This window comes from Cervus canadensis, chromosome 12, assembly GCF_019320065.1.
Source record: "Cervus canadensis isolate Bull #8, Minnesota chromosome 12, ASM1932006v1, whole genome shotgun sequence".
Taxonomy (NCBI): Eukaryota; Metazoa; Chordata; class Mammalia; order Artiodactyla; family Cervidae; genus Cervus; species Cervus canadensis.
Genome location: NC_057397.1, coordinates 60,676,421 through 60,820,599, shown reverse-complemented (window position 1 = coordinate 60,820,599; position 144,179 = coordinate 60,676,421). Strand labels below are relative to the sequence as shown.

Here is a 144,179-nt window from a genome sequence, read left to right as displayed (position 1 = left end):
CTCCCGGGGCCGACGAAGGGACGCGGGCCACCCCGGTCCGTCCTCCTCCGGGCCAGGGCCCGGCGCCGCCGCCAACGGCTTACGGGACGACGTGCGCCCCAACCCCGCCACCCCGGGGCCCTGGAGACGTGTCGCCCCCCAAACTCAAACCGGCCGGAGCCTCGTTACTATGGCGACCGCGGCTCAGGCTGGTTCTCCCCTCTCCGTCCACAGTAAGACAAGACCCGCTTCGAGCGGGTGCCGCAAGTGGAGGCCACACGGCCCGGTCCTGAAAAGAGGAGGAAGACGAGCTTTCTTGGTACTAAAGGAGCTCTTGAGCGCATTCACAGTTATATGAATGCCTGTGTAAAAAGTTAAGTGTTCCGGTACTTTTAGGAACCAGCTCTTCCCCTACGCTTTTGCTCCAATCGGTTAGGGCAGCCCAGTTCTCAAGATAGCTAGCTATTAAGATAGATTTTTACAATTACCGGAGGAGACATGAAGAAGGGATAGTAAACTGAGGGTGCCCAGAGTGTGTGTACCCGGAAAAGTTATGACAGAGGAGTTTAGCAGTGAAATTTGCAAAAAAGAAGAACAGTATTTATAATTAGGGGGAAATGAGCGTTTTTAGCAATGTCGTGGCTCAAAGTTCCTTCCCAGATCTCTCCCCCTGGGAGGTTCAAATCAAAATGTCCAAAAGGAAATTCACATTATCCCCCATTTCTTGTTTTTGAATTCCGTCTTCTTCCATAAATTCCATATTCAGTAAGTGGTACCTTCACCCACTAAGTGACTCAAAGCCGGAAACACCACATTCACTCAGGCACTAGGTCCTGCCAAATCTACCTTAAAGTGTTTCTGGAATCTGGAATCTTCTCTGTCTTGTAACAGAGTCCTAGCACAGCCTGCCATTCGGGTTATTGTGAAAACTTCCTAACTTGTTTCTCAGTCATTGCTTCCAGCGAAGTTCCCCTTAAATCCATTCTCTGAGATGAAAGCAAAATTATCCAAATGCAAATTTGACCTCCATGAATCCTGTTGCTCCATTTTTGCCTCCTAGGGTCTGCAGGTGTGTGAGTGCTTAAGCAAACAAGAGTGACAATGGGTGCTAGTCCTACAAGAAACTATAACACCTGCTTAGTTATATTTATTGCCTTTTCAATAGGACAGGGAAAGGACCAAAAAAAAAAAAAAGCAATAAATCATTAACTTGGCCAAACAAAATCAGCAGGCCAGATGAAGTCAAGGGAGTAGTAAGGAGAATGGAAAGGGGACATGTGAGGGACAAATCACCAAGGGCTTTCTCGGCCCTCCTAAGAACTCTAGCGCTCATTCTGAGTGAAACACCAACTATGGGAGTTTTGAATAAAGAAGTACACAATTTTACTTTTATTTGAAAATGATCATTCTGAGTGCCGTGCAGAGAATGCAGATGGGCCAAGCAGTAGCAGGCAAGAGCAGGTGGCTCAGAGCAGGACCGCAGCAGTAACAGGTTTGAGATGGACTCAGATTCGGCATATATTTTAACAGTAGGGCCAAGAGGATTCCCTGACAAAGTGGATGTGGGAATGAAAGTAGCTGAGAATAACTCCAAGGTTTTAGCCATGAGTAGCCAAGAGGATGGAGCTGCTATTCGTGGACCACAGGTGGGAGAGAGGTTAAGAAGCCCATTAACCATCCAAGCAAAGATTTTGAGTTTGCAGCTAATATAGAAGCCTGGAATTTGGGAGATATAAGTTGGAAAGTTGACATACAAACAGGCTTGTCAGTCATCTGCTTGCACTGATTTGTCACCTTCAACAGGGAAGTCCTTCTGCCTTTATCAGGCTAAATTTTCTCATTCTTTAATACCTTCCTGTGAGTTCCTTTCCTTGGCCTCTCCTCTCCTGTATATTTAGTACAAAGTCATGTCTTAAAGGGATACCGTCTACTCTCAGTGCCACTCAACAGACAGTGAACTCCTGGGGATGAAGGCGACTCATGTTCCTTTAACAACCTCCCCACCCAGCACCCACTACTGAGTGCCACTGTGCTCGGCACATATTTGTTGAAATAGCTTCTCTTTATTGCAGTTATTCTTCACTGTGCCCTACTCATAGACAGGATTTGTTAATTCCTGTTTTAGACAGCTATACTGATGAGAAGCCAATAATTTGTTTTAATATTAAGTGTGACTAACACAGTGCACACTTTGTGAGCCTTTAACAATAACCATAAGAGATTGATATTATCCTCAACAATTTAAGAAACTGGGACTTAGAGAGACATAAAATTTCCTCAGAAACAAACAAGCTTGAAAGTGTTGAATCCACCTGCTGATCCAGGTCTGTCTAATTCAAAACCTCTACAATGTTTGGCAGCCTCTCTAAAAATAATCTTGTCAGAGATTTTAAAAACAGCATCAGTTCAGTTCAGTCGCTCAGTCATGTCCGACTCTTTGTGACCCTGTGAATCACAGCACGCCAGGCCTCCCTGTCCATAAGAATCATAAAAACAGTAACTTGAACCCAAATGCTTAGGTTATAAGCTATTCTAATGTTTTGATTTTTTCTGATAACAATTTTGAGATGTAATTCACATATAATATTCATCTATTAAACTGTATGATCCAGTGGTTTTTAGGATATTCAGTTGTGCAACCATCACCACAGTCAATTTAAGAACATTTTCATCACCTCATATCCTTTACCTCATACCCCTATTATTCCCATCCCCACCCAAACCCTATGTACCCACTACCTTCTGTGTCTATGTATTAATAATTGTACATTCTGGACATTTCATATAAATGGAATCACAGAACACACCACATGCTGGTCTTTTGTGACTGGTTTCTTTCACTTAGCATAATCATGTTTCTAAGATACATCTACGTCATGGCATGAACCGGTTCTTCATTCCTCTGTGTTGCTGAATAATATTCAGTTGTATAGATGTACCGCAATTTGTCCATTCCATCAGTTAATATTTGGATTGTTTGCTTTTTAGCTACTATAAATAATGCTGCTATGAGCATTTATGTACAAGTTTTTGTGTGGACATCTGTCTTTTGTGAAGACATATGGATATATATCCCTAAGAAAGGCAATCCCAAAGAATGCTCAAACTACCACACAATTGCACTCATCTCACATGCTAGTAAAGTAATGCTCAAAATTCTCCAAGCCAGGCTTCAGCAATGCGTGAACCGTGAACTTCCAGATGTTCAAGCTGGTTTTAGAAAAGGCAGAGGAACCAGAGATCAAATCGCCAATATCCGCTGGATCATTGAAAAAGCAAGAGCATTCCAGAAAAACATCTATTTCTGCTTTATTGACTATGCCAAAGCCTTTGACTGTGTGGATCACAATAAACTGTGGAAAATTCTGAAAGAGATGGGAATACCAGACCACCTGACCTGCCTCTTGAGAAACCTGTATGCAGGTCAGGAAGCAACAGTTAGAATTGGACATGAAACAACAGACTGGTTCCAAATAGGAAAAGGAGTATGTCAAGGCTGTATATTGTCACCCTGCTTATTTAACTTATATGCAGAGTACAAAATGAGAAATACTGGACTGGATGAAGCACGAGCTGGAATCAAGATTGCCAGGAGAAATATCAATAACCTCAGATATGCTGATGACACCACCCTTATGGCAGAAAGTGAAGAGGAACTAAAAAGCCTCTTGATGAAAGTGAAAGAGGAGAGTGAAAAATTTGGCTTAAAACTCAATCTTCAGAAAACTAAGATCATGGCATCTAGTCCCATCACTTCATGGGAAATAGATGGGGAGACAGTGGAAACAGTGTCAGACTTTATTTTTGGGGGCTCGAAAATCACTGCAGATGGTGACTGCAGCCATGAAATTAAAAGACGCTTACTCCTTGGAAGGAAAGTTAGGACCAACCTAGATAGCATATTAAAAAGCAGAGACATTACTTTGCCAACAAAGGTCCATCTGGTCAAGGCTATGGTTTTTCCAGTGATCATGTACGGATGTGAGAGTTGGACTGTGAGGAAAGCTGAATGCCGAAAAATTGATGCTTTTGAACTATGGTGTTAGAGAAGACTCTTGAGAGTCCCTTGGACTGCAAGGAGATCCAACCAGTCCATCCTAAAGGAGATCAGTCCTGGGTGTTCATTGGAAGGACTGATGCTGAAGCTGAAACTCCAATACTTAGGCCACCTCATGCGAAGAGTTGACTCATTGGAAAAGACCCTGATGCTTTGGGGGCAGGAGGAGAAGGGGACGACAGAGGATGAGATGGCTGGATGGCATCACCGACTCAATGGGCATGTGTTTGAGTAAACTCCGGGAGTTGGTGATGGACAGGGAGGCATGGCATGCTGCGATTCATGGGGTCGCAAAGAGTCAGACACGACTGAGTGACTGAACTGAACTGAACTGATGGATATATACCTAGGACTGGAATTGCTGGTAATGTGGTAATTCTGTTTGTTTGGCAACTCTAATTTTTAAGGAACCACAAGTCTTCCAAATTGACTGTACCATCTTATATTACCACCAGCAGTGGATGAGATTTCTGATTTACCACATCTTAGCACTAACATTGTTATCATCTGTCTTTTTGAGTTTAGCCATCCTACTGGGTGGGCTTCCCTGGTGACTCAGTAGTAAAGAATCTGCCTGCCAATGCAGGAGACATAGGTTTGATCCCTGGATCAGGAAGATCTCCTGGAGAAGGAAATGGCAACCCACTCCAGTATTCTCCCCTGGCAGGCTACAATCCATGGGGTCCCGAGAGAGTCAGACACAGTTTAACAACTAAATAACAATCCTACTGGGTTTGAAGTGGTATCTCATTGTGGTTTTGATTTGTATTTCTCTGATTATTGTATTTTACCTACTTTTAACATATTTTCTTATGTTTCTGCCCCTCCCCAAACTAGCCAGATTTTCCAAAAAGGGCTTTTTCTATGACTAGTCTATATGATTGTTGAAAACCAAGGCAGTTCAAAATCACACGTTTATAATAAGAACAGTATCTACATAAATGGATTGTTTTTGTTTATTCTCTTCTGATTCTGGACATGTTCTAAGAGAATTAGAAGGGTGTGTTTGAGATAAGTTTACTAAAACAGACTCTGTAGTACACCTAAAGGCAGTTTGGGGGAACCTCGGAGAGCATCTCAGATAGTCTCCCTGCAAAACAGCTAAAACTGATACAACTGTGGAACAAGACAGAAGTGATATCATGTTAAAGTGCTGTAGACCAAAAAAAAAAAAAAATGATGAGCTTTCCAAATATGAAGCCCAAACCAAATGTCATGAGGGCTGATGTGAACTGCAAGGATTCATTTGCTCAGAGTAAGAAATGACAGGGATTTACCCAGTGATTCTCACAAGTACTGCTGGAGAGCCTGGAGTGTACGTGTGTGTGTACACATCTCCTTGATAGTCAACAGCAGATTTTTCAGGCATCCTACCTGTTTGGTGCCTGTTTACATGTATTGATCCTACCTTGGGTTTGGTGTGGTAGGGTCAAACTTAAGCCTAGTTCCAGATCTTTCTAAATGTGAACAGGAATAGCATCAAAGAATGAAATTCATATTATTGTGATTTTAATTTTTATAGTAATGGAATATTTCGTAGAGTCTGAATGTACAAATGGACCATGGCCAGATCATGTATGACAACAGAACTCTTAAAACCTCTGAAGTAACCAGCCTGGGAAGCCAAGCCGCAACTTCTGCAGCAGTGCATCTGACATGGTCAGGACCATTTCATGGGTAATGGCCAGTCTCCCTTATTTTTACCCCCACTTCCAACTCAGAACCAACCAGAGAAAACCAAATATGCTTCCCTAACTAGTAACAGAGTGTGCCTGCCGGATTCTAGATAGCCGGCTTCCAGTCCCCCATGCCAACAGCCTCCAATGAGCGCACCTGACGTCTTCCCCTTCTTTCACTGCACTGCTTTCCCACTCTCTTGCCTGCCTTTGAGCCGCTGCCACATGCAGGTGATGGTGGCTGACTCCTTAGCTGTAACAAGCTCTGAATGAATAACCTTTGTTTGTTCTCATTTGGGTTGTTTTATTTCCGCATAGTGAAACTATATCCTTAATTTTTACATGAATCATTTTTATTCCTAAATAAATGAATCAGAATGACAGGATAATGCAAGTAGAATTGTTTTTCCTAGGAGCTGGATGGCACCTCAACATCTAATGATATGTGATACCAGGTCCAATCCCGGAAGTAACCGGTTGTGGCAAAGAGATCAGAAACACAGATTATAAAATTTACATAGTCTCTTTCCATTCTCTTTTTGATAATCACTGATTCTTTCCCTTTTGTGAAATTACATATCTTGTCTATATTGGATAACAACCCACTCCATATCACATTTAACTAGATAACAGCACTCTTTTTTTCTATTTCCTCACTTAACAGTTCATAATTTTTTGAAGAGGGAACATATTTAGTTTAATACAGTCATTAGGCAATTTCTTAACTTATTCAAGATAACTACCATCTGGACCTGCTGGTTTAGATTTATTCTAATTGTCAATATATTCCATTACATGACTTTGTTTCTTTCACAAACTGATGAGATAATTCAATTTTTTTTACCCTCTCCTAAAGTTTGAAAACTCTAATATTGCTCTAGGATTTTGTAATTTTTACAGATAAAGAGTACATGACTTTTACTTTTTCTCCTCCTCTTTTTTTTTAGTCTCCCCTCCTCTACTTTTTTTAAAAAATGAATTTGTTTGAGCTCCAGGGGATTTTTTGACCTATGTGAGCCTCTCCTGTAGGGCCAGAACCTAGATCAAAGCATGCCATGATACAGTAAAGGCTCAATAAATATGTGTTAGATTAGCAAATTACATTTAATGAAGAAGTAAAGGTTATATTATTGGAAGTTATAAAACAATAAGATACCACCACATCTCATCAAAAGGTCAAAATCAAAACACAGACAACACCAAATGCTGGAGAGGATGTGGAGCAACAGGAACTAACCACAAAATTGCTGGTGAGGTAGCAAAATGTTATAGCCACTTTGGGAGACTGTTTGGTGGTTTCTTATAAAACTAAACATGCTCTTACCATATGACCCAACAACTGTGCTCCCTGGTATTTACCCAAAGGAGGTGAAAACTTGTATCCACACAAAAACCTTCACATGGATGTCTATAGCAGCATTATTCATAACTGGCAAAACTTGGAACCAACTAAGATGCCCTTCAGTAGATAAACAGATGAATTCTGGTGCATCCAGACAGTGGAATATTATTGACTGTTAAAAGAAATGAGCTATCAAGCAACAAAGACATGTTACTAAGTAAAAAGCCAATCTGAAAAAGGTTACAGACCATATGGTTGCAATCACAGGACGTTCTAGAAAAGTCAAGAGACAGTAAAAAGATCGGTGGCTGCTAGAGATCAGTGGCAAGAGAGATGAATAGGCAGAGCACAGAGGACCTTTAGGGCAGTGACACTACTCTGTATGATATTATAATGGTGGATACAAGTCACTATACATTTGTCCAAATGCACAGAATGTACAATACCAAGAGAGAACCCTAAGGTACACTGTGGACTTTGGGTGATCATAAAGTGTATATGTAGGTTCATCACTTATAACAAATGAATCACTCTGGTGGGGATGTGGATAAATGGGATGGCTATGAAGGTGTGGGGACAGGGAGTCTGTGGGAAATCTCTGTAACTTCTTAATTTTGCTGTAAACCTAAAACTGCTCTTAAAAAAAAAAAGTTTGTTAAAAACAGTGGTAAAGAACTTTGGTCAAAATAAAAGATCTCTTCATTTTTTTTTTAAATTAAAGTATAGTTAATTGACAATATCAATACAATACTCAGCTTCCTGGGTGGCTCAGATGGTAAAGAATCCTCCTGCAATGCAGGAGACCTGGGTTCTATGCCTGGGTTGAGAAAATCCCCTGGAGGGCATGGCAACCCACTGCAGTATTCTTGCCTGGAGAATCCCCATGGACAGAGGAGCCTGGCGGGCCACAGTCCATGGGGTCACAAAGAGTTGGACACAACTGAGCGACTAAGCACAAGCACACGGAGTTAACTTACAACATCATATTGGTTTCCGGTACACAGCAAAGTGATTCAGTTGTACATATATACGTGTATGTGCACGCTCAGTCATGTCCGACTCTTTGCCACCCTTTGGACTATAGCCCACCAGGCTCCTCTGTCCGTGGGATTTTCCAGGCAAGAAGACTGCAGTTGGTTGCCATTTCCTTCTCCAGGGGATCTTCCCAACTCAGGGATCAAACCTGTGTCTCCTTCATTTCAGTTGGTTTCTTTACTTCTTGAGCATTGGGCCTCCCTATATGTACATGTATCTATTTTTAATTCTTTTCTATTGTAGCTTATTATATTAAATGTTATATATTCTTATAAATAATATTATTCCATATGTATTATATTAGAATAGTTCCTTGTGCTATCCAGTAAATCCTTATTGCTAATTTCATGTGTGGTAGTGTGCATTTGTTAATCCCATACTCCCAATTTATCCCTCCCCTGCCTTTCCCGTTTGATAACCATGAGTATGGTTTCTTTTTTTTCTAAAAATATTAATTTTTTTGGCTGCACTGGGTCTTAGTTGTGACATGCAGGACCTTCAAACTTCATTGCAGCATGCAAACTCTTAGTTGCAGCATGTGGGATCTAGTACCGGAATCAGAGGTCGAACCCAAACCCCCTGCATTGGAAGCATGGAGTCTTAGCCACTGGGCCACCAGAGAAGAACCCCCTGAGTAAGAGTTCTTTGTGAGTCTATTTCTGTTTTGTAAATAAGTTCATTTATATTCCACATGTAAGTGATGGCATATATTATCTTTCTCCAACTGCACTTAGTATGACGACCTCTAGGTTCACTCATGTGTGCATGTGCAGTCACTCAGTCGTGTCCAACTCTTTGCCAGCCCATGGACTGTAGCCCATCAGGCTCCTCTGTCCATGGGATTTTCCAGGCAAGAATACTGGAGTAGGTTGCCATTCCCTTCTCCAGGGGATCTTCCCAACCCCGGGACTGAACTTGCATCTCCTGTGGTTTCTGCATTGGCATGCAAATTCTTTACCACTATGCCACCTGGGAAGCCCCTAGGTCCATCCATGCTGCTGCAAATGGCATTATTTCATTCTTTTTATGGCTGCATAATATTCCATTTGGAGAAGGAAATGGCAACCCACTCCAGTATTCTTGCCAAAAGAATCCCATGGACAGAGGAGTCTGGCAGACTACAGTGCATAACGTTGCAAGAGTTGGACATGACTCAGTGATTAAACCACCAATATTTCATTATATAGTGTGTGTGTGTGTATACATATATCACTTTGTACACATAGTAGACATTACTTTGCCGACAAAGGTCCATATAGTCAAATGGATGGTTTTTCCAGTAGTCATGTATGGATGTGAGAGTTGGACCATAAAGAAAACTGGGCGCTGAAGAATTGATGCTTTTGAACTGTGGTGTTGGAGAAGACTCTTGAGAGTCCCTTGGACTGCAAGGAGATCCAACCAGTCCACCCTAAAGGAAATCAACACTGAATATTCATTGGAAGGATTGATGCTGAAGCTGAAGCTCCAATACTTCAGCCACTTGATGAGAAGAGCCGACTCGTTAGAAAAGACCCTGATGCTGGGAAAGATTGAAGATAGGAGAAGGGGACAACAGATGGTTGGATGGCATCACTGACTCAGTGACATGAGTTTGATCAAACTCTAGGAGATAGTGAAGGACAGGGAAGCCTGGTGTGCTGCAGTCCCCGGGGTTGCAAAGAGTGGAGACGACTGAGCAACAACAACTATGAACGCACACACAGACCACACCTTTCCACATTCTTCTGTTGATGATGCTTAGTTTGCTTCCATGCCTTGGCTATTGTACATAGTGCCACTATGAACACCAGGGTGCATTATTTTTCAAATTACAGCTTCCATCTTTTTGGGATATGTGCTCAGGAGTGGGATTACTGGAAGATCTTGATTTTTAATCTGCCAATCAGGTATTGGGCTTCCCTGCTGGCTCAGTGGTAAAGAAAAGCCTTCCAATGCAGGAGATTCGGGTTCAATCCCTCGGTCAGGAAGACCCCCTGGAGAAGGAAATGGCAACCCACTCCAGTATTCTTGCCTGGGAAATTCCATGAACAGAGGAGCCTGGCAAGCTGCAGTCCATGGGGTCGCAAAAGAGTTGACACAATTTAGCGACTAAACAACAAAACAATCAGTGATCAGGGAAAATAAAAAGTCCATTAGCTTGAATTTCATATCTCCTTACCTTAAGCCAAACCAACAGCAAGTGATTCTCTAATAATCAGGGGGCAAGAGAACCAAAGTTTTGCTGCCATGAGAGAGAGCTACTACTCAGGTTAGCATGAGCAGGCAGAAAGCCTGCAGTCAAACAGCCACCGTTTTAGCCTCAGCCCTAAATTCACTAGTGGGGATGAACATAATTTTAAACTCCTCTAAGCCTTAGCTGAAAGAGGGGGAAAAAAAGCAAGTATAATGGTACCACTCTCATAGCTTTGCTCTTAATATAATGAGATAATGTCCATAAGATACATGGTTCACTTCCTGGCCAAATTAAAAATTAGCCACCAACAATAAAGATCTATAAATATTTAAAATTGAGGTCACTGTCTCAGGAGTCCAGAGCCAATTTAGTCAACATTTACCGTGTCTCTCATTATACTAGTAGACACTAGAGCACTAGAGAGTGCTAAGAAAGAACAGCCCCTGCCCTTGGGATATTTACACTCCTCATGAGACAATTCAAAAGGACTTACAAAGTAACTTGAAAATGAGTGCAGATTATCCTCTGTACCAGTACAAAAAGAGAGAGGCAGCAGTGGACATTTTCCTGGCAGCTGAGAATACGGGAAAAGGAGGCCTCTCACGAGGGCAGCCTTGAGAGCGCCTTATTTTCAACAATGACATGGAATGCCCTCTCTCCACACCCCAGGCCGCCCATGTGTATGCCTAAACCCTACTGGGCACGGGAGAGGTGGAGGGAAGGCTTCTGGCAAATGGTGATCTTCTATGCAGTGCTTCGGTACTAGACTGAGTACTGGGGACTCAGACACGGGTCAGAGGACTTCACTGTCTAACGAGGAAAGCACAGACCTTCTGACAAATGCTGTGAGAACACAAATGGTCTCTGGAGACTGACATAACCCCAGCTTGGGGGTGGGGGAAGGTGACAGCTCTGGTGTCCACTGAGCAGGGGGTTAAAAAGCAAACGGGAGCAAGGCGGAGGGGAGAGGACGACAATCGGAAGGAGACAGCAACGCTGGCAAACTCTCAGTGATGGGATGGCCGGAGCCAAGGGAGCATTCATCCTTGATTTGGGCAGTGACTCAATTTTAGCTCTTTCAAAAGCAGACAATTATATTTGAAGTTCCCTAGGATATCAGCTGAAAAAGTAAAGAAAACTGGGTTGGACAATATTTATCTCATACTATGAATTGCTCAATTATTAATTCTGTAATTCAGTTAAGATTTTAAACAAATGAAAGACTCAGATTTCTACTTCAATAAGATCAGATTTGCACTCCAACCCAGATCATAACTTTTGTTTTTAACCCATGACTGTATTATTATTAGTTATTTTAAATATGTAAGGTTAGTCAGCTCTCTTCAGGTGATACCCAAATTTATTCAAATCATTAATATTTACCAAAATGCATGAAAACATACAAGAGATAAAATAACATTCAGTTATCAGCTTAACTGGTTCTGGGGGTCTAATGTACAGCATGGTGATTATAACTAATCATAATGTATTATGTTCTTGAAAGATGCTAAGAGAGTAAATCAAATGTTCCCACCACACACACAAGAAGAAACAGTAATTAGGTGATGGGGTGGAGATGGTAGCTAATACGAGAATGGAAATCATTTTGCAATAATATATGTGCATCGAGTCAACATGTACACAGTAAACATACAGTCTTATGCCAGTTCTACCTCAATAAAGCCAGGGGGAAAATAAAATACTTTTCCTTTAATACAAGTACTAAGTTTTGAACACGTATTTCCCTCTTTTGAATACCAACACACGCAAAAATTAAGTACCTTTACCACCCTAGCACATACAAATTTGAATGTTTACTTTCTGCATGTAGTTCTATGCCACTTAGTCATAAAGTGATGTATATTTCACCTCTAAAGGCCAAAATCCTCTGCCCTTAAACTCCTAACATATATGTATGTATATACAGATACATGCATGTATATCTTAATTTTCATTCATCATAACAGTACATTTTATATCATTATTATATCATGTGATAATCATTATTTATTCAGCAATTAATACTTGCTGCACCATCTATCAAGCACAAGACGTTCTGCTCTAAGAGACAGGGAGGTGAATAAAACAATTCTGCTCTTATGCATGCATGCTAAGTCGCTTCTGTCGTGTCTGACTCTGTGTGACCCCCATGGACAGTAGCCCACCAGGCTCCTCTGTCCACAGGATTCTCCAGGCAAGAATACTGGAGTGGGTTGCCATTTCCTTCTCTAATTCTGCTCTTAAGGAACTTGCTAACGGCAGAAGATAAGAATTTGTATTGATACAAATAAGACATGCCAGAATTACCACAAGAAAGGTATAAACGAATAGTAGATTCAAAGAAGGTAAGAATTTCATCTTGTTGGAGAGATCAGAAAATGATTCATAGAAAGAAACTAAGGATTAGCTGGATTTGATGCGATTTAGTGTGTCAAGGGAGGGAGAAAGCATTGGGGAAGTTTAGAAAACAGTGAGGAGTCTGGTTTGGCTGGAACAAAGTGTGCAGAGTAGAATGGTGGAAAGATTGCTAGAAAGTTAGGACCATTAGGAGTTCTGCTACATCTTTAATAGGAAGCAACATAATTGGAGCCACATTTTCGTACAAATAACCTGGCAATGGCCACTGAGGACAGAGTCAGATGGGGAGAAAGGAGAAGCAGAGACCCGCAAGGAGGCACTGAGCAGAATCTAGGCAGGGTGGGATTAGGGCCTGAACCAGCACCTCCTTTCTGCAGAAATGAGCATTCCAAGAGGAAAAAAACCGGCAGCACACCACCACCATTCATAATTAGCACTCACCTCCATGTTTCTACTGCTCCTTCCATTCTTCTGGCCCCACAGTCTGTGATGAGGTGGCCAGGATGGCCAGCTATTGGGCAAGGGGGAAAAAGATGGCCCAGCTACAGACCCCAGGGTCAACAAGGTATTCTGTTGAAAGTCATTCGGGAAAACAGTACACTCTTGCAAAAGCCAGCTAAAATATTTTAATTACCAACTCTTAGTAATAACTACTACCAACATTTATTCTATATACACTTTAAAAGTTAAGTCAAGGAATATTTCCCCTATTTGGCAATGTCACATCACACTGATATCAAGTATATAAAAGCTAAATTTACTTTTTCAAAGCAAAGCCAAAATCACTATAAGTGAGTCTTTGGCGCCCCCTTGTGGAATGTTTAGTGTGAACTTTGAAATATTTACTCTCCTCCACAGCACAGGGCTTCCCTTATGGCTCAGCTGGTAAAGAATCCACCTGCAATGCCTGGGAGAAACCTGAGTTGGATCCCTGAGTTGGGAAGATCCCCTGAAGTAGGGAACGGCTAACCACTCCAGTATTCTGGCCTGGAGAATTTCATGGACTGCATAGTCCATGGGGTCACAAAGAGTCGGACACAACTGAGAGACTTTCACTTCCAAGCACAACATACATAGAACAATAATGGGTATTTCCATCTTTAATATATTACATTATTTTTAAGAGATGCAATTTAAAATAAATCCACATGAATAACTTAATGCAAACCAGGAACATAAGAGATCAAATGTAGAAAATGTGCAGTAAATTTTTGCATCGTAAGTTTATGATGGTTCTGCTTTCTGTCATAAATTAAGCAAAGGTAACAACAAGTCAAAAAACTTAGCTTTCTATGGTGCTACGTAAATATAGAAAAATTTTCTCAATAATACTTCTACCCTTAAATTATTACTAAGAATTCCTTAAGACTTCAAGTCTTTAAATAGCTGGAATAAATTTTAACATATATTATTTTGCTCATAGAAATGCCAGAATAAAATGATCAGATAGTTCTTAAGTGTTGCTTTCCTTTATATGACTTATGACAAGTTTATCACCATTTTTTCCAAATTAGAGTGTCAGGAAATCTCTATTGTTCCTGGAATCAAGTTGAGGTGAAACAGAATATTACTGCCCATTAGCGAGCAAGGCTCACTAGGAGGGGCACACCTTAGGGGAAAGAGATAGATTGCTATCCTAAATCAGTGGAAGGGAAAGCATTTATTGGTTGTTCCCAGAATTAATACTAATTTTTTCCCTAATGTCTTCATTAAGAAGTGAAACAAAATAGAAGAATATAAAGTGCCAAATTTAATTACCTCTCAGTAAATGATTGGTGAGCTTTTTTCTTACTACTTTCTCTCACCTAGTAATCAGGACCTGTAAGAATGTAGTCATTACTGGAATGTGGTAATACTTATTTTTGTCTTCATGCAAAGAAGATGCAAAGACCTTGGGTTGGAAGCAGTGGTCTTTCTTTGGAACTGAACTCTCAAGATAATTGTATTCATGCAATTGATTTAGTTTATCAAATGAGATAGTTGTTTAAGCCACTAATGCACTAAGGAGCTACTCTATTCAGGCAGAATTATTCTAAATTAGAATTTTTTCCTGGTATACCAATAGGTTTTTCTTAAATGGCAAAACAATCTTCCATTTACAACATGGTAATCACATGCATCTTGAATTTATCAGCAAGAGTTCTGCAAAGAGTTTTGTCATATACAAGTGGCTGACTACCTCTGCTAGACCCCACACTTGCTATCTGTGTGATCTAAGATTATTTAACCTGATTCCTGGTTTCCTGATATAAAAAAGGAATGATAATAACTGCATTAAATAGTCACTTAGAGTCCCTCTAAGTCATGTAAAGGACTTAGGACAGTGCCTCTACATAGCAAATGCTCAATAAACGCTTTGCTGAAAAAATTTTTCAGCCAGACATTTTTCACAAGCAGACGAGAGGTTGATTTCACAGTTTCATTCAGCATAGTGCTAATAATATCAAGATCATATGCTGTATCGCCATAACTGTTTCATTTTATTGTATTCATATATACCCAAATGTGTAGTTACACTGATTGGTATCATAAATTAAGAGTAATTTCACAATACATCATTTCTTTTAATTTCCCTTATTTAAAGAAACATACTCAGAATCAGTAAGTGACTTGTGCAAGGGCACAGTTAGTAAGTAGTTCAGGATACCAACCCTGGCTTTTTGATATGTGGCCTAGTGTTCTTTCCAGAAAACTAAGATCATGGCATCTGGTCCCATCACTTCATGGCAAATAGATGGGGAAACAGTGGAAACAGTGACAGACTTTATTTTGTGGGGCTCCAAAATCACTGCAGATGGTGATTGCAGCCATGAAATTAAAAGACACTTACTCCTTGGAAGGAAAGTTATGACCAACCTAGACAGCATATTAAAAAGAAGACACATTACTTTGCCAACAAAGGTCCATCTAGTTAAAGTTTTGGTTTTTTCCAGTAGTCATGTATGGATGTGAGAATTGGACTATAAAGAAAGCTGAGCGCCAAAGAATTGATACTTTTGAACTGTGGTGTTAGAGAAGACTCTTGAGAGTCCCTTGGACTGCAAGGAGATAAAACCAGTCCATCCTAAAGGAAATCAGTCCTGAATATTCATTGGAAGGACTGATGCTGAAGCTGAAACTCCAATACTTTGGCCACCTGTTGCAATGAACTGACTCATTTGAAAAGACCCTGATGCTGGGAAAGATTGAGGGCAGGCGGAGAAGGGGATGACAGGGGATGAGATGGTTAGATGGCATCACCAACTCAACGGACATGAATTTGAGTAAACTCTGGGAGTTGGTGATGGACAGGGAGGCCTAGCATGCTGCAGTCCATGAGGTCACAAAGAGTCAGACATGACTGAGTGACTGAACTGAACTGAACTGTTCCTTCCATTACACCCTAACTAGTTATAAAAAAAATCAGCTAAGAGAATGAGTAGGCCAAAAAAATTATTGATTACATATTTTAAGGCAATTTAAGAAATCATTTATTATTCAGAAATTATTCTTATTACTACTATTTATTAAGAGATTATCTTAAAGCAACTTAAGAAATTTAGGAAATCTGTGGCTCAGATCATGAACTCCTTATTGCAAAATTCAGACTTAAAGTGAAGAAAGTAGGGGAAATGACTAGACCATGCAGGTCTAGTATGACCTAAATCAAATCCTTTATGACTATAGAGTGGAAGTGACAAATAGATTCAGGGATTATATCTGACAGACAGAGTGCCTAAAGAACTATGGATGGAGGTTTGTAACACTGTTTAGGAGGCGGTGATGAAATCCCTCCACAAGAAGAAATGCAAAAAAGGCAAAATGGTTGTCTGAGGAGGCCTTACAAATACCTAGGAAAAGAAGAGAAGCAAAAGGCAAAGGAGAAAAGGGAAAATATACTCATTTGAATTCAGAATTCCAAAGAATAGCAAGGAGAAATAATAAAGTTTTCCTACATGAACAATGCAAGAAATAGAGGAAAACAATAGAATGGGAAAGACTAAAGATCTCTTTAAGAAAATTAGAGATACCAAGGGAACATTTCATGCAAAAATGGGCACAAAAAAGGACAGAAATGGTATGGATCTAACAGAAGCAGAAGATATTAAGAAGAGGTGGCAAGAATACACTGAAGAACTATATATTAAAAAAGATCTTAATGACCCAGATAACCATGATGGTGTGATCACTCACCTAGAGCCAGACATGTTGGTGTGCAAAGTCAAGCAGGCCTTAGGAAGCATCACTACGAACAAAGCTAGTGGAGGTGATGGAATTCCAGCTGAGCTATTTCAAATTCTAAAACATGATGCTGTTAAAGTGCTGCACTCAATATGCCAGCAAATTTGGAAAACTCAGCAGGGACCACAGGACTGGGAAAGGTCAGTGTTCATTCCAATCCCAAAGAAAGGCAATGCCAAAGAATGCTCAAACTACTGCACAATTGCACTCATCTCACACACTAGCAAAGTAATGCTCAAAATTCTCTAAGCTAGGCTTCAACACTATGTAAACTGAGAACTTCCGGATGTTCAAGCTGGATTTAGAAAAGGCAGAGGAACCAGAGATCAAATTGCCAACATCCGCTGGATTAAAGAAAAAACAAGGGAATTCCAGAAAAAATCTACTTCTCCTTCATTGACTACGCTAAAGCCTTTTGACTTTGTGGATAACAAAAAACTGGAAAATTCTTACTGAGATGGGAATACCAGACTACCTTACCTGCCTCCTGAGAAATCTGTATGCAGGTCAAGAAGCAACAGTTAAAACTGGATGTGGAACAAAATACTGTTTCCAAAATGGGAAAGGAGTGTGTCAAGGCTGTATACTGTCACCGTGCTTATTTAACTTATATGCAGAGTACATCGTGAAATGCCAGGCTGGATGAAGCACAAGCTGGAATCAAGATTTCTGGAAGAAATATCAATAACCTCAGACATGTAGATGATACCACCCTTATGGCAGAAAGCAAAGAGGAACTAAAGAGCCTCTTGATGAAAGTGAAAGAGGAGAGTGAAAAAGCCAGCTGAAAACTCAACATTCAAAAAATGAAGATCATGGCATCTGGTCCCATCACTTCATGGCAAATAGATGGAGAAACAATGGAAACAGTGACAAACTTTATCTTCTTGTGCTCCAAAATCACTGCGGATGGTGACTGCAGCCATGAAATTAAAAGACGCTTTCTCCTTGGAAGAAAAGTTATGACCAACCTAGACAGCATATTAAAAAGCAGAGACGTTACTTTACTGACAAAGTCCGTCTAGTCAAAGCTATGGTTTTTCCAGTAGTCATGTATGGATGTCAGAGTTGGACTATAAAGAAAGCTGAGCACTGAAGAACTGACACTTTTGAACTGTGGTGTCAGAGAAGATTCTTGAGAGTCCCTTGGACTGCAAGGAGATGAAACCAGTCAATCCTAAAGGAAATCAGTCCTGAATATTCACTGGAAGGACTGATGCTGAAGCTGAAACTCCAATACTTTGGTCATCTGATGCAAAGAACTGACTCACTGAAAAAGACCCTCATGCTGGGAAAGATTGAAGGCAAGAGGAAAAGGGATGACAGAGGATGAGACGGTTGGATGGCATCACCAACTTGATGGATATGAGTTTGAGTAAGCTCCGGGAGTTGGTGATGGACAGGGAAGCCTGGTGTGCTGCAGTCCAAGGGGGTCGCAGAGTCAGACACAACTGAGCAATTGAACTGAACTGAAGAAATCATTTAGATTCTACGTTTTTGTATAATCAAGCATTAAAAATTAACAAATTATTAGGATGGCATTATAATGGTTTACCTGGATATAAAGTAACACTGGTAGCGCTAAAAACAAATCCACTCATTCAGTGAGTATTTACTGAGCCTCTGCTACTTGCTTGACACCAGGCTAGGTACTAGGGACACAATAATATTTAAATCAAATATGACAGAGTCCAGGCAGTCACAGAACTTACAGTCTCATGGTGAAAGAAAATTAAAGACATAAATAAAAGCACAGAATGCTGCTGGAGCTGTTGCCAGCCAGTTACAATAATACATCAATAATTTACAACAATTAGGATAATGATTATTTTCTGGATATCTGGAGACTTTGTTTAATAAAGTTATCCATGAGTACCATGTGATCCTCTTCCAGTTAACCTACCAACCCCTTGACCTCACTGCAACTGTAAAACCTACCAATAAAAAGCTGGAATTAAAGTACAGAACAAACTTTTGAACTCTGTGGGAGAAGGTGAGGGTGGGATGTTTCGAAAGAACAGCATGTATATTATCTATGGTGAAACAGATCACCAGCCCAGGTGGGATGCATGAGACAAGTGCTCGGGCCTGGTGCACTGGGAAGACCCAGAGGAATCAGGTGGAGAGGGAGGTGGGAGGGGGGATCGGGATGGGGAATACGTGTAAATCTATGGCTGATTCATATCAATGTATGTATGACAAAACCTACTGAAAAAAAATAAAATAAATAAATGGAAAAAAATTATGATAATGAAAAAAAAAAAAAAAGCCGGAATTAGTTTCATTCATTAACTTTTGAATTCCTAGTCTGATCTTTTCTCTTCACAAAGTTTTATTATAAATTCATTTAAATACATGGCATTAAGTCCTTACACTCTTTCACTCATATCAATTTAAATACTCATCCCAATTTAAAGCCAGAAATATTTTTTTAATTAAACTTCCATTGTTTAACAGTTCCTGAAGTAGAGAATAACACATGGAGATTATTTATTTCTAAAACTAAACATGGTAAAATCTACTTTTTCACCACCAGAGTGAAATAAAAGATTATATTCTAATGGACTGAGTGACCACAAGATGACAAATGAGACACACAGAGGGCAGTGTGACTGCGGAACAGAGAACAATAACAGATGGATGAAAGGCAGGAGTCCAGACTCCTACACTGCCTGCTGACAACTTCATACATAACAGGGTAAAAGAAACATGTGTGTGACTTATGGGGACTCACTAAGACTCTCATTGGAATAACCACATATATCTAATAATTTACTTTTTACATCTTTTTAGTTATCAATATTAAGTAAATTTTATTTAACCAGAAGTCTGCCCAAATATGACACTCACTAAATTAAGAGAAAGATGTGTTCGCTTCGGCAGCACGTATACTAAATTAAGAGAAAGATTGAGGTTATGGAGTAAATTCAACAGAATTTCTGAAAACATTTTATTTATATTTCATTTTCAGTCAAATATTCAAAGATTTTGAAATCTATAAGGCCATCTGTCTCAAGTTCAAAAATTTTAATATTATCTGGAAAACTATTTTTGAAAAGTGATTACTGAAGAACATTTCAACACATAGTGATGAAATGCACAGTTTTTAAATTTTACATGAAACAGTTAAATACATATAACACTGAAAATTCTTTATTTAAAAACACTAAGTTATTAAAATGAGTAAAAACAACATAGTAAAATTAGATTTTTTGCAAAACTCACTACTTCAAAGAAAACATACAATGACATGGATCATAATATATACAAAACAGGAAATAAATCATCATCTGTCATTGATGGGGAGATTTGCATGCTTTCAAAATACTCATAATTTTAAGTCACACAAAATGTTGCTCAGAGGGAATGCTTCTTTTATATTTAAAGTCTCTTTAGAGGCGTTTTAAATTCCGCTTACTCTGGGCACTTCCTGGAAGAACATCTTTTCTATTTCTTGGCTTTGCTGCTCCTCTACTACATTCTTCAGACCCATGATAAGCACACAAACATAGCACACAAAAGTCAAAGCCACAGGCTGTGCGGCTACATAGCCCTCTTTTCTTATAAGGCTGGTACTTAGCAGGGGACTGGCACCTTGGGCAAGGTTTTAACGCTTCATCAATAAAAAGTGTTTTGGCAACCTGCAGTAAAAGCACACACACTAAATCTTCCATTTTCGCATAGAGGACAGCTTTATTTCAAACTCTGTAAATATTTACTTCTAACAACTTATGATAAATACTCACCTTGACATATTCTTCCTGTTTACTACTTAAGTGAGTAACAGAAGAGTTTGCTATAGGTGTCAAAACTTCTCCCCAAGGAGAAAATGTTGAAGGTTGTTCTTTCTGAAAACCTGGTGTCCTAGCCTGTGCTTGCACAGACCTTAAAGCTGATCGATTTAAGAGATGGAGCCGAGTGGCGGCATCCTCAACATTTAATATAGCCCCCTGTGGTAAAAGACAAGAGGGGTCAACACTGTCATATCAGAAGTTCCAGAAGAGCTTTCAGATGCACATGTAACATGTTTGGAAGTGGTTTCTGCACCACTAGAATTTTCTCCCTAAACCATTCCTTTTTAGAGAAAAAAAAAAAAATTATCTTATCTAGCATTTAAAAGTCAAAGGAAAATACAAAGTTGAAACAATAAATGCAAGCTTTAAGTTTGCATCATTGGTTATTTTTCTATTTAACGCATGAGTTTGCAAACTTTTCGTGGAAAGGACCAGATAGTTGCAAACTAGTCAACTGTCATTTTAGCAAACACAGCTACAGAGATACGTAAATGAAGGGGCAGGGCTGCTCCAATAAAACTTATTATAAAAACACAGGTGATGGACAGGATTTGGCCCACAGATCAGAGTTTATCAAGTCCCCTTTTAAGCCAAGGTGTAAGAGGAGGTAAATTTTTTCAAAATCTGCCAAGGGACCTCATGGAATTCTGTAAAGATTTCTTACTTCAGCCACATGTCAGAAAATTAATGGGCCTGGTTAGACCATGAAACTCAATTTGTTTGGTTGGCTTTTACAAATACCAAATACTTGCAAAACTTGATTCATTTTTACACTTGAGTTTAAACAGCTTTGATATTTTAAAAGGAGAAAAAAAATGTCTTTTATTTGAGCTGGATTTCCACACTACTCAAATAGTTAGCCAAGAAATATTTTCAGTGAATAATCCTTATAGCTTGTATTTTGTTAAGCTTGGAAATAAGAAAAAACATTGTAGGGTTTTTTTTAAACAAATTGGCATTCTTAACTAATTATTAAAATAAAATGTACTATTGGTGAATTTCCTGAGTGTCCAACTATAATTGTGTTTTCTCTCCCTTGACAGTCTCCCTTTGCCAGAATTGTTTCCTAAAGGGGGAAGAGGTAAAACACAAGAAATGGTAGTAGGATAAGTATAGGAATAAAGCTAGCTGGCCATGAAAAATTATGCAATTGACAGCTTAACAACATTGGCATATGTATAATGGATGAATACTGGTTTTTAGAAATTAGAATGAATACAGTTGAACTTACTCAAGGATTCAATACATCTTATGTTACATCCTATAAAAGATTTGCCGCCTAGGCTAGAAGCATATGACACAAGAGTACTCTAAAAGAAAACACCCATTGGATTTCCATGCAGTTGGCAAACACAATGATGATGCATGCACCAAAAAATGAATAGAGATATATTGTTAAAGCAAATTTCAGCCATAGAAAACATTCATTCATTTAACAAAGATTTCATCTAATAGGTGCCAAGTGAATAGCACAGTCTAACCCCTATCCTCCCAGAGCTTAAAATGTGGGCTACTACCTCTGAACAGTGTAAGGTCTAGTAGTCAAATACAGGCACCATTACCATACTAGAAAATATTTAAATGTGAAAGGGGAGTCTCTTATTGTTGTTCATTTCCATGATTATAAGTAAACAGTAAAGACTACTGTAAATTAAGAAATTTGATGGAAATAGTGTAATATTCCAATTTTATGGTCATTCTCACTGCTGCAAGGCAACAGATAAAATGAGATCCTATTACATGTAACTGGTGCACATGCCTTTTATTTTTCACACGTAAGGATCTTTCAGTGACACTATACACATGTGAGGAAAACCATCTAACAACTTTGTTTTATAATTTTTCTGTTTTGGTTAATGATATACATTAGGATAGTGCAGGTAGAAAGCAGCCAGTTCGTTCAGGAACAAGAGGCCAAAGGGCATCTGGAATGATGTCTCTGAAGAAAAGAAAGAACAGGTAGAATACCTGATTTGTTCAGACTTACACAGAGGAGAGTTCCAGTTCTGGCGGATGGTGAGTCAGGCATCTGCATAGAGAAACACTAAAAAGAAAGAAAGAGCAAGAGAGAGAGGAGGAGAAAGAGAGAGAAAGGGAAAGAGAGGAAAAAGAAAGAAACTGGGCAATTATTAACTGTGAGGGTAAAAGTTATATAAGAAAAAAGGTGTAATAGGTATAACCATACTGTACTATACGTTATGGCTGTCAAAAAGTCATAATAATCTCAACACAGTCTTAATAATGTCAGCACCTAATCCTGATTCACTAATGATGGTGTAATTACATTCATAAACTAGGAGAAAAGACTTCAGAGGAAGAGCCAGGTAGACAGGTAGTAGTGAGAGGTTAGAGAACTAACCTAAAAAAACTAAATAAGAGAAAAAACTAAAAAACTAAACTATTTTTTTAGAGAAAAAACTAAATAAGCAATAGCGGTGAAGACATGCCATTCAGAAATATGCAGGTGAATATCAAAAGGAAAAAGAACTAGAGAGTTGAAACTGATTGCCTTGATGAGGCAAGAATCAAGAGCAGGAAGGGCAGGAAAATACGTGTTTTGCTATAAATTTCAAAGTCCAATTTCATGTTCTAAACCATGTACTTGTTTTAACTTTTTAAAAAATTTAAAGCAAATCAAAATAAGGGGAAAAACTCAAGTAAGGAAAAAAATAGAGTTCTTTAGGAAACCAAGTTTTTTTAAAAAGTGGTAGCCAGGATATAAAGTAGAATACTTTATCTAGAATTACCCAAAGGCTTGCCAATTCAACCACATGTTTCTTTCACATAGAATGTAAGGAATGCATGGAGCTAAAAGCTTAATATGAATAGGTACTTGCTTAAAAATTTGTTTTTTGGTCTGTCCTTAGCAGTAGGATGCCACTCAAAAAAGATATGTTAAGAAGGCAATTAATATATTTAATATTATAAGCTCCCAGAGCCAGCAGCTGCAGCAGTAAGTAGCTTGTAAAGGATTATCATAGGTGAGAAGATAAAACTTGTCTTCAAATAAAATAGAAATTCAATATTTTAGTTAACAGAAGTCCCTAATATTTCCTTGAAATGAGAAAACCCTCAATCTGTATCTGGGTGTTCATATTTGTTTATACTGTGATTCATTTCCCTGGAGGCTCAGATGGTAAAGAATCCGCCTGCAATGCAGGAGACCTGGGTTCAATCCCTGGGTTCAGAAGATCCCCTGGAGGAGGGAATGGCAACCCACTCCAGTATTCTTGCCTGGAGAACCCCCATGGACAGAGGAGCCTGGCGGGCTATATAGTCTGTGGGGTCGCAAAGAGTCGGACACGACTGAGCGACTAAGCACAACACAACATGCTTCATTTCAATTATATTTAGCCAAATTATAAATTTACTTGTGTTATTACATACTTTTTACTAGAATAAGGAAGTTAATTCTGAGTTTCTCTTTGTATTTATGCCTAAGTAAGGTCTAAAAGTTGAATAGATAGTAAATATGGGTACTAGAGTCATCAGATAGCTATTACACAAAATAGTGTCCCCATGAAGAATTAATCGGCTTCTATAAAAATTTTTCTTATAACTTCAGGGCTCGACCTCAAATCTTTAAGAAAGTGCAAGTTCATGATGCTTTACAAGTTTGAGTGCCATGCTCACTCACCTCCAGGCCTTCCCTCTGCTGAAACAACTTTCCTGTCTAACTCATTATTCAAGTCTCAGCTAAGATGCATTTTTTCCTTCTCTTGATCCCCAAGTATCAAACACTTCTTTTAAATGTCCCAATAGAGAGAACTCTGAGCTTCCTCTAACACACCTGTATTGTAATCACCTGTTTATATCAGGTGTATGAGCTCCAAGAGAGCAGGGATCATGTCAAAAATGTTCACCACTGTAATTTGAGCAACTGGCATATAGTATCTACTCAAGATTATACTTGAGTAGAGTATACTACAAGTATACTACATCAAGACTGGATGATTTAGTCACCAAGTCATGTCCGACTCTTGCAACCTCATAGACTGGAGCCCTCCAGGTTCCTCTGTCCGTGAGATTTCCCAGGCAAGGATACTCAAGTGGGTTGCCATTTCCATCTCCAGGGGATCGTACCAATCCAGGGGTCAAACCTGCATCTGCTGCGTTGGCAGGCGGTCTTCTGCATTGCAAGCAGATTATTTATGGCTGAGCCACTAGGGAAGCACATAAAAGACTGAACAGAAAATGCTATAAGAATATCTAATTATGATTAGGATCTGGCATATCCTATTAAAATGGTATCAAATACTGATAACAGCATATATACTTAAACAACAAAACCCAGCAAGATGTTCTTCATGTCAGTTAGTCCACTCCATTTATGGACTTGGTAGAGATGGGGTTTGGGGGTGGCGGGGAGGGGAGAGTTTATGACTCCGGGAGTTCCCTGGTGGCCTAGTAGTTAGGATTCTGGGCTTTCACTGCCATTCAATCCCTGGTGGGGGAACTGAGATTCTGTAGGAGGGTGCTGTGGCCAAAGGAATAAAAAAGAACTTATGAGTGAATGTCAATAAAGAAAGATTAAAGAATAGCAGGAAAACCAAATTAGGTTGTCCAGACATATGTGATCATCAGATATTCATACAAATGTTTTAGAACAGCATTATATACATTACCTCAGAATCTGTTTTCAGTTGTGTGATATGTAATTTCCTCCTCCGATTTGCTTTTTTATCTTGAACAATAATTTCACGCCAATTTCTGCTCACTTTCCAAACACTGTAACAAAAAGATCAGTCCTTGTATATATGTATAGAAGTTCAGGTATATATGCCACAGAATTAGCATTTTTTACACATGGCAATAAGAGAAATTTGTTTTTAAAGATTTTGGATAGTTAATTTAAAGCTAAAATTTTACATTAAAAATATGACTCGATTTGCCTAGCTGTGAAAGAAGACCTATTAAAATACATCAGCATCATATTGATAGGTTACTATCTTATAAATAGTTAAGGAAATAAAACAAAGTTTCATATAAACCCAAATGAGTCCACCGGGAGACTGATTAAGAGGATTTAACTTATATGTAACACTAATATTTAAAACTTGGAACATGACATGCCACAAATGATTATCACCTATAGTGCAAGAGTTTATATAAATTTCTCCTACTATTGTATTTAACAAATATCTGTCATTTTGAGTAAATAAACACAAAAACAATCAATCCTGTATTAGAACTTCTAAATGCAGATACAGTTGATCCCTGAACAACATCAGTATTCTGGCATGGAAAATCACATGGACAGAGGAGTGTGGTGGGCTACAGTCCATTGGGTTGCAAAGAGTCAGACACGACTGAGTGACTAAGCACATAGCTGAACAACATGGGTTTGAACTCTGCGGGTTTTTTTCCATGGTAAATACTACACAGTCCCTGATCAGTTGAATCCAGGGATGCTGAACCACGGATACAGAGGAAACTCAGATGTGGAAAGCTGACTATAATTTATACAAAGATTTCAGGTTGCACACCAGAGGGTCAGCACCCCTATTTTCTGGTTGTCCAAGGGTCAGCTATAATAAATAGTATTATGAACAGCACTACAAAGTTCCTATTTTGTAAACCAAAGTTTATGAGAACAAAGCAGCTAAAGAAAAAAACATAATTTATGTCCAGTGAGTGCTTATTTATCAATAAAAGTGAATGAGGTTAGGAGAAGGTTATGGAGGCCCCATGTTACACCTGAGTTGTCAACACTACTATTCTTCCAGCCACCTCAGTTGCCATTGCCTCTCTCTAAGCTGACATAGGCACCTTGTATCAGATGGAGAGGAACAGGCAGAAAGTCACTCATTAATGGAGAAGAAATGAACTATCAATGCATAGTTGGGTGTTTGCCTCATCTATTTCAACTGAGTCCAGTCTCTCATATTTCCAAGAATACGCACTGCCAAGTTACACATGCACTCTGCAGTGCAAATACTAGAAATCTTGAGGGATGAGCAGGGAAGGTGATTATTGCAATATGTACTTTCACTTACATCGCAGTATGACTGAATATCATTTGTCCCACAAGCGAGCACCTAAAAGGGTCACCCAAGTTTTAACTGGTCTGTAACCAAATACTCCATTGTGTAAAAACAAAATCCCTATATCATAGCCATACCCCTAATTTTTTAAACAAAATTCATCTCACTTGAACATTTTTTAAGGCATAGACATATAGGTCATTAATCTTTCTTATTATCCTACTTGGGTTACACCAAAGACATTCCTGATCAAGACTATGCTGAAAGGACTGAAACCTTAACAAGAGTTTGTGGGAAAATACGGGCTTAGAAATCAGAGGGTTCAGTTACAGACCTGCATCCATTCCTATCTCCTTGAGTGACTGTTGGCAGGTCACTTAACTTCTCTAGAGCTCAGTTTTCTCATCTGCAAATACGTGATAGGACTAGACATTTCAGAAGACTTCCAGCTACGAAATTCTACAATTCTGTACAATAGCCTACAGTTAGTTTATGGGGGAAAGGTGAAGAAGGGTCTCAATAGAAGTAGGGGCCAGAAAAGAGTAAGGATTCAATGAACCAAACTTTTGATATATACCTATGGAAAAAGAAAGTGACTCTCTTGCTTGTCCTGCCTCAACCATGACCTTGCGGAAATCCTGTTCCACATGGCTTCTCTTGTTCCTGGTTCTGGCATACCGATGGGGCTTGTCTTCTGATAGTCCTGCACTTTGCAAAACTGCCAGTGTAAAGTCTCAATTTAGCCTTATAACTAGTTCCTACCCTCAATACTTCTATATATGTGACTCAGTTTCTACTTACTTATGAAGCAGCATTCAAGATACTGAAATTTCTGACACTGAAGAATTTCACTTAACCATCATTGATAAAATATAAAAGTAACCAAGCCAGAGATAATAAAACAAAATTTTAAAAAGCTACAAACAGAAAAGTTTTCCACCTTAAAAAAAAAAGTGATAAAAGGCAGTTTTATTTCAGAAGAAAAAAAAAATCTTACCTACATAGGCTTTCTGCAGTCAAGGAATCTAAAACCATAGCAAGAACATGCTTTAGATTTCTGTATTTTAATTCTGTTAAGATGTCCAGTTTTTCTATACCCATTTTCTTGCCAATCAGTCCTGCAAGTACACGCTGTAGTATAGCTATTTTCCCCCCGTCCCTTTCTTCTAACAATTCATGTGCACCGTTTTGCTGGAATCTTTTCCTTTTGCTTTTCATAAAAAGCTCATGCACTAATTGCAAGGCTGGGGTCTTCGATAAATTCTTAAAGCTTAAATCCTCACACTTATTGTCACTGCTCGGCTGGCTCTCTGAAATGTCTGAAGTGGTTGCTGGTGTTGATTCAGAGCTAGAGAGGTAGGTCTGGTTTTCTTCTTCTGTCTCAGATTGTGAGCCTTGTTCCCGAAGGGTGGACAGTCTTCTCAATCTTCCAAGACGCCTTGACTTTTTTATGGTGTCCCTGACTTTGAGAGTTCCCTTATGTTTCTGAAATAGTTCTTGGAAAGAGCCCTCTTGCTCAGATAGGGAATCTTCTGATTTATCCAAGCAAAGTGAGTTGAAACCGCTGTCTTCAGGGGTCGAAATATTGCGTCTCACTCCAGCTGAAGGAGAAAATCTTCGGCTTGCATTAAATTGAACACTTGGTACAAGATTACTGATTGGAGTCACAAATATGTCCTCATCTGTTCTACAGCTTGTTCCACCAACAGAAAAGCCCAGAAGTTCGGGATATGTATTCTCATTATTAATACATAGACTGCTGTCACTAAAGTCATGTGTGATAGAGTCTTTAAAATTACTGCCCTGAATTGGAGATATACATTCAACTTCAAAGAGGCCATAGTCATCTTTGGAATCATCCACTGTGGAAGTCTTCTGTTGAGAAAAATTAAGTCTCAATTTTTGACTGCTGGAAGTTACTTCTTCTGTTCTCAAAGTGCTAGTAACTGAAGAACTAAAATTATCTTGCCTTGGAAAGCCTGAAGCACTGCTTGGAATATTTTTTTCTAAATTGGGAACTTGGCTTGTACTACTTTCGAGGGAACTGTTTTGTGATTCAAAGTCCCTGTCTAGAAGAGAGAAAGATATGTCCAATCTTCTGCGCAGCAAATGCTTTTTTCCACTGACTTTAGGAGTTTCACACAGTTCTGGGGTTTTATCATTTTCCTTCCTGAGGAAGACAAATCTCTTTCTTTGAGTGGGAGACTCTAAACTATGGGTTAAGGCCAAACTTGAAGTTTCAGGATGTTCGTGGATCAATGTTGAGCCTCTTTCTTTTTTTCCAAATAATTCTTTATCTGTATTATCAAAGCTGCATGATTTTAACAGCTCACTGTAGCCACTATCTTGAAAAGAAGATGTGGAACAAAGGTCTCCAAAGCTGGAGGACTTGACCCTGACAACAGGAGAGTCCACCTCATTTCCTGCTCCAGCGCCGGCTTGACCTGAATGCCTTTCTGACATCTTCAAAATCTCTGCTTCTACAAAGTGAAAACAAATTTTATTCTTCCTTTGAAATTAATAGTCTGGAAGCTAATACCAAAATACTTGTTATGAGCACAGATGATTATGGAAAATTGCACGGCAATAAAAAAAAGTTACTTTAAGAAACAAATCTCTGCAATATACTCATGTGTATCTTACTTAAGACAGTGTTTCAACATCATAAAAACCAAAATTTCCAGGATATAAATATTCACAGATTACCTGACTAAGCATAGTCTAGGCACTGTGCACAGATATTTTCATTAACTACACTTGAGGAAAAAAAAATCTCATAGCATAATTTTAGATGATTGTATTACCTTATAATTTTTACAGCATTAAAGTACATTATTGTAGTTCTAACATTCTAGCTTATTTGTGCTGGCCTATATTTAGTCAGGTGGATATTTCCTTTCAGAGTTCTACAATGTAAATAAAGATGCTTAAAAAAAAAACTACATGCTGATTTTGACCACTGGTCAAGTGAGTGCAGCCACTAGGATAAACTGCAATTCAGGAAAGCAACTCTAGAATAATGTTACTCATATTCATAACATGGGCTTGTCTCAGAAACCTGGTCTTTCTGACCATTCACAAGGTCAGAATTCCAAGGCTTTCACCTTTGCAAAGTCTCTTTAGCTCACTGATAAATTAGTAACATATTCTTGAGCTAACCAAAATGAACCAAAGCCCTACAGGCCATTTCAAACCTGGCAGGTCATACTCATTCGTGTCTCATCTGGTAAATATTTTCTACTCGGGAACCCACCCTTTATAATATTCTTAAAGTGAAAATATAGAATTTAAGTATATTACTTAGAGAAGAAATGTGATTCAGTATTATATTTGTAAGAAAGGACACTAGGAAACATTTCACTTTTTTTAAGGAAATACTTGACTCTTTAACCTTTTCAACAGTATCACTGCATTCCTTCTTTTAGAAACTTGAATTAAATCTTAAACTTTTTAGAAACTTGAATTAAATCCTAAAGTATAAGAAAGTTATTTCTCCAGATTATCCAAAGGACACTAAGAAAACTGTCATTCTTTTAAAGTTTTCTCCAGACCGAATACATGATTCTTCTCTATTAAAAAGATCCTGGGAAGATATATTGTTAGTTGAGTATAATGGGAAAGTTATTTACACCTAAGTTCTATCAGTTAAACATGTAAGTGAATAAGTTTTTTTTAAAAATTGCTATTCTAACCAAAAAACCAAATTGTTTCTTTGTGGTGCAATGACCATTATTACTGGGCAAAGTAAGTGTTTTTCAACTTTTAAAACCTATATTCTGTTTTGGTAAATCTCACACATGTTCTTTTCTGATTTAGATTTCCTCAGATTGTGACAATCAACCGATCTCTTCTGTACCTGCTTACCAGCCAAGATGATCAAATTTTGCTTTCTATATTTCATACTTTAAAACAATTTTTTGTTTTCAAATTACACCTCCACACACGAATGTTTCCTACGCTCCGAAAATCATTTTATTAAGTAATAGTTTTCTCTCATGTCATCTGGTAGTTAGGTCCGAGCCTTTCTAAAACTTTTAAAAAACTTTTTAAAATTAAAACAAATGTAACTATTCTTCTACTTCACCACTAGGTGTCTCACCATGTTCGAATTTGGGAACCTGAGAGGCAAATGGATGGAAACAAAAGCAAGGGTGCAAATATAATACTCTCCCGGCTAAAATACATAGACCATTTGCTTTAAACATACAAAAAGCTTCCGATTTTCCTTCTGTTCATCTACCCATTTGAAATTGCTTCCACCGTGCTTTCTCTGGTGTCATTTTTTTTTTTTTTCATCTTTCATCACTTTCAACCCAAGATACTGGTCTCAAAACGTGGTTTTTCAAACTTCAAAAGCATTTATGTAAAATCGTAGAATGCCGGGTGACTTGCTCAGTTTCACTGATTCAACAGTTCACTGATGAAACAAACAAGCCTCTTCAACATTCATTTTTTAAAACCAAGCTCCTGATAAGGATTAAGAACACACATCTCTATAGTGCTTAAAACAAACAAACAAAAAAACACTGGCTAACTCAAATGAAGTATTTAAAGTAATTAAAGTACTTAACCCGAATTTCCTTCGTTTGTTAAAGTGCAACATCTTACCATCAGTATATCTTGAGTTCTTAGACGCCAACGTTACGTAGGCTTCCGATAAAGGAAATTTCTCACTTTGCCTTTAAAATTCACGCCAAAGAAATACCACTTAAAGAGACAACTAATTTTGAACAATTAATGGAAACGTGCAGTAGCAGCACGATGCCCGCTAAGATTTGAAGGATACCTCAAGTACCTGCTACCGGGATTATTTTCTAACGCTTTAAAAGGCCTAAATCACTTTGAATTCCCCCCAGCTTTCCAGACAACAGCAATTGTCATATCTCTGTGTGCTCCAGCTAGTCTCGGGACGGAGGAAAACGGCCCCAATTCGGCTCTCTGACCACGCAGGGTCAGCTGCCGCGCGGTCGTCTCCCGCCCGAGGTGCCGGCGGCGGGTGGCTGGTTAACGGTCTCCCCGGGGGGCGTCAACCAGGCCGCTCGTCAGTCCGCGGGCCCTCCCCAGGCCGGGCTGGCTGAGGGAGGCCGGGCCGGCCCCAGGGCCCCAGGAAGCCGCCGACGGGCCGAGGACGGGCGGGCGTCGCCTGGACCCAGAGCAAGAGGAAGGCGAACCGCGTCGGGGCGCCTCTCTCGTCGCGGCCCCTGGGAAGCTGAGCGGGTGCGGGGCTGGGGACGCCCAGAGGCCGGCCGCCCTCACACACCTGGCGTCCCCGCTCCCGCCCACCTGGGGGCCCCGGGGGCGGCCGCGCCCACCGCGCCGACTCGCCGGGCGGAGATCTGTGGGCCGCAGCCGCCCGAGCGCCGCCGAGGAGCCGCGGCCTCGTCCCCAGGGATGCTCGGCTATGGCAACCTCCACGCCGGGTCCGCGTGGGGCCGCCGCCTTTTCCCTCCTTCGGTTTGAACTGCCCGCCCTGAGTAACCGCCCCGCCCCGCGCCGCACCGCCCCTTCCTCCCGCCGGCCGCCGCCCGCGACCCCGCAGAACCCCGGCCAGGCCTGCGCCGTGAGCTCCGTCCCCGCTTTCCCGCCCTCCGCGCCCCCACCGCACCGAGGCACCCGCGTGCGTGCTAAACCGCTTCAGTTGTGTCAGAGTCACTGCGACCCCGCGGTCTGTAGCCCTCCAGGCTCCTCCGTCCATGGGATTTTCCAGACGAGAACACTGGAGTGGGTTGCCCTTTCCTCCTCCAGGGGATCTTCCAGACCCAGGGATCGAACCCTCGTCTCCTAAGTCTCCTGCATTGGCAGGCGGGTTCTTTACCACTGAGTGAGTGGAAATCGCTCAGTCGTGTCCGACTCTTTGCAACCCCATGCGGAATTCTCCAGGCCAGAATACCTGAGTGGGCAGCCTTTCCCTTCTCCAGGGGATCTTCCCAACCCAGGGATCGAACCTAGGTCTCCCGCATTGCGGGCGGATTCTTTACCTGCTGAGCCACAAGGGAAGCCCCCTTTACCACTAGCGCCACCTGGAAAGCCCCTCTGAGGCACCTAAGGGCTTTTTAATTTGATAGGCTCTTTCTCCCGCCCTCCCGCCCCCCACGCACCACCCCCACCACCCCCACCTGCGTTTTAACTTCGGACAACACTCAACAGGTCCTAGGCGCTGTGCGTGCTAGGTTGCCTTAGTCGTGCCCGACTCTTTGCGACCCTATGGACTGACTATAGCCCCCCGGGCGCCTCTGTCCATAGGGATTCCCCACCCAGGGATCGAACTGGCATCTCATGTCTCCTGCACTGGCAGGCGGATTCTTTACCGCTAGCGCCGTCTAAGAAATCCAATAGGTCCTACTGTGGGATGGTATTAAAAATAATGTAGGAGAACGTTCACTTGGTGTTTCCGAAGATGAATTGAAGCGTGAAAAGCAGGTTACAAACCGAATGCCATCCTTTAGAAGTACAGCTATACACAGGATAAGATCTGAAAGGTGTGACTAATTTGGTTACAGCATCTGTAGACTAGGTTATACTTGGTTACTTTTTTTTAAAAAGACCTCTAAAAAGGGATATTTTATGTGCCAGGCTCCATCCTCTGCTCTTGGAAGTTTCTTCCTAATTTCTCTTTTTTTTTTTTCTGTCTTCTTTTCCTCTGTTTATTCCCTAAATGGGGCGTCCTACACATTTTTCTTACTTTACCATTCTGTGCTTATATAATTCGGATTAGGAGTTAAAAGTGTTACTTTAAAGTCAATTACAGTCACTGCTACCACTCTCCTCGGACAGAACTTCTTCATCTGGATGCCCTTTAGATATTCTAAATGTCATGTATCCAAAAATCAAACTCACTAACAATTATTAAGCTTTGACTATGTGCCAAAAGCCTTCGACTGTGTGGATCACAATAAACTGGAAAATTCTGAAGGAGATGGGAATACCAGACCACCTGACCTGCCTCTTGAGAAACCTGTATGCAGGTCAGGAAGCAACAGTTAGAACTGGACATGGACCAACAGAGTGGTTCCAAATAGGAAAAGGAGTACGTCAAGGCTGTATATTGTCACTCTGCTTATTTAACTTATATGCAGAGTACATCATTAGAAACGCTGGGCGGGATGAAGCACTAGCTGGAGTCAAGATTGCCAGGAGAAATATCAATAACCTCAGATATGCAGATGACACCACCCTTATGGCAGAAAGTGAAGAAGAACTGAAGAGCCTCTTGATGAAAGTGAAAGAGGAGAGTGAAAAAGTTGGCTTAAAGCTCAACATTCAGAAAACTAAGATCATGGCATCTGGTCCCATCACCTCATGGGAAATAGATGGGGAAACAGTGGAAACAGTGTCAGACTATTTTTTTGGGCTCCAAAATCACTGCAGATGGTGAATGCAGTCATGAAATTAAAAGACTCTTACTCCTTGGAAGGAAAGTTATGACCAACCTAGATAGCATATTAAAAAGCAGAGACATTACTTTGCCAACAAAGGTCTGTCTGGTCAAGGCTATGGTTTTTCCAATAGTCATGTATGGATGTGAGAGTTGGACTGTGAAGAAAGCTGAGCACCGAAAAATTGATGCTTTTGAACTGTGGTGTTGGAGAAGACTCTTGAGAATCCCTTGGACTGCAAGGAGATCAAACCAGTCCATCCTAAGGGAGATCAGTCCTGGGTGTTCATTGGAAGGGCTGATGCTGAAGCTGAAACTCCAATACTTTGGCCACCTCATGCGAAGAGTTGACTCGTTGGAGAAGACCCTGATGCTGGGAGGGATTGGGGGCAGGAGGAGAAGGGGACGACAGAAGATGAGATGGCTGGATGGCATCACCGACTCAATGGTCATGAGTTTGAGCAAACTCTGGGAGTTTGTGATGGACAGGGAAACCTGGCGTGCTGCGATTCATGGGGTTGCAAAGAGTCGGACACGACTGAGCAACTGAACTAAACAACTGAACTGATGTGCCAACTGAGGGGTTCCCTCATAGCTCAGTTGGTAAAGAATCTGCAATGCAGGAGTTCAATTCCTGGGTGGAGAAGATCCACTGCAGAAGGGATAGGCTACCCACTCCAGTATTCTTGGGCTTCCCTTCTGGCTCAGTGGTAAAGTGAGTGCAATGGTAAAGCACAATGTGGGAGATCTGGGTTTGATCCCTGGGTTGGGAAGATCCCCTGGAGAAGGGAAAGGCTACCCACTCCAGTATTCTGGCCTGGAGAATTCCATGGACTGTTTAGTCCATGGGTTCACAAAGAGTCGGACACAACTGAGTGACTTTGACTTTGACTTTCTTTCAATGTGCCAATTACTGGGCTGCTGCTGCTGCTGCTAAGTCACTTCAATCATGTCTGACTCTGTGCAACCCCATAGATGGCAGCCCACCAGGCTCCTCTCTCCCTGGGATTCTCCAGGCAAGAATACTGGAGTGGGTTGCCACTTCCTTCTCCAAATTACTGGGCTAGGTACTGGGAAAACAAAGATGGAAAGACACAGTTACTGCCAGCTGGTATAAGTGCTATAGTAGAGGAATGGCAGTAACACAAAAAGAAAGAGATAAACTAGCGCTATAGAAGAAGAGCAGGCAGAGCTAACTGTACAAAGACTGTGATACGCTTTTATGTGTTTATCTTTTGGCTTCACCGGCACAGCATGTGGAATCTTATTTCCAAAACCAGAGATCAAACCCGTGCCCTTTGAAATGGAAGCACAGAGTCTTAACCACTCTAATATATGAGGTGGAATTTGAAGGACGAGTGACGTCTTTAAAGACAGCAGGTGATTCTAAACTCAAAATGTGTTAGCATGTTAGCTTGCCCTAGCTTTACTCATATAGCCCAAATTTAAGCCACTGAGCTATATTTTCCTATTATTTACCCATCACAGTCTTTGGTCTCTTCCCTTCCCTTTCTGGATTGAGTATAATTCCATTACTGACATCAGAACTCTAAAACCCAAATGTTTTCCACTGATCTAATGCTTCTTTTGGGAACTATCCAGGAATACATAATGAAAGGTTTTCTATCATCATGATAGTCAAGCTATGCAGTATACTTAAATGACTATGATCAAGGATAAGGAAAATAGATATTCAGGGGAGAAAAATAGCAACATGAATCTCCATAACCACACTATAAAGATTTAAAAGCACTAATATTCAAGATCACAAGACAAACAGGTTCATTCAGTTCAGTTCAGTCGCTCAGTCGTGTCCGACTCTTTGCGACCCCATGAATCGCAGCACGCCAGGTTTCCCTGTCCATCACAAACTCCCAGAGTTTGCTCAAACTCATGACCATCGAGTTGGTGATGCCATCCAGCCATCTCATCTTCTGTCGTCCCCTTCTCCTCCTGCCCCCAATCCCTCCCAGCATCAGGGTCTTCTCCAACGAGTCAACTCTTCGCATGAGGTGGCCAAAGTATTGGAGTTTCAGCTTCAGCATCAGCCCTTCCAATGAACACCCAGGACTGATCTCCCTTAGGATGGACTGGTTTGATCTCCTTGCAGTCCAAGGGACTCTCAAGAGTCTTCTCCAACACCACAGTTCAAAAGCATCAATTTTTCGGTGCTCAGCTTTCTTCACAGTCCAACTCTCACATCCATACATGACTATTGGAAAAACCATAGCCTTGACCAGACAGACCTTTGTTGGCAAAGTAATGTCTCTGCTTTTTAATATGCTATCTAGGTTGGTCATAACTTTCCTTCCAAGGAGTAAGCGTCTTTTAATTTCATGACTGCATTCACCATCTGCAGTGATTTTCGAGCCCAAAAAAATAAAGTCTGACACTGTTTCCACTGTCTCCCCATCTATTTCCCATGAGGTGATGGGACCAGATGCCATGATCTTAGTTTTCTGAATGTTGAGCTTTAAGCCAACTTTTTCACTCTCCTCTTTCACTTTCATCAAGAGGCTCTTTCGTTCTTCTTCACTTTCTGCCATAAGGGTGGTGTCATCTGCATATCTGAGGTTATTGATATTTCTCCTGGCAATCTTGACTCCAGCTAGTGCTTCATCCCGCCCAGCGTTTCTAATGATGTACTCTGCATATAAGTTAAATAAGCAGAGTGACAATATACAGCCTTGACGTACTCCTTTTCCTATTTGGAACCACTCTGTTGGTCCATGTCCAGTTCTAACTGTTGCTTCCTGACCTGCATACAGGTTTTCCTGTATAGCAAGTCAGGCAGTCTGGTATTCCCATCTCTTTCAGAATTTTCCACAGTTTATTGTGATCCACACAGTCAAAGGCTTTGGCATAGTCAATAAAGCAGAAATAGATGTTTTTTCTGGAACTCTCTTGCTTTTTTGATGATCCAGCGGATGTTGGCAATTTGATCTCTGGTTCCTCTGCCATTTCTGAAACCAGCTTGAACATCTGGAAGTTCACAGTTCACGTATTGCTGAAGCCTGGCTTGGAGAATTTTGAGCATTACTTTACTAGCGTGTGAGATGAGTGCAATTGTGCAGTAGTTTGAGCATTCTTTGGCATTGCCTTTCTTTGGGATTGGAATGAAAACTGACCTTTTCCAGGCCTGTGGCCACTGCTGAGTTTTCCAAATTTGCTGGCATATTGAGTGCAGCACTTTCACTAATATGTTCACTAGGATAGGGCAATGCAGTGATGTCTGGCACACAGTAAAGGCTCAAGAAAAGTTAACTGTAACAGTATCTACTGACCATGTTTCAGAATGATCCTAAAATTACTGATTCTTGCAGATAGGAAAGAGAATGTTGGGCTGGGAACTAGCCTTGACATGAATTCTTTATCCTACCCCTCTGTAGGTTCCCAGGAATCATTTTATTCTACATGTGTTGATCCATTTTTAAGGATCCATTATCTTAATACCTCAAGCTGCGGAATCAGAATCCAAGTCAGTTTGCAATGACTAAAGTTACACTTTTCCAGGCAGTCTAGTTATTAAGAATTGGTGCTCCTAGTGCAGTAGACACATTTTTCATCCCTGGTTAGGGAACTAAGACCCTACATGCTGTATGATGTGGGCCGCACCTCTCAAAAAACAATTTTTGTTTTTAAAAAGGCACAAAGGTACACTTTCTGGATCATTCAGTAAACTTTCTCTTATGATGACAATAGTTTTACCTAATATTTCTTCAGTCAGTTCAGTCATCAGTCATGTCTGACTCTTTGCTTACCCATGGACTCCAGCACGCCAGGCTTCCCTGTCCATCACCAATTCCCGGAGCTTGTTCAAACTCATGTCCATCGCGTTGGTGACACCATCCAACCATCTCATCCTCTGTCGTCCCCTTCTCCTCCCACCTACAATCTTTGTCAGCATCAGGGTCTTTTCAAATGAGTCAGTTCTTTGCATCAAGTGGTGAAGAGTTTGGAGTTTCAGCTTCAGCATCAGTCTTTTTAATGAATGTTCAGGACTGATTTCCTTTAGGATGGACTGGTTGGATCTCCTTGCTGTCCAAGGGACTCTCAAGAGTCTTCTCCAACACCACAGATCAAAAGCATCAATTCTTCAGTGCTCTATTGAGTTACCTCTTCCCTTTGGCTAAGAGGGGGAGGCACTTTGTAAGACAGCTGCTGATAAAAAATATTTATGTTCTATCTCAGCCTGTCTGTGGAGGAAGAAACTGTATAGTTTCATCTTGCTTATTTACCTTATTTGCAGAGTACATCAGGTGAAATGCTGACACACAAGTTGGAATCAAGATTGCAGGGAGATATATCAATAACCCCAGATATGCAAATGATGCCACCTTTATGGCAGAAAGCAAAGAGGAACTAAAGAGTCTCTTGATGAAAGTGAAAAGGAGAGTGAAAAAAATGGCTTAAAACTCAACATTCAAAAAACTAAGATCATGGCATCTGGTCCTGTCACTTCATGGCAAATAGACAGGGAAACATGGAAACAGTGACAAACTTTTATTTCCTGGGCTCCAAAATCACTGCAGATGGTGAATGCAGCCATGAAATTAAAAGACACTTGCTCCTTGGAAGAAAAGCTGTGACTAACCTAGACAGTTTATTAATAAGCAGAGACATTACTTTGTCAACAAAGTTCTGTCTAGTTCAAGCTATGGTTTTTCCAGGAGTCATGTATGGATGTGAGAGTTGGGACTATAAAGAAAGCTGAGCGCCAAAGAATTGATGCTTTTGAACTGTGGTGTTGGAGAAGGCTCTTGAGAATCTCTTGGACTGCAAGGAGATCGAACCAGTCCATCCTAAAGGAAATCAGTCCTGAATATTCACTGGAGGACTGATACCCTGATGCTGGGAAACACTGAAGGCAGGAGAAGGGGATGATAGAGGATGAGATGGTTGGATGGCATCACTGACTCAATAGACATGAGTTTGAGCAAGCTCCAGGAGTTGGTGAAGGACAGGGAAGCCTGGTGTGCTGCAGTTCATGGGGTTGCAAAGAGTTGGACATGACTGAGTGACTGAACTGATATTTAAAAATCGGCCTCTAAGAAAACCCAGAAAGTCAAGTCCCAAGTTGGTCTGTGGAGGTGCAACCAATTAATTCCTTCTGGAAATGAAAGGTCAGGCTCAATGTTCCCAGGTTGCTGGATGGGAGAGAGAAAAGCAATAGAGCCTGCTTAATAAGAAATCAATAGAGGCTTTCCTCAGAGCTCAGTTGGTTAAGAATCTACCTGCAATACAGGAGACCCTGGGTCAGGAAGATCCGTTGCAGAGGGGACAGGGTACCCACTCCAGTATTCTTGGGTTTCCCTGTGGCTCAGCTGGTAAAGAATCCACTTGCAAAATGGGAGACCAGGGTTCAGCTGGTAAAGAATCCACCTGCAATGTGGGAGACTTGGGTTCAATCCTTGGGTTGGGAAGATCCTCTGGAGAAGGGAAAGACTACCTACTGGAGAATTCCATGGACTGTATAGTCCATGACATTGCAGAGTCAGACATGACTGAGTGACTTTTACTTTCAATAAGAAACCAAAGTAGTAGATATTGGGGAGAAAGAAACCTGCTTCTCAGATTAACTACAATAGTTATTAACAACTGTTTATTTTCTAAATTTTAATAACTTCATTTTCTTCTCCCCCTTTCTGATATAAATACTTGCTGTTGAGAGTGCTAATTCTTAGGTAGGTTGATTCAGAAGGGGGGGGGAGGAGGAGAGGGAAGAGAAGGGGGTCTGGGGCTCTCAAGGAGGAGAAAAGGGCAAATGTTTCTTTCCTACATTCCTTCAACATAGTCACATAAAATATTTTTTTCTTTAAGCCCAGAGCTAATAATTACACAACAAACAACTCATCTTGCTCAAGGATATGTTTTTCCTTAAACTCTTTACCAATGATTATAAAACAATGTATCCTGTTGGAGGACAGGTTTCTCCTTAAAAACTTCTGACTATCCTGTCGTCTTAAAATGTATGTTGTGGGAGTGGGTCTGGTAAGCTCTGTCTAGTGAAAGTGAAAGTTGCTCAGTCCTGTCAGGACTCTTTGCTATCCCATGGCCTGAATTCTTCAGGCCAGAATACTGGAATGTGTAGCTTTCCCTTCTCCAGGGGATCTTCCCAACACAGGGATCGAACCAAGGTCTCCCACGTTGCAGGCGGATTCTTTACTGTCTGAGCCACAAAGGAAGCCCGTTATTTAAAAAATGTTATTTTAAAATGTTATCCCATTATTTTAAAATGTAAGTTGTGGGAATGGATCTGGTAAGACCTTTACAACCTGGAGACATTCTTTTGATTTACTGTAACAACCAACTGAAGAAGTATATAGCTCCCTTGCTAAGACTAGCGATGGGCACTCTCCATCCCCTCTTCTGATGTCTATGTTAGAAGCTTTCTGTCCTTTTTCACTGTAATGAAACTTCTGCCACACAAAGTTCTGAGCGTCTGAAGCCTGGTTCCTGATGCCTATGCTAAATCTTCTTCAGAGACCACAAATCCGACATCGTTCACCGTAAGCTATTACTGTGAAAGAGGCAAACGTTGTGAACCCAACCATTCAATTTCATTAAAATTTTGACCTTTGAAAGAACACGGCCTCACTGGTCAAGTCTTCTTGTTCTTCCAAGGAGGAATGAATACAGGGGACAAAAGGAGGGTCAGGGACAGCTGCTGCTGCTGCTGCTAAGTCGCTTCAGTCGTGTCCGACTCTGTGCGACCCCATAGACGGCAGCCCACCAGGCTCCTCTGTCCCTGGGATTCTCCAGGCAAGAATACTGGAGTGGGTTGCCATTTCCTTCTCCAATGCATGAAAGTGAAAAGTGAAAGTGAAGTCGTTCAGTCGTGCCCGACTCTTAGCGACCCTATGGACTGCAGCCTACCAGGCTCCTCTGTCCATGGGATTTTCTAGGCAAGAGTACTGGAGTGGGGTGCCATTGCCTTCTCCGAGTGGAGAGCTACCACTACGTAAATCCCTTAGCTTTAAGTGGGAGCAACTGACGTAGCCGCCCACAAGTAAAATGTGTGAGTCAGAGAGAAAACGAGCGCCTAGGAGAGAAAGGGTCGAAAAGCAAAAACGAAATTATATGAAGAATAGCGACCGAACGGGTTCTCCACTGCCCCGGCACAAATAGCAAACGATTCGAAACACGTAGTCTGAAAAGGGCTTTTCTACGTGGATATCCGCGGTGGAGCCGATTCTTCTACGTTCCTCGGAGTAACGGTCAGCCTAGTATTCCACGAGCACTTCACTGGGGTTTCTCTTCTAACCCTCTGCCCGCCTAGAAAAATGTTCCTTTCTGCAGACTTCGTCAGAGAAACAAACCTCCTTGGACTGCTAACGTGCTGCTAAAGTGCTTTGCTTCCCTGAAAAATGAAAACAGCTAGGAGGGAAACAAGCACTTTCGACTAGACTCGAAAACACCAAAGGATCCGTTTCACCCGCCTCTGTTCAATGCAGGTTCCTCAGCCACGCCCGGAACGGAAGGGGCGGAGACTACGGAAGGGGCGGAGATTCCTACACGTCAGAAGCGAGAGCCGGAAGTTGGCCGCGGCTCAGCGGCGAGTCGGAATCTGTTTGGAGAGGCCTCAAGATTTCTCCGTGTTACGTGAGTAGAGAATTAGCGGTTTGGGATTTGAGGGTGGGAATTTGGGCCCAAACTGAAAAGACAATAAGGTCTAAAGAGGTCTAGTGTAAGGGTTAGAGTCGGGAGAGGCTGGGGATAGAGTCGATACTGTTAATCCTTTGCCTGTTTAGCTCTTGGGTTGTTTCCCTGTTTAACTGTTGACTAGCTTTGGGGAGTTCTTTATTCTTCCCTTATCTTCGGTTCGCATGTTCTCCTGTTGAGAGAGGTAATTTTTTTTTTTTTCTTTTACAATCTCCTGCTAAGGTTTGGAAAAATATAGCGTGTTAAATGAAGACGCGGGCTTTGCAATCAGATCTAAATCTCTCTGACTGCAGCTGAGTGTGTTAGTCGCTCAGTCATGTCCCACTCTTCGCGAGCCCATGGACTGTAGCCTGCCAGACTCCTCTGTCCATGGAATTCTCCAGACAAGAATACTGGAGTAGGTTGCTCTTCTCTACTCCAGGGGATCTTCCCGACCCAGTGATTGAACCCGGGTCTCCTGCATTGCTGCTGAGTAATCCTGCCCAAATGAACTTCCCTAAACCTGAGTTCCTTCATCTGTAAAATAAGAGTCCAATTTGGGGGTAAATGCGCAACACGTTTTTTGTTTGTTTCGTCCTTTAGACCCAGCCATAGGATTTAAAACAAAGTACTGACTAGAAATTGGGACCTTTTTAGCTTTCCCTCGGGAAAATGATTCCTGGTTGGATTTATGAGGGCCCCATTTTGAGAAATTAAATATTTGAGTCTCCGATTTCAGGGACAACTATGGACACCCAAAAGGACGTTCAACCCCCAAAGCAGCAGCCAATGATATATATCTGTGGAGGTAAGAGTAACACAAAGTAAGAGTATTTAAACTCGGTTAAAAAAAAAAAAATTGTGTATTTGTCTTTGACTTAAGTGAGTCGTTCATCTTTATCTTTAAAGTTAGAAAGCAGAACAGCTTTAGCAATCTTTAAAAAAATCCTCTCATTAACTTTTCATTTCCTCTTCTAGGAAAAGTGCCTTGCCAACTACTCTTTTTCTTTCTCCTTAGCTTATTGGTAATAGCTACACATCCTTGAGATTGAGTATTTGTATTTCAGTGTGTTGGATGAAAAATATGGTCAAGATAATATGCTTGTCTGTAATAATTTCTCTTTTAAGCATTGAATAAATAAATGTGTTTTCATTTCTAGAATGTCACACAGAAAATGAAATAAAGTCAAGGGATCCAATCCGATGCAGAGAATGTGGATACAGAATAATGTACAAGAAAAGGACTAAAAGATGTATCCTTTTAACTGTGCTTCTTAGGTATGAGATGGGAGCAAGTGAAGAATAATGCCTGGTTTGATAGTCAAAGACTAATTGCTGGTGAAAATGGTAACAACTTGGATTACTTACCAAAAAAAAACAAACCAAAAAACATGTTTATCATTTTCTTTGACAATACTTCGGTGTGTAGACGTATACCAAGTAATCTAAATACTAGTTGATTTTGGCTTTCATAAGTGTATTTTTCAGCAATTCTATATACGTACTCATTCCTGAGCTTCAGTTTATGAACAAACTAAATTAATACAAGGGGAACTGCAAATAGTGAGTTTTTATGTTACCTAATGGAAAAAGTGAGACTTACAGATTAGCTGAAAGACAGAGTAAGTTGTTATGTAATAACTGACAGTATTTTTTAGAACAGTAAATTATCGCTTTTAATTTTAATTGCTTTAGTTTCTTGGTGCATTGGTCTTCTCTATCATGGAAAGAGGGCTAATTATTAAAATAGTTTATTTTTTAGTTTACTTCTCATCATAGTAGATAGTGAATTTTATTCTTTCGTGCATTTTAGGTTAAATAAATAGATTATTGCAAAGAGAAAGTGATTTGGAAGTACTAAAATTTTAATGTACTTTTTTTATGTCCTTAACTTGGTATATTACAGTGGTGGTTTTTGATGCTCGGTGAAACATGAAATTCAGAGGAATATCTTCATTTGTATTTGGATTTGTTGTTAATGTTGTATAGTTTTTGATTAGTGTACTTTATGAATACAATTATATACACATGATTTCATTTTAAAAAACCATATTGTATTTAGATACCTATTAATAGCTTATATAAAGATATTATTTTTTGTTCAGTTACATGGTTTGTATTTTAATTTTATTGTATATGTAATCTGACACTCAATGGAGGTTAAAAATGTTTCCCAAACTACACTTTAATCAAAACCTGGAATCATCTGGGACCCTTGTTAAAAATGAAGTTTTCTAGGGCTCTTTAAAGGTCTGATTAAGTAAGTTCTTAGGAAGCCTCTGTTTTACATCACCAATTGTTTGTAAACTCTCCAGCATCATTTTGTATAGAGTATTCCAATGCACTTACTGTCAATGTGCATACCTTATTTTGAGTTACAGTTTTCATTTGTTAACTTGGCATAGGCCTTTCTGTATTTATATGTAATGGTTGACTTTTTAAAATCTTGGGCAAGGGAAAAGAAACTTTGATGGTTGCTTTCTGTAAGACAAAATCAATACCAAGTAAAGTGGATGAAGCAGACTGTTAAGGCAGGTGTGGTGTCCCAGTTGTAATTATTCATTAAAGTAAAAAAAAAATTCTACTTTCAGCATATTAAAAAAAAAGTTGGTTTACACTTAATTATTGGATGAATGTTTAAAGCTTTTGCTTTGATAACTAGGAAAATGGATACTCAGATACTCCATCTGTTCCAGAATTTGATTAGATAAACTTCATTGATAGCTTTGTGTGTCTCTGACATTCAGAGAATTAACTGTGCCATTTAAAAGAAGCACCTATTATTTTTACTGCCATCCTTAAATACTAAGTTCTATAAATTTATTATGTGCTATATAGTACTACTGTACTCAAACTTTTTAAAGGGCGCTTCCTTGATCCAGGTTTTCCTAGACCATAGCTTTCATAATTCTGTGATTCTGCCATATTCCTTGAGCTTGTTCTTTTTGTGTGGAAGAGTCCCGATAAATGACAGCTGCCTAAACCCCAACTCACTGATAATGTTGCTCTTAACTATTCTAATTTCATCATAGGTCCTTTGGGCATCAGTAGTTTGAGTATTGTTATTTGGTTAACTAGACTGTGGTTTAATGGGTAAAGTATTACGCATGGAACTCAAGACCTTCGTTTCAATTAGTTACCTCCTTGTGTCCCCTTCATCTATAAAATGGAAGTAATTTTTCTTGCCTACCTGGACAGTTGTAGAAAAGGTAAAATAGATATAAAATTGCTTTTAAAAAATCCTTTTGAATAGTGGTCTATGAATATAAAAATCAGTAAATCTGAGCATGAAGCTAACACATAACTTGTTCCCTACTTAAACTGCTTGCCAGACACACAGGTTCATCAAAAATATGTGGAAATTGGTTCAAATCCAGCACTGCTCATTTACTGGCCAGTTTACTTCAGCTTAATTGGTGAAGTCAAGAAATTAATAACACATACACCTGCAGAGTCCTTGTTAGATGGCAGTGACTTTACCAGGATTCACTTTCCTTATTTGTAAGATGGGCATGAAAAAATGCACTGTAGCACCTACCCCAAACATTTGCTGCAAGATAAAATACTCGATAAAAACTCTTAATGTAATAAATGTTAGCTATTCACACCATTACAGTTTCTGCACAGGTGATTGTATTCAGTTTAGTTCTGTCGCTCAGTTGTGTCTGACTCTTTGCAACCCCATGAAACAGCACGCCAGGCCTCCCTGTCCATCACCAACTCCCGGAGTTTACCCAAACTCATGTCCATTGATACGGTGATGCCATCCAACCAATTCATCCTCTGTCGTCCCCTTCTCTTCCTGCCCTCAATCTTTCCCAACATCAGGGTCTTTTCAGATGAGTCAGCTCTTCGCGTCAGGTGGCCAAAGTATTGGAGTTTCAGCTTCAGCATTAGTCCTTCCAATGAACACCCAGGACTGATCTCCTTTAGGGTGGACTGGTTTGATCTCCTTGTAGTCCAAGGGACTCTCAAGAGTCACCTAGAGCCAGACATCTTGGAATGTGAAGTCAAGTAGGCCTTAGGAAGCATCACTACGGACAAACCTAGTGGAGGTGATGGAATTCCAGTTGAGCTATTTCAAATCCTAAAAGATGATGCTGTGAAAGTGCTGCACTCAGTATGTCAGCAAATTTGGAAAACTCAGCAGTGGCCACAGGCCTGGAAAAGGTCAGTTTTCATTCCAATCCCAAAGAAAGGCAATGCCAAAGAATGCTCAAACTACTGCACAATTGCACTCATTTCACATGCTAGTAAAGTAATGCTCAAAATTCTCCAAGCCAGGCTTCAGCAATATGTGAACCATGAACTTCCAGATGTTCTAGCTGGTTTTAGAAAAGGCAGAGGAACCAGAGATCAAATTGCCAACATCCGCTGGATCATTGAAAGAACAAGAGAGTTCCAGAAAAACATCTATTTCTGCTTTCTTGACTATGTCAAAGCCTTTGACTGTGTGGATCACAATAAACTGTGGAAAATTCTGAAAGAGATGGGAATACCAGACCACCTGACTTTTTATACAGGAAAACCTGTATGCAGGTCAGGAAGTAACAGTTAGAACTGAACATGGACCAACAGACTGGTTCCAAATAGGAAAAGGAGTACGTCAAGGCTGTATATTGTCACCCTGCTTATTTAACTTATATGCAGAGTACATCATGAGAAACACTGGGCTGGAAGAAGCATGAGCTGGAATCAAGATTGCTGGGAGAAATATCAATAACCTCAGATATACAGATGACACCACCCTTATGGCAGAAAGTGAAGAACGAAAGAGCCTCTTGATGAAAGTGAAAGAGGAGAGTGAAAAAGTTGGCTTAAAGCTCAACATTCAGAAAACTAAGATCATGGCATCCGGTCCCATCACTTTATGGCAAATAGATGGGGAAATGGTGGCTGACTTTATTATTTTGGGCTCGAAAATCACTGCAGATGGTGACTACAGCCATGAAATTAAGAGACGCTTACTCCTTGGAAGGAAAGTTAGGACCAACCTAGACAGCATATTGAAAAGCAGAGACATTACTTAGTCAACAGAGGTCTGTCTAGTCAAAGCTATGCTTTTTCCAGTAGTCATGTATGGATGTCAGAGTTGGACTATAAAAGCTGAGTGCTGAAGAATTGATGCTTTTGAACTGTGGTGTTGGAGAAGACTCTTGAGAGTCCCTTGGACTGCAAGGAGATCAAACCAGTCCATCCTAAAGATCAGTCCTGGGTGTTCATTGGAAGGACTGATGTTGAAGTTGAAACTCCCAATATTTTGTCCACCTGATGCAAACAGCTGACTCATTTGAAAAGACCCTGATGCTGGGAAAGATTGAGGGCAGGAGAAGGGGACAGCAGAGGATGAGATGGTTAGATGGCATCACCGACTCAATGGACATGAGTTTGGGTAAATTCCGGGAGTTGATGGACAGGGAGGCCTGGTATGCTGCAGTTCATGGGGTCACAAAGAGTCGGACACAACTGAGCAACTGAACTGTTCCTCAGTGTTCTCTCTCTAGATCTTTTAAATCTAGTGTTAGACTAATTGACCTAACTCTTTCATCTTTTTTACCTTTTTTTTTTTTCTTTATCTGTTCTGTGAAAGATTTCACATTTACTTCCTAATCCATCTGTATATTCTTGGATGGAATGTCTTTATGTAGATGATAGTGATGTTTTTAATTTGCCACCATAGTCTATTATTTTTCGAGTTAGTTTTTATCCTGCTTGTTTATTCAGCTTGATATTTTCTGTACCCAATTGTGAGCAGAAAAAAACCATAAAGTGTGTGTGAAAAGAAAATTCCAGAGCACGTGGAATTGCAACTCACTTCTCTTTAATAATTTTGTGTCTGAGTGAAGCTGGGTCTTCAAGGCCAATCAGCGGATGGCAAACAGGAGGGTAGCCAGTCGTCACGCAGAGGCTCTAAACCCCGCCCGCGGCGGTCCGTCTCAAGCTCTCGGTCTGGGGACGGGCGGTGTGGGCAGGGACGGGGCGGAGCGGCGCGCCCCTCCCCGGGTACCTGAGCGAGGCTGGTACAGTGTGTGGCTGGATCCTCTGCAAGACTTGGGGTCTGAACCAGGTGAGTATCTGCCGGCCAGGGGTAAACTACACGTCCCCATCGCAATTCCTCCCTCCGGGGGCCTGGGGTGAAAGATAAGACTCAGAGGTGGGGAGGGAGCGCGCGAGGAACAGCCTTCTCGGTCGGGGAAAGAAACGGGCCCTTTTGTTTCTCGGGGCTGAAGGTGGCGGATGTTGGGGCAAGGTCTTCGGTGGCGGCCACTAGTCCTTGTGAACAAAACCGGGGAATAGGGAGAAATTATTCATAAGAGTCCTGAAGTGCCCCCTGACCGTTGCGGGTTGGCTGTAGAGCTCCGGGATCCCGGGCAGGCCCTGACCCCGCTGTCCTCTCCGGCCGAGCTGTACATAGAAACCGTTACTACGGGCTGGAAGATGCCGTTTCCTTTCGGTCTCCGACTGCAGGTGGCGCCCAGGCTTGTGGATGCTGGGAAGAACGTGCGAAGGTGGAAGTCAGTTTTTCCTGTTACTAGCGCATTGCAGTTTGCACTGGAGGTATTACTGACAAACCGATGAGTAAATGTGGGAAATGGATGTGAGTTAGGATGGTGGAGAAGAAGTTAACCCCAACTAGGACCACAGTTTTTCCTAATCAGAGACAAATTGCAAGCAGATGTGGAAGAGTTCTAACTGGAGCAAATAAAGCATAACTTGTGTTTTGGAGTTTGAGAGTTAACATTTATTGTTCTTGAGAGTGAGTATCCTCCCCACCGCAGTCCTCCAAGTGGTAGTTTTCAAAAAAGATTCTCAGAAACGTTAAAACAGTGTTTAAGTTGAAATTCTCTTAATTAGGTAAGAGATGTCTTTATCATTGCCAATGTTTTTCACTATGTTTTATTCAAACCATAAAACCTCAGGGGTTTCAAAATTCCTTTAATTGAAGGTAATCTATTTTAATCCTGTTAGATGTTTATATCCTCCCATCAAATATCCTCCAGCTCTCGGGAAAAAATTCTCCCACAGACAACTCATTCTCTTCTGGGCAGCATCAATAATTTAAAGTTCTTCACTTGGTTTCTTGTAATTTCCACCATTAAGGCTACACTTGTGATGGGAGACCAGCCTACTGGGCCCTTCTAGTATGGTGTAAAAGCCATATTCTCACTTCTTCGTTGAACCTCATTCAAAAGCTGACAAATTGTCAGCTATATTCTGTACCCAAGTCAAAGCCAGCAGGAATGTGGAGAAGCTGACAGGGCATCCTTTTTCTGCAGATGTCTGATGTATGACCAGACTCAGAGGGCAGGCATGCTGAAGGGAATATTCCTAATGAATTAGACTTATTGCTACTTGTTTTAAAATTTACCACCCAGTGTGTTTTAGTACAGTGTTAAAAAAAAAAAAAACTTTGACAATATAACTCATAATGTATGCATTTTACTTTGCAACATTTATGTACACATTTGTGTGTGCATTTATATATACCTATGTTTATCATTTCTTTATATAGGCATGAAATAAAAGTTTCTGTAAAACAGTATTTAATGGTAGTCTGATTTTATTCCTGTTCTACCTCATAAAAGAATGCTGATTGCAGCTGACTAAATTGATTTCATGAGTTGCCACCTGTTATTTGAAAAGCACAATTAAGTATGACAGTTAAGTATATGGGCTCTGTAGTGGCCTCCTGAGGTTCAACTCTTCAGTTCACTACTTAATAGTTATATGACCATATGCAGTTTATATACTTGAAACATCACCTTCCTCATCTGTGAAAAGGAAGTAATATCTTTCATGAAAGTGGTCTTGAGGACTGAGATAATTCATGATATATAGAAATTTAGCTTCATAAATGTTAACTGTTATTACTGGTCTCTGTTTAAAACATATTTGATACAGTAGTTGAAGGATTAAATGAAATAATAATATATACAAAGTTCGTTAAGAATTATGTATTTGTTGCTGTTATTGACACTATCATTAGCAGTATATCAGTAGAGTGAAACTGTCCAAGGCCATCATATTCCCAATTCAGTTAAGTTTAGCAGATATTTCTTAAGGGATATAAGACACTAGTTACTATGTTAGTTCTGAAGCTCTGAGATGAATTAAGTAAGATCTATCACAATCTAGAAGAGAAGACAAATAGAATTTGGATATATGCTATGTGGTACAAGAGAGGTATGTACAGAGTGCGTTTAGAACATATTAGGCCTGGCAGCTGTTCACTGATGGGAGTGGGCAACTGGGAAAGTAAGGAGGCAGGGAATGTGGAAGAAGGCTATGCAGAATTACAGAAAGGGTATTATTTATGTTTGTACCGAATCAAAAGGACGATTAGGATGTTAACAGCTAAAGTAGGAGATACCAAAATCAAATGTTAAAGGATACCTTAAAAAAGCAGCTTGAGCACCAAAGAGGATCAGAATATGCACACTCCACCCAAGTTGGCCACTTTGGCATAAGGATTATTTTGAGCAGAAGGCAAATAAGAGGAGACACAGAAAAAACTCTTTCTGCCTTCCCTTTTTCTGCCTAAAAGCAGGACATAAATGTCCCTTTATGAAGGTGTTCCCTCCTCTCCTCTCTCATACCAAAGTGAGGAGTACAATCTTTATCACAGCAGATGGACAGTCAGCATTGAGGGGAGTCTGCAGAAACAAACCTCATTAAAATAACTCTTTATCTTCCATTAGTTTTTCCATATATTTACTTTCTAGAAGCCAAAACCCTTTTCCCTTGTCTAATCATTTTTACACAATTTATCACCCTTTTTTAAAATGATACATAAATTCCCAGGACTAGCAGTTTCTTTGAGTTTTCACTTTTCTGTGAAGCCCCCAGGAGTATATAAAATAAACCTTTTCTCCTGTTAATATCTATTGTCAGTGTGATTTATAGGCCTCAGGTACTGAACCCAATAAGGAAAAATATTTTTCCTCCACATACCAAGTCCTGCTTTGTCATTATATTTCAATTTTGCTTAAGTGAAGATTAAGTAAGCTAATCCATGTGTGGTAGATAGTAATTTAGCCCCATGAATGCTAACTGTTCTTAACAGACAGTTTACAATGAGTAGCTTCCTCCTTAGAAGAAATACTCCAGGGACTTCCCTGGCGGTCCAATAGTTAAGACTTTGCAGGGGGTGCCAGTTTGATCCCTGGTCAGGGAGCTAGGATCCCAGATGTCTTAAAGCCAAAGAACCAAAACAGAAGCAATGTTGTAATAAATTAAATGAAAGGCTTTTAAAATGGTTCACATTAAAAAAAAAAAGAAATACTCCATTTCCTTTTCTGTAGAAATGAAAAAAAAAACAAAACATTGCAGAAGTACCTAGATGGTTACTACTATCCAAATTGAGTTTTACTATATAAGATTCATAACTATTTTCCTACACTACATTTCAGCTATGGCCACCAAAGATTATCCGTCATTGTGGGGCTTCGGGACAACAAAAACATTTAAAATTCCTGTCGAACATTTGGATTTCAAGTATATTGAAAAATGTTCAGATGTTAAACACTTGGAAAAAATTCTTTGTGTGCTCAGGTAAGCATTAAAAAAAGCTTGTTTCAGGCTGCCAATTTTAATTATATTGTTGACTTCTGAAATTCAAAGCCTCATTAGAAATTTTAGAGCAAATTTTCAAATATTGAGATTGATTTTTTTGTCCATGTTAGGTTCCCAAACAGTGTTTTTAATTTTGTGGTTAGTTTGGAGGGTTCTGGCCAGATTTACTTCCAGCACAAGAAAATGCAGGAGACATGGGTTCAATTGCTGGTTTGGGAAGATCCCCTGGAGAAGGAAATGGCAACCCATTCCAGTATTCTTGCCTGGAGAATCCTATGGACAGAGGAGCCTGGCAGGCTACAGTTCATGGGGTCACAGAGTCAGGCACGATTTAGTAACTAAACCACAACTTCCAGCACCAGACTTAGGTTAATTGGTATCCCAGGAGGAGAGCATTTTTCTTGCTTCCTCCCATTTTCTAGGAAAAGGTAAAGCAGCTGTTAGGAGGCACCTGCTTCTGCTGATAAAGTGCTTGGCACTGTCTCACTTCACACTACCTGCCAACAAAGGTGGGTGACTCACTGGGAGCTGTCACATGGAGGGTGGGGTGGGAGCAGGAAGGAGGGCCAGAAGTCAGGGAATTAGGGCCTTTTCTGGGTAAGAGCCCTGTGGCCGTATTGTCAAATGTTCATATTCACCAAATATGGTGGTTAAAAAATCACTAGTTTGAGGGCCCCATTCCTAGAGATTCTGCTTCAGGAAATTGGGAGCAGAGCCCAGGAACATGTGTTTTCAACAACACCCTGGAAGATTGACAGGTGGTCAAGGGAACTCTGCAACAAACATGACCTGGGACTTCCCAGTGGTCCAGTAGTGTGCCTTTCAATGGAGGGGACGCATGTTTGATCCCTGATCAGGGAACTGGGATCTCACAGCTCTTGGAGCAACTGAGTCCTGGTACTGCAACTAGAGAGAGTCTGTATATGACAACGAACGATCCCACATGCAGCAAAGATCCCAAGGTGCCTCAGCTGAGACCTGACGCAGCCAAATAGACAAAATGTGCTCAGGTGCTCAGTCGTGTCCAACGCTTTGTGACCCTATGGACTGTAGCCCACCATGCTCCTCTGTCCATGGGATTTTCGACACAAGACCACTGAAGCAGGTTGCCATTTCCTTCTCCAGGGGATCTTCCCAACCCAAGGATCAAACCCAAGTCTCCTGCACTGACAGATTCTTTACCACTGAGCCAGCTGGGAAACCCAAGTAAATAAATAAATATTAAAAAAAAAAAGAAACACTGACCTGTTGCCTACCAACTTGTGCCACCTGTGTGGTGTTTCTTGAGGGATTTTCGTTTGGAGGGTAGCCTCATATTACAGAAGCACTTGTGAGCATGAACTGCCCCTTTCCAGGACATCAACAGCATTCCTTTTACCCAGCAGTGATTCTTTTTTTTTCCTAATGTTACTTTTTTTTTTTTTTTTATTAGTTGGAGGCTAATTACTTCACAGCATTTCAGTGGGTTTTGTCATACATCGGCATGAATCAGCCATGGAGTTACATGTATTCCCCATCCCGATCCCCCCTCCCACCTCCCTCTCCACCTGATTCCTCTGGGTCTTCCCAGTGCACCAGGCCCGAGCACTTGTCTCATGCATCCCACCTGGGCTGGTGATCTGTTTCACCATAGATAATATATATGCTGTTCTTTCGAAACATCCCACCCTCACCTTCTCCCACAGAGTTCAAAAGTCTGTTCTGTACTTCTGTGTCTCTTTTTCTGTTTTGCATGTAGGGTTATCATTACCATCTTTCTAAATTCCATATATATGTGTTAGTATACTGTAATGTTCTTTATCTTTCTGGCTTACTTCACTCTGTATAATGGGCTCCAGTTTCATCCATCTCATTAGAACTGATTCAAATGAATTCTTTTTAATGGCTGAGTAATATTCCATGGTGTATATGTACCACAGCTTCCTTATCCATTCGTCTGCTGATGGGCATCTAGGTTGCTTCCATGTCCTGGCTATTATAAACAGTGCTGCGATGAACACTGGGGTACATGTGTCTCTTTCGGATCTGGTTTCCTCAGTGTGTATGCCCAGAAGTGGTATTGCTGGGTCATATGGCAGTTCTATTTCCAGTTTTTTAAGAAATCTCCACACTGTTTTCCATAGTGCCAGCAGTGATTCTTTTCTTTCGTCTGATGACCTTCTTTATCTCTGTGTCCTTTCCTTTTTCTTTCTCTCACCTTTAGCCTCCTGCCCTTCCTAAGCAGTCCTGCTTGTCCCCAGCCAGAGCTGAGGTAATAACCTCATCATATCATTGTATTCTCTTTTGTTTTTCTCAACATATGAGAACGTTTTCATTTGTATTTGATCAATGACTAGTAAAGAAAATGAGAGTTTATGGGATGAAAGAATTTGAAAGATTTTTTTATGAATAGCCTTTTAAAGTGGTATGGACTTGGAATTATATTTTAAAATTTAATTTGAAAATGGAATTTATTTTTATTTCTCTAAAAATTTAAAAGTAAGCAGATTCACAAGAAACAGGGAAAAGATTGATTTTCCTTTAAAAAAAATAAACAAGTAAAAAAGAACAGATGTCTCTAATTGTGAGGAAGGAATTCTGTTCCTTGAGTGGTTGAATTTAGAGGTGTGTTCTTCTAAACTATTCCTCCGCCATTGTCTTCCTATCCCCTTGGGGGCGGAAATTGAGCTAGGATAGTAACTCCTCATTGGAAAGTAACTCCAAAGTCTCACTCTGTGCCTCTCTCTAATAATGAATTTCCATTTATAAGTTTAAAATTACCTTATGTACAAAATGAATATGTGAGTGTTGAAGAGGAGAGAAAATGTTATTTATTCAGCTTTTAAAGTGTGTGATGGAAATTGGTGTCTTTGGAGCTCCTTTTTCTCCCCTTCACTGCGACACTCCATAGATCAGATGAAAGTAGAGGTTGCTGAAATTGAGGAAGGTTCAGGGAAAGCAGCAGCCCAGCCTTCATCCTTGTAGAGAGGCGGGTCATGAGATCTCCTCGGAACCCCTGGGCTCCATGGAACCCAGCTTGCAAACCACAGGTTTACGTGATCTCTAAATAAAGTGGTAACTCTAAAATTCTGAATTTTTTAAAAGGTCTGGTGAGGAAGGATACTATCCTGAACTTACTGAATTTTGTGAAAAGCACCTTTCAGGCTTGGCTCCTGGAAGTAGAGCTTTGAGGAAAGATAAACCTGTGGCAACAGCATCCAGTTTTACAGCAGAAGAATGGGAAAAAATTGACGGTGACATAAAGGTATAGAGTAACATCACTTTTTTGGTGACATTGTCATGGAATATATATCTACTTGTCTTAAATCATTAAAGGGAATTTTGTGGTAATTACTTATGTGGTATTGGTTGCTTCTTACATCCAGGAGACTATTGTGACTATGTTTTTGTAGATTTGTATATATATGGGGTGAGGAGCATGCTCACATACATGTATGTATTTTAAATGACTAAGTAATATCCCATCCTACAAAAGAACCATAATTCAGTCAGCATATATAAATAGTACTATCCAAACATGTCTGTTCATAACTTTTTCTGCATCCTGGTTATTTCCTAGGAATAAGTTATTAGAATTCAAGTGCCTTGATCTGAAAGGGTCTGAATGTATTTCAGTCTGTTAAAACACGTTTCTTTGTGTCTCAGAAAGTTGTACCTTTGTACTCTCCCAATAGCAGTGTAGGAATGCCCACTTCAGGTTACTCTTCACTAGATACTATAATCATGTTTTACATTTTAAAATCAAGTAAATGGTTTAAAAATGACAGTACATAATGTATAGTTTGTTTACCATAACATTAGAGTTTTAGAAGTCTGTCACTTGAATTTTTTTATTTCGTTAATGACCTGCTTGTGTCTTTACTGATTTCTTTTAATCAACATTATTGTTATAGTTTACATTCAATAAAACTTAACCATTTTATAAAACAAGTGAATGTATACAACAAAACAGAAACAGGCTTATAGATATAGAGAACAAACTAGTGATTACCAGTGGGGAGAAGGGAGGAAGGAGAGGCAGGATAGGAGTAAGGGATTAAGAGATACAAACTACTATGTATAAAATAAATAAATAGCAAGGATGAAATAGAGAAATAGAGACATTATTTTATAGCTTTAAATGGAATATAATCTACAAAAATATTTAACCACAATGTTGTACACCTGAAACTAACATTATATTGTAAATCAACTGTATTTCCATTTTTAAAAAATTAACTGTATTATGGTAATTTCACTGAGTTTTGACAAATCGTATATACTGTAGAATATTTCCGTTACCCCTACAAGTTTCATTGTGCCCCTTGGTGGTCAGTGCTGACCATATACCCTGGTTCCTGGCAGCCACTGAACTGCTTTCTATCATTACAGATTTGCCTTTTCTAGCCTTTCATATAAGTATAATTATATAGTATATCTTCTTTCATATCTGTCTTCTTCCACTTAGCATGATGCTTCTGAGATTCATCTGTGTTGTTGTATGCATCCATACTTCATTCCTTTTAATTGCTGAGTAGTAGTGATTTGTATGGCTATCTTACAGTTTGTTTAATCATTTACTACTTGATGAACAAATGTCAAAATTTTTTTTCCTTTCTTTTTATTTATTTGACTGTGTCTCGTCTTCAATCTTCATTGTGGTATGTGGAATCTAGTTCATGACCAGGGATCGAATCTGGGCTCCCTGCATTGGGAACTACAAATCTTAGCCACTGAACCACCAGGGAATTCCCCCAGAATGTTTTCTGAAGTGGCAATCAATCCTGCCAATAATGGATAAAAGTTCCAGTTGCTCTACATCATGGTCCATAATTAGGATTGTCAGTTTGGTTAATTTTAGGTCTTCTGTTGGGTATATAATGGTATCTCATTGTGCTTTTTATTTGCATTTCTCTAATTACTAATGATGTTGAATGTCTTTTCATTTGCTTGTCATCCATATATCTTATTTTGTCTTTAAATCCTTTGCCCATTAAAAAATTAGGTTGTTTATGTTCTTATTGAATTATAAAATACATATCTTTCATGAAGATGTATCTTTGCAGATATTTGCTGATATTGTATGGCTTGCCTTTTAATTTTTTTTTAATAACATCTTTGGAAGAGCAAAAATTTTTACTTTTGATGAAGCCAATTTTCTTATAGTTTGTGCTTTTGTGTCCTATTTAAGAAACCTTTGCCTAATTTAAGATCCCTAAATTTTCTCCTATGATTCGTCTATAAAGTTTATCGTTTTAACCCTTAAATGTAGGTGTAAAATCAGTTTTATTTTTTGGACACACACACACAAATATATACATACACACAGTGCATGTATTTGTATATACCAATATGGATATCCAAATGTTCAAGCATCTAATGAATGATTATCTTTTCCTCATTGAACTTCTTGGTGCGAATACCAAAAATAGGTTGACTTTGTATGTGTAGCTCTATTTCTGTACTCTATTCTGTTCATTAATCTAAATATCTATCTTTATACCAGTATTCCATTGTCTTGATAACAATAAGTCTTTTTAAACATTTTAAATTTTGTATTGGAGTATACTCACATGCTAGCAAGGTTATGCTCAAAATCCTTCAAGCTAGGCTTCAGCAGTGTGTGAACCAAGAACTTCCAGATGTACAAGCTGAGTTTCGAAGAGGCAGAGGAACCAGAGGTCAAATTGCCAACATTCGTTGGATCATGGAGAAAACAAGGGAATTCCAGAAAAACATCTACTTCTGCTTCGTTGACTACACTAACACCTTTGACTGTGTGGATCATAACAAACTGTGGAAAATTCTTAAAGAGATGGGAGTACCAGACCCCCTTACCTATCTCCTGAGAAACCTGTATTCGGGTCAAGAAACAACAGTTAGAACCGGACATGGAACAACTGACTGGTTCAAAATTTGAGAAAGGAGTACAAGACTGTATATTGTTACCCTGCTTATTTAACTTCTATGCAGAGTACATCGTGTGAAATGCTGGGCTAGGTGAATCACAAACTGGAATCAAGATTTCCAAGAGAAATATCAACAGCCTCAGATATGCAGATGGCACCACTCTGATGGCAAAAAGTGAAGAGGAACTAAAAAGCTTCTTGATGAAAAAGAAAGAGGAGAGTGAAAAACCTGACTTGAAACACACCATTAAAAAAACTAAGATCATGGCATCCAGTCCCATCACTTCATGGCATATAGAAGGGGAAAAAGTGGAAGAAGCAATGACAGGTTTTATATTCTTGGACTCCAAAATCCTTGATAATGGTGACTGCAGCCATGAAATTAAAAGATACTTGCTCCTTAGAAGAAAAGCTATGACAAACCTAGACACATATTAAAAAGCAGAGACATCGTGTTGCTGACAAAGGTCCGTAAAGGCAAAGCTATGTTTTTTCCAGTAGTCATGTAGGGATATGAGTCAGACCATAAAGAAGGTTGAGTGCCAAACAATTAATGCTTTTGAATTGTTGTGCTAGAGAAAACTCTTGAGAGTCCCTTGGAGTGCAAGGAGATCAAACTAGTCAATCCTAAAGGAAATTAACCCTGAATATTCATTGGAAGGACTGATGCTGAAGCTCCAATAACTTGGTCACCTGATGCAAAGAACCAACTCAGAGGAAAAGACTCTGATGCTGGGAAAGATTGAAGGCAAAAGGAGAAGGGAGAGGCAGAGGATAAGATGGTTAGATAGCATCACGAACTCACTGGACATGAATTTGAGCAAACTCTGGGAGACAGCAGAGGAAGAGGATCCTGACGTGCTACAGTCCATGGGGTCACAAACAGTCAGATATGACTTAGTGACTGAAGAGCAACAAAACAGTTGATTTACAGTAGTGCTGTGTTGTGTTAGTTTCACATGTACAGCAAGGTGATTCAGTTATGCATTTACACATATCAGTTCTTTTTCAGATTCCTTTCTCATATCAGGCAGTGCAAGTCCTCCAACTTTGTTCTTTGTTTTCAAAGTTGTTTTGGCTGTTCCAGGTCCTTTGCCTGCCAGTTTCTATAAAATAGAAATTGTATTTGTGTTTGGGATTGTTTTGAATTTGTTGTTCAGTTTTGGAAGAATTGATATCTTGATAATATTGAGATTTCTCATCGATGAACATGTATTTTTCTGTTCATTTAAGTTTTATTTAATTTTTTGAAGCAGTGTTTGTAGTTTTCAGTGTATATTTCTTATACATTTTTAAATGAAATTTATTCCTAAGTATCTATTTTATACTATTATAAAAGTTGATATCTTTAACATTTTGCTCACTCCAAGTCACTTCAATTATGAAATTTTATTTCTTTATTTTTATTGTGATAAAATATACATCATATAGAATTTATCATCTGTATCATTTTCAAGTATATAGTTCATTAGTGTTAAGTATATTCATAGTATTATGCAACCAACCTCAAGAACTTTTTCATCTTCCAAAACTGAAACTCCATACCGTTTAACAATAACTCTCCAATCCTACCCCCACCACCAGCCCCTGGCAACCACCATTCTACCTTTTTGTTTTTCCCTGATCTGTTTACATTCTTTTTATTTTTTATTTATTTTTTGTTAATTGAAGGTGATTTACAGTGTTGTGTTACTCTCAGATGTACAGCATAGTGATTCAGTTATACACACATATATGCTAATATCTTATTTTTCTCAGATTCTTTTCCCATATAGGTTATTTTAAAGTATTGAGTATAGTTTCTTCACTTTGATTTATCTCTGGGTCCATCCATGTTACTACAAATGGCATTATCCCATTTTTTTTTATGACTGAGTAACATTTCATTGAATAAATATACCACGTCCTCTTTATCCATTCATCTGTTGATAAACATTTAGGTTTCTTCCATGTCTTGCCTATTGTAAGTAATGTTGCAATGAATATTGAGGTACATGTATATTTTCTTTTCTCTGAATATATGCCCAGCAGTGGGCTTGCAGGATCATATGTGAACTCTGTTTTAGTTTATTAAGGAACCTCCATACCATTCTCCATAGTGGCTGCACCAGTTTGCATTTCCACTAGTAGTATAGGAGAGTTCCTTTTTCTACACACACTCTCCAGCATTTATGGTTTGTAGACTTTTTGTTGATGGCCATTCTGACAGTATGAGGTGATACCTCATTGGGGTCTTGATTTGTATTTCTCTAATGATGAGTGATGTTGAGCATCTTTTCATGTGCCTTTTGGCCATCTGTGTATCTTCTTTGGAGAAATGTCTATTTAGATCTTCTGCCTTTTTTTGGATTGAGTTCTTTGCAGTTTTTTTATGTTGAGTTATGTGAACTGTTTGTATATTTTGGAGTTTAATCCCTTGTCAGCTGCATCATTTGCAAATACTTTATCCCATTCTGTAGACTGTTTTTTCATTTTCTTTATGGTTTCCTTTGCTATACAAAAGCTTTTATGTTTAATTAGGTCCCATTTGTTTATTTTTGCTTTTATTTCCATGACTCTAAGAGATGGATCGGAAAAGGTATTGCTGCAATTTATGTCAAAGAGTGTTCTGCCGGTGTTTTCCTCTAGTGGTGTTATGGTATCCAGTCTTACATGCAGGTCTTTAATCCATCTTGAGTTTATTTTTGTGCATGGTGCTAGAGAATATTCTAATTTCCTTTTTCACATGTAGCTATCCAGTTTTCCAGCACTATTTATCGGAGAAACTTTTTGCTCTTGTATGTTCTTGCCTTCTTTGTTGTAGATTAATTGACCACAGGCTTGTGGATAATTTTGAGGCTCTTTATCCGGTTCCATTGATCTGTATTTATGGTTTTTGTGCCAGTACCATACTATTTTGATTATTATAGCTTTGTAGTATAGTCTGAAGTCAGGAAGCCTGAATCCTTCAGCTTTATTTTTCTTTCTCAAGCTTGCTTTGGCACTTCAGGATCTTTTGTGTTTCCAAAAATTCAAAAAAATTTTATTCTAGTTATATGAAAAATGCTATTGGTAATTTGATAAAGATTGCATTGGATCTGTAATTGCCTTAGACAGGGAATTTGTTTATTTTGCCTAAATTGCAAAGTTATTGGTATAAATTTGTCTAAAATATCTTTTTTTAAAATATCTGTAAGATTGTTAGAGATGTGCCTCTTTTATGCCTGATACTGCTAATTTGTATTTTTTCCTTTCAGTTTCTTTTGATTAGTCTTGTTATGTTTGTCGTTTAATTTATTTCAAAAAAAACAGGATTTAGATGTTGATTTTATTTTTCTATTTTATGTTTTATGGATTTCCACTCTTTTTTTTTTTATTATTTTTATTTCCTCCTACTCACTTTGGTTTTAATGTGTTTTCTTTTAGTTTTTAAGGTAGAAACTTCACTATTAATAATTGATCTTGAACCTTTCTTCTTGTTTAAAGTTGTCAAATTTCCGCTAATACTTTATCTGCACGGTATAAATTATTATATGTCATGTTTTCATTATCCCTTAGTTCAAATTATTTTCCATCTGATTTCCTTTTTAACTCATGAACTCTTTATAAGTGTATTCAAATTCCAATTTCTTGGGGATGGTCTAAATGCTTATTATTACTGAATTCTAGTTTAGGTCTGTTGTGGTTAGATTCCATACTTTGTATAATTTCAACCCTATGAGATTTACTGAGACTTTTTTGGGCCTATGCTCCATGTGCTCTTGAAAATAACATAGAAGTCTATATTGATTAGGCCAAATTGGTTAATGTTGCTCAAATCTACTATAATGTTACTGATTTTTGTCCACTATTTTCCTGTGTCCATTCTACTCTTAATAATAGATTCATTTTGGGTACTGAGTTTTTTATTTTTGGGATTTCCGTTAATTCTTTTTTAAAGTTTTCACTCTTCTCCTGAATTTCTCAATTGTTCCTGCATGTTGTTCACTCTTCTCATATATTTATTGCAGCTGTTTTAAGTCTCTGTTTGTTATTTCCAACATCCATTCACTCTCCGTGTCTGCTTCTGTTGGCTATGGGTAGCATTTTGCTGATTCTTTGTCTTTATTGTTATTTTTTATATTTTATGCTGTCCATTGTATATAAAGGACTTTCTTGGTGGCTCAGATGGTAAAGAATCTGCCTGCAATGCAGGAGACCCGGGTTTGATCCCTAGGTCACAAAGATCCCCTGGAGAAGAGAATGACTACCCTCTCCAGTGTTCTTACCTAGAGAATCCCATGCACAGAGGAGCCTGGCGGGCTACAGTTACAATCCGCGGGGTCACAAAGAGTCAGACACAACTGAGTGACTAAGCACAGTACAACACAGTGTGTATAAAAAAATCAGAAGTAATTAATATTTACCAGTAGAAAGGAGCATGTCCTTTCTGTCAAACTGCTAAAGTTGGAAAATGTGGTCAGTCCAATCTGATTTGCTTGGGTGTTTGAGTAAAAGACATAGGTTCTACTGTCAAGGAACTTACAGTGTGGTAAGAGAGACAAACAATAAATAGAGGATTTTAAATCTTCATGCTAAACACTTTTGTCCCAACCAGGAAATTCAGAGAAGGTTCACTGGAAGGGTGATGAATATAATCTTACAAGATAAATGAAGTAGAAAGGGCAGAAATGAATATACTGACAATACTGAACTGTACACTTAAGAATAGTTAAGATGATACATTTTATGTTATTGTATATTTCCCTACAATTGCAAAACATAGAGTAGGAAGGACAGTTCAAGTAGAGAGAATGTCATGATCAAATTGTCACCTAAAAATTGACCCATAGCATGATGATATATAGTCTTTTCTAATGTCTGGTTAATTATTTAAAATGGTATATTTACCTTCTTTTTTTCTCTCTTCTCAGAGTTGGGTATCAGAAATTAAAAAAGAAGATGATAAAATACACTTTCATGAAACTGAAACATTTCCAGCAGTGGAAGATAATTTGCCTCCAGTCCGTGGTTCAAACAGCCATCTTCATGTTGCCAAGGTACCTTTTTAATGTGGGGGGGTAGGTGGTAGGGGAGAAAGTTGTTATTTATTAAGAACATTAGCTTGGTTTAATCATTGTAGCCAAAGTGTGGTGTCCTCTGGGCAGCTGGAGATTTTTTTCATGGTGATCCTGTGTTTTCACCTTGTTGAGTAAGCCTCCCCTGGAGATCAAAATGAAACAGTGTTTTCCTTTGAAGAACTTGCATCTTGGGTTTACTGCTTCCCTTATTTTTATTTTTTGACTGTTCTGTCTCTTCTACTCTGACAAGTTTTGATGAGTACTTAAGATCCAATTGAGTATGCAAATGTTTCAGGAAATAATTTTATGTATCCAGTAGAGGTACAGTGGGAATAGTTTGCATAATTAAATATGGATTTAAAGCATTAAGCAGATGGATTAATCTGTTTAATTAATCCATTAAATCCCTGGATTTCAAGCAGTTATAGATGGCATTTCTCTGTTTAGCGCATCCCCCTCCCCCGTCCCCAGCCCCTCATGGTTATTTCGCTGAGACTGGTCTCTATTTTGCCATGCAGGTCTCTCCTTTCTAATGCATGGTTTCCATAGAGAAGGGGCCTGTTGGAGTTCCAGGTTTCCTTAACTTCCAGTTAAAACTGAGCTTCTTGGTGTCTACCTGACCCTGATATTACAGATCCCAGCCCTTACCTCCAGGGGATTTTGACTTCAATCATACATTCCATTGCCTCTGCCCTCCTTTTTTCCCTGCTTTTTTTTTTTTTTTTCCTTTTATTCTTATCATCTCTAAGAGAATGGTTACCTAATTGTCTTCATTTTCGGTTGAGTCATTTTTGTTTTTCTCGTTTCTTCTTTGAACCCTCAGTTTTATTTGAAAAACATCCATAGCCCTTCATTACTCTGCTTCTTGGTAATTTACCTTCCTGGATCTTTTTACTCCTCATTAGGAATTACTCAGGTAACTAAGGTACACAGTAAATAAGTATAGTAAGGATAACACTATCTGTAATCAATGAATTTGTATTTATTGAACCCTCATTATGTGCTAAGTCTGTATCCTGAAACTATAACAATGAATAATATTTCCTCTGTGTCCTTACTGTAGTCCAGTAGGAGTAGACAGACTAATGTGGTTCTCAAAAGTATGGTCCATGGATGCTGGTTATCCCTGAGATCCTTCTAGGGGATCCATAAAGTCAATGTTATTTTTAAAACTATGTTATAAAATAATGCTTTGTCTCTTTCACTTTGTTGACATTTGCACTAAGGGTAAAACTGCTGGTTGCTGTTTAGTCAATTAAGTCACGTCTGGCTCTTTGCAACTTCATGGACTGTAGCCACCAGTCTCCCCTTGTCCATGGGATTTCCCAGACAAAATTACTGGAGTGGGTTTCCATTTCCTTCTCCAGGGGATCTTCCTGACCCAGGGATCAAACGCACTTCTCCTGCATTGGCAGGCAGTTTCTTTACCCCTGAACCGCCAGGGATGCCCAAAACTGCCACTCACTGAGCTAGTGGTCACTGCTCTGCACTCACAGTAAGAAATTCCTGTTTAGCTTAAATACGTCTTTGATAAAACAACAAGAATGTACTCTTTTTGTTAAATATGATACCTTGAAGACATGTCTTTTTACTATTCTGTGTGACAAAAGGCAGACTTCACGGAAGGCGCTTCACTGTGAAGTGAAATGTGATCATCGTCATAAGAAAACCCACTTGTGTGACTGACTGTCAGCTGAATTAGCAGCTTTTTCCTGGAACAACTTTTACTTGAAGAGATGACTGACAGACCAGCTATAGCTATTCAGAGTTCAGTTTTGGGCAGACGTTTTCTTGGAAATGAATGAAATGGTCTGTCACTTCAAGGAAAACAATGAATGGTGTTCGTTGCCAGTGATAAAATCTGAGCTTTCAGGTGGAATTCACAGTACTTCATATTCTTAGGGGGCTCTCAGATAGGTGCTTATGATAAAAAAAAAGAATTTCCCCTTAGGGGAGACACTTAATGACTTTTATGATGAGCTGTGAGTAGTTTTAATTTTTTTTTAAAAAATTGAGATATAGTTGATGTATGGTATTATACAAGTTATAGGTCTTATAGTAATTCACAATTTTTAAAGGTTTACTCCATTTATAGTTAATATATTGGCTGTATTCCCTGTATTTTACAGTATATCCTTGTACCTTATTTATTTTTTACATAATAGTTTGTGCCTCCTAATCCCCACTCTCCTTCTGTGTCCCTACTGGTAACCACCAGTTCTCTATGTCTGTGAGTCTGTTCCCTGTTTGTTGTATTTATTCATTTGTTTTATTTTTTGGATTCCACATACAACTGGTATCATATAATATTTGCCTTTCTCTGTCTGACTTATTTCACTTAGCATAATAGCCTTCAAGTTCATCCATGTTGTTGCACATGGCAAAATTTCATTCTTTTTTATGGCTTAGTAGTATTCCATTATATGTATATAGATTCATTTGTATATGAATCTGTATGTAACAGATTCATTCATCTGTTGATGGACACTTAGGTTGCTTCAGATCTTGGTAACTGTAAATAATGCTGCTGTGAACATTGGGTGCATTTATCTTTTCAAATTAGTGTTTTCATTTTATTAGGTTGGTGCAAAGGTAATTGCAGTTTTACATTGTTGATATTTGCATTGTTGAATACATTCTTAAATGTGGTTATATTATACATTATTTTAACTTGAATTTCTTGCTTTATGTTTTTTTGCTAATGACTTATTTTTGTTGTTTGAGACCCCATGGATTGCAACATGCCAGGCTCCTTGTCCCTCACCATCTCCCAGAATTTGCCCAAGTTCATGTCTATTGAATCAGTGATGCCATCCAACCATCTCATCCTCTCTTACCCTCTTCTCCTTCTGCCTTCAGTCTTTCCCAGCATCAGAGTCTTTTCCCGTGAGTCTGCTCTTTGCATCAGGTGGCCAACGTATTAGAGCTTCAGCTTCAGCATCAGTCCTTCCAATGAGTATTCAGGGTTGATGTCCTTTAACATTGACTGGTTTGATCTCCTTGCTGTCCAAGAGACTCTGAAGAGTCTTCTCCAGCACTACAGTTCAAAAGCATCAATTCTTCAGTGCTCTGCCTTCTTCATGATCCAGTTCTCATATCCATACATGACTAATGGAAAGACCATAGCCTTGACTATATGGACCTTTGTTGGCAAAGTGATGTCTCTGCTTTTTAATACAATATCTAGGTTTGCCATAGCTTTCTTGCCAAGAAGTAATCATTTTCTAATTTCACAGCTGCAATTATTTGCTGTTTATATTACTCAGTTGGTAAAGAATCCACCTGCAATGCAGGAGACCCCAGTTTGATTCCTGGGTCTGGAAGATCTGCTGGAGAAGGGATAGGCCATCCACTCCAATATTCTTGGGCTTCCCTCATGGCTCAACTGGTAAAGAATAAGCCTGCAATGCGGGAACCCTGGGTTGGACCCCTTTGTTGGGAAGATCCTCTGGAGGAAGGAACGGCTACCCACTCCAGTATTCTGGCCTAGAGAATTCCATGGACTGTGTAGTCTGTGGGGTTGCAGAGTCAGACACAACTGAGCGACTTTCACTTTTTCATAGAAATGATGTTAGACGAAAAGCAAATTCAAGTGACTTTTTCATTCAAGTTCAAAATGGGTTGTTAAGCAGCGGAGACATCTGGCAAAATCAGCAACACACTTGACCCAAGAACTGCTAATGAATGTACAGTGCAATGGAGGTTCAAGAATTTTTGCAAAGGAGAGGAGAGCCTTAAAGATGAGGAGCATAGTGGCCAGTCATTGGCAGTTGATGACGACCAATTGAGAGAAATCTTTGAAACGGATCCTCTTAAAATGATCCAAAGAGTTACTGAAGAACTCAACATTGACCATTCTACTGTCATTTGGCATTTGAAGCAACTTGGAAAGGTGAAAAAGCTTGATAAGTAGGTGCCTCATGAGCTGATCACAAATCAAAAAAACTGTAATTTTGAAGTGTTGTCTTCGCTTATCCTACACAAACAACCACAACGAGCCATTTCTTGATCGAATTGAGGTGTGCAATGAAAATTGGATTTCATATGACAACTGGAGATGACCAGCTCAATGGTTGGACTGAGAACAAGCTCCAAAGCACTACCCAAAGTCAAACTTCCACCAAAAATAGGTCATGGTCACTGGTGATCTGCTGCCCATCTGATCCACTACAGTGTTCTGAATCCCAGTAAAATCATTACATGTGAGAAGTATATGCTCAGCCTATCTATGAGATGCACCAAAAACTACAACACCTGCAGCTGGCAATGGTTAACAGCAACAGCCCAATTCTTCTCCATGACAACCGATGCTTCAGAAGTTGAATGAAGCATCCGCCATATTCACCTGACCTCTCACCAACTGACTACTACTCCTTCAAGCATCTTGACAACTTTTTGTAGGGAAAACACTTCTACTACCAGCAGGGTGCAGAAAATACTTTCCAAGAATTTATCAAATCCTGAAGCACAGATTTTTATGCTACAAGAATAAACAAACTTACTTCTCCTTGGCAAAAATGTGTTGATTGTAACAGTTCCTATTTTGATTAATAAAGATGTGTTTGAACCTAGTTGTAATGATTTAAAATTCACAATTTCAAAACCACAGTTACTTTTGTACCAACCTAATATTTGGTATATACCCTGGAGTGGAATTGCTAGATCATATGGTAGTTCTGTTTTCAGTTTTTTGAGAAACTGCCATACTGTTTCCCAGAGTGGATGCACCAATTTATGTTCTTATCAACAGTGATCAAGAGCTGTCTTCTCTCCACATCCTTTCCAACATTTGTTGTTTCTGGTCTTTTTGATGATAGCCATTCTGACAGGTGTGAGGTTATATCTCATGGTTTTAATTTGCATTTCCCTGATGATTAGTGATGTTGAACATCTTTTCATGTGCCTGTTGGTGATCGCCATGAAAATTTTAACAGATATGATTTTTAATTGTATAATGAAACATAGGAATATTTGGAAGACCTGTGTTAACTCCTAATGACCAGTGTATAATATTCAAAATTGTGCTGTGTATCCATTCAGATGGTTTCAAATGTTGATTTTTAAGAAACGATTTTAAGCTGTTGTTTGCTTTCCTCCCATTCCCTTCTGGTGCTTGCAGTGGGCATGTGACCTGGGTTGAGCCACTTAATAACACTAAGCTAGTGATTGGTCAGTGATGGGCCCATAATGCGAACTAGCTAATCAGAGTCCTTCCCTGGGATTTCTCTAGCTAAAGATGGGGAGAAGAGTCGGTCTTCTTTTCCCTTCTGATTGGGAAGCCAGTGAGGTTATAATCCCAGACTGGGTGTAGCCACATTTCCTACTGCATAGAAAAAGCAAGCAATCAGGCAGAGAGAAGCAGAGACTTCTAGGGAAGAGGAGACAGGTGGAGAGAGGAAGAGCTATAGAGAGAGGGCATATGAATCCTTTATCCAGCAATATCCCAGCCCTTTCATCCATTTGGTTACATAAACCAGTAATTTATTCTTTTTAAACAAAATTAGTCCAACTTGGGTGTCTGTCATTGCAAGCAAAACAGCTCTAATACAGCAAAGTAGCTATTTCTTCAATGCCTAGGTTTTAAAAGAATGAATGATAGTTTAATATTTTTTCATTATAAGAAAGTCAATAATAATCACATTTCACACATGTAAGTTTTAAAGTTTTACATATGTACCTAAAGTCCTATTCATCACTCTCATAATTAACCTGCTGTGTATTATTATGTTAACAATTATAATACTGAAGCTGTCCTAACTTCAAGGGTAACTTATTCTTAACCATTCAATTCATGTATCTTAAGCCAATACTTCACCTTTATAGGAAAATCTGCTAACATTATATTAAATATCTCATAAAATATAATTTTATTCTTTTAGGAAAAGAATTCTAAAAGTAGACCAGCTAAAAAGAAAATTCCAAGAGATTATGCAGAGTGGGATAAGTATGTTTTACATTTCTTTATATAAAATTGACACTAAAAATTCACTGTCATAAAATACTGTAATAACTCCTTAATTATTTCAAACCTGAACATATAAATGTAAGTTATGTCAGTAGAGTACTAAGACTATTTGGATTAAGCACTCTTGATTTTGTTTTTTCATTAAATAAAAAACTATGGCATCCTTTTATTTATAATAGTAACCAAAAATAACTAATGTAATATTTACCTATCCAAAATAACAAATTTTTAAATTAAGAGAAATTAGTAACTACTATAATAACAAAGTTCTGCATAATTTAGGTCTGATTAATATTTAAGGGCTTCCCTGGTGGCTCAGATGGTAAAGAATCTGCCTGCAATGCAGAAGACCTGGGTTCAATCCCTGATCAGAAAGATCCCCTGTTGAAGGAAATGACAACCCACTCCAATATTCTTGCCTGGAAAATCCGTTTGTTATTGTAATAGCAAAGTTCTGCACAATTTAGGTCTGATTAATATTTAAGTCCTCGCTAAATTCTGTGTTTTTTAGGAAAAAATACAGGTGACTTCTAATATAAACCTATCATATATTTTTAGAATATTATTTCTAAAGGTACAGTGATACGGATACAAGAGTATCAATAATAAGCTTTATTCTCTTGTTTGTATTGAGTTTTTAATGCTATACTTTTAAAAAACTATAATAGTTTTTTATTATTCTTTCATTTAAGATTTGACGTGGAAAAAGAATGTGCAAAACTTGATGAAGATAAAGAAAGAACTGTAATAAACAACAAATCACATTTGCCTAAAATTGAGACAAGACTAGATACAGCAGGTAATGGAGGGGGAATAGGAATGATTTAATAGTCTTTAACTTTTTTGAATGATAGTAAAAGCTGTTGATCTGAAGACATTCTCTTTAAGTGCTGCATATTTCCATGAAAAGTTTATGAATTTTCTCCTAGGGCTGACCACGTCTAACAAATTCCAGTTTATCCTTAAACTTCTTAATGTTATGAATAATAATAGTTATGATATTTAAATGTAGTAAGACTTAAAAATATATAAATATGTAAACCTATTTTTTTTAAACCATGATTCAGTTTTCATTCCCTTTTTCAAATCTTTTTTGTCCAAATCCTTCAAATTTCTTTTCCTCAAAACAAAAAGATGGAGCACCTTCTGTTCACTTGAAGTCCACAGGTACATAGTACCTTTAAAGTAAAGCAAAACAATTATTGAGAAATCTAAACCTTCAAAAATTCTGAATGATTAAAAGAATAGAAATATCATAAACTTTGGAACCTTTTATTTGTTTTTATAGTTTTCTGCTTCTGTTAAAATAAGCATTTTTGGATTTAAATTTGGAAAATTCTATTTTATATATATACTTACAGCAGATAACATTTATTTCTAGGTCTGACTGAAAAGGAAAAGGATCTTCTGGCTACTCGTGAAAAGGAAAAAGGAAATGAAGCTTTTAAGTCAGGAGATTATGAAGAAGCTGTAAAGTACTATACTCGGTAAGCACATTTTTGATGTGGTTTAATCTTGTCATTTAAAAAATGATAGTGTTTAATTGTTGAAATGATATAAATAAGCTAAATAATGTGTCATAAACACTCAGTATATTGTAGTTGCAATTTATCATAAATTCACTTGTGTTTGCCTTGTTTTTTCAATACTTTTCTTAAAACTCCAAGCCCCCACTCCACTCCCAAGTTTGACAGAGGTTCTAACTTTACTATTTTACAGAGGAAATAGAAGCTGTCTGGATGGAACTCAACAGAAAGTTCATTCAGGACAGAAGTTAAAATCTCAGGTTCTATAGTAGACTGCCCGGATCTAGTACTTATGGTGCTACCTCCCACCACAGGGCCTTTGCATATACTGAGCCTCTGTCTAGACTACTCTTTCCTCTACTTGTTATTTAGTTAATTCTAACTTATAATCCAGATCTCAGCCCATGCCTTACTTCTTTTGTGAAGTTTTCCTTTACTTCTCAGACCAGGTTAAACCTCTACCTGACTCAATTACCGCACCAACAACCCCCCGCACCCACTGTCAAATTTGCAAGCTCATATAATAATTTTACCTCTTTGTAATATCTGTTGGAGGTATGATTCAAGTTTGTGTGATTTGGCACTAACTGGACTATAAACTCTGTAAGATTGAGCCCACTTGTCATTTTAAAAAATACCATTGGACCCCTAATGCCCAGCCAATACTTGGTTCATAGTACATGTTCATTGTATGCTTGTATGAATGTATGAAGCTCTTATAGTCTGTGAAAGGTAAACTAATTTCTTAAAATACTGTTATAGACAAACTGTGCTTATAGAACCACTAATGCTATCCTGTTAATAGAACTAAATGCTATAAAATCGTGCTTCTGCCTTTGGAAAGAAGTGTTTGTTTTATTTTTTAATGTTGTTTGTGTCTCTAAAGAAGTTTGCTCAGCTGTTGAAGTGAACATACAAAGTTAAGAGGATATGGAGGTACCATTCATTCAGTTCAGCCTCCCCATTTAGGCAGGTGGATGTCAACTCTGGTATTGTTTTCTCTCTTCTTATAGATTTCTGCCAGTGGAGAATCTCTTGTCTATTACAAGGAACAAACTTTTTCTTGCCTTCCTCTTTGAAGAAATCATAGAGGTGAAGAACTAAAGCAGCATATTGCAATGGTTAAGGGAACTCAAACTGCCACTTTTCTGACCTTGGGTAGATTCTTCACTTTTTTTGTCTCAGTCATCTCAACGTGATGAGGCTATAATAGTGCCAACCTCAGAGCAGCTGTGAGGATTAAATAAAACAAGTTGCTGAAAGGCAGGGTAACATGATGGTAAAGAGAACAGGTGCTAGAGTAGACCACTGAGGTCTGAATCTTGACTCTGCCATTTTCAAGCTTGTGGCCTTGGGCATGTTACATAACCTTTGTGCCCCATCTGCTTTCTCCTCTATAAGATTGGGAAAGCAGTAATTCCTCCTCTGTGCATTATAATGAGGATTAAGTGGGTTTAATGTTTAGTGTCTGGCATGTGGGAGGTACTCAGTGTCAGGTTCTTGTGTTATTTATTCTTACATGTATTTTCTATGTTTGATTGCTACCCAACCATGTGATTTATTTATATTCATCTTTAATGATTTTGTGGGGCTTCCCAGGTGACTCAGCAATAAAGTATCTGCCTGCCAATGCAGGAGATGTGGGTTCAATTGCTGGGTTGGGGAGATCCCTTGGAGAAGGAAATGACAACCCGCTCCAGTATTCTCGCCTGGGAAATCTCCCCTAATGATCTTAATAAATGGACACTTTTTGTGAGTTTTCCATTTTTATCTTATATTGTAATTCTGGATTTAGAAGATTCAGTGTACCAATACCCTTATCGTTCCTATATTTTGGAATACATTATTTTAAAACTATATAGAGAGTATTTATTTATTTGACTGTACTAGGTCTTAGTTGCAGCAGGCAGGGTCTTAGATCTCCATTGCGCCATCTGGAATCTTTTAGTTGTGGTATGTGAGCTCTTAGTTGCAGCATGCGGGATCTATTTCCCTGACCAGGGATTGAACCCCCTGGCCACTGCATTGGGAGCATGGAGTTTTAATCACTGGACCACCTGGGAGTCCCTAGCAAGTACATTATTTTACAGCATTTCACATTAATTTTATAAGCAATAGCCAGGTAGGTTTAAAATTCTTCTTCTCATTAATTATATTGCATTCATACCCTTAGTGTGGCAAAACTTCCTCTCTTAAGGTCTGTATTCCTCAATTACTACTGCTCTCTCCTGTTTCCTTCAGTTAAAATCCTTTGGTAAGATTATGTCTATTTCCTAAGGGTTAAATCTACTTTTAGATAACAGACTAATTTGTGTCTGTTAACACAATAATAATTTAACAAAGGGTATTAGTTGTGGTTGATCACTATTTGCTTGTTTCTTTTTACTAGGAAATTATCCCCAAAGAGTAAAAAAAAAAATTTTTTGATGTTAACTAAACTGGCTTTTTTTGAGATCTATGTGGGTATTTAAGGGCTTCCCTGGTGGCTCAGATGGTAAAGAATTCGCCTGCAATGGTGAAGATCTGGGTTTGATCCCTGGGTTGGGAAGATCTCCTGGAGAAGGGAACAGCTACCCACTCCAGTATTCTTACCTAGAGAATCCCATGGACAGAGGAGCCTGGCGGGCTACAGTCCATGGGGTTGCAGAGTCGGATACAACTAAAGCAACTTAGCAGCCAACAGTATGGGTGTCTGACCTGGAAAATCCCACGGACAGAGGAGCCTGGTGGGCTACGGTCCATGGGGTTGCAAAGAGTCGGATACAACTAAAGCAACTTAGCAGCCAACAGTATGGGTATTTAAATTATCATGTCACTTCTAAAGCCAGAATCAATTTTAAACCTTTTCACTAGATACTTAAGCATCTGTCTAAACATTGATTTAGTAGTTTGTAGAATTTTATGTTATTACTTTTGACAGCACATGCTGTGTTAATTTGCTGGGGCTGCCTTGCAAACTGCCACAAACTGATCGACTTAAAACAACAGAAATGTATTGTCTGACAGTTCTGGAGGCCAGAAGTGTGACAGCAAGGTGTCCTAAGGGTTGGTTTCTTCTAAGGCCTCTCTCCTTGGCTTGTCTGTGACCATCTTCCCTCTGTGTCCTCAAGTGATCTTTCCTCTAGGTGTGTCTTCTTATAAGGATACTAGTCATATTGGATTAGGAAACACCCTCATGACCTCACTTTAACTTAATCATCTCTTTCAAGACTATCTCCAAGTATAGTTATATCCTGAGTGCTGGGGGGTGGGACTTCAACATACAAATCTGAGGGGACGCAATTCTACCCACAACATGAGCTGTGATTGTTTTAGCTTCTAACTTTAGCTGAGTTTCTGCATTTTATGTTTTCCTGTCATTCACTTGTTGACATTAATGTCTCTTTCATACATTTTACCACAATAAAATGTTAAAAACTTTTTAAAAAGTATCTCTTTTATAGGAGCTTATCTGTGCTTCCCACCGTAGCAGCTTACAACAATCGCGCTCAAGCAGAACTCAAGCTGCAGAACTGGAACAGTGCTTTTCAGGACTGTGAAAAGGTCTTGGAGTTAGAACCTGGGAACTTAAAGGTAAAAAATGTTTATAGAATACCTTTAAATTTGCAGCACCATCTGTTGAAGGTCATTTGTAGACACTCATTATGTTTACAAAAAAAAATTCTAATTTCTGTATGTGAATCATTACTTTCCTCAAGTTACTTTGAATTTCAAGTTTAACTTGGGATTTAACTTCTTAATCACTTGCACTGAAGTAGCTAGTAATCCCAGATGATTGAATAAAGTGTAGATGTTTTTGTTTTTCAATTTTTTTTTTTGCTGCACTGGGTCTTCATTGCTACCCGCAGGCATTCTCTAGTTGTGGCGAGTGGGGACCACTCTTCACTGGGATGCGCAGTCTCCTCACTGCGGTGGCTTCTCTTGTTGTGGAGCAGGGGCTTTAGGGCACATGGGCTTCAGTAGTTTCCGGGCATGGGTTTAGTTCCCCTCGGCATGTGGGATCTTATTTCCCCGACCAGAGATCAAGCCCATGTTCCCTGCACTGGCAGCTGGATTCTTAACCACTGGACTACCAGGGAAATCCTACATGCATTTTTAAAGAAATATCTCACACTTGCATTTGAACTGTAGTCTGTGGGTTTTTTGTTTCCTTTCAATTTTGTGGTAAAATTGACATAGCACAAAATTTTACCATCTTAATCATTTTTAAGTACAGAGTTCAGTGGTCTTAAGTACATTCATATTGTTGTGCAGTCAGCTCTACTGTCCACCTGCAGAACTTTTTTAATCTTGAAAATGAACCCATGAAACAGCTACTCATGAAACAGCAACTCCCTACCCACCCCAGCCTCTGGCAACCACCAGTCTACTTTCTGTCTCTGTGATTTTATTATTCTAGGTACCTCATATAAATTAAATCATATAGTATTTATCTTTTTCTGACTGGCTTATTGAACTGCATCTTTTTATCTAAAAAAATAAAATTTAAGTATGATTTAATATAGATTTTAAAAATATGTATTAATAAGCCCACACCAGAACTCTAGAATGTTCTACCAGCTGCTTTTTGGGTTTTTCCACCTAGATGTCCATAGACCATTTTAAATTAAGTGTGTCCAAAGCTGACTACATCTTTCCACCAACACCTGTCCTCTGTTCTGATTTCCTGTCTCAGTGACTACAACCACTTTCTTGTGGTCCAAGCCTGAAGTATGCAAGTCAGACACTACCCTCCTTTTCTGTCATCAAGGAGTCATCCCAAAAGGGAGAGGCATAAATTATAACAGATTCATTCTATTTCTAAATACTGTGGATTCAGATAAATACAACCACTTACTTTTTTTTTTTCCACATGCCTACAGACATGGGTGGGCAGAAACCATGGGTGTGCTAAGGATGGATTCTGGTACATCAGCCCAACTGTCATCATCATGGATGCCCTCCTCTCCCCAGTAAAGTTCTTCTTTGCTTCTATGTTGTCTCTGTCATGGCATATGGGTGGGATCCTAGCTTTAGGCAGGTGCCCGGTGAAGGTTTTACAGTCCCCACACCACCACTGTGCCAGGCCCTGTGCCATGGAGTACATGTATTAACTCCATTACTTTTCACAACAGCTCAGTAAAGGTGCAGGTACTGTTTTTAGTGGACTTGCCAGGTGGCTTAGTGATAAAGAACCCGCCTGCCAATGCAGGAGATACGAGTTTGATCCTTGGGTCTGGAAGATCCCCTGGAGAGGGAAATGGCAAACCACTCCAGTATTCTTGCCTGGGAAATCCCAAGGACAGAGGAGACTGGTGGACCATGCAGCCCACAGGTTCGCAAAAGAGTTAGACATGATTTAGCAACTAAACAACCACAGCTGTTACTGGCACACTCATTTCACAAAAGCACATGGACATACTGAGAGACTGAGCAACTCACCTAAGATCACCCAGCTGCTAAGTGACAGGGCCAGGACTTGACACTGCCTGAGACTCCAGAGTCCACATTCAATCACTGTGCTACTCTTCTGCACAAGAATGGTCTTCTGTTTCCATTTTCCCCCATCTGAATAATTTCTTAAGCACCAGAATCGTCACTATTTAAAAAAAAAACAAATTTGACAGAGCCAAATCTAGTAATCAGTATGGCCATAAAACATTAAGAATTCTTAGATTTTCTTAAGTAGATAAATATCATCCTCTTTGAAACTTTATTTTTTACTCAAAAAGTAATTGTTCTAAATGCAGCATGGTTATAACCCGAAGCAGAAAATGGACATTAGTGGAAAAATTGGTGAAATCCACATAAAGCCTAATGTTTAGTTAACAGTATTTCTTAGTTTTGGCAAATATAGTTATGTAAGATGTTAGCCTTAAAGCCGGGGTATATGAGAACTATTTGTATTAGATTTGCAACTTTCTGTAAATCTGAAATTATTTCCAAAATAAAGAGTTTTTTAAAATGGTAATTGTTATATCATGAATATTTCTTTATGGACAGTTCCTTCTGAAATCTGAGTAGTAACAGTAATAGCTCAATTTGTATTTATGCTATAATTTTGCTTATATTAATGATGAAATGATTTATCCTCTAGATTTTCCTGGCTCATTCTAAGACTAAAACTATCCAAATTTATGTTTTAAAATAGTGTTATTAAAGTAAATCAGATATAAATTACAGAACTAAATTACAGAATCAGATATAAATTCCAGAATTACAAAGCCTGATTCTTTTCAAAATCATGGCTTACTATACAAAATCCTCTTATGACATAATTAATCATGATGGGACTATGAAGGTATTCATTTTAGTATTAAAAATGATCAAATTAGATGTTGTAACCTTCAAAAATTCTCTGATACAATTTACCAAAGTGTGCAATTTCTGAACTTAGCTGAGTTAAACACCAAGATTCTCTCAGTTCCTATTCATTTTAAATCGCTATAAAGACTTCACTAAGGACCCATATTCTGAGTTAGGTGCTTGGGTATTAATATAAATACCACATTTAAATGAAAGGCTTTCTAAGTTTTCAGAAAGTAGAAATAATAGTCATGATGATTATAAGGAGGAACATATTATTTAGTGAAGAGCTTCCCAATATTGTAGCACAGAATGGTGCCTCCAAAGGGTTAAGATGTGGAGTCTCTCAGCCTTAGAGCAACTGGCAGAGCCTGGAGCTGTCAGAGGGCCAGGCTGTTGGAAGGGACAGTTTTTTATTGCAGCCTTTTCTGTTTGACCTCAGGATCATTTTCTATGTTTGTAAGAATATGGAAAAGGGTCTGGTTTGCACAATTGCATTTTAAATTCTTCCCCTTGAAAAATGTGTCATAATCAGAATGCCATATGTTAAAAAAAAAAACTTTTATTTTGATAAACTTTCAGCTCTTCTGCGCCGTGCCACCACATATAAGCATCAAAACAAGCTCCAGGAAGCTATGGAAGACTTGAATAAAGTACTGGCTGTTGAACCTGATAATGAATTGGCCAAAGTAAGTAAAGAAAGCAATCCCTCACCTAATTCTATAGTTTGCTTTTTCTGGGTTTATGTTACGATGATACCAGCCCTGCTGGATAAATGATATTGAGGAATGAATAGGACACAACTTTAAGAAGTAGATACATCTCAGACACCCCCGGTGTTAACATGTATTTGAAGTAAAAGAAAGCAGACTCTTAAATTGTCCAAAATCGTTAACCTACTCCTAAAGGATAAATAATTTTCTCTTTCCTGCAGCATTGTAGGCAATCCTTTTCTTTGAGCCAATTTCAGTTTATTATGCAGAGTGGTGTAGAGGTTCCTAGGTAGGATTAGGCATGAGCTTAATGGCCATAAAAGAGTGTTTCTTCCACCATCTCAGCCTTTGTTTCACCCTTCAGCTCCTGCCCTCAGTCTTTCCCAGCATCCGGGTCTTTTCCTGTGAGTTGGCTCTTCATATGTGAAGACTGAGATGGTTGGATGGCATCAACTCAATGGACATGAGTTTGAGCAAACTCCAGGATATAGTGAAGACAGGGAAGCCTGGAGTGCTGCAGTCCATGGGGTCGCAAAGAGTTGGACATGACTGGGCGACTGGACAACAACATTATAAAATATGGGTGCTGAGTTTTCTAAATTTGAGATTCCTCAGCTGTGACACAAACCCACTGAGTGTGTAGTACCTATCTGGGCCTTCTGCTGCCCCCGTGGAACTTGGTGGCCAGGGTAACTGATATAAGCTTGAAGCTCACGTCCGTCGAGTCAGTGATGCCATCCAACCATCTCATCCTCTGTCATCCCCTTCTCCTCCCACCTTCAATCTTTCCCAGCATCAGGATCTTTTCAGATGTGTCAGCTCTTCACATCAGGTGGCCAAAGTATTGGAGCTTCAGCTTCAGCATCAGTCCTCCCAATGAATATTCAGGGTTGATTTCCTTTACGATGGGATACAAGCAGATCTGCTGAACCTTTAAATATTACTCTTTAAAAACATGTGTAGTATGGTTTAATTTTTATAAAACTTTTGGACATGTCTGCCAGTTTATATGCATACAAACATATCTAGGCAGATGATCATCAGAATATCAGTAGTTTATCTGAGAGGCAGGACTGCAGATAGTTTTTTTCCCCTTTTTTATGCTTGTTATACTTTAATTTTTTTATAATAGATATATATAATTATAATCAGAGAAATCAATGAAGTTGTTTGAAAAGAAAAAATAAAGACCACCATAAAAAGCTCTATCTTAGTTTATCTTTATTCACTTTTCAATATCTTTATATTATTACCTGCAAGAATAGTTGTATTTTTTACTAAAGAAAAAAATTTTCTTTAACATGGTGACTATGTTGTAGAAAACCTTGTCAGAGGTTGAAAGAGATCTGAAAAATTCTGAGCCTGCATCTAAGACTCAAACCAAGGGGAAAAGGATGGTTATTCAGGAAGTAGAAAACTCAGAAGATGAAGATGGAAAGGGCAGTGGAATAAAACATGAAGATGGCAATGGAGATAAGAGTAAGACATCTTTTCTCTTTGGTTTATGCAAAAAAGCTATCTTGTTATATGATAAGCTGGTTCAAATTTTCTATTTGTACAGAAATTCTTAGTCTACCAAACTTTTTTTAGACTTTACCTTGTAAATCCACAGCAAGTTTTTTCTTCTTTTTCTTAATACAGCTCATCTTTTTTTCTTTTATTATTGAAGTATAATTGGCTTATAATATGTTAGTTTTGGGTGTACAACATGTTTCAATAATTTTATATATCATGAAATGATCACCCTGTAAGTCTAGTTAAAATCTTCCTTAATACAATCTCCCAAACCTATTTTCTTCATAACCTGACATCTTTTCTAATGCTCAATTTAATTCCCGATTATCATGTTTACATACGAATGGCTGCTTGTTTGTCACCAACCATTTGTAAGTTAACCTTACATCAGTCTCTGAGATGATTGTTTTACGTGTAGCTACTTAGTTGCAAACAAATATGTTGACTTCAGAGGGGTTATTTACCTAAAAATGAATGCGCCATTGCTGTATGTGCCTCTCTGCAAAGAAATTTTTAAAAAATACACAATTTCACTTTTGATGTAATTGTTTTTTAAAAAAAGAATCTAGACTATATAAACTTTCATCTTCATAATGTAAGACAATGAAAGTTATATCAACTTTAAGCAGGAAAAAATCTGCCTTTTCACCTGACCAGAGCAAGGGGAAGTTTTTGTTTTTTTCTTGAGAACCCCTGAGCAATTAAGGGGGAAATGTCAGCATTGAAAATCATTCACAGGTAAAAATCAACTTTAAGTAATTTGACAGAATATTTTAATTTTGAGGGAGAAATATAAAGTGTTCAAGTCATTCAACAACAACAAAAAAAAAACAAAAACAAGGTGTATACGTTTTTGGTTTTTTTTTTTTAAGTGGCAAAAAATATAATGTAAAATACCTACCTCAGGTTAGTATATGACCAGTTAAGCTAGGATGAAGTCAAAAGCACAGAAAAAAAGGAGGTAAGAGAAGAGGAGACAGAGTGGAGCAACTGAGAGAGGGGAGAGGAAAGAAAGTGAGAGTACCAAAGGGGTAAAAAGCAGAATGTAAGGTAAGCAGCTCTTCAAGGGTCGGGGCTCACCTTGTTAAGTAAGTTCTGGCAGCAAATGTTTTTCTTAGGGTTTATGTGTAACAAGATAATTAGCCAGCATTTTGCAATTAAAAAGAGTTACTTAAAGTCTTATCTGAAACAATATAAACTGTATCAATTGCTATTATTTTAAAATTATTTTAAAAATTTACATATAGTAAAAATGGGCTTCCCTGGTGGCTCAGTGGTAAAGAATCTGCTTGCCAATCAGGAGAACAAGTTCAGTCTCTGGGTTGGGAAGATCACCCAGAGAAGGGAATGGCTACCCACTCCAGTATTCTCATCTGGAGAATTGCATGGACAGAGGAGCTACAGTCCATGAGGTCACAAAAGAGTTGGACACTACCTAGCAACTAAACAGCAAAAACAACAATAGTCAAAATGGACTTTTTTGGTGTGCAGTTCTAACACGTGTATAATTTCGTATAACCATCACTGCAGTCAGGATACAGAAGAACTTCATCACAAATTGTTGGCCAAAAGGAAAGCAAAAAAGAACACTTTTTTTTTACTTCCCTTTTAGCCAAACCCTCCCCTCTCCCCAAGCCTTGGTTAGCCATCGACCTATTCTCTGTTCTTATAGTTTAACTTTTTCTGGAAAGTCACATCAATGGAAGCAGAGAATATGTAACCTTTTGCAACTAGCTTCCTTCACTTAGCATAATGTCACTGAGATTCATTCATGTAGTTGCATGTATCTTCGATTCATTCTTTTTTTATTACTGAGTAGTACACCATTAAATGGGTATATCGCTGCTTGTTTATCCTTTCATCTGTTCAAGGGCATTTGGGTTTTTTCCAGTATTTGGCATTTATGAATAGAGCTGCTACTAAGATTCATGCACAGATTTTTGGGTGAACATATGTTTTCATTTCCCTAGGGTAAATACCAGGAGTGAACTGCGAGTCATAGGGCAAGTGTATGTTTAACTTTACAAAAATTTCCCAACTGCTTTTCCAGAATGGCAGAATCATTTTTCATTCCCATGGGTAGCATTTTCATTCTTCCGATTTTCATTTTATTCCCATAAGCAGCATTTTTCATTCCCATGAGCAGCATTCCCATGAGAAGTACATGGCTTCAACAGTAGATGAACCATGAACTTCCAGATGTTCAAGCTGGATTTAGAAAAGGCAAAGGAACCAGAGATCAAATTACCAAAAATCAGCTGGATCATCAAAAAAGCAAGAGAGTTCCAGAAAAACATCTACTATTGACTATACCACAGCCTTTGACTGTGTGGATCACAACAAACTGTGGAAAATTCTGAAAGAGATGGGTATACCAGACCACCTGACCTGCCTCTTGAGAAACCTGTATGCAGGTCAGGAAGCAGCTGTTAGAACTGGACATGGAACTGGACTGGTTCCAAATAGGAAAAGGAGTATGTCAAGGCTGTATATTGTCACCCTGCTTATTTAACTTATATGCAGAATACATCATTAGAAACGCTGGGCTGGATGAAGCACAAGCTGGAATCAAGACTGCCGGGAGAAATATCAATAACCTCAGATATGCAGATGACACCACCCTTATGGCAGAAAGTGAAGAAGAACTGAAGAGCCTCTTGATGAAAGTGAAAGAGGAGAGTGAAAAAGTCAGGCTTAAAGCTCAACATTCAGAAATCTAAGATCATGATATCCGGTCCCATCACTTCATGGCAAATAGATGGAGAAACAGTGGAAACAGTGGCTGACTTTATTTTCTTGGACTCCAAAGTCACTGCAGATGGTGACTGCAGCCATGAAATTAAAAGACGCTTACTCCTTGGAAGAAACTTTATGACCAACCTAGGCAGCATATTAAAAAGCAGAGACATTACTTTGCCAACAAAGGTCTGTCTAGTCAAAGCTATGGTTTTTCCAGTAGTCATGTATGGATGTGAGAGTTGGACCATAAAGAAAGCTGGGTGCTGAAGAATTGATGCTTTTGAACTGTAGTGTTGGAGAAGACTCTTGAGAGCCCCTTAGACTGTAAGAAGATTCAACCAGTCCATCCTAAAGGAAATCAGTCCTGAATATTCATTGGCAGGACTGATGCTGAAGCTGAAACTCCAATACTTTGGCCACCTGATTTGAAGAACTGACTCATTGGAAAAGACCCTAATGCTAGGAAAGATTGAAGGTGGGAGAAGGGGATGACAGAGGATGAGATGGTTCGATGGCATCACTGACTCGATGGACATGAGCTTGAGTAAGCTCCAGGAGTTGGTGATGGACAGGGAAGCCTGGTGTGCTGTAGTCCATGGGGTCACAGAGTCGGACACGAATAAGTGACTGAACTGAACTGAACTGAGCAGCATTTGAGAGTTCTCGCTGCTTCACATTCTTGCCAACATTTGGTATTTTATGTTTAAAAATATTTTTAGCCATTTTGTTAGGTGTATGGTGGTTTCTCATTGTGGTTCTAATTTGCATTTTGTTGCAGTTGTTGTTTAGTTACTAAATCATGTCTGACTCTTTTGCACCTCCATGGACTATAGACTGTCAGGCTTCTCTGTCCATGAGATTTCCCAGGCAAGAATACTGGAGTGGGTTGCCATTTCCTTCTCCAGGGGATATTCCCTACCCAGGGAGCAAATCCACGTCTCCTGCATTGGCAAGTGGATTCTTTACCACTGAGCCACCAGGGAAGCCCTACCCAGGGTTTGGTATTATTTAATTGCCTTTTCCCTTGCTAAATGTTGAGATTTTCTTTCTTCCTCACTTGGAAGGAATTTTGTACTGAATATTAGCAACTCTTAATATTATCATATGTGATCTTCAGGTTTGTTCAAATCTGATGTGGAACTTTTAAAATCTGGTTAGTTTTGGGTAACAGTTTTCCTGCCTAATTCTGCGACCTATGGTTCTATTGTCAATTTAGTTTAAAAACTTTTGCAGTGCTATCTGAATCTGTCCCACTTGTGTACCACCCCATGACCACCTGGGGTCTGGGCAATGGTTTCCCCTGTAAATCACTTCTCAAAAATTTTGGTAGAATGTTTGAGGTTAGATTTATGCATATGGATCCCCTGGCGGGCAAGCTCATTTCAGATACAATTATAAAATTGTTTTCTTAAGTTCCCTCCTCTCTGTGATTCTTCCCTACTCTTTGTGGCTCACAGAGGTTTTTCTTCCTCTTCCTCTGGCTAGAAAACAACAGTTTAATTCTACTGTACACATTCCATGACTATGCGCCTCTAAGACTGAGCAGCAAGATGAGAGAAAGAGGAAAAAAAAAAGAATGGGGATATCCTAGGGACCAGTTTCTCTGACCAGCATGAGTCCCTCTCCCCCAAAGTTTTAAGTATCTACTTGACTGCCACTGCCTCTGCAGTTGCTAACTGGGACTGGAGAGAAGGGAAAAACAAAACAAATGGAAATAGGGAATTTCCCTATAGGGGCTAAATATCTTTTTTTTTGAAAAAAAAAAAAAAGATAAATAATAGAGGGCATCTCCTGAAGCTGTTTCTTTCCATACCCAGCAGACTGTTCTGGGTTTTGAACTGCTACTGATCCAGGATAGGAAATATCAAAGAAAAGAAAATGGAGAAACTGACTGCTGTTTGGGGGGGGGGGGTGTATTTCCAATTCTAGTTCCATTCCCCAGTAAGCCTGCTACCATTTTCTTTTCAGTGTCCTCGTATAACTGCTCCATGAATTCTGTCCAAGGTTGTTAGTTGTATTCAGTGTGAGACATAGGGTGGAGTTTATTTACTCCATACTGACAGGAGTCACACTTCTCATTACTTTTTTGAACAATTAGCACCCTTGAAGAACTATGAAAGTGTTTTACATATAGTATTTCACTTAATCCTTAAGGAAGCGATTAATTATCCATACTTAAAGTATTTGCCTGTAATGCAGGATACCTGGGTTTGATCCCTGGGTCGGGAAGATCCTCTGGCGAAGGAAGTGGCAACCCACACCAGTGTTCTTGCCTGGAGAATCCCATGGACGGAGGAGCGCGGTAGGCTACAGTCCACGGGGTCACAGAGAGTCGGACATGACTGAGCAACTAACACACACACATAGGTTGGGAAATGGAAGCTTAGGAAGGTTGTTTGCCACATTTACACAGATTGTAAGTCCCATGGATAGGATATGGCTTCAAATCTGTGAGAATCCAAAGTCTATCTCTTCAAGGTGGTTATTAGATGCCAACTAAGGTCCAGGGCCTCCAGCAGTGCCTTTGGGCGGCATGTTGACTGACACCTGGTGGCCGGTGAAGGTTTATGTGCTCCAGGAGAACCAACAGTGGGAGACCTGGGGTGCCCAGCATGTCGCCTGACCACATGGAGCAGCTGAAGGGCGTGTCCCTGCTACTTAGGGCCTGACAAAACGTGCTTCACTGGAGAAGGGAATGGCAAACCACTTCAGTATTCTTGCCTCGAGAACCTCATAAACACAATGAAAAGGCAAAAAGATATGACCCTGGAATATGAGCCCTTCAGGTGGGAAGGTGTCCAATACACTACTGGGGAGAAGTGGAGAAACAGCTCCAGAAAGAATGAAGAGCCTGGGCTCAAGTGGAAATATCACTCAGTTGTGGATGTGTCTGGTGGTGAAAGTAAAGTCCAGTACTGTAAAGAATATTGTGTAGGAACCTGGAATGTCAGATCCATGAATCAAAGTAAATTGGATGTCGTCAAGCAGGAGATAGCAAGAGTGAACACTGACATTTTAGGTATCAGTGAACTAAAATGGATGGGAATGGGCAAATTTAATTCAGATGACTATTATATCTACTACTATGGGCAAGAATCCCTTAGAAGAAATGGAGTAACCTTCATAGTCAACTAAAGAGTCTGAAATACAGTACTTGGATGCAGTCTCAGAAATGACAGAATGATCTCTGTTCATCTTTAAGGCAAACCATTCAACATCACAGTAATCCAAATCTATGGCCCAATCACTGATGCCAAAGAAGCTGAAGTTGACCGGTTCTATGAAGACCTACAAGACCTTCCAGAACACCAAAAAGAAAAAAAGATGTCCTTTTCATCATAGAGGACTGGAATGCAAAAGTAGAAAGTCAGGAGATACCTGGTGTAACAGGCAAGTTTGGTCTTGGAGTACAAAATGAGGCAGGGCAAAGGCTAACAGAGTTTTGCCAAAGGATGGACTGGTCATAGCAGACACCCTCTTCCAGCCACAAAAGAGACAACTCTACACGTGGACATCATCAGATGGTCAATACTGAATCAGATTGATTATATTCTTTGTACCTGAAGATGGGAAAGCTCTATACAGTCAGTAAAAACAAGACCTGGAAATGACTGTGGCTCAGATCATGAACTCCTTATTGCCAAATTCAGACTTAAATTAAAGAAAGTAGGGAAAACCACTGGACCATTCAGGTATGCCCTAAATCAAATCCCTTTTGATTATGTGGTAGACGTGATGGAAAGATTTAAGGAATTAGTGCCCGAAGAATTACGGATGGAGGTTTGTAACATTGTACAGGAGGTAGTGACCAAAACCATCCCCAAGAAAAAGAAATGCAGGAAGGCAAAGTGGTTGTCTGAGGAGGTCTTCCAAGTAATTGAGAAAAGAAGAGAAGTGAAAGGCAAAGGAGAAAGGGAAAGATATACCCAACCGAATGCAGAGTTCCAGAGAATAGCCAGGAGAGAAAAGAAAGCCTTCTTAAGAGAACAATGCAAAGAAATAGAGGAAAACAATAGAATAGGAAAAACTAAAGATCTCTTCAAGAAGATTGGAGATACCAAGGGAACATTTCATGTAAAGATGGGCACAATAAAGGACAGAAACAGCAAGGCCCTAACAGAAGCAGATGAGATTAAGAAGAGGTGGCAAGAATACACAGAACTAGACAAAAAAGGTCTTAATGACCCAGATAACCATGATGGTGTGGTCACCCACCTAGAGCCAGACATCCTGGAGTGTAAAGTCAAATGGGCCTTAGGAAGCATTACTACGAACAAAGCTAGTGGAGGTGATGGAATTCCAGCTGAGCTATTTCAAATCCTAAAAGATGATTCTGTGAAAGTGCTGCACTCAATATGCCAGCAAATTTGGAAAACTCAGCAATGTTCCAGGACTGGAAAAGGTCAGTTTTCATTCCAATCCCAAATAAAGGCAATGCCAAAGAATATTCAAATTACCATATAATTGCACTCATTTCACACGCTAGCAAGATTATGCGTAAAATCCTTCCAGCTAGGCTTCAGCAGTACGTGAACTGAGAACTTCCCAGATGTTCAAGCTGGATTTAGAAAAGGCAGAAGAACCAGAGATCAAATTGCCAACATCTGTTGGATTATAGAAAAAGCAAGGGAATTCCAGAAAAACATCTACTTCTGCTTCATTGACTACGCAAAAGCCTTTGACTGTGTGGATCACAGCAAACTGGAAAATTCTGAAAGAGATGGGAATACCAGATCACTTTACCTGTCTCCTGAGAAACCCGTATGCGGGACAAGAAGCAACAGATAGTAGCTGACATGGAACAATGGACTGGTTCAAAATTGGGAAAGGAGTATGTCAAGGCTATATATTGTCATTCTGCTTATTTAACTTATATGCAGAGTATAATGGCAAAATGCCAGGCTGGATGACTCAAAGCTGGAATCAAGATTGCCAGGAGAAATATCAACAACCTTAGATATGCAAATGATACCACTCTAATGGCAGAAACCTTAGAGGAACTAAAAAGCCTCTTGACGAAGGTGAAAGAAGAGAGTGAAAAAGCTGGCTTAAAACTCAACATTTAGAAAACAAAGATCATGGCATCCATTCCTATCACTTCTTGGCAAATAGATGGGGAAAAAGTAGAAACAGTGACAGATTTTGTTTTCTTCGGCTCCAAAATCACTGCAGATGGTGACTGCCCATGAAATTAAAAGATGCTTGCTCCTTGGAAGAAAAGCTATGACAAACCCAGAGAGCATATTAAAAAGCAGAGACATTACTTTGCTGACGAAAGTCCATATAGTCAAAAAGGTATAGTTTTTCCAATAGTCATGTATGGATGTGAGAATTGGACCATAAGAAGGCTGAATGCCAAAGAATTGATGCTTTCAAATTGTGGTGCTGGAGAAGACTCTTGAGCATTCCTTGGACAGCATGGAGATCAAACCAGTCAGTCCTAAAGGAAATCAGTCCTGAGTGTTCCTTGGAAGGACTGATGCTGAAGTTGAAGCTGCAATACTTTGGCTACCTGCTGCAAGGAGCCGACTCATTAGAAAAAGACCCTGATGCTGGGAAAGATTGAGGGCCGATGAAGAAGGGGGCGAAAGAAGATGAGATGATTGGGTGGTATCACCAACTCAATGGACATGAGTTTGAGCAAACTCTGGGAGACAATGAAGGACAGGGAAGCCTGGCCTGCTGCAGTTCATGGGGTTGCAAAGAGTCAGACATGACTTAGCGAATGAACAACAACAACAAGAAAGTATAGGTTCCATAAAACCCAGGCTGAACATCACCGGGCCATCCTGTGAAAGAAACAAGTAGAATTTGGTGTTTATCCACTCTTGTGCTGAAGCTGTGCCAAGAATCTTTATCAGAGTTAGAACATATGTTGAGAAACAAGTGAGTTAAGGACTATTTATTTTGATTTAAAAAATGGGCAGAGGAACTGAATAGACATTTTTCCAAAGAAGACCTTCATTTGGTCAACAAGTACATGAAAAGGTGCTCAATGTCACTAATCATCAGGGAAATGGAAAGCCAAACCACAATGAAAACCTCACTCCTGTGTGAATGGCCATCATCAAGAAGACAAAAGATCACAAGTGTCAGCAAGGATATGGAGAAAAGGGAACTCTTCTACACTGTTGGAGGGAATATAACCACTATGGAAAAGAGTATGGTGGTTCCTCAAAATATTAAAAATAGAATTATTTTCAAATTTTTAAGTACAAAAATTAAAAATTACATTTTAACTAAAAAATTTAAAATATGATTCAGCCATCTCACTTCTGGGTATATGTCCAAGAGAAATGAAATCACTGTCTTGAAGAGATATCCATTGTTCATTGTAGTATTATCCCCAATAGCCAAGACATGGAAACAATCTTATTGTCTACCAATGGATGAATAAGTACAGAAAGTGTGATATAAACAGACACAGGCACAGATACACACACAAGAGATATTATCCTGCCATAATAAAAAGGAAAATCCTGCCATTTGTAACAATGTGGATGGAACTTGAGGATACTATGCTAAGTGAAGCAAGTCAGAGAAAGATAAATATTGTATGATCTCATTTATGTGTGGAATCTTAAAAAAGCCAAATTCATAATAATAGAGACTAGAATGGTGGTTTCCAGGTGCTAAGGGCTGGAGGTATTGGGAGAAGTTGGTCAAAGGGTATAAACCTCCAGTTATAAGATGAGTAAGTTATGGGGGGGGATTCAGTATACAGCATGATGTCTACAGTTAACAATACCATATTATATACTTGAAAGTTGCTAAGAAAGTAGATCTTAAATATTCTTATTACATAAAAAAAGAGTAGTTCTGCAAGGTGAAGGATGTGTTAAGTAACCCTATTGTTGTAATCATTTTGCAATATATATGTGTATCAAATCACCAAGCTGTACAACTTAAACTTATACAATGTTTTGTGTCAATTGTATCTCAAAATACTAAAATGCCCTCTTCACAATTAGAGATAAACAAGAGAGGGCTAATAAAAAAATTTGCAATACACGTTGCTACTCCATGGACAGTAGCCTGCCAGGCTCCTCTGTCCATGGGATTCTCCAGGCAAGAATACTGGAGTGGGTAGCCGTTCCCTTCTCCAGGGGATCTTCCCAACCCAGGAATCGAAACTAGGTCTCCTGTACTGCAGGCAGATTCTTTACCAACTGAGCTACAGGGGAAGCCCGTAACACACATGGTTCCATGATTAAAAATCTGAGTCGGGATTGTTGTAGTGTAATATTGCTTATCAGATTGATATGTTTCTCTCTGAGTTAGGTGGTTATCCCTAAGGCAAGTCCCATCGAGTAGCAGTATTCCCGTTCAGATCTCCAAGCAGTCAGAGCTTTAAGAGGACCATTTCTGATTCTGGCATTCATAGCCCTCCATAATCATTTGTAGATTAGGGAATACATACAAATACACAAGATTCAGAGAACAAAAATGTCTTATAGGAAGGATATAAAATTTTAAATTCCCCTTTCTCAGGAAAGCAAATCAAGATTAGGTAGATTAACCTTAATTCACAGCTCAAAGAAATGACTACAGTTTTTTTTGCTGGATTCTTCCCCCGCACCCCCATTCTCCTTATGCATGAGTCTGTATGAATTTTTTTACTGTTAAGATTTAACTGTGTATAAAATTTTAATGTATGTTTTCCTATCAAGTCCTATATTTTTGGGTTTTTCTATATTCATAAAAAATCCCAAGATATATTAAAAAAAAAAGATTAAGTAGATTAAATGGCTGGAAGCCCAGTAGCAGTGCTTTGAAGATGAACTAAGAACAATGGAACTATCTTATATTCATTTTTACCAGTTCCATTGTTAGATAACACGGACAGAGAGGTCCTGGACGCATGGACAAGACAGGAGAAATCCAAGTTACTTTTAGCAAAATAATGTGAAAGCCCAGAGAAGGGTTATCAAGTTGGAATCTTTGCTGGTGGTTCCCCTCCCACCACATTCCAAGAAAGAACCCTCAGTCATTATGGGGTATGACGCAAGGAGCCCTAAAGACCATGGGCAAATGCAGCAATCAGTGTGTTCTAACCTCAGGGGATAATGCTGCTCCCCTGCGGGCCCCACCTGTGTTGGCCAGGCCCAGCTCATCCAGACTGAGGTACAACATAACCAGTGGGTTTAATTTAACAGCTGACGGCTACTGAGCACTCTGTGTCAGGTACTGAGATAAGACAATTGAGAGGCTTTCTTCACCTGTCCTCCTAAGGACTCCCAAAGCTGATTGGTTCTGGGATTTGAATTCCTGGGCTTTCTCGGAAACTTCCCTATTTTTATTTTCCTTCTTTAGTGGGGGGGGTGGGGGGGGTGTCCCAGTGGTAAAGAATCTGCCTGCCAGTGCAGGAGACGCATGTTTGATCCCCAAGGTGGGAAGATCCCTTGGAGAAGAAAATGGTGACCTACTCTAGCATTTTTGCCTGGAGCATCCCATGGACAGAGAAGCCTGGAGGGCTACAATCCATGCGGTCGCAGAGTCAGACACGACTGAGCACGCAGACAAGTCCCTAGGAGAGAGCATTTAGAAGTGGCCATCAGGGGAAAGTAAGCATCTAGACTCCCTTGTAGTGTTGTTGCTTGTTCCCTGCTTAAACATGAAATATAAGAAAATCAAAGTCATTAACAAACAGAAGAATAAAATATAAATATTTCTCTTGTCTTAGAATTGTTGGAATCAGGAGGGTGTCAAGGTGGGGATTTCAAAGAGTTAAAAGACACAAAATCATAAAGAAAAAGAATGATTTTGATTATGTAAAAATTAAAAATTATATAAGATAGATACCATAAAACATTATAAGACAAATGATAAAATAAGAGAAGTGCAAGGGGTTAATGACATTAAATAAGAAGAACTTTTACAAAGCAATAAGACCGAGTTAAAGAGCATAGTACCAAAATGAACAAAACGTGTGTGTGTGTGTGTGTGTGTGTGCACACGCACGCGCTCAGTTGTGTCCAACTATTTGTAACCCCATGGACTGTAGCCCGCCAGGCTCCTCTGTCCACAAAGCAAATAAGTAGATAAATCACTAGGAAGAAATTAAATGATCAATACATTTTGTATTGCTAATAAAAAGATGAAAATTAGATTCTTTTTTCCTCTCCCATCCAATTAACCAGGATAGAAAAAAAGAATTCCTTGTTGTCAAGGGTAAGATAAAATAAGCACTCTTTAAAAAAAAAAATTGAGATATAATTCCTGTATCATAAAACTCATCCTTTACAAATTCGGTGGATTTTAGCATACTCACAAGGTTGCACAACCATCCCGATTGTCTAATTTTAAAACATTTTATCATCACAAAAAGAGATCCCATACCCATTAGCAATAAGTCCTGTCTCCCTTTCCCCCTGGCAACTACTAATCAACTTTCTACCTCTCAGGATTTGCCTGTCCTGAATATCTCATGTAATGGAATCATGCAATATGTGGCCTTTTGAGTCTGGCTTCTCTCACGTTAGCATAATGTTTTCAGGGTTCATCCATGTTGCAGTATGTATCAGTATTTCATTCTTTGTTTTTCCCCTTTCAATTTTATTGAGATATAATTGACATCAGTACTGTATAAAGCTTAAGGTGTACAGCATAATGATTTGACATATATACCATGAAATGATTAGCACAGTAAGCTTAGAAAGCATCCATCATCTCATATGGTAATGAAATTTTTTTAAACAGAAAATTTTTTTTCTTATGATGAGAACTCTTAGAATTGTTGTTCTCTTAACAGCTTTCATATAAAACAGTGTTAATTATGTTTATCATGTCGTATGTTACATCTCTAGTACTTACTTATCTCATAACTGGACGTCTGACTGCCTTCATCCAGTTCCCCTTCCCTTTATTCCCCACCTCTGGTAACCACAGATCTGATCTTTTTTCTATTTAATGTGCATTTGTTGCTTTGGTTTTGAAGTATAATTGACTGACAACATGTTATACACCTTAGTGAGTTCATCAGTCAGTTTGGTTCAGTCGCTCAGTCGTGTCCAACTCTTTGCGAGTTCATATTTCTGTACATTTCAAAATGATCACAGTGAGTCTAGCTATGATCTGTCGCCATGTGAAAGTATTACATAATTGTTGACTATATTCCCCATACTGTACATTTCATAACTGTGACTCATTTATTTTTTGCAACTGGAGTCTGCGTCTCTTAATCTTCCTCAGAAAGTCTCCTCCCCTCAGCCCTTTGGCCTCCAGCAACCACCTGTTTGTTCTCTGTATCTATGACTCTGTTTTGTTATGTTTCTTCATTCGCTTTGCTTTTATATTCCACATGTAAGTGAAACCATACATTATTTGTTTTTCTCTGACTTATTTCACCTAGCATAATACCCTGTACATTTATCTATATTGTCACAAATGGCAAGATTTCATTTTTTATGACCAAGTAATATTTCATTATAAATATATACATATATACGCACGCTGAGTGTGTGCCAAGTCGCTTCAGCTGTGTCCGACTCTTTGTGACCCTATGGACCACAGCCTGCCAGGCTCCTCTGTCCATGGGATTCTCCTGGCAAGAATACTGGAGTGTGTGTTTATACATAAATCACATCTTCTTTATCCGTTCATCTATTACTGGGCACTTAGGTTGCTTCCGTATCTTGGCTATTGTAAAGAACGCTGACAGGTGTATTTGTCTTTTCTAACTAGTGTTTTTGTTTTCTTCAGACAAATACCCAGGAGTGGAATTGTTATAGTATGATAGTTTTATTTTTAATTTTTTGAGGAACTTCCCTACTGTTCTCCATACTTGCTGTACCAATTCACATTTCTACCAAGAGTGCACAAGGATTATACTTTCTCCACGTCTTTGCTAACAATTGCTGTCTTTTTGATAATAGCCATTCTGACAGGTGTGAGGTGATAGGTCACTGTTGTTTTAATCTCTGATGATCAGTAGTCTTGAGCATCTTTTCATGTACCTATTGCCCATCTGTATGTTTTCTTGGGAAAAATGTTTATTCATACCCTATGTCCATTTTTAAACCAAGCTGTTTGTGTTTTTGCTATTGAGTTATATGGGTTGTTTATATATTTTGGATACTAACTCCTTATCAGATGTATTGTTTACAAATATCTTCTTCCATTCAATAGGTGGCCTTTTCAGTTTTTCATAGTTTGCTGTGCAAAAGTTCTTTAGCTTGATGTAGTCCCATTTGTTTGTTTTTACTTTTATTTCCCTTGTCTGAGTAGACAGAGCTAAAAAAAATGTTACTAAGACCAATGTTTTAGTGCTTCACTCCTTTTTATGGACAAATATTCCATTGCATGGATAATATCACATTTTCTTTTTTCATTAATCAGTTGATGGACATTTGGGTTTTTCCACTTTGTGGCTATTATGAATAATGCTTCTGTGAATATTCATGTACAGTAATTTTTGGTTTGTGTCTGTACATGTACATATGTTTATAATTTGGGGCGGTATAAACTTAAGAGTGGCATACTGGGTTATATGGAAACTGTATGTTTACCTTTTAGAGGAACTGCAAGACTGTTTTTCAAAGTGGCTACACCATTTTATATTCTAACTAGCAATATATAAGGATTCCAATTCCTCCACATTCTTGCAAACACTTGCTATAGTTCACCACTTTGAGTATAACCATCCCACAGGGTGTAAAGTGGTAATTCCTTATGGTTTTGATTTGGTCCCTCAAAAAGCTAAGATCATGGCATCTAGTCCTATCACTTCATGGCAAACAGATGGGGAAAAAGTGGAAACAGTGACAGATATTATTTTTGGGGGGCTCCAGAATCACTGTGGACAGTGACTGCAGCCATGAAATTAAAAGACACTTGCTCCTTGGAAGAAAAGTTATGACAAACGTAGACAGGGTATTAAAAAGCAGAGACATCACTTTGCCAACCATGGTCTGAATAGTTAAAGCCATGGTTTTTCCAGTAGTCATGTACAGATGTGAGAGTTGGACCATAAAGAAGGCTGAGCGCCAAAGAATTGATGCTTTCAAACTGTGGTGCTGGAGAAAACTTTTGACATGGACACGCTCTTGGACAGCGTGGAGATCAAACCAGTCAATTCAAAAGAAAATCAACCATGAATATTCATTGGAAAGACTGATGCTGAAGCCGAAGCTCCCATACTTTGGCCACCTGATGGGAAGAGCCAACTCATTGGAAAAGACCTTGATGCTGGAAAAGATTGAAGGAAGGAGGAGAAGGGGGCGACAGAGGATGAGATGGTTGGATGGCATCACCAACTCAGTGGACATGAGTTTGAGCAAGCTCCAGGAGATAGTGAAAGACAGGGAAGCCTGGCATACTATAGTCCAAGGAGCCACAAAGTGTCAGCCACGACTTAGCAGGAGCCACAAAGTGCTGCCACGACTTAGCAGGAGCCACAAAGTGCCGCCACGACTTAGCAGGAGCCACAAAGTGTCAGCCACGACTTAGCAGGAGCCACAAAGTGCCGCCACGACTTAGCGACTAAGCAACAACAACAACAACAATGATTTATTATGTTGATCATTTTCCATGTGTTTATTAGCTATTTGTGTGTCTTCTTTGGAGATATATTTATTCAAGTCATTTGCCCATTTTGAAGATTGTCTTTTTATTGTTCCACTTTAAGTGTTGTTTATATATTCTGAATACTAGACCCTTATCAGATACTTGATTAGCATATTTCTTCCATTCCACAGGTTTTTAAAATTTCTTGATAATATCAGCTGAGGCACAAAAGTTTGGTGTCATATATAAAAATAGACTGTTAAATCCAAGGTCATGTAGATTTACTCCTATGTTTTCTTCTGAGAGTTTTAGGGTTTTAGCTCTTATTTTTAGGTCATTGATTTATTTTGATGAATTCAGATAACAGGGAGTCCAACTTAGCTTTGGTTTTTTGGGGGGTTTTGTTATTGTTTGACATGTAGAAATCTAGTTATCCTAACATTATTTGTTTTTTAAAAAAAAAAACTATTCTTTCCTTATTGAATGGACTTGACACCTTTGTCAGAAGTCAGTTGGCCATACCCACACACTTATGGTCAATTAATCTACAACAAAGAAGGCAAGAATATATAATGGAGAGAAGACAGTCTCTCCAATAAGTGGTACTGGGAAGACTGGACAGTTCATGTAAAAGAATGAAATTAGAACATTTTTTAACACCATACACAAAAATAAACTCAAAATGGATTAAAGACCTAAATGTAGGACCAGAAACCATAAAACTCCTGAAGAAAACTTAGGAAAAACATTCTTTGACATAAGTTGTATTTTTTTTTTTTTTTTTGGATCTGTCTCCTAAGTCAAAGGAAACAAAAGCAAAAATAAACAAATGGGACCTAATTGAACTAAAAAGTACAGCAAAGGAAATCACCAGCAAAGCAAAAAGACAATCTACTGAATGGGAGAATATATTTGCAAATGATATGATCAATAGAGATTAATATCCCACATATATAAACAGTGCTAACTTGCTCTGTCAAAACAAACCACTCAATTAGAAAATGGACAGAACACCTGAATAGATATTTTTCCAAAGAAGATATATAAATAGCCAACAGGCACAGGAAAAGATGCTCAACATCATTAATCATCAGAGAAATACAAATCAAAACCACAGGGAGATATCACCTCACATCTGTCAGAGTGGCTGCATCAAAAAGACCACAAATAACCAATGTCGGCAAGGATGTGGAGAAAATGTAATTCTGTGCCCTGTTGGTGGGAAAATAAATTTGTGCATGCAGCCACTGTGGAAAACAACATGGCAGTTTCTCAATAAACTAAAAATAGAACTACCATATAATCTAGTAGTTCTACTCCAGGGTATATATTCAAATAAAACAAAACCACTAATTCAAAAAGATGCATGCACCCCAATGTTCATAGCAGCATTATTTACAATAGCCAAGATATGCAAGCAGCCGTGTCCATTGGCAGATGAATGGATAAAGAAAATATGATATTCACACACACACTGGAATACTAGTCTTAAAAAAGAGTGAAATTTTGTCATTTGCAACTTCCTATGGATGGAATTGGAGGGTATTATGCTTAGTGAAATAAGTCAGAGAAAGAAAAATACTGTATGATAAAACTTATATGTGGAATCTAAAAAATAAAATAAGCTAGTGGATATAACAAAAAAGAAACAGACTCACAGAGAACAAACTAGTGGTTACCAGAGGGGAAAGGGATGGGGAGGGGCATGCAAGGGGGGTCAAATTAAGTAGTACAAACTATTATGTACGAAATAAATAAGCTACAAGGATTTATTATACAGCACAAGGAATATAGTCAATGTTTTATAATAACTATAAATGGAGTCTAACCTTTAAAGATTGTGAATCACTATTTTGTATACCTAAAACTTATATAATACTGTAAATCAACTATACTACAAACAAAAACCCCCTGATTGATTGAAGGACTGACTGATGTGGTTTTCAGAGGTTTCATTGTACCATCACATTGATTTCCATTTGATAAAAATTAAAAAATATACGCTACCCTAAAAAAATCACTTGGCCATAGATATATGGGTTTATTTCTGAACTATTTCATTGATCTACATGGCTATCATTATATCAGTATCACACTGTTTTGATTACTGTAGCTTCCCATAAGTTTTTAAATCTGAAGTGTAAGTCGTTTGATTCTGTTCTTTTTTAAGATTGTTTTGGCTATTCTAGGCCTCTTGAAATTCCATACAAAGTGAAGGATCAGCTTTTCCATTTCTGCCAAAAAAGTTATGGATTTTTGATAGAGATTATGTTGCATCTGTAGACTGCTTTGTATAGTATTGATATTTTAACAAAAGTAAGTCTTCCTATCCATGATGAAGAGATATCTTTCCATTTAATTTCTTTCAGCAATATTTATCCCACAAGTCCCATTGCCTTGGTTAAAATTGCCTTAATATTTTACTCCTTTGAATACTGTTGTAAATAGAATTGTTTTTGTAATTTCTTTTCAGAAGTTTTCATTGCTAGTTTATAAAAATAACAGATTATTATATGTTGATCCAAGGAGAGATAAGAAAGCCTTCTTAAGTGAACAATGCAAAGAAACAGAGGAAAACAGTAGAATGGGAAAGACTAGAGACCTCTTCAAGAAAATTAGAGATACCAAGGGAACATTTCTTGCAAAGACAGGCACAAAAAAGGACAGAAACAGTGTGGACCTAACAGAAGCAGAAGACATTAGGAAGAGGTGGCACAAATACACAGAACTGTACAAAAAAGATCCTAATGACCCGGACAACCACAATGGTGTGACCACACACCTAGAGCCAGACATCCTGGAGTGTGAAGTCAAGTGGGCCTTAGCAAGCATTACTATGAATAAAGCTAGTGGAGGTGATGGAATTCCAGTTGAGCTATTTCAAATCCTAAAAGATGATGCTGTGAAAGTGCTGCACTCAAGTGCCAGCAAATTTGGAAAACTCAGCATTGGCCACAGGATTGGAAAAGGTCAGTTTTCATTCCAATCCCAAAGAAAGGCAATGCCAAAGAAATGTTCAAATTACCGTAATCCGTTCAGCTCAGTCGCTCTGTCATGTCCGACTCTTTGCGACCCCATGAATCGCAGCATGCCAGGCCTCCCTGTCCATCACCAACTCCCGGAGTCTACCCGAACCCATGTCCATCAAGTCGGTGATGCCATCCAGCCATCTCATCCTCTGTCATCCCCTTCTCCTCCTGCCCCCAATCCTTTCTAGCATTAGGGTCTTTTCCAATGAGTCAACTCTTTGCATGAGGTGGCCAAAGTATTGGAGTTTCGGTTTCAACATAGTCCTTTCAATGAACACACAGGACTGATCTCCTTTAGGATGGACTGGTTTGATCTCCTTGCAGTCCAAGGGACTCTCAAGAGTCTTTTCCAACACCAGTTCAAAAGCATCAATTCTTCAGCGCTCAGTTGCACTCATTTCATATGCTAGCAAGATTATGCTCAAAATCCTTCAAGCTCGGCGTCAATAGTATATGAACCAAGAATTTCCAGATGTTCAAGCTGGATTTAGAAAAGGCAGAAGAACCAGAGATCAAATTGCCAAGATCCGTTGGATCATTGAAAAAGTAAGGGAATTCCAGAAAAATATCTACTTCTGCTTCATTGACTGTGCTAAATCCTTTGACTATGTGGATCACAACAAAATGTGGAAAATTCTGAGAAACCTGTATGCAGGTCGAGAAGCAACAGTTCAAACTGGACACGGAACAATGGATTTGTTCAGAATTGGGAAAGGAGTACTACAAGGCTGTATATTGTCACCCTGCTTATTTAATTTATATGCCCAGTACACCATGTGAAATGCTTGGCTGGATGAAGCTCAAGCTGGAATCAAGATTGCCCGGAGAAACAACAGTAACCTCAGACATGCAGATGACACCACCCTTATGGCAGCAAGCGAAGAGGAACTAAAGAGCCTCTTGATGAAGGTGAAAGAGGAGAGTGAAAAAGCTGGCTTGAAACTCAGCATTCAAAAAACAATTCTGGTTCATTTCAGAAAACAGAAAACTCAACATTCAGAAAACTCCAGGGGATAGAGGACAGGGAAGCCTGGTGTGCTGTAGTCCATGGGGTGAAAAGGAGTCAAACTCTACTGAGCGACTGAACAACAACTTGTACACTGAAATTGCTGAATTTTCTTATTAACTTAGTGGTTTGTGTGTGTGCTTGTATTATGTAAATATATAATCCCAAAGAATCTATCTGAAGATAATCATGTTATCTTTGAATAGAGATAGTTTTCCTTTTTCCTTTCCAGTATGGACATCTTTTCTTTCTTTTTCTTGTCTCAACTGACCAGGTTACAACTTCAAGTATAATGTTGAATAGCTACAGTGAAAACATTATCTTCAGGGGAAAGCTTTTAGGATTTCACTATGGAGTATGATCTTAGCTATGAGTTTTTCATAAATGTACTTAACGTACTTAATCATGTTGGGAAATTTTACTTCTTCATTTTTTGAGGTTTTCTTTTTTTTTTAAATCATGAAAGAGTATTGAATTTTGTCAAGTTCCTTTTCAGTGTCAGCTATGGTCATATGGTTTTTCCCCCATGTTCTATTAATGGCAGGTGTTGAATAGACTGATTTTTCTACTGTTGAAATACTCTTCCATTCCTGAGATAAATCCCATTGGTCATGATGTATAATGCTTTTAATATGCTATTGGATTCAGTTTGCTAGTATTTCCTTGAGAATTTTTGTCTCTACCAGCTACCCTAAACCACCACACCGCCCAAGGCTATGGAAGTCTTTATAGTTTTTAGATCTGATGGTTTCCTTTAGTCTTTATGAAGTGAGAACTGTTGGTCATTCCTTCCTTTGAATCTTGTTATCGTTGACTCCCCTGTCCCTGAAATACTCTTTCCTCTTGGTTTCTGAAGCAGTACACCTTCCCGTTTTTTCCCTCTCATTTCTAGGTGGTACTTCACCTCCACTGGTGATTCTGATCATCTTTTTAAGTGTTTTATTTCTCAGGGATCCTTTGGAAGATCTCAGTGACTTCCTCCACACCCACCAAACTTTGATGATTGTTTTTATGCTAGCAATTCCCAAGTTAGTGTCTTCCAGATAAGGCCTCCTCTGATCTATATTTGGAGCTATCTTCTGAACAACTCCTCTGGAATGTCTTCCAGGGAGCTAAATAGCCCCCAGGACTCACACTTGCCTGTTTGGGCCTCTGCTTACCTGTGCAGGGAAATTTCAGGGGCATTTCAATCTTAAGGAAAGAGGTACAGCATTCATTTCACTTCCTCTGGATCCTGAATCCCAGTTACGTTGGTTTTTAGCTCTTCATGCTTGAGAGAATTCCTTAGTCTTCTCCTCTGTCTCTCTTTCTTCATTTGTAATGTGGGGATAATACTTGGTATGAAGATTAATGATAATGAAGAATGATAATGTATGTAAAGGTCCTAACTCATATTAACTTCTAAATAAATAGCAGTTATTTATTAACAGTATTGGTCAGACATGAGGGGATGACACACAAGGGAACAGAAAACAATAGCTGCTTATCAGAAAACAAAACTAGCTGCTTATCATTTCTGCTGACATTGATTTATGCTTCCATACATTTTTATTCTGGGTGGAACCTGAGCAGCAAACACCAGATGACCAGTACTACAGCCTTGCTCTAATAATTCTCCTGGGTTCAATCTAGGGATTTATTACTATTACAAGATCATCTTTTGTTTTAATAAAGCCTCTTTTGGTTAGTGATCCAAAATTGAATGTCATTCTGCTGAATAGAAAACTGTATCTATTAATTAGTGTGCTTTTATACACTCATTGCCTGCCTTAAGGTGACCATCATCTATCCACTGATTTTCATTTATGTATTTGTGGCTTTCTATTTCATCTGTGCTTCAGATTTTGGCTTTACCATTCACGAAACAGAATGGGAAATACATTCATTAAAAATTAGATTACATTCATTAAAAATTAGATTAGAATTTGTTACAAGATAAAGTTGGGAAGTCTCTGCAGTCAGTGCTTTGAAATGATGAATTGCTTTGTTTTAAATATTTAGACACCCATCAATGAAATATTTATACATTATTTTCATAGTTAAAAATCAGTTCAATAATCAATTATTAAAGCTCCGATAAATACTTGAAATCTTTCAGTCAAGATCAGAGGAATTTTTAACTTGGAGTAAGGTATTGTAATGGAAATTTTACTGACTTTTTAAGGTTCACTTTAAAAAGTAGGTGCCTGTTTTATGTGAGTTCTTTGCTAAAATCATTTTTAAATGCCTTAAAAATCACTTGCACTTGATAATTTGAAAAAATTGATAATTTTTTTGATTATTTGAAAAAGATAATTTGAAAAAATTATCTTCTCCCAGTTCTTTAACAGAGGAAAGGCTGCCCTAACTTGGGAGTGCAGTTTGTTGTTGTATTCAAGTCTTAGTAACTTCATTCATTCATTTGTAAGTTGTTAAGCGGAAGAAAAGTACAAATTTTGTAAGGTCTACCTCGACACGTACGCTGTGATGAAGGGAATGATGTTTGAAATACCGGTTTTCACATCCCAAACTCTTCGGCGTTCGAAGAGTTAAATCCGGGCTTGATTTCAGTCCTCAGCCCGGATAGCCCCCGGGGTCCACAGGAGCGCGGGACCCTCGGGGCTGACCGGCCCCAGCTCCCGGCAAGGGGCGGGCCGGCTCCGCCCAGCTTCGCCAGCGACCCCGCCCCCGCGCCGGCACCGCCGCGGCCTCGGCGGTAGCTGCTCCCGATGATGCAAACAGTCACTTCCCGCATCCACTTCCCACAGAGGCCGCGGAGCCGGCGGGAGCCGGGCGCGCCGCCGAGCCGCGCGCCATGGGCAACATCCAGAAGAAGCTGACGCGCAGGAGCGAGGGCGGCAAGCGGCCGGAGAAGGGCGCTCCGCGGCGGGGCCGGGCGCCGGGGGCAGGCGCGGACAAGCGGGACCGACCGCGGGCCCCGGCCCCGGCGGGCGGCGCCAACGGGCAGCCGGGCGGCGGGCGGGGCGCCGGGGAGCCCGCGGCCGGCGCGTCCCCGGGATCCGACGCGCCCCCGCCCGCCGCCCCGGTGGGCCCCGCCGCCCTGAAGAGCCAGGGCAACGAGCTCTTTCAGAATGGGCAGTTCTCCGAGGCGGCGCTCAAGTACTCAGCGGCGATCGCGCAGCTGGAGCCCGCAGGTGAGTGAGCTGCGCCCGGCGGTCTCCCCGGCCCCTCGCGAATGACGGGCGCCCGCCGCGTCCGTTCCCCTCCCGGGAACTGAGGGCAGGGCGGATGCGGCCGAACCTCGGGGCGCGCCGCGTGTGCCCGGGGAGGGGCGCGTGGGCAGCTGCCGGTCCCGGGCTTGGCCTCCGGCCGGCACGAGCACGGGGAGCTGCTCGCAGCCGCCTTAGCCGCGGGTGTAGGACCGCGGTGCCGTGGGAGACCTCCGTCGTCTGCTGAACTGTGATTCCGCCAATGGATTGTAACCATTTAATTAAATGTGATTTTTAGGAAGTGGAAGTGCAGCCGATCTAAGTATCTTATATTCAAATAGAGCAGCATGTTACCTCAAAGACGGAAACTGCAGTGGCTGTATTCAGGACTGTAACAGGTAAACTGCCCGTTTTTCAGCTTTGTCACCAGATTTTCATTTCAGTGGGATGAATGCAGTGTTTAATACCCTTCTAACTTTTTTGCGTAAATTTGATTTTTTAAGACATTGAAGGTGTGTTAATTGGTTAACACATAAAACTCATAAATCCTTTTACATATATGAAGACAATTATAGAAGATGTTTGTGCAAACTTTTTTCATTTCTTAGCTACCACCTTAATCATACTCTTTCCACATCGATCCCAGAGTATTGGAGAAGCCTTCTGACTGGTGTCTCTGCCTCCTCCAATCCACTGTGGCATCAGGATGACCTTTCCTGAAGCATTATTTTGTGCAGACTGTTTCAGCCTGTGTTCAGTTGCCCAGTATGCTCTTGCAGATCATTATATTCTCTGCTTCCCTGGTGGCTCAGGCGGTGAAGAATCTGCCCGCAATGCAGGAGACCCAGGTTGGATCCCTGGGTCGGGAAGATCCCCTGGAGAAGGAAATGGCCACCCACTCCAGTATTCTTGCCTGAAGAATTCCATGGACAGAGGATCCTGGTGGGCTACAGTCCATGGGTTCACAAAGAGTCAGACACTACTGAGTGACTAACACTTTGTCACCACACTGCACCCCCGCCCTTCTCCCCCAAAACAAGCTTTCTGCTCTCATTTGGTCTATATGTGTAATGCCCTCTGCACAGCCTTGCTTCAGGAATCTTTCCTCAGCTTCCCCCTCCTCTCCACTTTCATTGTCACCTCAGACTTCCTGGTCTTCTGCATGGCTGTGACGCTTGACTGTCACTCTCATACCTGTAGGCACATATGTCACCCTCTGCATAGGAATTTAGACTCTCTGAGGTCAGAAATCGCGTGTGCCTCCCTCAAGCACAGTAGTCACCCATGGTACTCAACAAGTTACATGCTGAGATGGATGAGTATATTTACATAAATTAAAAGTATCTTTTTTTTTTTAACCATTAAATATTAAGCCTGCTTGTGAGGAGCCTTTGAAAAGAAGTTACTATTTGTTGTTGTTCAGTCACTAAGTTGTGTCCGACTCTTTGAGACCCCATGAACTGCAGCACGCCAGGCTTTCCTGTCCTTCGCTATCTCCCAGAGTCTGCTCAAACTCATGTCCATTGAGTCGATGATGTCATCCAATCGTCTCATCTTCTGTTTCCCCCTTCTCCTCTTGCCCTCAGTCTTTCCCAGCGTCAGGATCTTTTCTAGTGAGTCGGCTCTTTGCATCAGGTGGCTATAGTATTGGAACTTCAGCATCAGTCCTTCCAATGAATATCCAGGGTTGATTTCCTTTAAGATTGACTGGTTTGATGTCTGTGCTGTCCAAGGGCCTCTCAAGAGTCTTTTGCAGCACTACAGTTCGAAAACATCAGTTCTTTGGCACTCAGCCTTCTTTATGGTCCATCTGTCACATCCATACATGACTACTGGAAAAACCATAGCTTTGATTATATGGACCTTTGTGGGCAAAGAGATGTCTCTGCTTTTTAATACACTGTCTAGGTTTGTCATACTGTTTCTTCCAAGGAGCAAGCATCTTTTAATTTCACGGCAGCAGTCACCATCCGCAGTGATTTTGGAGCCCAAGAAATTAAAATCTGTTCCCACTTTTTCTCCATCTATTTGCCATGAAGTGATGGAGCCAGATGCCATGATCTTAGTTTTTTGAATGTTGAGTTTTAAGCCAGCTTTTTCACTCTCTTCTTCCACCTTCATCAAAAAGCCCTTTAGTTCCTCTTCGCTTTCTGCATTAATGTGTTACTGTTAGTGCATCTAAAAAACAAGAAGCTGCATGTACTGGTGTAACCTCACAGCCTTGGTTTACTCCTGTTGTGTGGTATAATTATTAGTATTACTCCCTTTCACTCTTAGAAGCCCTAGTTTGGACAGTGGCATACATGGACACCTTGATTATAAGGTAAACAATTTTTTTTTTCATTGACAATATCAGTTTATATATGTGGGTAAAAACTTGCTGGTATCTGTGCCTGCAGTTTAAAAAGAAAGCCATGAGCTGCTTGTATTTTTTGCCAATTTTACATATTAAAATTTAAAATAAATAATGTTTATATTCACTTTGGTCTGTCTCTAGACATCATTAACAGTTGTGCTAGCTCACAACGTTAAAATAAAGTTTATATTCACTTTGGTCTGTCTCTAGACATCATTAACAGTTGTGCTAGCTCACAACGTTTTCAGGATTTTGGGAGTTGGGTGAAGTCAAGTTGGTAGTTGAAATCTGACATGATTGGAGTACTGCTAATACTATGAAAATTGGCAAATGCCACAAATCTGGGTCTTTTTTCTCAGGAGAGCCAGCTCTTAAATGTTTGCCACTGCGCATAACTAACAATAAGACCAGGTAGATTTGCATAGTATCAGGCACCTTGCGATTTGCAGCTGAGAACCTTTCAGTTCAAGTGTCTGTTGCCTAATACATTACCCTTCAGACTTGTCTCAGGTCTTCCTTCAGTGAGTTCAGTACGCCGGTTAAAAAACAGTGGACTTACTTTATCCTTAAGTGAGATGGTGTAAGTGAGATATGGTGTAAGACATTTTCTTGCTAAAATGTGTTGTGTTTCAGTGGAGACCCAGGAGGAAGTCACAGAGGAGACTGTTGAGACTGGAGTGGAGTTTTGTCTTGAAGGAGAGCAGGAGATTGCCTGCCCGGGAGGGAGGAGGCAGAGGGGAAATGGGTGGTGGTTTAGGTGAGGGGTCCTCAGCGAAGGGCTGTGTTCTCGGCCAGGGAATCTGGTTCTGCTGGTCAGTACTGACTTTTCTAGAAACCGACCTACTTAGATGTTTTCTTTGATACCTGACTTATGAGTCTCAGCATAAGGTGATTGGGTGATTGGAGTGATTTTACTCCAAAGCAATGATTCTCAAACTCATTTTAATGCCATGGAAACCATGATTTGCCTTGGAGGACATGTTGAAGTATGGCTGTATTGAAAACCAGTTATTAGCAGAAATATGACTCTGTTCTCTTCACCTAAAAAGGTTATATACCTTTTAAAGAAAGCCTATGTTTTAGTTTTTTGGTTAATTATCTTTGCTCCTTGGAAAGTTGTTTGCATCGACTTATTACAAGTGGTAGCAGGTTTCAAACAGTGAAAAAGAAAAATTCCCTGGGGGAAAAATTTAAAATAAGGGAGAACTTATGAAATAACTTTCATAGATATACCTGTGAAATAACTTTTTATGCACTTTTTTGGGGAAAGTATTTGATTTTTAAGTGTCTACAATCCTAGGGCCTATTCTGAAGCACTTCCCTGAGCTCTTTTCCAAGGGCATATGAGAGTCAAGAGTTGCTGTTGGGAGCATGACACTTGTTTGAGAAACTCAGGGGCTGTGGGCCCTGCCTTCTCCTCTCAGCATCTCCAAGTTTCTAGGTTGGGCTTCCAGGTGAAGCATGAAACAGGGGTATAAAACACCTAAGAAGAGTTTAAAACATTAGTGGTTTTAAACAATAAAATAATTTCTAGAAATTTCTAGGATTATTTCTAGAAATTTCTAGGATTATTTCTAGAAATTACTTTTTATTCTCATAATTGTTGTTCAGTTGCTAAGTTGTGTCTATCCCTTTGCGATCCCATGGACTGCAGCATGCCAGACTCCTCTGTCTTCCACTGTCTCCTAGAGTTTGCTCAAATTCACATCCTCTGCTATCCCCTTTCCCTCCTACCTTCAATCTTCCCCAACATCAGAGTCTTTTCCAGTGAGACCTCTTCCCATCAGGTGGCCGAAGTATTGGAGCTTTAGCATCAGTCCTGCCAATGAATATTCCAGATGGATTTCCTTTAGGATTGACTGATTTCCTTGCAGTCCAAAGGACTCCCAAGAGTCTTCTCCAACACCATAATTAGAAAGCATCAATTCTTCAGCACTCAGCCATCTTTATGGTCCAACTTTTATGTTGGTACATGACTACTGGAAAAACCATAAAACAATTCTCGTAATTGTTTATCAGCTAAAAAACATCTTCACAGCTCCCAATCTATCACTTTTTGAGTTATGTAAACATATCAAAACTTTTTCCTGGACTTCCCGTTGAGAGTATTTTGACAGACTCAAGACAAATGAATGTTGCCCAATAATTCTATTTTTGCTTATCTTTGCTTCTCTCTGATGGACTTGAAATTAGAATGCTCTTTTAGATTCTTAGCTGTTTTAACTTGAGTAGTTAAACTTTTTTAAACTCTGACTTTAAAGTTCTCTGTGTGTGTGCTTATGAATAGATGTACTTTTTTTGTTTTGTTTTGTTTAGTGGAATTCCCATTCATAAGCTCAACATTCATTTTCAGGATTGTGATTAAAAAGAAAAACTTTGCGTTTACTCGGCTGGGAAGTGCTATAAATTAAATGCATCATCTCATTCAGTTTTAGATTCCACGCCTACCTCAGGTCCATCTTGTGGATAAATAGCTCCTCGGGCATTGGAAGTCTTTTGTAAAATAGGGGTAGTCTTGTGTCTGTGACCTATATTTATAATTAGTGTTCATGTAGTTAATATCTCATAAGCATTAAACTAAGGTAGATTTAAGACAGGGGTACAGGTGATAGATCCTGATACCCAAAAACCTGTTTTCTAGTGTTTGAGTGTTTTTAATAGACTTTATTTTTAAAATAACTTTTACTGGTTACAAGAGTAACACATACTTATTACAAAAAAAAAACCTTTAAATCCAGTACAGTGCAAAAGAGATCATTAAAAGCATCCCCAATCCTAGTACCTAGGCAGAGAAAAAATGATTCTTTTTTCAAAGAAATTATGCTAATTAGGTTTAATGACACTTCTAGAACAAAGTCAGTGATATACAGCCCAGGAGCACACCCACATGTGCAGTCGAGGATCCGTACAATGTGAAGAATTACCAAGGGCTCCGGGTGGCAGGTGACTGCGCCTTTCGTAATCTGTGGTGCTTTCATCTGCGCTTGTGGTGGCAAGAGTGTGGGTCCTGAAGGTTCACTTGGGAGGGGTTTGCTGAGCGCCTGCAGTGGCCCTGTGTGATCTAGGTGCTGGGATATAGTAATGATCGAGACCAGCAGTGCCCTTGGTCTCCCGTGGCTTAAGATCAGAAGATCAGGCATGCGGGCAGATCGCTCCCTCGGCTGTGACCTGCACGTATGAACATTTACCTCCCAGGCCTGTTGTGACATTAGATGAGCACGTCTGCAGAGACTCACACTAACAGGTGTTGTCAGGGCTTCCTCCTTCCAGATCTCTGTAGAGGGGGATAGACAGATCTCCTGGGGAAGAAATCATGCTTTTCCTGAGGCAGGTCAAATGTCTGATATATGCAAACTGCTTGTGCAGAAGAATCACCAGGCGAGCAAACCTTTATCCCCACTGTGGACAGCGCAGATTCTTGTTAGCGGATCAGAGAGGAAGTAGGCTCTTCATGGGATCTCTGCGTGGAATATTAATAAATGTTGGTATTGATCCATAATACTCCTTGACAGTTTCAACTGATTTTGTCAAAACTAAGAGTACAATAGTTTTCACTTATAAATACCATCTTTTGGTTGTATGCTTTATTTCAGAGTATAGTGAAGTGCATTAAGTTAGTGACGTAGCCTTAAGCAGTTACTTCAAACAAAACCAAGAACATAACTTTGAAATATGTCTCTAGTGATACTGGAAGTACTTCACAGAATAGAAGGAGCACTAGAAAATTCATGACTTACAGAAATCACTGTATACTAACTTCCATGATTTCCTCCAGCCTATTTTTGAAGCCCTTTGGCAGCAAGTAAATCATAATCAACTGTGTTAAATTTTAGAGGGCTGATTTTCAAAAGGTGTTGTAGGTATTGTAGTCCTGTGCTAATAAAAAATTACATAGGTGCAAATAAAATTCTCCCTTGGATCTGTCAGTAACAAGAACCTGGTGAAAAGCCTACTCTGTCCCGGTGCCATGTGGCCTCTGTTGGCCCATGGGGGTGGGGGGCGACCCTGGGAGGGGGGCTTGGAGGGGTAGGCAGTGCCTGCTGCCTGGAAGCTCAGTCTCACTGGGGGAGGAGCAAGTGCCAAAGGGGACTGGGTTAAAAGAAAGGCAGTAACCACAGATTGATTGCTTTGCTGCTCTGGGTTTGCCTTTCTGGTATGTTGCCAGGCTCCCAAGCTAAAATATCAGATATGCATATATGTGAGAGTTCAGTCCTAACAGATATGTCAGGTTAGTATAAGTTAGGGAGTGATCTTCGTAACAAATGACATATAATATTTCTGTCTCCTTTAGGGCCCTGGAACTTCATCCATTCTCCATCAAGCCTCTTCTTCGACGTGCAATGGCCTATGAAACTGTAGAGCAGTATCAGAAAGCTTACGTGGATTATAAAACAGTGTTGCAAATAGACTGTGGAATCCAGATAGCAAATGACAGTATTAACAGGTAACCTAATCGGAGGCCGCTGCCCGAGGGCAAGTTGTTTTCTAATGGAATGAGGTTTTGTTTCTTCCCCTCCTTCCAGAACGAGGTCAAGGTGTGGACGTGTTCTTCATTATTGGCATTACACAGGAATGCATGCCTTTTTTCACCCCTTCAAAACCAAATGGTTCTCTCTCTCTAACTTTCTGACTATCCCGTGATATGTTTTGAGTTGTCTTCTGACACCTTTATATTTGTTTCCTGGTCCACTTATTACTGTTCAGTGAATATTATATATGATATACACTTAATTTTAAAAACAGCACAGGGTATGGCTCTTCTGTGCAACTCAAGATGCACAGAATTTGATTTTAGTATTTGTTAATATCTTTGGGGTTAGAAAGATGTTTTCAGTGATGTCATATGTCAGTACTGATAACAGGATGAAATCCAAAAATGTAGCGAAGCCTGCCATGTTGAGTCTTCTACAGCATCTACAGGTGTTCATTGGCACCACATCTGTCAGTGGAAACACATTTTATTTTCTCCTCAGGAGAGTGGATGTTTTATGAGCCTGCTAGATGTTTGTGTTATATGCCCTTTAGATAGATGCTCATCTAGGATGGTGATGGCATCCCTTGTGGCTCAGTCAGTAAAGAACCTGCCTGCGAAGTGGGAGACCTGGGTTTGATCCCTGGGTGGGGAAGATCCCCTGGGGGAGGGCATGGCCACCCACTCCAGTATTCTTGCCTGGAGAGTCCCCAGGGACAGAGACGTCTGGCCGGCTACAGTTCATGGGGTCACAAAGAGTCAGACGTGACTGAGCGACTAAGCACAGCACAGGATGATGAAGTAGCACAGAATTTGGATCTAATTTATATTATGACCTATTTACTCCCTAGGTGAGAACGGGAAAGTAAGAGCTTCCAGATTTCATAAATTGCTTTCACGTGAACTTTGAAAAGTTACTCCTTGGGTAACATTTCCAGTTATGTATGATATTCTCTAATTCCATTTGTCCAAAGTATAATTTCTTTCAAGGATTTTTGTGTGTCACACTGTGCCTTGTGTTGGTCTAGTGTACCATGTCCCACTCACCCCACAGAAAGAGAGGAAGGGGAAAGATGACATAGTCTCTGTCTTTAAGCAAAAGTAGAATGTAGCCTGGGGGGAACAACTTAACGTAAGACACCTGATCCCCAAGCATGAACGTTAGTTGATGAGGCGGGGGGATCACAGAGGGGTCAGGCTGCCTTGGTCTGTGGGCTGCAGCTGTCGGAGAACGAGCCCTGGAGGTGGTCAGTGAAGGGCATTGGCTGACCACAAAGGGGACCTTGAACAAAGCTGAAGAAGATGAGAACTCATGTTTTACAGTCCTGCCTTACCTCCCCACCTGGTCCCACTGCACTTTGCAGAAAACTGTTGGAAAGATCTGTGTGTTGAGTGGGCAGCTTTTTCCTGGTGCTTCTTCTCTGTGGTCGCTAGGGACCCGCCTGTTGGGAAGAAAAGAGTAGATACTGGTTATTGTATCTAGAGTGGGACCCGATGGAACCGTGGGCATTCGGGGCACGGTCTCCATCCTGTAAAATCTGGGGTGTCCCTGGGAGCCCTCCAAGCCTTCTCTCCTGCCTCACAGCCGCCTGGTTGTGCATCAGTTGTGGCCTCCACATGGGCTCCTGAGGCTCTTCTTCCCCACTTTTGTCCGGCTAAGTCCCTCCTGCCCTTTAGGAGAGGACGTCCCCTGACCCACCCATCTCCCCCAGCGCCCGTGCCCCTCAGGCGCCTCTCCCTCCAAGCTGTGCCGTCTTTCCATGTTGTCTCTTTTCATGAAGTTCTTTTAGATTCATTCCACTGAGAGTTCTGGGCAGTCAGGGTTGTGTTTTATGCAGCTGTGCTGTTGGCGGTACCTTGTACAGTAGGCATCCTCAGCAAAACTGTGTGGAATGAACGCATTCTCCAGCAGACCCTGTGCTGTGGGTTTGTGCTGTTAATTCACCCATCCTCTGTCTGGGAGTCTCCGAGGTGGTTGGGAGAGTAGGATCTTCTCCCAGGGTTAGAGGTTCTCGTGAAAAAAAGTGGGAAGACACCTGAAGTCTTCCCACTTCTGCCAGAGACAAGGGGCCTGTGAAGAGGTGTTTTAGGAACTCTGGTTCATAGTGATAGACTGAATGGGTCTGAAGGGAGAAATTTATGTCTGAGAGACTGTGATCATTCATATTTCTGAACCTTCTACATTCTTTACACTTTTTTAAAAAATTGAAGTAAAATTCACAAAACAACTGAATTTACTATTTTTAGGTGTACAGCTTAGTGTCCTTTAGTACACCCATATTGGACAGCCGCCACCTCTAATAGTTCCAAAATACCTCATCCCCCCCCACCAAAGGGAAACCCCCATTAAGCCCCTGATTTGCTTTCTATCTCTGTGGATTTACTTATTCTGGAGAGTTCATACAAACAGAAACATACAGTGTGTGTAGCTTCTGTGCCTGCCTCACATAGCTTATGTTTTCAAGGTTGGTCCATGATGTGGCATGCGTGATGATGTCATTTCTGTTTATGACTAATACTCCGGTGTATGGATATGTCACACTGTGTTCACCCGTTAATCTGTTGAAGGACGTTTCAGCTGTTTCCACCACTTGGCTATTGTGAACAGTGCTGCTGCGCACATCATGTGCAAGGTTTTGTTTGCATACCTGTTTTCAGTTCCTTTTGGTGTGTTCCTAGGCATGGAATTGCTGGATCATATGGTAATTCTGTTTAGTTTTTTGAGAATTGTATTGTAATTTTTAGATGTACTCAAGAAGGTGCTTTTACACAGATTGACTTTTAAGACTCATTCATTTTTTTAATGGAATGATTATTGCTTATGTATCATTTTATGAGAAGGTGAGGAGGCTTTGTCTGGTTTTGGCATATGTATTTTCTGTAAAATATTCATTAAAAAATTTCACTATTCCTTTTCATGAACCCTATATTTATGCTTGCTTTTCCATCTAAGCAGCTTTTTTTGGGGGGAAAAAAATTTAAACATCTGTGCTTATTTTGTTTGTTTCTTCCATTAACCATATTCCTCTTTTCCTCTCCAGGAATCTCATATGTTACATTTCCCTGCATATACTTATTTACTCCCTGGCAACACATGATCTCTTTTAAGCTGCTTCTTCCTTCCTTTCTGCTGGTAATACAAGTTTTGCTTGAAAATTCTTTTTTCTAAAGCGTCTTTTTCTTCTGCTATGGTGGGTGGTTATACATTATTTTTCAAAAAAAATTTTTGCACTAAAATATGAAATGTGGCTATCATAACCAAAGATCACTGTTGAAATTTAAGTTTACGAAACTGTAGAGAAATGTATGTATTACATTTGGCTCTATGTAAATATTTTTTCACATAAAAAGTACTACTGAGTTAACTAATTTGAATGCATTCTACTAATTACCAGTGACTTTCTCAGTCTTGGGGAGCACCTTTTTTTTTTTTTTTTTTGAGCACCTTTTTTTATAACCGATTTATCCCAGACATAATTTAGTTTTGTTTTAAAATCTAAGTATGATACTTTGTGTGTTTAAAATGATGGGAAAGTGATAATCAGGGGTGGTAATCTGAGTATTATTTATGGCCATTAGCAAATGTCATTATTACAAGGGTCCTTGTAGTAGACTCCAGTATCGAATTCTTTCATCTGTATGCATATGACAACACAATGAGTGGATTGTTTTAGAGATGAAAAAATGCAAAGTAAGAGTATCTTAACCATATGTTAATGTTTCAAGAAGAAGCACTGTTCCATTTGACAGCCACTCCACATCAGTTTTGGGCTTCCCAAGTGGCTGAGTGGTAAAGAATCCGGCCAGTGCAGGAGACACAGGTTCCATTCCTGGACTGGGAAGATCCCCTGGAGAAGGGAATGGCAGCCCACTCTTGCCTGGGCAATCCCAAGGACAGAGGAGCCTGGTGGGCTACAGTCCATGGGGTTGCAAAGAGTCAGACACGACTGAGCGACTAAGCACGCGCAGGTCCGCACCCTCACCGGCTTTAGCAGCCAGTCCTGTAGACCTGTCTGTCGTATCCAGTTTGGGCATGGAAATTCTAAAGTCCTTCTGTTAAGTCTCAAGAGTAATACTCACTTTAGCACTTATATGAAATGTTATGTGGGGTACATTTCTTCTAGGCTTCCTAAATTTTAGTTTTATACTTTACTTTTTTAAAAAATTAAAATTTTATTGCATGTACATTTAAAAATTTCTTAAACCAATTAGAAGTGTCTTCATTTTTTCTTTTGATACAAAAAAAGATCTAAAGTTACATAGTTTGGAACAACTTTTAAAAGTCCTTTCAAAGACAGTTTATGTGGACAGCAAATAGCTCAAGTCCGACTCTCTGTGACCCCGTGAGCTGCGTAGCATTTGTAAGTTTTACCTTGATGTGACCTTCAGTAATATAAAAAAGCAAACTGCATGTTTAACAGAGAAAACTGGTTTTCTTTTTAGGATAACAAAGATTTTGATCGCTTTGGATGGCCCAAACTGGCGGGAGAAGCTGCCACCCATTCCTGCTGTGCCCACCTCCGCACAAGTGCGGGCTTGGCGACCTACAGCAGAGACGCCCCCAGACCAAGTGGGAGATTCCTGCCGCCATCCCCAGCCGGGCATGCCAGGTAGGGGAAGCCTGCACTTGTTTCTTCTGAGGGTTATTGTGAGCTTTGCCTATGATTTTCACAGTAAAGCAGGAGGATAAGTGCATGATATCAGGCATCAGACCTGGGTTTAAGTTCAAGACCCTGCTCTCCCTTTGTCTAACTGCAGAGTCTTAAGGAGTTGCTGCCCACCTCCAGTGTCTTCATGTATATGAAAGGGGGGAGATGTGAGTGTCTCACGGAGTTATGCTCAGGAATAAGGGGAGATATGCATACAGCATACTCAGCACAGCATGCTGCCTGTGGAAGCGCACAGTAACCGCTTCATAGAGCTGGACCATAAAGAAAGCTGAGCGCCAAAGAATTGCTGCTTTTGAACTGTGGTGTTGGAGAAGACTCTTGAGAGTCCCTTGGACTGCAAGGAGATCCAACCAGTCCATCCTAAAGGAGATCAGTCCTGGGTGTTCATTGGTAGGGCTGATGCTGAAGCTGAAACTCCAATACTTTGGCCACCTGATGCAAAGAAGTGACTCATTTGAAAAGACCCTGATGCTGGGAAATACTGAAGGTGGGAGGAGAAGGGGACAACAGAGAATGAGATGGTTGGATGGTATCACCAACTCAATAGACATGTGTTTGAGTCAGCTCTGGGAGTTGGTGATGGACAGGGAGGTCTGGTGTTCTGCAGTCCATGGGGTCACAAAAAGTCGGACACGACTGAGCAACTGAATTGAACTGAACTGACTGAACCTCTTCATAAAGGTTGTTTAATCGCTGTCGTGTCTGATTCTTTGCAGCCCCATGGACTATAACTCAGGCTCCTCTGTCCGTGGGATTTCCCAGACAAGAATACTGGAGTGGGTTGCCACTTCTTCCTCCAGGGATCTTCCCGATCTGAGCATTGAACCTGAGTCTCCTGCATTGCAGGCGAATTCTTTACCACTGAGCCACCCGGGAAGCTCCTAATGAAGTTGAGTCAGCATTGTTATTAATAATAAGAAAAAGAGTTAAGTAGCCATGTAGTTCTTATCATACCATGAATGTGGTGGCAAGGCTAGTGTATTGAAATTGATGTTTTTGAAAGAATAAAGCCTTATAACACGTATCTTAGCAGTACCCCCTTCTCCCTTACATTGTAGTTGTTCAGGTCCACAACTGCATCCCCACAGTGCCTACCTCAGCACTTTGTGTAGTCAGTGTGACTTCACGCTTGCCTTCTGCCTGAAAGCCAGCTGAAGCTCCATTTCTACTGCCTGCTTAGGGACCCGTGTGTGTCTTTGTTGGGCTTCATCTTGCAAAGCCCCTGAGGTTCCTGAACTGGCATGTCTCAAAGGCTGGTGTTAGACCCTCACCCTTTTCCTTGCCTAGAGAGAAGAGGTTGGGAACTTCTGCCAAGGCTTTTAAATGGGCAGCAGTCCTGGGGAAAGCATGGAGATCTCTAGTTTCTAGAGTCTGTAATCAGTGGGGACTATAACAAAGTATTTGGTCAGTAAAGGTTAGCTCTTCATTATTAATAACGTGCAGAAACTAACCATGCTGTAGATATGTGCTAGCGAGTCATGAGCACAAGAATAATCAGTTCTTTCTGTTCATATTTATTAGTGAGACTGGATTCCACATTCCTAAAAACTGTGTGGGAAGAAAAGCTTGCAGAAAATTTTTCAGCAAATTAGAGGGAAAAATCCTCTGTAATAATCTGTTTTAGAGCTTATATAGATGGCAAGATTTATGGCGAGTGTCATTTGGCTGTATAGTGTGAGATCTTTTGAACCATGAAACATTAGGCAGAAATATTCTGTGATTTGAAATAAGGGATGAAAAATTAATATTCCTGCCATTTGTGCAGAGGAACAAATAAGGTTATCATTTATATTCTGAGTTTATACTATAAATTCAGTGCATCTATCAGGATCTTTAGGTCACAGAATTTAAAGATATATTTTAAAATTTAAAATGGATTTTCATTTCATATCTAGATACTCTATAAAGTTAATACATAGATTTAAAACTTTAAATTTGAATATTTTATGTATGTTAGACAACCTTGGTTGCAAGTCACAGAAAATCTGTTGACTTATAACTGTAAGGAAATAGTTTTGGCTCAAAGTAACTGAAAGGGCCCGGGCAGGCTCCAAAATCAGGCACGATTTGTCAGGGCTCAGGGTATGGCCAGAAATACAGAACTGTAGCAGTTTTAGACTTAATGATCGCACAGATCAGTGTCCAAAGAGAGAGAGAGAGACACCACTGCTTTTGGTGGTGTTAAGAATGAGGAACTATGTTGCCCTAAAGACCTAGCTGTTTTAGCCTGTTGTTCTGTAGGCTGAGCTGTCTTGGTATTTATGGTAATGAGTCATGTGCTCATTCCTGAGCCACTCCCCGTGATGAAGAAATGCCCTGATTGGCTTAGACCCAAGTTCTGATTGCTGGGGTCAGCTTCCCCGGACACGTGGGCTGAGTAGGAGAGGAGTGGTAGCTGTGTGAATATCAGGGTATCCTTAGGAAGAAGGAAATGGATCCCAAGTGGAGTGTCAGCCATGCACACAGCAAGATAATAGGCAACAGTGATAGTTGGGACTCTGATCGCAGGTAACAAAACCCAGCCATGAATGTCTTGAGCGGAAGAGGTTGTTTATTGGCTCCCCACTTGTGGAAAAGTCCACAGGTAGGCTGGCTGCTCGGGCAGCTGGATTCAGGGCTCAGAGGTTATTCTTGAGCTCTCTGTCTTGGCGTCTCTCTTGCCCTGTTGACCCCGTTCTCAAACAGATTCTCCCCTTGTGTTGCACGATGACAAAATAGCCTCTCCTTTTATCCTCATGTTCCACAGGGAAAAGCAAGAATTACCTTAGCAGAAGCTGCCACAAAAATCTTATTGTTGCTCATTGGCTCTCATAGGTCCTTCCCTGACCAATTAGCTGACTGTGGCCAAGGGCGTATAATGTTCTGGTTAGTAAAGCACAGATTACCCCAAAAGGTAGGGCTGGGGTGGGGTTTGCTTTACTGAAAGCACAGGAGCAGAGAGGGGAGGAGGTGTGATTTTTCCAAGGAAACTTGGACTGTTGGAAGAGGTCTAATTCAAGCTTTAATGAGTTTGTTTGTTCATTTTTCATGACGTAGTTACTATCTCCAGCAGAGAGAAGGCATACCAATATGAATAACATAATATAATTGCTTGTATTTTATTTTCTAATTTGAAAAAACAGTGTTGTCATTGTGTAATCAAATTTTTACTTGTAGCCAATTTATCTTTTTAATTCGTATACAAAATTTTGTTCCATTTAGACTTTAGTTCTGTATGGTTTGTGGTCACTTAGTTTACAGTATACTTAAAGTATTGTAGAGGTGCTTATATGAATAATTCCACTTTTTTTGTGTGTCCCATAGATGAAAAAGTATTTAAAACCCTTAAAGAAGAAGGAAATCAATGTGTAAAAGATAAAAACTATAAAGATGCCCTTAGTAAATACAGTGAATGCTTAAAGATTAACAACAAGGAATGTGCCATTTATACAAACAGGCAAGTTCTCTGTCACTTTCTCTATGTCTTATGTTAATATTTGTGATGAAAAAATTATAGACTGATTAATTGCCAAAGTTTTACCCCATGACTCTGAGAATTTGGTATATACAGTAAATTTTTAAAAGAGGTGAGGCCATAGGAGAGATTGAAAGCCTGGGGTGTCTTGGTATCTTGTTGGTGGCAGGGCTGACACAGGCTGTGTTCCTGCTCAGCCATGGCTGCCTTGGCTGGTACTGCCCTGCCCCTCCCTGGTGTGAGCCCTCCCTGCCCCTCCCTCCCTGGTGTGAGCCCTCCCTATCCCTCCCTCCCTGGTGTGAGCCCTCCCTGCCTCTCCCTGGTGTGAGCCCTCCCTGCCCTCCCTCCCTGCCTCTCCCTGGTGTGAGCCCTCCCTGGCCCTCCTCCCCTGGTGTGAGCCCTCCCTGCCTCTTTCTGGTGGGAGCCTCCTCCCCTCCCTCCCCTGGTGTGAGCCCTCCCTCCCCTCCTCCCTGCCTTCCTGGTGTGAGCCCTCTCTCCTCCTCCTCCCTGGGTGTGAGCCCTCCTGCTCTCCCTCCCTCCCTCCCCTCTCCCTGGTGTGAGCCCTCCCTGCCTCCCTCCTGGTGTGAGCCCTCACTGCCTCTCCCGTGGTGTGAGCCTCCCTCCCTCCTCCCTGGGTGTGAGGCCCTCTGCCCTCCCTCCCCTGGTGTGGAGCCCTCTGCCTCCTCCTTGCCTCTCCTGGTGTGAGCCCTTCCCTGCCCTCCCTCCCTGGTGGTAGCCCTCCCGCCTCTCCCTGGGTGTGGACCCTCCTGCCCCCCTCCCTGGTGTGGAGCACTCCCTGCCCTCCTCCCTGGTGTGAGGGCCCCCCCCCCCCCTCCCTCCCCTCCTCCCTGGTGTGAGCCCTCCTGCCTCCTCCCCTGCCTCTCCCTGGTGTGAGGCCTCCCTGCCCCTCCCTGTGTGAGGCCGCTGGTGTGAGGCCTCAGCTTCGCCCTCCAGAGTGGGACCAGGAATCAGCTGTCTTTCACACTAGTGTCTCCAGTGCCCTGTTCCCCTTGAAGTCCTGAGGACAGGGTCCACGTCTTCTGGAGTGCAGTCGGGATGAGCCGACTGTTCCAGAACACTGCTCACGTTATTTTTGTTGAAAAAGGTAGTTACCTGGAATACGATGATTGGGGATTTTTTTAGGGAGTAGAGAGTCTTCAATGACAAGGACAATTAAGGTATGATTCCTAAACAATAGTGACTTGGCATGGGTTTCTGTAGCTATTTCAGAAAATATTTTAAACTTAAGTTCTCACTTTTATTTTTCCACATGTTTTCCTCTTTTTGGTGACCTTCTTTTGTGAAAAGTTCTGTCACTAAACCAGCATGTATTTTTCTGCCCTTCTCCTGTTTGGTCTCTGTGGTCTTGGGCGTCAGGGGCCTCTTAATTTTCCCCAGATACTGCCTCCCCTCTCGTGCAGACAGCTCACGTGCCTGGCTCTCCCCTGCTCCCTCTCTAAGGCTTTTCTTTTTTTTTCTTTTAGGCTTTTTTTCCCTGCTGTTCTTGGGCTTCTAAAGGTGTAGATCCCTTTTTTGCTCTAATATCCTCTGGCCCATTTCATCCTCTCCCCAGCTCCATTTACCACCTTCCAGTTCTGAGTCCCACATCTCTGTGGACATGAGTTTGAGCAAGCTCCGGGAGTGGGTGACGGACAGGGAAGCCTGGCGTGCTGCAGTCCATGGGGTCGCAAAGAGTCGGGCACGACTGAGTGACTGAACTGAACTGATCTCTGTCTCTGAGCCCTGGACCTGAGCGCCGCCCTGCCTCTGTGCTCATGATGGGTTCTCACCCCTGACCCAAGCCTCCCTCGTCAGTCCACGCAGCACAGGTGTCCTGACTTCTAAACTCTTCTAGGACTTCTAAACTCCTTTCCATCCACCTCCCTGTCAGTCCCGCTCTGGCCGTCACCAGCTTTCCCTCGCCATCTGCCCCGCCCTCCCAGGTGTCCCCTGCACAGCCTTGTCCCTTCCGATTCTCCACTTGGCAGCTAGAGTGACCTTCCCCAAACACAGTAAATGGGTCCACCTCTGTTTAAAAGCCCATCGTGCGTACTAAGTCGCTTCATTTGTGTCTGACTCTTTGCAACCACGTGGACTGTAGCCTGCCAGGCTCCTCTGTCCATGGGATTCTCCAGGCGGGAATCCTGGAGTGGGTTGCCATGCCCTTCTCCAGGGGATCTTCCAAACCCAGGGATCGAACCTGTGTCTCTCATATCTCCTGCATTGGCAGGTGGGTTCTTTACCACTAGCCCCACCTGGGAAAACCTTAAAAACCCATCACCAGACTCCATTAAGTGCTGGATAAAGCTCAGCCTCCTGCCAGGCCCTTCTGTCTGGCCTCCCGCTCCCTGGGCCTCCCCCCACACTCCCACTGTAGCGCCAAGAGCACCACATTCTCTGTAGCTGTAGAACTCGGCACGTGCTGTGTGCCCTCTCTCCATCTTAAGTCTCAGCCCAGTGCCTTCACATTGCATAATACTCACTTCGTACGTACTCTGGGCTTCAACTAAAATGTCCCTTCTTCTGGGAAGTCTTGCCTGACTACTCTTCCCCTAGCTTCAGCTTCACCAAGTCTGAAGAGTCTCAGCTCTGTGCTCCCAGAGCATCCTTTACAGATTTCATTGCATTTGCTTCTTTTAATAGACTGTCTCTTCCCCTAGACTGCAGCCTCCTTGAGGGCCTGGACTGTGTTGATTGCAGTGGTATCCTCAGGGTCCCTAATTGCAAGTGTTACCAGAAAATGCTTTCACTGGAGAAAAAAATGTTAGGTTTTGATTGCAGCAGCTGTGATATAGAAACAGGCTTATTTAGTTATTTTCTGATTTCTATTAGTTGCCCAAATTTATGGATATGTTGTTTTTACCTTTCATAATGCTGAGTTCCATTCCATTACACCAGAGCCCTCTGTTACTTGAAGCTGGGCCAGTTTGAAGAGGCAAAGCAGGACTGTGACCAGGCCCTTCAGATGGATCACGGGAGTGTGAAAGCTTACTATAGACGAGCCCTTGCTCACAAAGGGCTCAAGGTGAGGAAATCTTCATTTTCATATATCAGGGTCAGCTCTGAACAAATCACGTGCTTTCAATGAACATAACTTGTGGGCTTGAGGAATGGGCGTGGCAGTATCCTGGGGTTTAAGCCTGGTAATCCTGAAATCTAAGAAGATGCCACAGATTTCTAAGATTCCTTCTAGCTCAAGAATGATGATTTATTTCCTGATTTTCTAAGGAGTGTCATTAATTAGAATAGGTCCACTTTAAGGGACAGGAAGGTTTGCTGAATTACTGAAGGCCACTGGCAGTGCCGCTGGATTCCTCGGGCAGAGGGTTGGGGTTGTCTGTGGCGGGGCGGGGAGGAAGGAACAGAACAGAAGAGGTGTTCACCTGTGGACACTGGTAGAGACATAGCAGAGGCTGGGAAGTTCATGGTGATTTGAGCCTTAAACTGGCAAGTGGTCCCTATGAGACCATAGGACAGCATTCTTCTCTAAGAAAACCATGCTGTTATTTTCAGAGAAAGTTTATATGATTACACTTTTCTTGATGCCGCTTCTTCTGTGTGGAAAACTCAAGTGAACATTCTCATTTGTAGAAAATAACAGCACAAGGAAAACTCAGAACATTCTGGGAAATGGCATTCCCTGCAATGGTATTTTTAAAGAATCTGATTAAAGTTTAATACAATGAAGTTCACACATTGTAAGTGTATAGGTCATTGACTTTTTTTTAAGTTTTTTTAATTGAGGTATTATTGACATTTTATATTAGAATCAGGTGTGCAGCCTAGTGATTTGATATTTGTGTGTATCGTGAACTGATCAGATGATCACAGTATGTTTAGTTCACCATACTGCTGCTGCTAAGTTGCTTCAGTTGTGTCCGACTCTGTGCGACTCCATAGACAGCCCACCAGGCTTCCCCGCCCCTGGGATTCTCCAAGCAAGAACACTGGAGTGGGTTGCCATTTCCTTCTCCGAGTTCACCATACAGTTAACACATTTTTTTCTTGTGATGAGAACTTTCAAGATTTATTCTCTCGGAGGCTCTCAAATATACAATATGCTATTATTACTTCTTGTCATCATGCTGTACGTTACATCTCCATGGCTTATTTCATAACTGAAATTTCATACCTTCTGAGCATCTTCAACCATTTTGCCCATCCTCTACTCCCCAACCCCCACCTTTCCTCTGGCAACCACTGGTTTTGTCCTCTGTTTCTGTGAGTCTAGGTTGTTTCTCATTGTTGGGTTTTCTTTTCTTTTTTTTTGATTCCACATATAAGAGATCATATGGTAATTGTCTTTCTCTGTATGACCAATTTTACTTAGCATGATGCCTTCAGAGTCCATCATGTTGTCACAAATGGCAAAACTTCCCTTTTTAATGGCTGAATAATACTCCATTGTGTAGATATGCCACATTTTCTTTATCCGTTCATTCATCGATGGACACTTAGGCTGCTGTTGTGAATAATGCTGCAGTGAGAATGGGAGTGTCTTTTTCAAGTTAGAGTTTCCGCTTCCTTTGGATAAATACTGGGGCTGTGTCCCATGTTCTGTCTCAGGTCTGTGATGTGTGCGGTGCAGTGTGATGAGGGAGGGCGTACAGCTGGAGGGAGAGGTTTGAGGGCAGAGTGTTGACCTTACTGAGTTTGAGAGAGTTCTTATAACTCCATGAAACCTAGGTTTTGTTGTGAGAGGGTGGGCATGTTTTTTGTGTCCTGTATCAGATGAGGATGTGTGCTTGTGCTCTGAGCGCTCAGGCTTTTCTAGCCTAGATCCCCTCAGGTTGCAGTGGAGTGACAACTGTACTGAGGCAAGATGACCCGTCACGACCCCTCAGGCGTGCTGCCGCCCTCCCTCCCCTCCCCGGCCCTTCCTTTTGTTATAAAGGATACAGATGAACAGCCAAGTGAAGAGGCGCGGAGGGCAAGGTCCAGAAGTGTCCCAAGTGTAGGAGCTTCCGTCCTGATGAAAGTGGGTCGTGTCACCCTCTGGCATGTGGCTGCCCGGTTCGCCAGCCCAACAGCTCCACAGTGGCCCTGTATTCCCAGTGTGTTCACTCTGTTCCCAGTGCCCAGGCCACCTGACCCCCCCTCCCCCACTCCCGCTCCTCTTTTTTTGTTAACAACCTACTCATTTGTAAACCTCATGTACAGATTTCCTAGTGGGTGTGTGGCACCATGAATTAAAAGAGGTTTCTTGAAAGTTTACTCAACTGTTTTTGAACTTAATGGATTGGGTCCATGAGGCAGTCATGATCTTCATGACTCATGAGTTTCTATATCAGTATGTCCAAACTCTTAGAGCAGGTTTATCCCATACTGGCTTCCTCACTCTTTAAAAGACCGGAATTTTATACTTCCTTGGAATAAATTCTGGAAATTGCATTATGATGGAGAAAGAGAATCCCAACTTTTAGTAACCCTACCCTGGTGTAGAGTATGAGGCTGGCAGCTTGTTTTTCTGGTTTGATCTCTCATAGCTTTATCTATATCCCCGTGTAGTTTGAGTTATGTGCCAAGTGAATTTAATTTGAGGATCTTCAAAGGCTACTGATAAAATGCATCAGAACTCACGCCGGGACTCGCTTCCTCTATATGGCTGCTAAGGAGGTGGCCCACGGGCCCACAGGGAGCAGGGCCCGGCCTGTGTTTCTCAGCTAAACTCTGCTTTCTCAGATAGTTTATTTGTTTTCTAGCTGGCTTTAATTTCTTTCTTTCTTTCTTTTTTTTTTTTTCTTGTGTGCTAGGTTTGAAAAATACAGAGCTCTCCTTTTTTTTCCTATGTAGTTTATTTCTGGTTGCACTGGGTCCTCATTGCTGTATGCTGGCTCTCTCTAGTTGCGGAGAGTGGGGGCCCCTCTCTAGTTGTGCGTGGGCTGCTCACTCCTGTGGCTTCCCCTGTTGCAGAGCACAGGCTCTAGGGCACACGGGCTCCGTAGTTGTGCACGGGTTCAGATGCCTCATGGCATGTGGGATCTTCCCAGACCAGGGATCAAACCCATGTCCCTTGCATTGGCAGGCAGATTCTTAACCACTGGGCCACCAGGAAGTCCAGGGCTTTCCTTACTGTTCAGCTGTTCTTCATAAGAGAAGATAACTGAACATCTTGGTTTTAGTTACAGTTTGTTTACTCTCGAGTGCCACGCGTGTGCTGGGCTGTGGGAGCATGGGGGTGGTAAGACGTGTAGCCTGCCCTTGGGAATTGACAGCCGACCCCTGTGGGGAAGCCAGCAGGCCCAAAGTATCAAAAACAGTAACATCATCTAAAATAATTGTTGTTATTGTAGTTTAATCACATTTATTAATAGTAAATGTTGTCACAAACATATGTGATTTATCTTTTCTTTTTTAAGGCCTAATAAGGTCATTAGCATCTCTTCCTGTCCTCCTTTTTTGCTGGAGCCGCTTTCCTCTTGTGTGTGAGCTCTGCCCTCCACTCCAAGGGCTGGCTTCCCTTCCAGTCTGCTCTGACAAGCCGTATCAAAGGAGACTCCTGCCGCTTGTGAGCGTCCATCTCAACCCTTGCTTTTCTTACTTGCATGAATGACAGTGCATGCATGCTTACTTTATTTATTCGTCCATTCACTCATCTTCTTATCATTTCCCCTCATAAGACGCGAGCTTCCAGGCCCCGCTGTCCGCTCCCCCACCGTGTCCCAGCCCGCAGCACACGGCTCTCTGGTGACCCATCTGGTCTGACGCTGTGTTGACCAGGCGGCTGGGCCCCTTCTCCACACCCCGGACCGCATGGCCCTTCCTGCTCTCAGGCCCTCTCTTCACACTGCCTGCCTCTGTTTATCATTTATCAAAGTGTATTTCTTGCTTTCTTAGGTTTTCTCCTAACCAAGCAGATTGGTTCTTTAGGCACGAACTTTCCTTGAACAGATGGAAAAAGAGTCACGTCCACGCCTCGGTGGTGACCCTCCATTTCCAAGGCTCCATTTTCAGGCCTCTCCCTTGAGCTCCACAACCGTCCTCACTCCTGCCTTCTGCTTATTGCTGCCTTGATCATCTCAAAGATGATCTTTCTGTGTCTCGGTTTCCTTGTCTTTAAATAGGGACAGTAAAAGTTAGTATTTATAGGGCGGTGCTGGGAGGGATTGGGGGCAGGAGGAGAAGGGGATGACAGAGGATGAGATGGTTGGATGGCATCACCGACTCGATGGACATGAGTTTGAGTAAACTCCGGGAGTTGGTGATGGGTGCAGGCCTGGCGTGCTGTGATTCATGGGGTTTTGAAGAGTCAGACACAACTGAGCGACTGGACTGAACTGAACTGTGGGAATAAAATGTGGAGAAGGAAGACTTAGCTATTAGTCCTCCCTCCACTTGCCCTGCTGCCCCACCCCTGTGTCTTTCCCTATAGTCCCTCCGTATCTTTCTGTACGATTCGCGCCCTGCCTGAACACCTGGGAAGGAAACAGTGTCACTTGTTTTCTTGAAGCAGGTTCTGACTGTGCTCTGGTGACACACTGCTGTGTGCAGATTGGTTGTCAATAGGATTGATGTACTATATTGTTCGTAAATAATTCACCTTTTTTAAATAATACGTTAGAGCGGGTTTAAGGCTATCCCTTTAAGCACATCACTCTTGCTCTGGTATATTGCTGGGTGGAGTGGGAAGGGCTTACAGCTGGGAGTGTCCTTACAGCTAGTCCCCTAGGAATGTCACATAACCACTAGCTCATTTTACCTGTGCTTCCTGTCCAGTGCATGCTATTATTACATGTCATGAATACTTGAGAGGTTACACATCGTTGGAACTCCTCACCTCCTCACAGAATTAATTTTGGCTTAATTCTTAACATGAGTCTGGTCTATAGTTCTAGAATATGGCCTCTCACCAGCCGGCTGATTTTGTGGTGTTCTTCCCTGCCACCAGATTCTGCGCAGTATTTGGTTAAGCAGAACACTTTTCATTCCTTTCCACCTCTCCAAGGTATTGCCTGACTCTTTATGGAAGAACAAATGTTGACTCTAGCCTGTCTGAACAGTTTACAACTCCAGGGGTGTTACGGAATAAGATATTATGGTATCAACTAAGATTTGTCCAGCTCTTTGTAGGTGTAAGCCACTCACATTTTGTTTTATTAATTCATTTATTACTTGGCACAACTCTGTGAAAACTAGAATGAAGAATCTTTTGTTGTTCCTATTTTAAAGATGAGAAAACTGAAGCTCGGAAACGTGATGTGGGATCTAGCTCGAGTTTTTGCTGCTAGTAGGTGTTGATATGAGGCTGTCGCTTCTTTCATTTATTCATTTAGCAGACAGTGCCTGTGTGTCAGGGACAGTGAAAGCTGTGGTAATACAGAATTTAACTTCTGACTCCAGATTCTGTGCTCACTCTTCTGTGTTATGTGTGTGTGCGTGCTCAGTTGTGTCCGACTCTTTATGACCCTGTGGACTATAGCCCACCAGGCTTCTCTGTCCATGGGATTCTCCAGGCAAGAAGACTGGAGTGGGTTACCATGCCCTCCTCCAGGGAATCTTGCTGACCCAGGGGTCAAACTTGAGTCTCCTGAATTGGCAGGTGGATCCTTTATCACTGAGCCACCTGGGAAGCCCCTTTTGTTATGGATTATAGTGTTTTAGCCCAAGACTTAGCTCATAGTGACTTTATCTCTGTGGTGCTAAGGGGAACCTGCTGCACGTGCTCTGTGTACTTACCTCACCAGTCTCCCATTCAGGCTCATCTGTGCCCCTTCTCCTTTTACTTATGAGAATTATTTTCTCTGCCCTCCTGCTTTCAGAATTATCAGAAAAGTTTAAACGATCTCAATAAAGTTCTCCTATTAGACCCAAGTATTGTTGAAGCAAAAATGGAACTGGAAGAGGTAACCAGAATCCTTAATATTAAGGACAATACAGCATCATTCAACAAAGAAAAGGAGAGAAGGAAAATTGAGATTCAAGAGGTACGTGTATTTGATTATCTCTGAAAGTACTCCTTTGGAGATCCTATACTCATATGGGATGCTGAGGTCATATTCCTATGAATCTTAAAATTCTGTGTTTTTATCCTGGTAACCAATGAAGACATTTTAACAGATTATAATGACAAAATTTTTCTTTTGTTGTGCTAATTGGCCATTGCATTTCCCACCTTGGATCCAAGAACCTGGTGGGTGTCTGCAGTCTTTGTTTCTATGCTCCCCTCCCTCCACACCACCTGGCCTGTGGTTTTATTGCTTCCATTCCTGGTTGCCCTGTGAGCCTGTTAACACTGAGCTTTGCTTCCTGGTTGACCTGAAGAACCCTAGAGGACTGATTCAGATTCAGTGTCCTGCACACCACACCCCAGAGAGGTTCCTGAACAGTTCAGACCTTTCTTAGTATTTGTAAACAAGGCCAGCCTCATCAGGGGTCCTGGACCACCCTAGAACCAAACCTGCCTTTGTGATTTCAGATAACCCAGTGCCTTGTGTTGTAGCCTTTAGTGAAGAATGTCAGCTCGTGGATCCCTATGTATTCATGACTGTTCATATCAACCTACCTATCATCTTACATGTCCACTAAGAGTAGGAGGCTAATATGTGAAAGAAGCTAGGGAGTTTTTTCACCACTAAGGAGGGAAGAAGAAAACTGTTTTTAAGAGAACTGAAAAATGTAAGTTCACTTCCCTATCAAATATAAGAAATAAGTAAATATAAAATCTGTCATGAAGAAGAGGTAATAAGTTGTCATAGGTCTTCTTTTACACAGCAGCTTTTACTTGTGGAAAATTATAAACATTTCATGATCATATTCTCAATGTCAAAAAAATTTTTAAACCTTAAAAAAAGAATACTTTTATGAATGGATATTTAGACTTTAAAGCTTCTCTTCCTAAAAAATAAGTAGATTTTATGATTTATTACAAGTTATATATTTTTCACTTAGAACTTAACTAAAATCCAGTCCATTGTGTTTTTTCAGTTCCTTCCTGTTTTAATGAAAGTAACTTGGGGGTGTGTGCAGGGCCTGGTGTTTGGGTCACGGTGTAATTTTTCTCCTCCTGCAGGTGAGCGAAGGCCATCGGGAAGAGTCTGAGAGGACCTTGAAGGTAGCCCCCACGGACGGCCTTGCTTCTGAGAAGGGGGACACCAGCAACGGGCCACAGGAACTCTATGAGAAACTGCTGATCTCCAAGCCTAACAATGCCTACGAATTTGGTCAGGTTATAAACGCCATCAGTACGAGGAAAGATCAAGGAGCCTGCGCACACCTGCTGGCCATCACTGAACCAAAAGATTTGCCAGTGTTGTTGAGTAACAAACTTGAAGGGGACACGTTCCTCCTCCTCCTCCAGTCTCTGAAAAGTCATCTTATTGATAAAGATCCCTCCTTGGTGTATCAGCATCTTTTATATCTGAGCAAAGCAGAAAGGTTTAAGGTAAGTGGCAAAAATATCTCATTTGTGGAGATAGGTTCTTTTAGGGTTTTTATAACTTTAAAATGTTCATTTATAAGCTGATATAATTTTTCCCTATTGCAGATGATGTTGACACTAATTAGCAAAGACCAAAAGGAACAGATTAAGCGGCTCTTTGACAACCTCTCAGATGCACCAAACAAACATTTTACTTTAGAAGATGTACAGGCCCTCAAAAGGCACTATGATCTTTAAATCAAGATAATGGTTAGATTTCTTCCATGTATGAATGTGTTCCGGTAATGCCAGTGAGATGGTATTGTAATAGAGTTGCATGGATAAAACCTGGCTTAGAAAAGATCCTTTGGTCTGGACTATAAAATATTTTACTTATTTTTATACACAGAACACGTATATTCTACAATCTGCTTTTTATTAGTTGTAAATATTTTCTTATGTACCAGAGCTAACATCTTTATATTTAAAAATAAGTATATTTGGAACTTGTTAAGATGCATTTTAACTTATATTATACATTTTCTCTTAATGACTTGTTAAAATTTTGAGTTAAATTCTACTTCTTTGGGCTATGAAGCAGTCCTCTTAAGTTTGGTAGAAATGTCATTTCTTTATAGTTCATTTTTAAAAGTGAAAATCATTAACACTGATTATTATATCACCTTTATTTCCTGCTAAGATATATATAAATCCCATTTTATATTACTTGTGGATGACAGGCCTCTAAGATGAAACACAACATTTAAGTCTATAATAGGAAATGATTATTAAATAAACTGTGGTTATTTAGAGCTATAAGAGGAATGTATTTTTTCTAATATGGAAGTATTGCCTACTAATTAAGAACAGAAATTGCCAAAAATTCTATTACTAGATTTTTGAAGGCTGGTTTCCCTTATGTGTTATTTATATAAGCAATAACAGAACCACCACTGTATAAAAGCAACCAAGCCTGCATTTCTATTTGAATTGTCACTCGCACATTTTCCCCCAAACATTTTAAGTTACTTCTCCCTATTTTGTCCCTCCTCCTTTAAGCATGATCATATTTATTCCCTTAGTGCAAAAGGGAAGATGAAGAACTGTTTATATTGAGAGCTCGCTTGTCACTTGGGTCAAAGTAAAGGTATTTCTTATAATAAAACATTCAGGTCTCTATCAGTGTGCTGTCATTTATTCCTGTAGTCTTTGGTCAGTTCTCTTTTTTTCTGGAGCATTTTCTTGTTCTTCAGAAGAGCAGATGAAAGAAGACTATCACATTCATTATTACCATGCCCATTATTATTTTATCTAATATTTAATAATTAAAGAATATTTAAAGTGTAGTGGGGAAATGGTTTCACACTGTGCCAGTTTTCCTTGAAATATTTATTTACGGCGTGCTGGGTCTTCACTGCTAGGCGGGCTTTTCTCTAGTTGCGGTGCACAGGCTTCACCTTGGGGTGGCTTCTCTTGTTGTGGAGCAGGGGCTCTAGGGCACGTGGGCTTCAGTAGTTGTGGCTCCCGGACTCTAGAACACCGGCTCAGTACCTGTGGCGCATGGGCTTGGTTGCTCCTTGGCCCGTGGGATATTCCCAGACCCGGGATCCAGTCCATGTCTCATGCGTCGGGCAGGCAGATTCTTTACCACTGAGCCACCAGGGAAGCGCCGCCCCCTCCCCCTCAATTTTTCTTTTAAACGATTCTCTCCTAAGTTCATAAATGAAAATCTACTGTGATGGGTATTTAACTCTATAGTCTTCAAGTAAAAAAAAAGTTTTCTCCTTTTGAATGATAGTTTTTTTGTATAAGCAAATGAGGGAGTGTGTTAGTAACTAGTAGTAAATAGTAGAAACATTTTAGGAAACAGTTACATACCAAGTACTGGCTGCAGGGGACAGCCTCCCCCGTGGAAGAGTGGCAAGCAGTGGCTGCTCCAACTATTGGGGTCACACCTGGAGACACTTGTTTCTCCACAGCGGCACCAGCAGTCCGGAGGTGGGACTTCCATGACGGAAGAAAGGGAAGAGGAGGTGAAGGAAGCAGGTAAGAATATCAAGGGCATGAAAGGAGCACAGTTCCTGCAGACTGCTTCAGAACTTCAGCAGGAAGTCTGCCCATCAGTCTCTGGGAGTACCCCACTCAGGGATCTCTCCACTGGGTCTGTGGGCATCCCCAACACCCCAAGTGCTAAACCCACACCCCCTCCCATTCTGTGGCATGCCCCTGAGTGTGGTGGCAGTGAGAGCAAGCCCAGTAGTTGGAGTATTCGCAGAAGAGTGGACCAGGGTGTGCAGGTAAGAGAGAAATTGCAGTTGGAGCTATATATAACACTACCTTCTAGAAAACAAAAGAGAGATTTCCAGCAACCACTCCAGTGAGCTCTAGGAACAAGAAGAAACATCAGAGTTCCTCCACAAGGCTGAACAAGAAGAGTGGAAGAGGTCCACCCATTCAGAAATCAAGGAAACCCCTCATATAGCAACACCAGCGATCAGTACCGTCTAAAGGCAACCAGTAAAGACTTAAGGAGAGGTCTGCTACTTCAAATAAAGAAACAGTGACACAAAGATACAAGGAACATGAATAATCAAGAAAATATATCACCCCCAATAATTCTGCAACAACTGAGCTCAAAGCCACAAAATACTCTGATGTAGCTGATAAAAATTTCAAAATAGCTGTTTTGAAGAAAGTTAACTACAGGAAAACTCAAAGATAGCTTAATAGGAATGAAAATACATGAACAAAATTAACTCTTTGCCAAAAAACTCACAAAAAGAATTAAACTCTGGAGCTGAAAATTTCAATGCATGAGATGAAGAATGCACTAGAGAGCGTCTGCAGTAGTGCATTTCTTCCAACAGTAAATGACTTAGGGGATGAGAATTTTTAAATAAATCACAAGTTAAAAGGCAAAGCATGTATGATCTATGGGATTTGAGAGCAGATATATGCTAGGAGAATTGGGAATCCAGAGGGAGAAGGGGCAGAACGTTTACTTAAATATTAGCTGAAAACTTCCCAAACCTGGGGAGACTTGAACACCCAAATTCACAAAGCTAATAGATCACCCTATTATCTAAATGTGAAAATGCCTTCTTCAAGACACACTGTAATGAAATTACCAAAAATCGAAGCATCTTAAAGGCAGCCAAGGAGTTAAAAAAGTGTAACCTACAATGGAGAAGGAAATGGCAACCCACTAAAGTATTCTAGCCTGGAAAATCCCATGGACAGAGGAGCCTGGCAGGCTACAGTCCATTGGGTCACAAAGAGTCGAACTTGACTGAGCAATGGAGTATGAGTATAACCTACAAAGTTACATCCATTAGACTATCAATAGGTTTCTCACCAAAACCTCTCAGTCTAGGAGATAGCAGAATTACATATTCAAAGTGTTGAAGGGTAAAAAAATGCCAACCAAGAATACTCCATCTAGCAAAGTTATTCTTAAGATACGAAGGAAAAATACCTTAAACAAAAGCTGAGGGAGTTTATCACCATTAGACCTGCCTTGCAAGAAATGTTAAAAGGAGTTCTTCAAGCTGAAATGAAAAGAGGCTCATCAGTGACATGAAAACACCTTTATACCTGTAAAGATGAAAAATACGTACTCAAATTTAGAAAATTCTAATAGGATGCTGTATTAGCCACTTAAACTATAGATAATTGTTAAGGGAAAAGAGCATTAAAAATAACTATATTATAATTTGTTAAATATACAACATAAGATAATTATGACATCAAAAATATAAAAGGAAGGGGAGTGAGGGTAGAAATTTCATAGGCAAATGAAGATGCTATCAGTGTAAAATGGACTGTCATCTATGAGCTGTTTTAGGTAAGCCTTGTAATCAACAAAGCAAAAATCTAGAGTAGATTCATGAAAGATTTTAAAAAAGGAAAATAGCATACCATCATGGAAAACCACTTTACAAAGATAAAAATGAATGAAAAAGAAACAGGAAAAAAAATAAAACCAGAAACAGAGGGAAAAGAAACAACGGAAGTAGAAACCACCAGAAAACAGTAAGATAGTAAGTCCTTACATATGGGTTCATCAATTAAAAAGAGTGGCTGGATTGATTAAAAAACAAGATGCCCCCCCCCCAAAATAAGACCCAACTATATGCTTCCTTCAAGAGATTCACTTCAGCTTTAAAGACACAGACCCAAAATGAAGGGATGGAAGAAGATATTCCAATACAGGTGGAAACTACAAAAAGCAGGATAGCATACTTATATCAGATAAATAGACCTTAAGCCAAAAACAGTAAGAAGTGAAGAAAGTCATTATGTAATAATGAAAGGGGTCAATAAGCAGGAAGATATAACAAAGATGGGGATAGGCACACAACATAGGAGCATCTAAATATATGACTAAATGGGATTTATCCCTGGGCTACATGGTTCAACATATGCAAGTTAATAAAAAAAAAATCACACAATCATTTCAATAGGTACAGAAAAAAGCATATAACAAAAGGCAACATCCTTTCATGATAAAAACTTGCAACAGATTAAATATGGAAGAAACATACCTCAACATAATAAAAGCCATATGCAACAAGCCCACAGCAAGCATACTCAAGGGTGAAAAATTGAAAGTTTTCCTCTAAGATCAGGAACAAGACAATTGTTCTTATTCAATACTGGTACTGGGAGTCCTCACTAGAGCAATTAGGCAAGACGATGAAAGAAAATGCATCCAAATTGGAAGAAAGGAGTAAAATGTTCATTATTTGTAGACAGATAATTGATTTTCTATCCAGTTGGCCCTCCCTATCCACAGATTTATGTCTGGGTTGACTGGATCTACAGATTCAGAATCCATGAGAGGGCCAAATGTACTACACCATTTTTTAAATAAGGGACTTATGCATCCATGAATTTTGGTATTGGTGAGGGTTCCAGAAATCAGTCCCCCACAGATACCAAGGGATGACAGTTTAGAAAATCCCAAAGTCTCAACCAATAAAATAGTTGGAACTAATCAACAAATTTAGTTAAGTTGCAGGATACAAAATCATCTTATAGATATCAGTTGCATTTTTATACACTAATAATGAAACACCTGAAAAATAAAACTATCCCACTCACAATGGGCTTCCCAGGTGGTGCTAATAGTGAAGAATCTGCCTGCTAATACAGGAGACAAGAGAGATGTGGGTTTGATCCCTGGGTGGGGAAGATCCCCAGAGGAAGGCATGGTAACCCACTCCAATATTCTTGCCTGGAGAATGCCATGGACAGAGGAGCCTGGTGGGCTATGGTTCACAGGGTCATAAAGAGTCAGACACGACTGAGCACATACATGCACAATAGCATCAAAAGCAAAATACCAGAAATAAATTTAATGAAAGATCTATACAACTAAAACTACAAGATTTTGTTGAAAGAAATCAAAGGTGACACAAACAAATGGGAAGATATCCCCACACTCATGAATTGGAATAATCAATATTGTTAAAATTAATTTTAATAATTAAACAATTAATTAAAATTAAACAATTAACAAAGATCCCAAAGTCATCTTTGTGGGATTCAGTGCAATCATTATCAAAATTCAAATGGCATTTTTCACAGAAATAGAAAAAAATCCCCCAAATTTGTCTAGAACCACAAAAGGCCCCCAACAATCAAGACAATTACAAGAGAAAGAGAAATTACAGAGAAAGCTGGAGGCATCACACTTTCTGATTTCAAACTATACCATAAACCATAGTAATTAAAACAGCATGGTACTGGCATAGAAATAGACACAGAGACCACCAGAATAGAATAGAGACCCCAAAATTAAACCCCTACATATATGCCAACTGATATTAGTCAAGGAAACCAAAAACACCCAATGGGGAAAGAGTAGGCTATTCAACAAAGGGTATTGGGAGAACTGAACAAACAAACGCAGAAAAAAGAAATTGGACTTCTCTTATTCCACTCAGAAAAATTAACTCAAAATAGATCAAAAACTTATAAGACCTGATAGGCTAAAGTGCTCATCAACTGATGAATGGATAAAGAAGATATGGAATATATATATACACAAAGGAATATTATTCTGCTATGAGAATGAAGGAAACCCTGCCATTTGTGACATGGATGGACCTTGCTGCTGCTACTGCTGAGTGGCTTCAGTCGTGTCCGACTCTGTGCGACCCCATGGACTGCAGCCCACCAGGCTCCTCCGTGGATGGACCTTAGGGTATTCTAAAATACTAAGTGACATAAGTCAGAGACATACTGTATGATATCACTTATGTGTGGAATCTTAAAGCTGAATTCATAAAAACAGTGTAGATTGGTGCATATCAGGGGGCTAGGGGTGGGGAATAGAAGAGATGCTGTTTAGGGTACCAAGTAACAACTAGTAGGTAAATAAGTCCTGGATCGAACACAGCATAGTGATTTTAGATAGCAATATTGTATTATAAACATAAAACTTGCTAAGAGACTAAACCTTAATTAGTCCTACCACAAAGAAGAAATGATAATGATGTGATGTGATAAAGGTGTGAATTAACAGTACAATGGCAATCATATTGTAGTATATAAATGTATCAAGTAACGTATTGTGTACTTTAAACGTACACTGTTACATGCCAAATATATTTTCAATGAAAAATAATTGCATATATTTATTTTTAGCTTCACTTTTTGGCCAGACACTGTGCCTAGTTTATCACATGTTGTTTAGTTCAATCTTTACAACAACTCTGTTATAGACTAAACCACGACACAGAAAATTAAAGACAGAAAATTTAAGTTAAATCCTTGTAAATTAACAAGGACTACCAATGTAGCAAACAGTCTAAGATTCAAACCTGGACAGTCTTTCTTTTGAATTCATATGCACTGTGCTGTGTAATGGAAAGTATTACATATATGACTAGAATAATGAGTGTGGTGCCTCGCCTTTACGAGTTACAGCTTAGAGGAGGCAGTGGGATGTAAATTAGCAGCTTTGGTTCCCCAGTTGAGGTATTTAGGGTGGCTACTCAGAGCAAGAGGAATGCCCAGTCCTGCCTGTGCACGGGTTAGGGAAGGTTTCAAGGAGTTGCCATGTTGCAGCTCAAGTTTGCCCATTTGGATGAGAATAAACGATGTACCAGGCAGAGGAAAGAGGAGACAGAAAGGCATTAAGACGCATGCTGAAGGTGTGTGTTGAATGAAAGGGTGAAATAACTGAGCCTGTTTGGGGAACTGCATCTCATCTTAGGATCAGTGGAGCATGAGCTTTGCGTGATAAGCCTGAAGGAATACAGCAGGAAGCTGCACTTGAAATGGTAGAAACATCAGAGTTTTAATTATACAAATAGTTCCTTCCCTAGTCAGGCATTACCACTCTTAACCAGTACCTGGTTTTCTTCCCCACTCTGGGCACACACAACACTGTACTTTTCAGCCTCTCTGTGATGGGTTAGAGCCAGGTGACCACTTCTGCCAACAGGGTTAGAGGTAGAAGCAGTCCATCACTTCCGGGCCAGAGTATGCAGTAGCAGGCACTTAGCCCTCCACACACAGCCTTCTCCCTCTCTACAGGGGCTGAGAAGGCCTCATGAAGACTTTAGATTTCTCATTTGCAAAAAACGAGGACGATACCTTCCGACCACTCGGGGCTGTAGGTTTACAAAGTTCTTGTAAAATGCCTGGTGTTATTTCATAAGTTCCTGCTCTTACCTTTCGTGGTGTAATTTCTTTCTTCCCATACGTATCATGATCTCATCTATGTTGTTAGAAAAGGATAATACAGCTCTTTTCAAATATTTACAGACCACATTATATTTACTCACTGGATAAGTCACACACATTATAGCCAAAAGAGACAGGATAGCCAGAGAAGCAGTCTGGTGCCGTCTGCTGGAAATCAGTCATGTCACAACAGCCAAGAGATTACTCCACAGGTTGAGGTTAACAACCTACTGTAATAGCACATGCCTTTTTTAACCTTTACTGTTTTGAGAGTGAGCCAACACTGATATATACTCAGAATCTGGCACAGGCTGGTGGGAGCTTAGCAAATGTTGAATGAATGAGCCTAGAGGACGCTGCCCTAAAAGGTGCCCGCAGTTCAGTTGAGTTGCTCAGTGGTGTCCAACTCTTTGTGACCCCATGGACTGCAGCATGCCAGGCCTCCCTGTCCATCACCAACTCCCAGAGTTTACTCCCGGAGTTTTTTTTTTTTTTTTTTTTTGACAGGAAATAGCATTTATTGGTGAGCGTGATTAAGGAGGGAACAGAGCTGATGCTCATGAGTGCAGGGCCCGCCATTTGTCCAGGGGACCACGATTAGGGATGTATTTGACCCCACAGCCGTCCGGGATGAGTTGCTTTTCTGCCACCATGTTCTCAAATTCATCCGCATTGAACTTGGTAAATCCCCACTTCTTGGAGATGTGGATCTTCTGACGGCCAGGGAACTTGAACTTGGCCCGGCGGAGGGCTTCAATCACATGCTCCTTGTTCTGCAGCTTGGTGCGGATGGACATTATGACCTGGCCAATGTGGACCCTGGCCACTGTGCCCTGGGGCTTTCCAAAGGCACCACGCATACCTGTCTGGAGTCTAGATTGAGAAACAGCAGGCCAGTCATGAATGCCCACTAGGAAGAGTTGTCTCCAAGGTCCCTTAGGGCTACCTGTACAGGCAACAGGTTGCATACACTACCAAGGAGGCTGCTGTTTGCAGCCATTGCACACTGGGCCCCCATGGGTCTCCCGGAGTTTTAAGATGCCCTGGTTTCCAAAATTCAGATTAGAGAAGCTCCTGTTACTGAGAAGTTTATGATGACACTCTAAATATTCCTCAAACAGTAGTTCTTGGAATATTTGCTTTCGAATCTTAGAGTTCAAGGGGTTGGGAATCTAAATTTTAAAATATTCCTTGTGATTCTCAGGCAAGGTGAAATATTCACCCAGTGTCCTAGAAGCCAAGTGTGTTATAACTAATTAATATGAGATACATAACCATTGTGAGTAAACTAAACTACTTGTGACCCTCAGAATAAAGTATTGTAGGGGATACCTAAAAATGATAGTTCCTGCTTTTAATGAGGTTATGACTAATTTGGAAGAAACGGAAAATAAAACCAAGTTCAAGAGGCTCTAGTAGGAAAAAAAAAAAAAGGCATTGATAAAATGTTCAAGTCACTGTCAAAGTTGTTAAATGGGCCAAAGTTAATCAAGAACATTTTTAGTAAGAGGTAAAGTCCAAGCTGTGTTTTCATGTTGACTTGGGTTGATGAGAAGGAAGTGCTCAGTCTGACTGAATTACTTTACTGTAGACGTCCCAGTGGCACAGGACACTGGAAACTCAGCAACTTGACCACTGCAGGGATGCTTCACGGCGTAGTGAGCAGAACCAGACAGGAGATGTACAAACCAAATTGATTTGGTTTGTTATTTTTTTCCACTTCACATGTGAACTAACTATATCTCAATTTTAAAAATTGAGGCGGTGGGGGGTGAAAAGCACAAACCATCTAATTCAGACACTAACTTACTAAGCTCACCCCTTTAAGCACGTCAAGAATTTACCAGCTAACACCATACACAAAAATAAACTCAAAATGGATTAAAGATCTAAATGTAAGACCAGAAACTATAAAACTCCTAGAGGAAAACATAGGCAAAACACTCTCTGACATAAATCATAGCAGGATCCTCTAGGACCCACCTCCCAGAGTAATAGAAATAAAACCAAAAATAAATGGGGCCTAATTAAACTTCAAAGCTTTTGCACAACAAAGGAAACTATAAGCAAGGTGAAAAGACAGCCTTCAGAATGGGAGAAAATAATAGCAAACAAAGCAACTGACAAAGAATTAATCTCAAAAATATACAAGCAGCTCATATAGCTCAATTCCAGAAAAATAAACGACCCAATCAAAAAGTGGGCCAAAAAAAAGTGGGTCAAAGAACTAAACAGACATTTCTCCAAAGAAGACATACAGATGGCTAACAAACACATGAAAAGATGCTCAACATCACTCATTATCAGAGAAATGCAAATTAAAACCACAATGAGGTACCATCTCACGCCAGTCAGAATGGCTGCTATCCAAAAGTCTACAAGCAATAAATGCTGGAGAGGGTGTGGAGAAAAGGGAACCCTCTTACACTGTTGGTGGGAATGCAAACTAGTACAGCCACTATGGAGAACAGTGTGGAGATTCCTTAAAAAACCGGAAATAGAACTGCCATATGACCGAGCAGTCCCACTCCTGGGCATACACACTGAGGAAACCAGAATTGAAACAGACACGTGCACCCCAATGTTCAATGCAGCACTGTTTACAATAGCCAGGAAATGGAAGCAACCCGGATGTCGATTGGCAAACGAATGGATAAGAAAGTTGTGGTCCATATACACAATGGAATATTACTCAGCTATTAAAAAGAATGCATTTGAATCAGTTCTAATGAGGTGGATGAAACTGGAGCCTATTATACAGAGTGAAGTAAGTCAGAAAGAAAAACAGCAATACAGTATACTAACACATATATATGGAATTTAGAAAGATGGTAATGATGACCCTATATGTGAGACCGCAAAAGAGACACAGATGTAAAGAACAAACTTTTGGACTCTGTGGGAGAAGGTGAGGGTGGGATGATTTGAGAGAATAGCATTGAAACATGTATATTATCATATGTGAAATAGATTGCCAGCCCAGGTTGGATGCATGAGACAGGGTACACAGGGCTAGTGCACTGGGATGACCCTGAGGGATGGGATGGGGAGGGAGGGGGGGGAGGGGAGCTCAGGATGGGGGACACATGTGCACCCATGGCTGATTCATGTCAGTGTATGGCAAAAACCACTACAATATTGTAAAGTAATTAGCCTCCAATTAAAGTAAATAAATTAAAAAAAAAAAGAATTTACCAGAAGGCCTGAAAGCTAAGGATGAGTGAAAGACTAAATACTTCTGTGCTACAACTGGAAACAATGTAAGGATGTCTGCTGCTGCTGCTGCTGATGCTAAGTCGCTTCAGTCGTGTCCGACTCTGTGCGACCCCATAGGTGGCAGCCCACCAGGCTCCCCCGTCCCTGGGATTCTCCAGGCAGGAACACTGGAGTGGGCTGCCATTTCCTTCTCCGATGCATGAAAGTGAAAAGGGAAAGTGAGGTCGCTCAGTCGTGCCCGACTCTAACCTTCACCTTCCCATTTAATGTATTGGAGGCGGAAGCCCGTGAAATAAGGCAAAAAATAAGTTACTAAAGGCTTCCAGATTGGAAAAGAGGAAAGGAAGAAATAAAACTGTCTTTATTTGTAGACATGATTGTTTATGTAAAAAAACCCTGCAGGATCTGCCAAAAAGTTATTAGAATTAATAAATGACTTACAAATTTGTAGGATTCAAGATCAATCTACAAAAATCTATTGCGTTTCTATACAAGCAACTTTGGAGATATTGCAAGTTTTGTTCCAGACCACTTCAGTAAAGTGAGTATCACAATAAAGTGAGTCGTATGAATTTTGGGGTTTCCCAGTGCATATGAAAGTTGTTGCTGTCCAGCGGCTAAGTCATGTCTGACTCTTTGTGACCCCATGAACTGTAGCACACCAGGCTCCCCTGTCCTCACTATATCCCTGAGTGTGCTCAAAAGTTACATTTATAATATACTGTAGTCTATTAAGTATGCAGTAGCATTATGTTTAAAAAAGTGTCCATATCTTAATTAAAAAATACTTCATCCATATGTAAAATAGATACCCAATGGGAATTTGCTATATGACTCAGGGAACTCAAACTGGGGCTTGGTAATAACCTAGAGGGGTGGTACGGGGAGGGAGGTGGGGGGAATGTTCAGGTGGGAGGGGACATGTGTATACCTATGGCTGATTCATGTTGATGTCTGGTAGAAATCAATGCAATACTGTAAAGCAATTATCCTTCAATTAAAAATAGATTAAAAAATACTTCATTGCTAAAAAAAATGCTAACCATTATCTGCCACAAAATTTCAAAGTTGTAAAAATAATGTATCTTCAAAGCACAATAAAGCAAAGTATGTCTATATATTATTAATGAATAACTAGAAATTGAGATTTTTTTTAAAAGATCACTCTAAAAACTAAAAAGCACTGTTTAAAGAAAAATTTTAAAAACTAAATAAATAGATAAAATGTGTTGTTCATGGATAAGAAGAGTCAATATCATTAAGATACTAATTTCCCCCCAATTGACCTACAGATTCAATGGAATCACAATAAAAATCCTAGGAGGCTTTTTGGTGGAAATCTAGAAATTCCATCATAAAAACAGTATTCAGATGACTAGGAAACAATAGATTATATATTAATAACAGCAATTAAGGCAAATTTTAAAAATTAAATAATCACAAGAAATTAGGACTGTAAGAAACCTGAGCACCAAAGAATTGATGCTTTTGAACTGTGGTGTTGGAGCAGGCTCTTGAGAGTCCTTCAACTGCAAGGAGATCCAACCAGTCCATCCTAAAGAAAATCAGTCCTGAATATTCTTTGGAAGGACTGATGCTGAAGCTGAAACTCCAATACTTTGGCCACCTGATGTGAAGAACTGACACATTGGAAAAGACCCTGATGCTGGGAAAGATAGAAGGTGGGAGGAGAAGGGGATGATAGAGGATGAGATGGTTGGATGGCATCACTGACTCAATGGACATGAGGCTGTTGATGGATAGGGAGGCCTGGCGTGCTGCAGTCCATGGGGTTGCAGAGTTGGACACGACTGAGCGACTGAACTGAACTGAACTGAAGAATCATTTAGGAGGAGGGGAAGACTTTATCCATGACTAGAGGCCTGAAATATATACTATTAGACATATTTTAAAATAGAGCTATCATATGGCAAATATATATATATATATATATATATATTTGAGTATATATATATATATATATGAGTAAAGAGTGTATGGGAAGCCTCTGAGTTATCTTCGAAACTTCTCTGTAACTTTAAAAATATTCTAGATAAAATTTCAGAATAAAAATGCACAGCAAGAAAATTTAAAGTCAATAATCAAATACTAACTTTGGGGGAAAATGTAATAAAAATATAACTTAATAGCTACAATATGTAATATATAGCTATTATGATAACTATATTTTTTATTGCAATAAAGATATCTTTCAAACTGACAATGAGAAAACAACTCAAAAAAATAGGCAAAAAATAAATATTAAAGTCAATTTAGATAACTGCAAATTTAATACCACTATTCCCCTCCCCTTTAGTAAAAAGAAGGCCACACAAGAAGATGCACAAATTCATAGTCAGGGATATGAAAAATCAAGCAATAGATACTACTTTATACCAAACATCCTTGCAAAAACCATGAAGCTCCTAATATCTATTGTTGTGAAATACAGCAGAAAGGGGATTCATGTATTGTTAGTGGAATTGGAAATTGTGACAGCCTTCTGGGGAAGGCAGTCTGATAATCCTATTAAAATTAAAAATACATATACTTTTAACATAGCTACTTGATTTCTATGAATCCATCTGCCATATTCCAAAGTACCAGGAAACAAGGGCTTATGGATGAGGCTGATTCTTGCAGAGAGGAAAACAAAAGAGACACACAGTGAATACCCATGAATATGAAGCCGTCAGAAAGAAGGAGCTGGAGCTTTATCCCTTGACTTGGACTGATTTCTGTAAGATTCTGAGAAAATCACAATATTCCATACATATATGCACTGTATGAGATTATATAAATGTGGAGAAAGCTATGCTATCACACATAACTTGGTCATTGAAGTGGTGATGTGGGAAGGTAATGTGGAAAGAGGAGCAGAGAAAAGAAAGAGGAAGAAAGAAAAAAGAGAAAGAAAGGAAAAAGGGAAAAGAAAATCTGCGCGCATTTTATTTCAACTCTCTCAACAGTGATATGTGCTCAGTTCTGTTCAGTTATTGTGCTCATGTCCAGTTCTTTGGGACCCCATGGATTGTAGCCCGCCAGGCTTCTCCGCCCATGGAATTTTCCAGGCAAGAATGCCGGAGGGGGTTACCATTTCCTTCTTCATCAGATCTCTCCAACCCAGGGATTGAACCTGAGGATCTTGCATCTCCAGCATTGGCAGGCAGATTCTTTACCACTTAGTGCCACGTGGGAAGCCCAAAAACTCTCAGGAGTACTTGTCTCTAAAACATCAGTTCACACCTTACCTCTAAAGCCACAATGGTCTCTTTATTTAGCTGAATGTATTGCATTTTCCTTAAATGGAAAAACAAAAAGCCCCTGAAAACAAAAATGTCTGGGCTATACTGACCCTGAGAAAGGATTTTCTGGTGGTTGCCATACACCCTAGAATCTTTATGAATTAACCTATTTGGTGGTGGTGGTTCAGTCGCTAAGCCATGTCCAACTCTTTGTGACGTCATGGACCGCAGCACAACAGGCTTCCCCATCTTCCACTATCTTTCAGAGCTTCCTCAAACTCATGCCCATTGAGTTGGTGATGCCATCCAACCATCTCATCCTCTGTCACCCCCTTGTCTTCCTGCCCCAAATCTTTCCCAGCATCAGGATCTTTCGCAATGAGTTGGCTCTTCTCATCAAGTGGCCAAAGTATTGGAGTTTCAGCTTCAGCCATCAGTCCTTCCAATGAATGTTTAGGGTTGAATTCCTTTAGCATTGACTGGTTTGATCTCCTTGCAGTCCAAGGGACTCTCAAGAGTGTTCTCCAGCACCACAGTTCAAAAGCATTAATACTTTGACACTTGGCCTTCCTCATGGCCCGGCTCTCACATCCATGACAAGGCTGCTGGAAAAACTGTAGCTTTGACTATACAGACCTTTGTTGCCTTGAGAACCCCATGAACCTATTTGGTTAAACTTGTTAAAAGTGACTGCCACTGTCTTGTTTCAAATTTTATTCTAGCAGCCAACTTCATGAAGTGAGCCACCATCTCTGAGGCTTCAGTCCACACGCTCATGCCTTTACTGTTGTTCTGTTCTGTTGTAGCAGCCTCAATGCCCTCTTCACAGATGGAGTACTTATTAAGTACACATAGGAAAAAGTAAAGACAGGATTCTTGCCCTCGAGAGCCTACAGTTTCTTTCTTTTAAAGGTTTGTTTTCTTAGTATCCTGAATTCAAAATTTGGAGGTACCTGGTACACATGGGGTTGTGAAATATCTAAGTTTTACCTTCTCCATGCAGGATAAAAGGTAGCAGAAACAGGTGCTCCAATATTATTAGGCAAGAAGCGGGAAGAAAAACAATAAAATCAGGACTATGTTGACACCAGATAACTGCGAATCTCTATGTTCTAGGATTAGTAAACTCTCAAAGAGGAACGAACTTGCCATGCCGTGCTGCTCATATATAAATGAAAAGGAACTGCTTGCTAACCCTAAAACCATGGTATTGAAAAACAATTCAGAAGGTCCAGCCAGGTTTAATAGTAATTTCTACCAAACATTCACAGAAGACATAATTTCAGCCTTACATACTCTGATATTGAAGTTTATCCCAGGAGGTTGGTTTACTACTTGAAGAGTCAAATTCACTATGTTAAAAACATTAAAGGAATAAACCACAATTATATGATAGGTCGTCCTCCCCCCGCAAAATAGCAGCCAGTAACATATTTCCCAAGGTAAAAACTCTTGGCAACTAAAAGTAAGAATTTAATAAATTTGATAAAGGATATCTATAAATATATTTACAAATGTAACTGAAACATAAATATCATAATGGTTGAAATATTGAAGGGTTTCCCTTTGAGATTAACAAGCTTAACAATGTCCTAAAACCACTGCTCTTCAACTTTATACACTTGAAGTCCTAGCCAGTACAAATGGCCAGAAAGAGAAATATATGATGTAATGATCAAAGAGAAAGATATGAATCCTTGTTCTGCCACTTGCCAGCTATGTAATTCTGGGCAAAGCTTTAATAACTCTGTATCTCAGTTTCCTCATCTGTAAAAGGGGGATAATGGGGATCTCCTTCACAGGGTTGTTCCAAAGAGTAAGGAAGAATATTTTAGAAGTACATAGAAACTGTTTGACACTTCAAAGCACTGTAAAAGTGTTTTTCAAATAAAAAAATTCACAGATGAAGATTGTGTATAAAGAAATCTCAAAGACTCTAGAGATAAAAGAAGCAAAATCATTACATAAAAATTAGCTGTGGTTCTATACACTAACAAACAGACTACAAGGAGATCCAACCAGTCAATCCTAAAGGAAATCAGTCCTGGATATTCACTGGAAGGACTGATGCTAAAGCTGAAACTCCAGTACTCTGGCCACCTGATGAGAAGAACCGATTCATTGGAAAAGACCCTGATGCTAGGAAAGATTGAAGGCGGGAGAAGGGGACGACAGAGGATGAGATGGTTGGATGGCATCACTGATGTGATGGACATGAGTTTGAGTAGGCTCTGGGAGTCTGTGATGGACAGGGAAGCCTGGCGTGCTGCAGTCCATGGGGTCGCAGAGTTGGACATGACTGAGTGAACTGAACTGAAACAAACAGAAAATGGTATCTAAAAAAATTAAATACCTGGGGATAAGATTTAAGAAAAGATGTGAAAGATCTCTAGAGGGATAATTATAGGTTCAATGCAATCCCAAATAAAACTGGTGGAATGCAACATGCTTATTCTAAAATGTTTACATAAATGTAAAGGAGATCAATCCTGGGTTTTCATTGGAAGGACTGATGTTGAAGCTGAAACTCCAATACTTTGGCCACCTGATACAAAGAAGTGACTCATTTGAAAAGACCATGATGCTGGGAAAGATTGAAGGCGGGAGGAGAAGGGGATGACAGAGGATGAGATGGTTGGATGGCATCATCGACTCGATGGACATGTGTCCATCCCGGAGTAAACTCCGGGAGTTGGTGATGGACAAGGCGGCCTGGCATGCTGCAGTCCATGGGGTCGCAAAGAGTCAGACATGACTGAGCAACTGAACTGAACTGAACTGATGTTAATTTTACTGCCTAAATTGTCCATTAACTCACCTGGGGGAAGATTTCCTTCTAGAATGCTCATTCAATAGGTCTGTCTTCATAGTTTGTCCCTTACTTTTAAAAAAATCTTTGCACAAGTGTCACCTAAGAAGACTTCTTTCCAATTTGCCCTGTATAAAATGGCACACCCAATACTTCCAGTCACTTTTCCCCAACTCCGTGTTTTCATAACATCCATCATCTGACAATATTTTAATGTATGTGTGTATGTTTATTATTTATGCCACTTTCCTGACTATAAGCTTGCTGAAATCAGAGAATCTGGTTATTTGGTATAATGCTATATCTCCAGATATACTTTCTTCATTGAATAAATGAATAAATAAATTGGCAGAAGTCACAAACATTCTGACTGGCATAGGAAATGTAGTGACTCCATTTGAACTAAATGTATAAACTGCAAACTCCCCTTCACTATTTATCAGCTAAATGATGGCTACTAAAATACTATAACTCTCCCCAGATTTAGAATACTATTTTGGGCTTCCAGAAACAACCAATATGTAAATAATGGCTTTATACTTAATTAAGAGAAATAAATGAAACAAGCCCATTAAAAGAGCCATATAAAATGTACCTCTGAGAATCTTAATTGACTCTAAAATTGGCAAAATGATAGAAGTTCAGGTATTTCGCTCATGTTATGTATGAATTAATAGCTCTGATGGTTTTCAACATATATCTTATCCTTTGGTAATCTTTTTTTTATTTTCTAATTGAAATATAGTCTACATACAATATCATGTTTCAGGTGTACTGTATAGTGATTTGACATTTACATACACTACAAAATCATCACTATGATGAACCTAGTAAATGATCTCTCTCCATAGTTATTACAATAGTATTGACCATATTCTTTATGATGTATATTACATCTCTAGGGCTTATTTATCTTACGACTAGAAGTTTGTCTCTCTTAATCCTCATCACCTGTTTTGCCCAAACCATCCTTCTTCCTCAAAATCTGGCAACCACCCATTTGCTCTCTGTATCAATGAGTCTGTTTTCTTAGTTTTCACATACAAATGAGATTGTATTTGTCTTTTGACTTATTTCACTTAGCATAATACTCTGTATATCAAGTTGTTGCAAATGACACAATTTCATTTTTATGGCTAATATTCCACACACACACACACACACACACACACACACAGGTATCTATATCCAAATATACACAGACATATATCCACATATCACATCTTCTCTATCCATTTACCTACTAACGGACACTTGGGTTGTTTCCACATCTTGGCTACTGTAAATAATGCTATGAACACAGGGGTGCATACATCTGAAAAGTGTTTTTGGTTTCT

The 144,179-nt window shown here is 40.1% G+C and overlaps 4 protein-coding genes and 1 pseudogene across 4 annotated transcripts; 2 read left to right on the top strand and 3 right to left on the bottom strand.

Moving 5' to 3' along the window:
* Positions 1 to 20,172: 20,172 nt before the first annotated feature.
* Positions 20,173 to 33,438, bottom strand: FBXO43 (F-box protein 43). Its single transcript, XM_043483325.1, has 7 exons — positions 33,369 to 33,438; positions 31,632 to 32,246; positions 31,231 to 31,272; positions 27,620 to 29,102; positions 25,264 to 25,366; positions 20,591 to 20,794; positions 20,173 to 20,485 (listed from the first exon to the last, which is right to left on the bottom strand). The coding sequence occupies exons 1-7, from the start codon at positions 33,436 to 33,438 to the stop codon at positions 20,237 to 20,239; spliced, it is 2,766 nt and encodes a 921-aa protein (XP_043339260.1). The 3' UTR covers positions 20,173 to 20,236.
* Positions 33,439 to 41,492: 8,054 nt separating this feature from the next.
* Positions 41,493 to 44,255, top strand: POLR2K (RNA polymerase II, I and III subunit K). The gene is made up of 4 exons (XM_043483953.1): positions 41,493 to 41,599; positions 42,378 to 42,446; positions 42,799 to 42,891; positions 43,545 to 44,255. Exons 2-4 carry the CDS (start codon positions 42,386 to 42,388, stop codon positions 43,565 to 43,567), a joined length of 177 nt encoding a protein of 58 aa, XP_043339888.1. The 5' UTR covers positions 41,493 to 41,599; positions 42,378 to 42,385; the 3' UTR covers positions 43,568 to 44,255.
* Positions 44,256 to 47,059: 2,804 nt separating this feature from the next.
* Positions 47,060 to 127,056, top strand: SPAG1 (sperm associated antigen 1). The gene is made up of 19 exons (XM_043483900.1): positions 47,060 to 47,705; positions 51,049 to 51,190; positions 54,296 to 54,455; positions 61,992 to 62,117; positions 68,018 to 68,082; positions 68,796 to 68,902; positions 69,485 to 69,590; positions 73,073 to 73,202; positions 76,496 to 76,603; positions 77,947 to 78,106; positions 100,168 to 100,554; positions 100,868 to 100,967; positions 107,217 to 107,369; positions 111,840 to 112,006; positions 115,370 to 115,502; positions 118,419 to 118,545; positions 124,280 to 124,444; positions 125,530 to 125,901; positions 126,004 to 127,056. Exons 1-19 carry the CDS (start codon positions 47,510 to 47,512, stop codon positions 126,133 to 126,135), a joined length of 3,036 nt encoding a protein of 1,011 aa, XP_043339835.1. The 5' UTR covers positions 47,060 to 47,509; the 3' UTR covers positions 126,136 to 127,056.
* Positions 127,057 to 134,057: 7,001 nt separating this feature from the next.
* Positions 134,058 to 134,555, bottom strand: LOC122451081 (60S ribosomal protein L10-like). Its single transcript, XM_043483608.1, has one exon. It carries the CDS (start codon positions 134,538 to 134,540, stop codon positions 134,130 to 134,132), a length of 411 nt encoding a protein of 136 aa, XP_043339543.1. The 5' UTR covers positions 134,541 to 134,555; the 3' UTR covers positions 134,058 to 134,129.
* LOC122451538 lies at positions 134,491 to 134,616 on the bottom strand (annotated as a pseudogene).
* Positions 134,617 to 144,179: the final 9,563 nt, after the last annotated feature.

What these genes read in the sequence shown, in the direction of transcription:
- FBXO43 (XM_043483325.1), bottom strand. Translation starts at nt 33,438, where the DNA reads ATGACATTTAGAATATCTAAAGGGCATCCAGATGAAGAAGTTCTGTCC. An exon ending in GGAGAGTGGTAGCAGTGACT is followed by an intron (nt 32,247 to 33,368) that starts GTAATTGACTTT and finishes GAAGCGGTTTAG; the next exon opens with CACGCACGCGGGTGCCTCGG. An exon ending in ACTGCAGAAAGCCTATGTAG is followed by an intron (nt 25,367 to 27,619) that starts GTAAGATTTTTT and finishes TTTTTGTTACAG; the next exon opens with TGTTTGGAAAGTGAGCAGAA.
- POLR2K (XM_043483953.1), top strand. Translation starts at nt 42,386, where the DNA reads ATGGACACCCAAAAGGACGTTCAACCCCCAAAGCAGCAGCCAATGATA. An exon ending in AATGATATATATCTGTGGAG is followed by an intron (nt 42,447 to 42,798) that starts GTAAGAGTAACA and finishes TTTCATTTCTAG; the next exon opens with AATGTCACACAGAAAATGAA. An exon ending in CAAGAAAAGGACTAAAAGAT is followed by an intron (nt 42,892 to 43,544) that starts GTATCCTTTTAA and finishes GGTATATTACAG; the next exon opens with TGGTGGTTTTTGATGCTCGG.
- SPAG1 (XM_043483900.1), top strand. Translation starts at nt 47,510, where the DNA reads ATGGCAAACAGGAGGGTAGCCAGTCGTCACGCAGAGGCTCTAAACCCC. An exon ending in GATTATGCAGAGTGGGATAA is followed by an intron (nt 68,083 to 68,795) that starts GTATGTTTTACA and finishes CTTTCATTTAAG; the next exon opens with ATTTGACGTGGAAAAAGAAT. An exon ending in AGATGGCAATGGAGATAAGA is followed by an intron (nt 78,107 to 100,167) that starts GTAAGACATCTT and finishes CACTTCCCACAG; the next exon opens with AGGCCGCGGAGCCGGCGGGA.
- LOC122451081 (XM_043483608.1), bottom strand. Translation starts at nt 134,540, where the DNA reads ATGCAACCTGTTGCCTGTACAGGTAGCCCTAAGGGACCTTGGAGACAA.